Source organism: Cervus elaphus, chromosome 30, assembly GCF_910594005.1.
Source record: "Cervus elaphus chromosome 30, mCerEla1.1, whole genome shotgun sequence".
NCBI lineage: Eukaryota > Metazoa > Chordata > Mammalia > Artiodactyla > Cervidae > Cervus > Cervus elaphus.
The window spans coordinates 66,964,232-67,108,410 of NC_057844.1; the positions used below are offsets into that span (position 1 = coordinate 66,964,232).

General features: G+C 40.3%; 2 protein-coding genes, 1 long non-coding RNA gene and 2 other non-coding genes across 16 annotated transcripts; 2 read left to right on the forward strand and 3 right to left on the reverse strand.

Moving 5' to 3' along the window:
• Window positions 1-26,584: 26,584 nt before the first annotated feature.
• TRNAF-GAA lies at window positions 26,585-26,657 on the reverse strand. The gene has a single exon. It is a non-coding gene; the product is annotated as a tRNA-Phe (tRNA).
• Window positions 26,658-42,226: 15,569 nt separating this feature from the next.
• Window positions 42,227-65,336, reverse strand: TGDS (TDP-glucose 4,6-dehydratase). Of its 8 annotated transcripts, none has more exons than XM_043891656.1 (12): window positions 61,735-61,957; window positions 59,618-59,684; window positions 58,777-58,845; window positions 57,556-57,646; window positions 53,197-53,339; window positions 51,966-52,064; window positions 50,818-50,877; window positions 49,535-49,578; window positions 48,768-48,933; window positions 47,308-47,366; window positions 46,675-46,772; window positions 42,227-42,386 (listed from the first exon to the last, which is right to left on the reverse strand). In XM_043891656.1, the coding sequence occupies exons 1-12, from the start codon at window positions 61,818-61,820 to the stop codon at window positions 42,349-42,351; spliced, it is 1,020 nt and encodes a 339-aa protein (XP_043747591.1). In that variant the 5' UTR covers window positions 61,821-61,957; the 3' UTR covers window positions 42,227-42,348. The 8 variants fall into 8 exon arrangements, with proteins under 8 accessions (XP_043747591.1, XP_043747590.1, XP_043747589.1 ...); XM_043891655.1 differs by lacking the exons at window positions 42,227-42,386; window positions 61,735-61,957 and adding exons at window positions 44,017-45,408; window positions 65,264-65,336; XM_043891654.1 differs by lacking the exon at window positions 42,227-42,386 and adding an exon at window positions 44,017-45,408 and having other exon boundaries at window positions 61,735-61,952.
• GPR180 (G protein-coupled receptor 180) lies at window positions 64,656-107,920 on the forward strand. Of its 5 annotated transcripts, none has more exons than XR_006338811.1 (12): window positions 64,925-65,139; window positions 67,232-67,390; window positions 73,475-73,675; window positions 79,143-79,323; window positions 79,466-79,515; window positions 82,462-82,619; window positions 86,215-86,406; window positions 88,280-88,357; window positions 89,360-89,689; window positions 98,033-98,118; window positions 102,942-103,080; window positions 103,162-107,920. XR_006338811.1 is itself a non-coding variant. In XM_043891653.1 (10 exons), the coding sequence occupies exons 2-10, from the start codon at window positions 65,439-65,441 to the stop codon at window positions 89,516-89,518; spliced, it is 1,200 nt and encodes a 399-aa protein (XP_043747588.1). In that variant the 5' UTR covers window positions 64,999-65,139; window positions 65,350-65,438; the 3' UTR covers window positions 89,519-91,638. The 5 variants fall into 5 exon arrangements, 2 of the variants coding, with proteins under 2 accessions (XP_043747587.1, XP_043747588.1); XR_006338812.1 differs by having other exon boundaries at window positions 105,501-107,920; XR_006338810.1 differs by having other exon boundaries at window positions 102,942-107,920.
• Window positions 107,921-122,049: 14,129 nt separating this feature from the next.
• Window positions 122,050-127,408, forward strand: LOC122686539. The gene is made up of 3 exons (XR_006338815.1): window positions 122,050-124,014; window positions 125,234-125,317; window positions 127,313-127,408. It is a non-coding gene; the product is annotated as an uncharacterized LOC122686539 (long non-coding RNA).
• LOC122687162 lies at window positions 123,874-124,063 on the reverse strand. Its single transcript, XR_006339061.1, has one exon. It is a non-coding gene; the product is annotated as a U2 spliceosomal RNA (small nuclear RNA).
• Window positions 127,409-144,179: the final 16,771 nt, after the last annotated feature.

Here is a 144,179-nt window from a genome sequence, read left to right on the forward strand (position 1 = left end):
ACAAGTTAAGCCAGACAATAAATTATAATAGTAATGCATTATAACCCACAGAGTAAATAAATATTCATGAGTCCAAATAAATAAATAGCATGAGAGAGACCATAGAGTTTGATTCATAAATGTAGAAAGAATGATGTAAATAGAAAGCAACTATTAGACAAATTCCATAGCATTTGAATGCAGAGTTCCAAAGAATACCAAGGAGAGATAAGAAAGCCTTCCTCAGCGATCAATGCAAAAAAATAGAGGAAAACAACAGAATGGGAAGGACTAGAGATCTCTTCAAGAAAATTAGAGATACCAAGGGAACATTTCATGCAAAGACGGGCTCGATAAAGGACAGAAATGGTGTGGACCTAACAGAAGCAGAAAATATTAAGAAGGGGTGGCAAGAATACACAGAAGAACTATACAAAAAAGATCTTCACAACCCAGACAATCACGGTGGTGTGATCACTCACCTAGAGCCAGACATCCTGGAAGGTGAAATCAAGTGGGCCTTAGAAAGTAGCACTACAAACAAAGCTAGTAGAGGTGATGGAATTCCAGTTGAGCTATTTGAAATCCTGAAAGATGATGCTGTGAAAGTGCTGCACTCAATATGTCAGCAAATTTGGAAAACTCAGCAATGGCCACAGGACTGGAAAAGGTCAGTTTTCATTCCAATCCCAAAGAAAGGCAATGCCAAAGAATGCTCAAACTACTGCACAATTGCACTCATCTCACACGCTAGTAAAGTGATGCTTAAAATTCTCCAAGCCAGGCTTCATCAATATGTGAACCATGAACTTCCAGATGTTCAAGCTGGTTTTAGAAAAGGCAGAGGAACCAGAGATCAAATTGCCAACATCCACTGGGTCATTGAAAAAGCAAGAGATTTCCAGAAAAACATCTATTTCTGCTTTACTGACTATGCCAAAGACTTTGACTGTGTGGATCACAATAAACTGTGGAAAATTCTGAAAGAGATGGGAATACCAGACCACATGACTTACTTCTTGAGAAATCTGTATGCAGGTCAGGAAGCAACAGTTAGAACTGGACATGGGACAACAGATTGGTTCCAAGTAGGAAAAGGAGTATGTCAAGGCTGTATATTGTCACCCTGCTTATTTAACTTATATGCAGAGTACATCATGAGAAACGCATGAGGAAGCACAAGCTAGAATCAAGATTGCTGGGAGAAATATCAATAACCTCTGATATGCAGATGACATAAACCTTATGGCAGAAAGTGAAGAACTAAAGAGCCTCTTGATGAAAGTGAAAGAGGAGAGTGAAAAAGTTGGCTTAAAGCTCAACATTCAGAAAACTAAGATCATGGCATCTGGTCCCATCACTTCATGGGAAATAGATGGGGAAACAGTGGAAACAGTGTCAGACTTTTATTTTTCCGGGCTCCAAAATCACTGCAGATGGTGATTGCAGCCATGAAATTAAAAGACGCTTGCTCCTTGGAAGGAAAGTTATGACCAACCTAGACAGCATATTAAAAAGCAGAGATATTACTTCGTCAACAAAGGTCCATCTAGTCAAGGCTATGGTTTATCCAGTGGTCATGTATGAATGTGAGAGTTGGACTATAAATGAGTGCCGAAGAATTGATGCTTTTGAACTGTGGTGTTGGAGAAGACTCTTGAGAGTCCCTTGGACTGCAAGGAGATCCAACCAGTCCATCCTAAAGGAGATCAGTCCTGGGTGTTCATTAGAAGGACTGATGTTGAGGCTGAAGCTCCAATACTTTGGCCACCTGATGCGAAGATCTGACTCATTGGAAAAGACCCTGATGCTGGGAGGATTGGGGGCAGGAGGAGAAGGGGACAACAGAGGATGAGATGGTTGGATGGCATCACTGACTCAATGGACATGGGTTTGGGTGGACTCCGGGAGTTGGTGATGGACAGGCAGGCTTGGCGTGCTGCGGTTCATGGGGTCACAAAGAGTCGGACACGACTGAGCAACTGAACTGAACTGAACTGAACTGATAGCAGCTGTTGCATGATGAAAGGTAGTGTATTTGCATAAACTCAAAGTAGCTTCCTAGAAGGTATTTATTTATTGTAAAGGAGAAAACAAACGAGACACACATAAGCTACTGCATTAATTAAGTGATCAAATTTATTAAATAGCTTCACCAGGGTAAGAATAAAACATACCAATATCTTGTACCTTCTGATATCATGCACTGAGAAGGGTACAGGATTACTCAGATGGTATTCTTGCCAAAAATTCTTGCCTAACTTTAATCTCTTTATGAAAAAGAAAATAAGAGAGATACACATTGAGAGTTTTTACTATTACCTTACTGTATGGTGCTCTCTGGGTCTTGGATTCTTTATCTGGAAAATAAACATTCTTCAAAAATGTCAAAGTCATGAAGGACAAAGACAGACTGAGGATTGTCCCAGATGAGATTAAAGAGACAAGACAACTAAATGTCCTGTGGGATAAGTCAGTAAAGGGAATACTGGTAAATTTCAAATAAGGTCTCTAGAATTGTTAATATTGTATCAATGTAAATTCCCTAGTTTTGATCATTCTCCTACGGCTATATAAGATAGTCACATAAGGGTAAGCCACTCCAGAAGTCTTTCTACTCTTTTTTGAAACTCTTCTACAAAACTAAAGTTATTTCAAAGGACTTCCTTGGTGGTCCATTTATTGAGAATCCACCTGCCAATACAGGGGACATATATTCGATCCCTGGCCTGGAAAGATCCCACATGTCAAGGAATAACTGGGCCCATGTGCCACAACTTGCTGAAGGCCAAGGGCCTAGAGCTTGTGCTCCACAACAAGAGACACCACCAAAATGAGAAGTCCAAGAACCACAATGAAGAGTAGCCACCACTCACCACAACTAAAGAAAGCCCCTGTGCAGCAATGAAGACCCAGTGAAGCCAAAAATTTTTATTTCAAAATTAAAAGTTTAAAAATAGAAAACCCTACTTGGCATTCTAAGATTGGACCTCGTGGTCTTTCAAACTCCCACCAACAATTGAACATGTGCAGGACTTTATATCTAAGCTATAAAAGTGTCTCTTCTCAGTTGTTATGTCGTCTCCCATATCAAGGACACCATGCTTTTAATAGGCTCTTAACAGTCTCCTCTGGAGAAGGAAATGGCAACCCACTCCAGTATTCTTGCCTGGAGAACCCCATGGATGGAGGAGCCTGGTAGGCTACAGTCCACGGGATTGCAAAGAGTCGGAAATGACTGAGCGACTTCACTTCTTCTTTCTTCTTCTTAGCAGTCTCCCCAGGTCCTCTCTAATCTATAGTTGTTGTTTAGTCGCTAAGTCATGTCCAACTCTTTGCGGCCCCATGGTCTGTAGCCCACCTGGCTCCTCTGTCCACAGGATTTCTGAGGCAAAAATACTAGAGGGAGTTGCCATTTCCTTTTTCAGGGGACCTTTCCAACCCAGGGGTTGAACCCAAGTCTCTTGCCTCTCTGGCATCAGCAAGCGGATTCTTTACCGCTGAGCCACCGGGGAAGCCCTGAATACAAGGAAGTAGAGGCTTATGAAATCTCAAGAATGGCTATCAGTGACGCTAGGAAGCTCTAGAGCTGCTACCCAGAAGAGGAGCTACTTTGAATCTCAGGAACTTCAGGAGAGCCTGGGCTCAGCCTGCAGGGGGTGCCTAAGAAATGGCCCGCAGCTACATAGACAGCATGGTAACCCGTGCTCACCTGGGAAGCTGGCTGGGGAAGGGAAAGCTGGGTCAGGATGTGCTGTGTGACCTTCTGGTGGGATGTTTAGTCTATGCATCCAGGACACAAGACAGAGCTCTGAACTCAAGGACAGATGTGAGAGTCGTGGGCCTGAAGAAAATGACCTTTCCGAGAGACACTGTAGAGAGGAAAAAGAAACAGTAGGGTCCCATCTACGGTGGCTTGGAAATAAGGCAGTGATTTGCAGTGACCCAGGGCTTCCCTGGTAGCTCAGATGGTAAAGAATCTGCCTGCAATGCAGGAGACCTGGATTCGATCCCTGGGTTGGGAAGATCCCCTGGAGAAAGCGATGGCAACTCACTCCAGCACTCTTGCCTGGAGAATTCCGTAGACAGACCATGGGATTGCAAAAAGTGGGACACGACAGAGCAACTAACACACACACAGCGACCTAAGTTCCTGGATGCTGGCCACCCACTGTAACCATGCCAATACCCTCATCTCTCAGACCAGGACTTGGAGACCAGATTCCATTGGTCCCAGCAGCTCCCAGGCCTCCTATTAACCAGGCCTATGTATGGACAGGGATGTGCTGATTTAGAGTCCTTGGCAGGTACTGTTAGCCCAGATTAGCCCAAAGGAGGAAGAGATGATGGTCGAGTGTGGGTGGGTGGAGAGGAAAACTGACAGAATTGGGCTTGAGGTACAAACTGAGTTGATTATTTTCCACATTAAATTTGAACCCTCCTATAACTGCCCCCAGAAAAGAAATATGCCTGATGAAAAGCACATGATTCAAGTGAAGGGAACTAAGCAATGCTTCTTTGTGCTCAAGATTTCATGGCTGGTGTCATTTGCAATGGGGAGAACAAAAAACTTTTCAAAAGAATAAATCTTTAAAAGCAATCCAAGTTGATACCAACCAATTTATGAAATCATTCAAAGAAAGACAAAATAAACCAATATCAAAAGTGTGTGCTAAAAAACAAAGTTTATACAGAGATTAACTGTGGCAAATAAATGTCAAGGCATACTAATTATGTAGCTTCTAATGCTTCTGCCCAAAATGTGATCATTTGCAAAATCACAAGAGGGTAAGCGCTGAAATAGGGGATTAAAGAGAATGATGTATGTTGGAAACAGCTTTCAGACAATTTCTCTTCTGCTCTTTGACTTTTATTCCACACTCCAATATCTCCTCTTGTTCTGTACTTTTCTGACTTACAATTGTATTTCCTCATTCTCTGTGGACCTGGAAATTGACCACTGCCTTTCTAGCCATCGTCCAAAGTGACTTCAAGGTCTGTGTGAACATCCATCTGGTATCCAGGCTCCAATCTCCTCAACCTCATCTCCAATAAACTCCTCCTTTTCTCTAGCTTAGCCACCACCCTCATGGTCCTGTTCTTGCCTTTCTCATCACCTGAGCCTGTATTGCTTCCAAAAACAACAACTCTGTAATTCTGGAGGTGAAGTCATGAAAACATGTAAATAACCAACTCTGTGACCACAACTTCCCATTCTTCCTAATTCCTTGTGGAAGTACTCTGTAGTAGGCTGAAAAATGCACCCAAGGATAATAGGTTCTAAGCCCTGGAACCTGTAAACGTCATCTAATTATGTTTGGTATGGCTATTTGCCACCTGATGCTACATTAGTCTTACGGGACCACCAGATCCTTGACTCACTGGCTTTCCCTGTGCCCTCTCCACTTTCTTTTTGTCTTCTCTTTCCTCCCCATCCACTCTAAATTCCATTTTACACCAGTATAATATTGCAAATACCCCAAATCCCCTTGCTTTTCTCTCTGTCCACAGCCAGCTGACTTACTCTTCACCCTACATTGTGGATGAAGCACAGGCTGGAATCAAGATTGCCAGGAGAAATATTAATAACCTCAGATATGCAAATGACACCACCCTTATGGCAGAAAGTGAGGAGGAACTAAAGAGCCTCTTGATGAAAGTGAAACAGGAGAGTGAAAAAGCTGGCTTAAAACTCAACATTCAAAAAACAAAGATCATGGCATCTGGTCCCATCACTTCATGGCAAGTAGATGGGGAAACAATGGAAACTGTTGACAGATTTTATTTTCTTGGGCTCCAAAATCATTGTACATGGTGACTGCAGCCATGAAAGACACTTGCTCCTTGGAAGGAAAGTTATGACCAACCTAGACAGCATATTAAAAAGCAGAGACATTACTTTGCCAACAAAGGTCCATCTGGTCAAATCTATGTTTTTTCCTGTGGACTTCCCTAGGGGCTCAAACAGTAAAGTATCTGTCTGCAATGCAGGAGACCAGAGTTCGATCCCTGGGTTGGGGAGATCCCCTGGAGGAGGGCATGGCAATTCACTCCAGTATTCTTGCCTGGAGAATTCCATGGACAGAGGAGCCTGACAGGATTCAGTCCATGAGGTCGCAAAGAGCAGTCATGACTGAGCAGCTAACACTTTCACTTTCTTCATGTATGCATGTAGAAGTTAGACCATAAAGAAGGCTGAGCACCAAAGAATTGATGCTTTTGAACTGTGGTGTTGGAACAGACTCTTGAGAGTCCCGTGAACTGCAAGAAGATCAACCAGTCAATCCTAAAGGAAATCAATCCTGAATATTCACTGGAAGGACTGATGCTGAAGCTGAAACTCCAATACTTCAGCTACATAATGCGAAGAACTGGCTCATGGGGAAAGACCCTGATGTTGGGAAAGATTGAAGGCAGGAGAAGGGGACAACAGAGGTTGGATGGCATCACCGACTCAATGGACATGAGTTTGAGCAAGCCCTGAGAGATGGTGAAGGAGAAGGAAGCCTGGCATCCTGCAGGCCAGGGCATCACCGACTCAATGGACATGAGTTTGAGCAAGCCCTGAGAGATGGTGAAGGAGAAGGAAGCCTGGCATGCTGCAGGCCAGGGGGTCGCAAAGAGTTAGACACAACTGAGTGTCTGAACAGCAACAACTACATTAACCTAACCATTGACCGTCTCTGCACCAGCACCTGAAAAACTAAGTGTCATTGCAGAAAAATCATTCAACCAGGCAGACTGATGCCACTAAAAATTGTTGGTGTGAGCCTCAACTGGGTCTTCCATGCTACTTCCCACCAGTCACATGCCAGAGCCTATGTATCTATTAATAACTGCCGACTCAACCTGGAAGACACACGTGCATTTTAAATCCAATGCATCCACAACTGATCTCGGGATCTCACTCTCCAAACCCACTTCTCAGGGTTCCACAGCTCAGGATGTGGCACTCATACTGTCCAGCATCTCATGCCGGAAACCCAGGAGTCATCCTCGATGCTTTTCTCCTCTCGTGCCCTTGGTCAGTCCATCACCAAGTCCTGTAGATTTCAATTTCTCAAGCTTTCTCAAAACTGTTTGCTTTTCCCCACTTTCCACCAGTGCCCACGTTCCACTCAAGATGATCTGTTGCCTGAACTGGGGCCTCTGCATGGATCTCCTGCAGCCTCTCCTGCTCCCCTCCAGTGGTTCGTCTTTGATGATCACAGTCGTTGCTTAGGAGACAAGTCCGACCATCTCATGTCTATGCTTAAACTGAATTATCAGGATAGATTCCACTTGTAGGATAAAGTTACAAATACTTAGCAGGGACTCAAAGGCTCCCGCCCCCCATCATGATTTGTCCTCTTCCCCTCCCTGCAGTTTCTTCTTGCCCCATGGTTCTCCTTAATCTCTAAGCTTCCATATTATTTCAGTTCTTAGAATGCACCAAATTCCTTTGAGCTTCAGGGTCTTTGCTCATATGCCTCTGATTGGATGGAAAGTCCTTTCTCCCTTGCCCCCTCATCATTCTATCTGGTGAATTCTTAGCCCTAGTGGCTGCATATTTAACTTAGATAGAGGGAAAAACTAGGAGATCTGAGATACAAAAACTGAGCACAGCCTGGTCTTGCATCTAAGGAGTTCACATCTGGACACTTGTTCCGTCTCATCTAATCTGATCCCATCATAGAGAGAAATTATTTTACATCAAGAAGCATATTGAGACACATGGCTAAGGAATTTAAGGAAGAGTCATTTGAATCATGGCCACTGTAATCTGTTGCATGGTTTCTGCCCTGCTCAAAGAAACATATTCAGGAGGTAGCTAGTAACTAAAATCCACCCACACTTGACTTTCCAAGCTATGTCAGTGGGGACAGTGTCTGTGGGGACTGCATCCACTGAAGACGTGCTTTTTCTATTTTGCACAAAGTAGGGTAGGGGCTTCACTTCCCAGGTGGCGCAGTGGTAAAGAATTTACTAATGCAGGAAATGAAAGAGACCCAGGTTCCATCTCTGGGTTGGAAAGATCCCCTGGAGTAGAAAATGACAACTCACTTCAGTATTTTTGCTGGAAAAATCCCATGGACAAAGGAGCCTGGCGGGCTATAGTCCATGGGATCACAAAGAGTTGGACACAACTGAGCAACTGAGCAACACATGTACACACAGCGTAGGGGCAAGCGGCTTCCTTGATTCACATCCCGAAGGATGTGGGTCTCGGTGATGTCAGTGGTGTTCAAACAGATGGAACAGCCTGAACGCCAACCAGGTAGCAAAGGAACCAAGAAAAATCCGACACTTGTGGCAGATCCATTAATCAGCCAAAGAGCAACTCAAACTGTTAACTATGAGGGAGAACAGAAGAGATCTAAATTCCTATTGAGTTCTCAGATGGCAATTACGGACATCTAATAGAATCTGTAAGTGGTTCCTATCTGACTTTAAGATGTCTCTCAGAAGTCAAGAAGGGTCACACGGAGCCTCCAGACACAAATCCTGCTGCTTAACATGCCCAACAATCTCAGTGTTCACCCCTCAACAGCTTTCAGATGCTGCACCACTCATCGCAAAATTAAAATTAGAATCAATACAATGAATACTCGGTGTGTAAAACAATTCAGGGCTCTATTTCAGCCTGAAGTTTCATTTAAGCTGTCGGAATAAAAAGAAAAGACAACCCTTTGTTCTCTCCATTTCACAATCCTGCAAAAGGCCTCTTAGCCAAAATAGCTCCTCTAATCTTTAAGTTTTAATTAGCTGCCCACAATTCATAAAATATCAGGAATGAAAATGCTGATACCTCATTCTCCTGAGAAATAGCACACAATTAACCTCTTTTTTTTCTGGTCAAAGGCAGAAATTGAGAAAGGGTAATGACAAAATTAATCTATTCTGGTGGTAAGGCCTGCCACCGTGCTGGAAACTGCCTTGACCCAGCGTCAAAGGGGAATATAATCTGGAGTGTCGGGAATGGTAGATGCCTTGAGGAATGCCTTCCGTATTCACAACAGGTTACATCACAAAACCACATTGGGTCCCCAAATCTTACTAAAATGTTAAGTGATTCCCCAGTTAATAGACCTAACTGACCCCCTTTTTATTTCCACTGTAAATAGATACACACGTAGGCTTTTTGAAATATAATTTTATTTGTTTATTTTTGGCTGTGCTGGGTCTTCATCGCTGTGTGTGCTGTGGGGCATGGTCTTCTCACCGCAGTGACTTCTCTTGTTGCAGATTGTGGGCCGTAGGGCACAGCCTTCAGTAGTTGCAGCACGTGGGCGCAGTAGTTCTGGCTCCCAGACTCTAGAGCACAGGCTTGTGAGTTGTGACCCTCAGACTTAGTTGCTCCTTGGAGTGTAGGATCTTTCCCGGCCGGAGATCAAACCCGTGTCGCTTGCATTGGCAGGCGAATTCTTTACCATTGAGCCACCAGGGAAGCCCCCATAGGCTTTAAATAATATCTGAAACTCTGGCTTTCTAGGAAGGGGAAGAGAAGACTGAGAAATGCACTCCTTCCTGGAATGATCTCAAGGTCAAAGATATGTCCGGCAGCAAAGACAGATGGAGTTGCTACTGCTGAGTTTATGCTTTCTTTGAATAACTGTTCCCTGAAAGAGTTAGACTCTGCTTTTTCTTTTCTCCATGATAGCAAATTACATGGTGTATATTTAAGTAGGACTAGCCATAGCCATCTAAATTCAGTGGAAAGCCTACAGAGGCAAAATAGAGTCCCAAACCTTGCAACATATGCTCTCAAGGAAGATGAGGGGAGGTGAAGGGTAGGATGGAGGCTGTAGAATCTACCTTCCTTTAAACTCCAATGTGGTGACTCACTAGCTCTGTGATCTAGGGCCAGTTGCTTAGGCTCTCTGAGCTTTATTTGTCCTCATATGACTAAATGATTGAAAAATGGCTCAAAGGGTAAAGCGTCTGCCTGCAAGGTGGAAGACCTGGGTTCGATCCCTGGGTCAGGAAGATCCCCTGGAGAAGGAAATGGCAACCCACTCCAGTACTCTTGTCTGGAAAATCCCATGGACGGAGAAGCCTGGTACAGGCTACAGTCCATGGGGTCACAAAGAGTCGGACACGACTGAACGACTTTACTTTCAATTTTCACTTTATGTCTAAACTGGGGACCAAAACTTGTGTAGTGAGGATGAAACAGAGAGCCTGGCATTTCAGGCAAGTGCTTATCAAGGTTAGCGTCTATATGGTCAATAGAGGAACCCAGATAGCTTTTAATGAGTCCAAAAACAGAAAGATACCGTTTCACATTCAGAACACTTGGGTAATTCCAACTGCTGCTATTTGTTTTTCAGGTAACAACTTTATTGAGATATAATTCCCATGCCATACAGTGAACTCATTGAAAGTGCCCAACTTTCCATCTTTAGCACATTCACCAAGTTACACAACCATTGCCACAATCAACTTTAGGACATTTTCTTTGCTATACAAATCCCCATACCCACTAGCTATCACCCTCTTTTCCTCCCAGCCTTAGGCAAACACTAATCTACTTTCTGTCTCTATAGAGTTGACTATTTTGGACGTGTCATATGAACTGAATCACATAATATGTAGTCTTTTGGTAAATGATTGCTTTTACTTAGCATAATGTTTTTCAGGTTCATTCACACTATAGCATATATCAGGACTTATTTCTTTTTACGGCTGAAGAATACTGTTGCATGGATATATGACATTTTGCTTATCCATTGCTATTATTCCTTGATAGACCCATTGTAAATTCAGTGCTAAATAATAAAAGCATAATAACACACAGTGCCAACCATCACCTATATAGAGGTGCTTTCTAGCTGGCAGGGTATGTCAACACACGCAATTTCATTTGCACATGAGCGATTTTATCTGCAGCTCACAACAATCCTGGGTGGCAGGCATTATCTTACGTTTCATAGATGAGTGCAAAGAAATCAGACATCTTAGCAAAGATTACATTGCCACACAGTCACTGGCAGAGCTGGGACTCAACTCTGACCTTCTGAACAGAGTCCCTATTTTTCCTGATTAAGGCTGAGCTGCAGTCAACTGGTCAACCTGCCCCATGGTGAGGGGTGTGTAAAGGTCCCTAGTCCAGAATACATGTTTTGCACCTTGGAGGGAGCAGAGAGGAGCTACAAGATCTTTTCCATGACCTCTATTTGCCCCCCAAGTGTAGTCACCTGTGACCACATAGCCAGGAGTGGAGGATCTTAGCTTTCCAACTTCAAAGTGAATGTATTAATATTACCGCTTCTACAAGGGCCGGCCAATTCCTTGAGGAAGCAAAACAACAGTTCCTTTGTTAAAGGTTCCATCATCACAACCACCCCACACACACACACACACACACCGGCCAGGCCCCCAAGGAGGTTTTACAACTAGGCCATTTCCAAGCAGCCCCCTTGTGAGCAGACACACATTCACCGCTGGCCTCAGAGAAGGGATCAGTTCCTTCTTCTGTATTGACCCCCCTGCAGCGGAACCCCTTGGCTCTGCCACAAACACACACAATAGCCCGTCCCCTCCTCTTCCGTAGATTTTCCTGCTCCTTTAGCTGGGCAGAAATGACCCCACCTTATTTTACTTTTCCAGATAAGTGTTCTAAAAACTTCAGTATTAAAAAATCATTTTTCATTTCCCTCAAGCCCAAATCAGAGTGATTTGATAACACTAGTGTCTCATGGATCCAGCTCTAGTGTGTACAAGGTGTATATACAATAGCTGGAAATCACTTGGGAAGAATGGGATAAGGAAAAAGAAAAAGGAGGTGCGGATCTATCTGTGGATTTAAATTCAGTAAAATGGCGTGCTGCAGTCCATGGGATTGCAAAGAGTTGGACACAACTTAGCGACCGAACAACAACAACAAGAGAATGAGCTGACCCCCTCCCCCTTTACTTGAGGACAAGATGATCTCCTTCCAGACTGTTCTATCCAAGAAAGACCTTCTGGAGCAAAACTCAAAACCGGTGTGACTGGGGCTGAGGCGGTTGGAACCTGTGACCAAGAACTACTGGCGGCTCACTTCTCTCAGAAGCTGCAGTGAACCCAGCAAAGCTCCTTAGAGGCCCTGGAAGTTCAGTGGGTGGCAGCATCTTCAGAGGGCTCAGCAAGGAAAAGCGTCACTGCACAAAGCATGGTGGGATGCCAGCTAGACGCTATGGGTATGGCTTCTGTCTGCTCCACATGAGAGGGTGTGAGGCTGCAGGGAATCCAGGACTGGGGCCAGCCGTCAGCCTCCACCAGCTCTCAGCCATCCTGGGTCAGCTCAGACGCTCACCAGGGCCATTCGCCAGTGGCCCTGGGACCCTCAGACACATGGGCTCAGAGTCCTGGGCACTGAGGTGGGATAAGACAACCTTAGCCAGCATCACTTTGCTGGCTACATGGTCCTATCACCTTCCATGAAAAAAGGAAGATTCTGCTCCAATTTAAGCTCCTGGGCAGAGCTGGTTCCTTTCTCCCTACCAAAGAAATAATAGAATCTTCTCCTGGTTCATCTTCAGTGGCTGTTTCCAGAAAATGCCAGCAGGGTTTCATTAAGGGTTGAGTTGTATTCCCCAAAAATAAAGTCCTAACTCCAGTATCTCAGAATGTGATCCCGTTTGGAAATAGGGTTGCTGTAGATGTAATCTTTTGTTGTTTGTTGTTTAGTCGCTAAGTCGTGTCCAATTCTTTGTGACCGCCTAGCCTGGAGCCCTCCAGGCTCCTCTGTCCATGGGAATTTCCAGGCAAGAACACTGGAGTGAGTTGCCATTCCCTTCTCCAGGAGATCTTCCCAATCCAGGGATTGAACACGTGTCTCCTGCATCACAGGAGGATTCTTTCCCACTGAGCCACCTGGGAAGATATAACAGTTAAGTAAAAATGAGGTCATTCAAGTGGGCCCTCACCCAGTATGACTGGTGTCCTTATAAAAAGGGGATGGTTGGACAGAGACACACACAGAGAGAACCCTGCGTGAAGATGACAGAGATCAAGGTACTGCTTCTACACACAAAGGCGCCAGCAAACCACCAAAACAAGGCAAGAGGCACTGAACACGTTCACCCTCAGAGCCCTGAGAGAGAGCCAGCACTGCCCACACCATGATCTTGGACTTTTAGCCTTCAGAACCATAAGACGATAGTCACCAAGATTAGGGGATGTTGGTGGGACAGCCCCAGAAAACTAATACAGGCTCCTTTCCTCGGTTTCGCCATTACTTCCCGTCTCACCCTAGACCCTCCCTCACATCACAGAGGGACCTACCTCTGTCACTTCAGCCTCATTGCCGGGGCAGGAAGCGTTCCCTTCACCTTTGCAGGAGGTGGTGCCAAAGTGAAGTGTGTTATGTTAAACACAACTTCAGAGACCTCCAAATGGCTGAGAACATGAAAAATACCTTTCCTTTTAATAAATTCATCCCATTTGTCTCTCTGTACTAAATTATCGAGAAGATGAGAGAATATCACTCAGCCATAGAAAGGAAGGCATTTGTCAGTTTTAATGAGGTGGATGAACCTAGAGCTTATTGTACAGAGTGAAGTAAGTCAGAAAGAGAAATATAAATATCATATACTGATGCATATATATGGAATCTAGAAAGATGGTACTGATGAAATTATTTGCAGGGCAGCAGTGGAGAAACAGACATAGAGAACAGACTGATGGACAATGGGGGCGGGGGACGGTGGGCAGCAGGAAGAAGGAGAGGGTGAGATGTGTGGAGAGAGTAACATGGAGACTTACATTACGGTATGTAAAATAGATAGCCAATGGGAGTTTGCTGTATGTCTCAGGGAACCCAAACAGGGGCTCTATAACAACCTAGAGGGGTGGGATGGAGAGGGAGGTGGGAGGGAGGGGACACAGGTACACGGGTGTACCTATGGCTGATTCTTGTTGATGTTTGACAGAAAACAACAAAATTCAGTAAAGCAATTATCCTTCCATTAAAAAATAAATAAACTACAAAAAAAGATGAAAATATTTTTATACTACAAATATTTGACATAGTCATATAGCAAATACCATTTTAGATCTTTTCATGTGCCAGCTTCTGTTTTTTTTATATATATATTTTTAATTGGAGGATGATGTTATTTTTTTTATGTTATTTTTAATTGGGGGATAGTTGTGCCAGTTTGTGCCAGTTCAGTTCAGTCTCTCAGTCATGTCCAACTCTTTGCAACCCCATGGACTGCAGCACATCAGGCCTCCCTGTCCATCGCCAACCCCCGGAGTTCAAGTTTCTGCCATACAACAATGTAAATCAGTCATAAGTATACACATAGTACCTGTCTCTTGAACCTCCTTCCCACCCCCACATCTCACCCCTCTAAGTCATCACAGAGCACTAGGGTGAGCTGTCCGTGTTATACAACAACTTCCCACTAGCTATCTACTTTACACATGGTCATGTATATATCTAGAGAAGGAAATGGCGACCCAGTGCAGTACTCTTGCCTGGAGAATCCCGTGGACAGAGGAGCCTGGTGGGCTGCTGTCCATAGGGTCACACAGAGTTGGACACAACTGAAGCGATTTAGCATGCATGCATGCATGTATATATCTGTTACATACATTAGCAATTAAATGATCACAACAATCCTATTAGGGAAATACTATTATCATCCCCATTTTAAGGTGAGGAAACTGAAATATAATGATTCCCACAGGGTCAGTGGCAAAGCCAGAAGTCAAAGCCAGACTAGAGCCTGGCACCAGAATTCATGCTCTGTGTCAGACCGCATCTCACAGTCAGGATTTAATAGCATCCAGCTGGGGTTCTGAACAAGGCCCATCATTCTGGGTGTCAGTAATCCCTGCCATCAAGGGGTCCAGCCCAGTCCTAAATGTGAGATGATGGCACACTTCCATTCTACTCCCAGGGGGGTATTTTATACCACAGCACTAGCAGAACTGGAATCCCTAGGCAGGTCTCCCCCACAGAACATAGAAATGCTCAGCACCCTGACAACACGAATGTATCCATGTCAGGGCCCCGTGGAACTACGGCAGAACCCATGAGGCCAAGCAGGAGACGAGAGAAGCCTGGTAGACCAGATTTCCAATGGTGGCGTCCAGCAATCCAAGATTTTTTTTTCTGAAAATATATGAAACACCCCCAGGCAGGTAGGCAAGATTCTTTCTGATTGCTGAGTTCTTCAATAAATAGTTGGGGCAAAAGACTATGAATTGGGGTAAAAACTTTGAGTTATTACCAATACCATGACCCTATCTGTACCCACAGGTTGTTTTGGCAGGGCGAATTGTGTGTGTGTGTGTGTGTGTGTGTGTGTGTGTGTGTGTGTGTGTGGTGTGTGTGTGTCACATAGTCATGTCCAACTCTTTGAGACCCCATGAACTCAAGCCTGCCAGGCTCCTCTGTCCATGGAATTCTCCAGACAAGAATACTGGAGTGGGTTGCCATGCCCTCCTCCAGGGGATCTTCCTAACCCAGGAATCAAACCCACATTTCCCGCATTGCAGGTGGATTCTTTACCATCTGAACCACCAGAGGAGCCCAGGTGAACTGTAAATAAGTGCTAATAACATATCAGTACTTTAAGATGGCACAGGCTAGCTTAGATTGCCCTCTTCAATGGAAAATACCTTCCATAGAGCACAGAGCCTCTATGGAAAACTGAAGTCAATTCAGCTCCTCAACAGACAGCCCAAAGAGGTGTTAGCTAGAAACAATATAACTCTCAACCTGGGAAAAGTTGGGCTATGCTTCCAAAACAGTATTAAGGACCAGCTCGGAAGCTAGTAAGTAACACAAAATCCTTCTACAGCTATAGAAAGTGTGCCCTTTATTTAAGGCCCAGCAGGTCAAAGTATGTGCACAGAAATATGGCAGCTACCAAGGACCAACAGCAGCTACAAGGCAGATACAATGGCAGATATAAGGTCTAGGATCCAAGGCTGACAGGTCTAATTCTGAAAATAGCCAAGTACCAGAAGGCCTGGACCAAATGATTTCACATTGACACTGGACAGAATCAAGTCCTGGGAGTTGTCAGCGCCTGTGACATCCGGGAGCTGCTTTTCAAAGGGGACCTCCCCAGCACTTCCACTGAAGGCCAACACCTGCGAAGCCTCATAACTGGCAAGAATGAATGAGCTAGTCATTAGCAGATTAAGCAAAACGTTTTCATTATTAAGACATGTTTCTATTGTGCTGGATTGTTTGCTTTCTTTATATTTCTTGGGTCACAAAACCTTTATTTAGCTCTTAATCTCCATTACATCTGGAAGGTTTTCTAAAACCTGTTTATATAGTGGTTGTTCAGTCACTCAGTCGTGTCCGACTCTTTGTGACCCCATGGACTGCAGCCTGCCAGGCTTCCCTGTCCTTCACCAACTCCTGCAGCTTGTTCAGACTCATGTCCATTGAGTCAGTGGTGCCATCCAACCATCTCATCCTCTGTTGATGAAGATTTGTGTAGTTTTCTATTTATCTAGAAAACTATGTAAATCTTCCATTTAAAAATAGCAGTCAGTATATCTTAAAGAACTTGAAAGATGGAAAGTTACTGTTGTTGTTAAGACATTTATTGAACGGCAACCATGTAATGTGTGGCTGTGACCCTCCCTCACGGGTTTGTGACCTACATTAATGCAGGTCAGTGCCCCGGCAGATCCTGGTCCCAAAATGCCTAAACTTGTCTGTGAGGCCAAGACAACCGCATTCTCTTTCTGGACACTAACACAGAGGCCCAGTTTCTTGCTTTCCTGTGTTGAAGAAGGTTTAGTGTTAGTCGCTCACTCGTGACTCTTTGTGATCCCAGGGACCACAGCCCTCCAGACCCCTCCATCCATGGAATTCTGAAAAAGGTTTCTTTTTCTTCCTTTCCTAAAATGATACAAGTGAAAAAATATTTAATACATAAACCAAAGGAAAACACTAAAATGCATCCATAATTTTAAATCAACCACAAACCCTTTCTAGTCTTTCTGAAAGAGTTACCCACTGTCAAATCAATAGATGTCAAGAAGCATTTCTTGAGAACCTAGAATGTTTCTGACACAAGGCTGGGTGACCTAAGGCACAGAAAAACAATAGGGGGACTTCCCAGGTAGTCTAGTGACTAAGACTCCATGCTCCCAATGCAGGGGGCCTGGGTTCCATCCCTGGTCAAGGAACTAGGTCCTGCATGATGAAACTAAAGATCCCTTATGCCACAAGGAGGAGCAAGGACCCCACGAGCTGCAACTAAGACCCAGAACAGCCAAATAATTAATAAGCAAATAAACATTGAAGAAAAAAAAAAAGAAAGAAAAGGAATAGGAATCCCGGCCCAGACCTTCAAAAGAGTTTGCTCTCTTGTTAGAGAACAAAATAAAAACAAGTACAGCCAGAGGCTATAATATACTGATGAGCCACCATCACCGCTGCCAGGAGGATGAAAAGGGAAATGTACTCATTCATTGGATAAATCTGCATTGAGCACCTGCTGCGTGGTCTCTGCTTTGCACATGGATGGACATCTTAAGGAGATGATAGCAGCCAGTCAGGAAATATTTTCTAGATGGATAAACAGATAAGGTGCGGGAAGTACCACTTGGAAAAACCCCGAAGATTTTCCGGGGAAACCGGCAGGAGCTGACGCTTGAACCCATTCCTGAAGGAAGAGAGCGGCCAGCAGGGGGCGCCAACTGAGCGCTAACTCTATGCCCAGTGTCACAGGAGCACTTCCTGGAGTATTTCATTCAATTCTCTCATGACCCTATATAATAAGTATTTATTTTTCCCTCTATTTTACAGGTGAGCCAGCCGAAACTGAGAAGGGTTCCAGAACCTATGAACATTTCACAGCCAATAGGTGGAGTCAGAGCTCAGGCCCAGGCAGCTCCCACCACGTGTATCCGCAGAGCTGCGGTACCCACCTGTGGTTTCAGCCTTCTCCTCTGCCTCTTGCTGGACCGCATTCCTCAGCTGCATCCACTGCGGCCGAAAATGCACATGACTTTGATGAACCGTCTGTTTTTACAATGTGAGAGTTCAAGGCGATAAACCATAAACTGTTGCAGTGACTCGCAATTCAGGTCCTTCAGCCAGGTTGGTTGAAGCACTCCACTGTTACCATGAATGCAGCTGAGAACTCAGATGTAAAAGGAATAAAGTTGCTTTCTGGCTCTCCTGAAGTTTCTCTCAAGGTCTGAGATAACAACCCTCTTCTAAGTGTTCCCCGCTTGTAGGGGCGAGATCAGCCGTCCCAACGTCTGTCTCTCCACCCCCACCTCCGCTAGGGAGAGGATTTGACATCCCCTACTGCAGAACTTCCATGGACAGAGGAGCCTACAGTCCATGCGGGTCACATAAAGTTGGACACGACCGAGTGACTACACCACCCCCACCCCCACCCCTCCAGCCTGCCAGGTTTTTTTCTGTTGTCTTTGCCCTTTTCCTTTCCTTCTTCCAGCCCAGCACTCCTCCAGCCTCTCAGGGAATCAGCTCACATCCTTCCAGCCATTCCCGGTCAGATGACTTCTTTCAGAGACCACTCCTCAATAAAACTCACATTTTCCCGCTAGAACATGGAGACTTTCAAGATGGGACAGAATCACACGCCCAGTGCAGAGTGCAGAGTGCATAGGGACCAAAAGGGGAGCAATCCATTGCAGCTTAATCTATGGGGGAGAGGCTTCATGAAGAGGCAAAACGTGAGAGAGAACCTGAAAGATGGACACTGATTGAGGAGACACTAACAGAATTAGATGCGGAATAAACAGGAACTTGACTACATTTTTCTAGGAGCAGTTTGCCATTCTGAAATAAGAAAATGCTCACAAGGGAGATGTTTCTATGCACCCTCTACCAGTATTTCGTTCCTGCCTTCTCAACAGCTAAACCTAGTCAATAAATCAGGCCTTCATTTTGTTAAAAAAGGAACAAAACCAAACTTTTCTGTTAATAATTATTCCTAGCATAAGAGGTCAGATCGTTCAAATGTAGATATAGTTTATGGATTTAATATTAAAATCCCTTAGCATTAAATCCAATTAGGGAATGTAAACATCATTGCTATTGGGTGAGATTATCTCCAATACTTTAGGAGATATTTAATATGGTTTAAACGTTTCAGGGGTTTCAGCTCAGGGGTTTCCCAGGTGGCTCAGTGATAAAGAATCTGCCTACCAATGCAGGAGACATGGGATCAATTCCCTGGTCCAGGTAGATCCCACATGCTGAGGAGCAGCTAAACCCGTTTCAATTTGCCTGAAACTCTATTGAATTTTTTTTTTTAATTTTTCTAACACTGAGTCCATCTTTAAGGAGACATTTGCTCTGAGAAAAGCATTTAGAAGAAAAAAAAAAAAGTAGTTTACTTGCTAAGAAGTTAGATAAGGCAATCCAAGTTTTAAAAAGACTGGCTTTGGGACTTCCCTAGTGGTCCAGTGGCTGAGACTCCGCCCTCCCAATGCAGGGTTAGGTTCCATCTCTGGTCAGGGAACTTGATCCCGCATGCCACAACTAAGGCATGGAGCAGCCAAATAATAAAGAAATAAATAATGTGTGTTTTTTTTTTTTTAAGACTGGCTTAAAAAGAAAACAAAACAAACAAGAAACTCTTAAATAAATCCAAAAAAACATCCAACAAGCCACATCTATACATAAGATGAGCTGTGTTATCAAATTTATAGTTCGTTTGTTCACGGTAGGAAGAAGTGATTTTGTCACAGCATTTTTATCTACAAAGGTTACTACCTGTCTTCAGATAACAACATTGAGATGGTTGTGAATGAAATTATCTTTAATACAGAGTTAATAACTTTCAGGAAAATTTCATAGTTTCATTTATCATGGGGACTCTAACCAGACAGAGGGATCCCCTGGGGGGCGGTCTTGGTCTATCTTAGGATGCAAAGTGCTTTTTAAAATTCTGAGGCAGGTATACTGGTATACTGGCATTGCTTCTAGACACACTTAAGATTAAGAGAGAGCAGGATCGATCCCACTGAGACCACCACACTTTTTACGCTCTCTGCCAGCAACGTCCACACCTCACTCTACTCCACCCTCTTCCTTCCTGAACCAGCGGCAACAAAAACAAAGAAGAAATCACATCTCAGGAGAGATTTTTGAAGGGTAGCAGATTCTGCCTCAAGGGTAGCAGAATATGCCACCCCAAATATGCCACTTTGGCAGATTATTATTTTGCGCTAAACGCAAATGAGAAGAGGAGATGCAGATACAAGCAAAGCTCTGACCTCCCTCATTTGCTTAAAAACAGGACTTAAACTTGTAAGGATGTTCTCCCTTCCCTCTCTACCAGAGAGGACAGAAGTTAATCCCCAGAGACAACTATACACCCTACTCAGCCCACCAGTGGCACCTGAGAAACCTCTGGAATAAACTTTACTAACTAGTCTTATCTACCATTTGTTGTCATTTAGTGGCTAAATGGTGTCCAACTCTTTTGTGACCCCATGGATTTGTAGCCCACCAGGCTTCTCTGTCCATGGGATTTTCCAGGCAAGAATACTGGAGTGGGTTGCCATTTCCTTCTCCAGGGGCTCTTCCCAACCCAGGATTTGAACTTGTGTCTTAGAATGCCTGGCACATGGACAGCACTCTGGAAATGGCAACTCTGGTCATTCTTCGCTTCTCTGGACTAGAAGGCCAGTGGTGTATGTAATGGCAGGGTTGCCCCCAATGCACTGTAGAATATATTTAGGTAGTAATAGTCAAATATGTGCACACCCCTGCTTTAAGACCACTCATTATATGAAATTTTCCATTTTTTTGAACTCACGTGAGACCTGGGCATCTGTTATGAAGAGCCTTGCCCCTCATCAAACTGTCCTGCTTCATTCCCCAGGCTGTCTGCTGGCCCTCTCCCAAACATTACTCTGCAAACAACCCTCCAAGATTTCCAGTTAGATAAGGGAGCTACCCTTAAACAAAGCAGTCCTTTCAACATCACCTATTAAGGATGATTGTGTAGGATTCATGTATTCCCAGAACTGAAGGCAAATTCCAGCAGGAGTCGTAATTCTTTCTTTTTTTAAAATTTTTTTTCTTTTTTTTTTCCTTTTAATTGGAGGCTAATTACTTTACAATATTGTGGTGGTTTTTGCCATACATTCACATGAATCAGTCATGGGTGTACATGACCCTCCCTCCCACCATACATTCACATGAATCAGCCATGGGTGTACATGTGTTCCCTATCCTGACCCTCCCTCCCACCTCCCTCCCCATCCCATCCCTCAGGGTCATCCCAAAGGAGTTGAATTTCTGACCAACATCAGATTTCAACGTTAGATAAGTCTGAGATGGACAAATACTATAACATGAAACTAAACTATAAACCACTCTACATTTAAATGAATAGAAATAGGACCTAAGACTAATAAAATGGGCATTAAGGCATGTACACATTGATTACACAAAAAGCCTCAATGAATTATTAAATGCTCATCTAGTTTTATATTGTGGGTAACAATTGTAACAGTTTCATTATATCCTAGTTCTGACCTAAAATGAATATAGCATCTGGGATAATTAAGAGATAGTCATTTAGCAATGCTTGCATGTCACCTTAGAAATTTATCAGATGACCCAGAGGTCCCAGGTTTTTTCCAAAAGCTCACCAAGGAAACAGGAGAAAAAGCCCTTCCCATGGCCACCCAAGATAAAGGCCTTGAAGCAAGAGGAGATATTCACAACCTTTCTGCTGACAATAAAGACCTGGGCTGAGCATTAAGTCTTATAAATCTTTAATGTGATGGTGTTCTTTCCATTGAAAGCATTTCTCTTCTGGAATAGGGGCTGACTCCACACTTCACTTTCACCCTTTACACCCCTCTCCATTAATAAAGAGCTACACACCACCTCTGATCTGTTATCAAGAGCCAGGAGATGCCTGGCATCAGAGGGTCCCTAGGAGACAACGCATGTTCAGTATTTCTCAGCCTTCACCACCGGAAACTGATGGTGTTTGACATCTAGGAGAGCAGGTCACATGGCAGTGAAAGGCAATAAAAATGATCAGATTACATCTTTAGACTTTACATATTAAGGCTAAAAAATTACATGGTATGAAGATACATGTACATGTGTGCATGCTCAGTCATTCAGTTGTGTGACTCTTTGTGGCCCCATGGAGTGTGGCCCACAAGGTTCCTCTGCCCATGGAATTTTGCAGGCAAGAATGCTGGAGTGGGTTGCCATTTCCCACTTCAGGGAATCTTCCCCATTCAGGGATTGAACCTGGGTCTCTTGCATTGGCAGGCAGATTCTTTACCACTAGCTCCACCTGAGAAGCTCCAATATGTATATGTATACATGTGTAATATTTTTTAAATAAAAATATATGCATATGTAGTTATTTTTAATAAAATACATATTTAATTTTTTAAAAGGTTGCCTACCTTCTTCCTAATCATTCTTGCCTCCCTCAAAGTCAGCAAAACCTTTTAGGAAAACAGATCCAGTGGAGGCCTGCCCAAAATATCCTCTTAACTGTCCCCTTGTTTAAAAAAAAATGAGCTATCATAGTATCCATATGCAGTAGGCTGAAATATTTTGATGAATTGCTTAATTTATGAATTTTATTTTTAAGTTGCATGCTTTATTTTCTTGCAAAATAAAAATGTAATATAAAAGCAAAAAAAAAAAAATTAGCTATCAGGCCCAAAATGTAGCCACTTATGCTAAGCCCAAGGTCATCAAACTGAGACTTAATACCTCACTTGTCTATGGCTAAACCACCCTGGATTCACCCCATCTCATCTGATCTTGGAAGCTAAGCAGGGTTGGACCTGGTTAGTACTGGGATGGGAGAATTAATACCTAACCAAATGGCAGCTTCCTCCTCTCCCAGGAATGTCATCTTCCAGTCAGTCTGGCATTAGCTGGTCAGCACTAGTGAGGTGCCAGTGCCCAGGGTAGGTCACCCCAAAAATGTGTCTCAATGGCATATTGATTATTTTGAATCAAAGCTAGTTAGGAAATGGCCTGGGAATTTCCCTGGTGGTCCAGTGGTTAAGAATCTGCCTGCCAAAGCATGGGACATGGGTTCAATCCCTGGTCTGGGAAGATGCCACATGCCAAGAAGCAACTAAGCCCCGTGAGCAAAGAGAAGCCACAATAAGAAGTCCACACATCGCAACTAGAGAGCAGCCCCTGATCTCCACAACTAGAGAAAGCCCACACACAGCAACAAAGATCCAGTGTAGTAAAAAATAATTAATTTTTTTAAATGGCCAATGCTAGAGAGACCCTGAACCCTCCGAAATCTCCCTGAAAGCAGGAAAAAAATCTCCCCTGTGAATGGTGCTCTCCCTGCATCTGGAGGTAAAGGACACCCTTATCACCAGAGAAGGGGAATTCAGCCCAGAAGCCTATATGAACAAACCTGGTTACTGTTTCAATTTACCACCCCAAGCACAAACTCTGCTTAGATTCTTCACTAATTAAGCACCCAAAGCCTTAGTTTCTTCACCCTGTCAATTCCTCACAAATTGTTTCTTCGTCTAAAGACTAAAAAAGCTGCCCGCTTTGTCCATTTCTTAGGTCTCCTTTCTCTGGGACTTCCATGAGCATGTATTAAAACTTGTCTCTTTTTCTCTTGTTAAGCTCTCTTGGGTCAATTTTATTATTAGTCCAGCCACAAGAACGCAGGAGGGGTAGGAGGGAAATTCTCCATCTCCAACAGAGATGAAGTGAAGTGAAAGTCACTCAGTCATGTCTCCAGGCCAGAATACTGGAGTGGGTAGCCTTTCCCCTCTCCAGGGGATCTTCCCAACCCAGGGATCGAACCAGGTCTCCCACATTGCAGGCAGATTCTTTATCAGCTGAACCAACAAGGGAAGCCCTCAATTCGTCTGACAGACCGCTGTTGGCCCTCCCAAAGGAAGGTGGCCTTGCCTGAAACAATCAGATCTCTGCTAGAATAACTTCCTGTCCCGCCTCCTTCTGCCTTCTGAACAGCTCCTCGGACCCCTTTTTATTTCCTAGCAGGAACTCTGCCTGGTTCCTGAATCACTGAAGAAAGCCAATGCGATCTTTAAAATTAACTCAGTTAAAATGTGTTTTCCAACACCTCTTCAGACTTCTAACCCAGGGTGTGCCTCAGGCCCACCTCCCATACAAGTGTCTGTGCTCCTTGTTGTGTCTGCCCACAAGGTAACCGGGCCTCAGGCTGCCTGAAACGAACAGTCACTGTGACCGCCCGTCACCCACACCATTCTCCTCCCATCTGAACAGGTGGGTGTCTCGGTGCACTCCAGTTTGGGGTTTCCCTAACCAAGAAACCTTCCTCTGAGGGCCCAATCAAGACCTACTTGCCCAGAGAGCCATTCCTGATTAACCAGCAAAGCTTTTACTTTACTCCTGCAACTGTTCTTTCCTGGGCTTCCCTGGCGGCTCAGATGGTAAAGAATCTGCCTGCACTGCAGGAGACCTGGGTTCAACCCCTGGGTTGGGAAGAACCCCTGGAGAAGGGAATGGCTACCCACTCCAGTACTCTGGCCTGGAAAAGTCCCAGTCCATGGGATCACAAAGAGTCAGATTTGACTGAGTGACTTTCACTGAAACTAATCTTACTTTTATGCACCCAAACATCCCAACATCTGTTCACTTTTAATAACATTTAGGATGTGGACACCTGACATATGCTTAATCCTTGCACTCCTACGACTGTTATGTGTAAAATGAAGATAATAATAAGCAACTTCACAGGGTAATTATAAGGATCACATAGAGGGAGGTATCTAATCGGTGTTCAATCAATGAGTGAAATAACAACCTGAGTGCACACAAGATTTCATGTGAGTTACCTTCCCTTTCAACCCAAGAGAAGCAGAATATATGCAAGATTTCATGCATAGGTCCCACAAGTGACTGTTTTTCATCTGTTGACCAGCAACTCATCACCTCGCTAAAATGCATCATCCCTTTTATAGTGACTCCAATAGACTGAGGGCTTCTCTTGTGGCTCAGCTGATAAAGAATTTGCCTGCAATGCAGGAGACCTGGGTTCGATCCCTGGGTTGGAAAGATCCCCTGGAGAAGGGAAAGGCTACCCACTCCAGTATTCTGGCCTGGAGAATTCCATGGACCATACAGTCCATGGGTTCACAAAGAGTCGGACACGACTGGGCAACTTTCACTTCACTTCACAATAGACTGAAATTTCTTCTTCCTTCAATTAAATCTGCATCCTTACAACTTCTACCTTCAGATCCTGGCTCAGCTCCCAGGAGCCCACACAATATATATCAGGCCCCCGGGCTCCTTTTCTTTACTCAGAAGCACCTACATTAGCCTTGGAGTGGGTCCCACAGACCAGGGTCCATGCTCTCAGCACATCCCACCACCAACACACACATTCACCATTAAAGCAAAAATTTTCAGAAAAATTAATTCTGAGCAGATGTCAAAGCTTTATTTCAAAGTTGCAGGGGAAAAGACAGCACAAGGGAAAAGTCTGTCCACAAAAACAGTCTTAGGAAAGGGCTGTTTTAAAAACTGAAAGGAATATCTAGATAAGCGGCTCTCAAACCTCAGCTGCTTCAGAATCCCCTGTGCTGGGTTGCTTCAATCATTTCAGACTCTTTGGGACCCCATGGACTGTAGTCCGCCAGGCTCCACTGTCCATGGGGATTCGCCAGGCAAGAATACTGGAGTGGGTTGCTATGCCCTTCTCCAGAGGATCTTCCTGGCCCAGGGATCGAACCCTCGATTCTTATATCCCCTGAAGACATGTTAGAAGAGCTAGCGACGGGCCCACCCCAGTTTCCCACTCAGTTAGGTGTCAAGCGCGGCCGAGAACCTGTATCTCTAAGTAGTTCCCAGGTGAAGTTTTGGCTGCTAGCCCTGGGACCACTTTGCGAACTTCTGATCTAGACTGTAAATAAAGTTGTTGCGACACAGAACTGATTAATTTCACGGAGATGTAAAGCTGCCACGCTTTTACCTATTGGACAAGTAACCCTGACCGTGGCATCCCAGAGCCGCGTTCGGTGCGTTTTCACCAGAAATACCCAGCCTTCCGGTTCCCTCCCTGGGCAAGATCAGAGGAAGGCCATCTGACTCAACAGTAGGGATTTTACTTTTCAAATTGGGAAGCTTTGCGGATGAAATTTGGAGAAGGGCACAGTAACCCACTCCAGTATTCTTTCCTGGAGAATCCCACGGACAGAAGAGCCTGACGGGCTACACTCCACAGGGTCGCACACAGTCGGAAGCAGCCTAGCACGCGCGTACGCACGCCGATGAAATTTAGGACGAGCTTTTCCTTTTGGCCGCGCCCCCGCCCCGGCAGAAAGATCTACTCTTTTCCCACGGAGACCAGCGCGCACCCGCCTCTCACCACCCGGGGGCGCTGCAGTCACCGGATCGCGGCACTTCCGGCTCTCGGCTGGAGCAGGGAGGCTGCAGCCCCCACGCGCCGCATTGCGCACGCGCAGCAGCGCCTCCACCGCCAGACCAGGAAGCGCTCCAGAAGTGGCCGGGAAGAGAAGCCACCTAGGGGTTCCGCAGAACGGCTGTTCTCACTTCTGTCTCGCCCTTCAAACCTCAGGCTTTACCTGGGCCGGAATTAATGAGCCAGGCTACTCTACACAAGGGAATTTACGAAATTCGAATGGCTGGATTGAAAAAGAAAGACTCTGCCGAAACCCGGGATCGAACCAGGGACCTTTAGATCTTCAGTCTAACGCTCTCCCAACTGAGCTATTTCGGCGCCCTTTTTGTCGTCCTCAGAGTAAACTATCACTGAACTCCTGGCGTTGGCTTCTTCCGTCTTTTCCCAGGAATCACTAAAAAGTGTCTCTTTTAAGTGGTTTTCTTTTTTTAATGGCTATACCCAGAAGTCTGCGTTTTTATGAGCCATGACTAAATAGCTAAGTATACGTTACTTAACTTTTTCCAGTATAATCCGAACCTCTGGTTTAATCGTCGCCAGCCGGCAGCGTGAATGAGCCGGTGTCTCGGCTGCAGGATTCGGGGGTCGGGCTGGCCCGCAGCCGGGCGGAGCGGGGTCAAAAGTAGCTATGGCTGCGCGCCCCCCGCCCCCAGGCCTCCGCGGCTCCTGGCACGCTGGCTCAGTCCGCCCACAGCTGGTTCCAGCGGTCCCGATGGAGGGTAGTCCCTTTGGCAAGCCCCCTGCACTAGGAGTAGCCCCTTCGAGCTGTGAGCGCACACTCTTCACTATCGGTATAGACATGAAATGGACCAGGCCATGGAGGCAGGGTTGCAGTCTCCGCGATCCCGAGTCCTCGCCCCGCTGCGTTTACCTGCCACCACGCTGCACGGAATCAGCCAGGTACATTTTAAAAGCTTGGAGAGCTCATTGACCACGGTCACCCAATATCAATACTAAATGTTTCTGAAGCACCAGCTACGTGTCAAGCACAGACATTCTGCACCGCCCAAATGCCCTGTTTGTTTTGTTTTGCTTTCTTCCCCTCTCCAATTAAATTGTAATTCTCCAAAGGCGGGGTAGATTACCACCGCCGTTTTACCCACTTAAGTGGAAGCTTCACAGCCAATTTTGAGGGATAGATGTATGTATGCATACGAATATGAAAGAAAAAAATGTTTGAATATGGGGAGTGATAGCCATCTCTAAGGCCGCTTTCTGAGTTCCTTTGTTGTAAATCCAAACAGAAGAGCTTGGGATTTATCAGAAGTCATTGATTAAGGAAGGGAAGAGACCAAAGCAAGCTTGGGGGTGGATAGAGTTCTGTGTAGGCTTAGGAGAGGTTGGAGTGGAAGAAGGAAAAATTTGGAGCAGCTTCCTTGCGCAGGTCAAACATAAAGAGGTGGGGAAAGAGGGTTTTTCTTGAATGTCATGAATGTGGCTATCTTTCACATTCTTCTCCAAAGACTGTAGGGAAGGCTTGAACCTGGGTGACTGGGAAAGTGACAGGTAAGTTTTAATGGGATTCGGAGTGGGTGTAGGGATGAGGAAAAAATCGGAGTTCATCACCTACCCCTAACTTTGCATCAGGTCCAAGCCCTTTCCCTGGGGAGATGGTAAACATACCCTATTCCATACCCTCATCTGAATACACTTCCAACTGGCTCTAAAGATGAATGAAAAGAATCTGGACCACTACCCAGTGGAGACCACAACACTGATTTCGACCATTATTCAGCACACATGGACCAGAAAAGTGTGTATTAGGGACCTTAAGCTCACCTTCTTGTATCCAGTGATGACGTTTATGCTGATCTTCAGTTTCTTTGTTTATGGCAGGAGATGGCTTACATAAAAAAAAAAAAAACTTTGTTATTAAATAAAAATATATATATATACCTTGTTTTCAATTTATGTGTTACCATTTTTTCCAAACAGTTACAAAGATGTTAGACACAAATACTTAATAAATTGTTTGGGCCTGAGCACTTGATGAAAGGAACTGTTTGGTATTTCTTTTGGTCTGGGGGCACTGGAAAAATTTACGGAGACAGGAGGAGCATTATATACAGAGAAGGTTTGGAAGCCTCTAGCTTAGTGCCCTGATGTTGATAGCAGTGTTGAATGAATATTACTACTAAGTTTGGGAGAAAAATCTGCTTTGTTCTCAAGATTATAGAAGCTAGAAGAACCATCAGGCTTCTGCAGAGACCAAATGCCAAGTGCTAAAGAGAAGGGAAAAGTCTATGGACATGCTCACAGTCAGAAGGAACTGATGATAAAGAAGTTGGCATCTAAATCGCTGAAAGGACTCCATGTTGAAAAGAAGCTTTGGCTGCAGTCTTGTCTCCCAAATTAGTCCAAGGATTCTGGCCAACTCCAGTCTAATTACCTATGATAACCATGAAGACTAATTATGGGAACTAACGAGAAGATCTAAGAATAACAAAACTGAAAAGAATATGTTGTATATAGTTATAGTAGCTAATAGATTTTTGAACAACTATCGATTGATAATCTGTCCTGAACTTTGCTCCTGGGACCTCACAGTCCAAAAAAGTAGCACTTATTTTTATTTGTGTCTGATTTTAGTCAACATTTCTCAAAAATGTTAGAAGGAAGGGAGTATATCAAAAGGACATAAGAGCCAGTTTGAAGGGGCTCTTACTGGCCAAGTCTGGGGAAATCTTTCCTTCAAAATGAATAAGGAAGGTGATAGATTATTTACTCCTTGAATAAAATAAGAATCCATGAGTATAATAATGCAGAGAGAATGAGATTGAGGGTCCTGGCCAACACGTAAATAATTTGCAATGACTGAAAAATGGCTCAGAGGGTAAAGTGTCTGCCTGCAAGGTGGAAGACCTGGGTTCGATCCCTGGGTCAGGAAGATCCCCTGGAGAAGGAAATGGCAACCTACTCTTGCCTGGAAAATCCCATGGATAGAGAAGACTGCAGGCTACAGTCCATGGGGTCACAAAGAGTCAGACATGACTGAGTGACTTCACTTTCACTTTTGACTGAAAAATATGGATGGAATGGTGGCATTGAAAATCGCCATTTTCCAAGCATGATAGTAAGACTGGTTGGGTCAAGAATCATCAGTGGATGCTATGTCTTCAGGGAAAGTTATACAGTGAGCAAAATCATGGTATGGTCTCAATGTGTCTCTTTGTAGATTCCTTAATAGTTGCAAAGGGGAAATAGAAAGTATACAGTGGGGAAACTGGACAATTCCTTGATCTGGTCATCAAGATGAACCTCACCAGTGAAGGACACTTTAACATCATGTGCCTTCTAATGTGAGTCCTTCAAAAGGACACAGCTTGCCGCTTAAATCATGGTCCAGTCAGGGATGCATAACCTGAATGGAATCATGAAGCAACATTAAACAAATTGCAATATAAAGGCAATCAAGTAGATGACTGGCCTATACTCTTCAGAACTGTTAGGTGATGAAAGCAAAGAAGAGCTGGGCCACTGTTTCAGATGGAAGGAGGCAGCAGAGACATGACAACTAAATGTAATATGTGATGCCGGACTGGTTTCTATTCAGGAGGGAAAATGCTTTAAGGATAGTAGTAGAGCAATTAAAGAAATTAGAACATGGGCTGTAGACTACATAAAAGTGTCATGTCAATGTTAAAAAACCATAGCTAGGTGAGAAAATATCCTTGTCTTAGGAAATACATACCAAAGGGCTCAGGTATAAAGAAATATCATAGCTGCAGCTTACCCTCAAATGGTTCAAAAAAATAATGATGTGTGGGCAAATACACAGAGAGAGAGAGAGACAGAGACAGAGAGAGAGACAGAGAGAGAATATGAAAATGTAAATAGGGGAAAATATTGAAAGTTGGTGAACATGGGTAAAAGATACTTGGGACTTCTCTGTACCATTTTGTAACTTTTATGGAAATTGGAAACTCAGAATTAAAAAGAATTTTTAAGATTGCTGCTCTCCTGGAGCCAGAAAATTTCCATTAGAATCATGGTAATGCTAGATATGGCAGAGACCATGGGGTTTATTTAGCAAGCTTCCACAAATTTACATATCAGGAAACAGAGACCCAGAGATGCTATAGACAGCTTGCTTAAGGATACCGTCTTAGTTGGCCTGGGCTGCCAGAACAAAGTACCATAGATGTTGGGAGGGTGGAGTGAGGCACTTTAACAGCAGAAATTTATTTTCTCAAGGTTTGGAGGCTGGGAAGTCCAAGATCAAGGTGATAGCAGAGTAGTTTCCTCTTGAGAGCACTCTTCCTGGCTTGCAGATGGCTGTCTTCTCACTGTGTGCTCACATGGACTTTCCTTGGTGAGTGTTCATGGAGCTCTCTCTCTCTGTCTCTCTTTGTGCCTTCTTCTGTCTCTGTCTCATTGTCTTCCTCTTCTTCTAAAGCCACTAATCCTATCTGGTTAGGTCCCTACTTTTAGGACCTCCTTAACCTGTAGTACCTCCTAAAAGTTCCTTCTCCAAATACAGTCTCAATGGCAGCTAGGCTTCAATATGAACTGGAAGAGAACAGTTCAGTTCATGCCAGTTACACAGTTAATTTGGTGCAGAACTGACTACTGATCCACAAAGCATATTCTACAGCTTCTACCAAATGCTCTTTTTTTTTTTAAAGACCCCGTTTCAGTGAAAAATTGGCATGAGTCTAAATCTGAATCTAGAGTCTGGGGTTAGGGCTCAGTTTTTCTTATAGATGCTTTTTTTAAATGGGCATCTCTATACCTTTTGAAATTCTCTATGTGGAAAGAATTTTTTTTCTTGATGGATAGAAAGTGATTTCTCCAAGACTTATATATTAAAGTTGTAACTTAGGGGAGAAGTATAAAAAAGTTAGTAGATTGCAAATATCATCAGTATGCTGAATTGATCCAAAAGAAGTTAATTTATTTAAAGCCATTAAACCACAAGTCTATAAAGACCTTATTGGTTTTTTTGTTTTTGTTGAATCACAGACATCAATATTAAGCCTTGGGGTATACTTACAAGGCCAGAAACAATTAAGTAAATTATACTTAAGAACAACCAACTGAGCTTTTTCTATGTTCTAATCTAATCCTCCCACATCCATCAGGCAAACACTTAACTAGCCATGTGGATTTTGCACAATGCCTTAAAGGCCAGAAAACTTGGACTCCAGAGCTTGAGTTTCAGAGGCTTGGCCATGCTTTAAATAATTGTCGGCTTGTCTTGTCTCCTTTCTTGATGAACTGGGCCAGCCTCCCACCTGCGTCCCTGCTCCATCTCCCTACTCCACCCTATCCAGCCATTAAGGAGGAAGACCTGGTTATTCACCCAAAGAAATAAGGCAGAACAAAGTTAAGTCAGGACTTCCCTAAATCCCTTGTTAGTTAAAAAAAAAAAAAGCCAGAAACAAGATATAAATCTGTCTCTTCCTTTGCCCCACCGAAGATGCACAAAGTGAAAGTATTTGTTGCTCAGTCATGGGGGGTAGCAGACCAGGCTCCTCCGTCTATGGCATTCTCTAGGCAGAACACTGGAGTAGGTTGCCATTCCCTTCTTGAAGGGATCTTCGCAGCCCGGGGATCGAACCCAGATCTCCTGAACGGCAGGCAGATTCTTTACCATCTGAGCCACGAGGGAAGCTAAAGATGCACCAGGCAGTGTAAAATGACCAGAGGCTCAGAAAAGGAGGACACAGAAGCACCTGTGCTGTCTGGTCCTGATGCATCTCCAGCCTCCCAGGTGCCCAGCCCTCCTGCCTCTGTCCTCTGCTTCCATCCACCACTCTAGCTCTGCCTGTTGTAGCCTTACACCCCCAACTCCGTGTCCCTCCACTGGCCGCTTCCTGACCCACCTCGCTTTTCCTCGGGACTCTTGGCGACGAGTCAGTGCTTCTCTCCCCTTCCTCCCTGTCCTCCTTGCACACACAGGCCAGAGTTCCTCTGGAGGACATCTTTGGCTGGAGGGATGGGGTGAGACGGACTGCGGAGCTAGCTTTGCTGCCTGCTCTGCTCAGGACCTGCAGTGGAGGCAGAAGCCTCCTGGAACGTGGTCCCCTCTGTCCTGCAGGGGGCGCTGTCAGGGCAGGTGTCCAGGGCGCTCCTAGGTTACTCAGACGGTAAAGATCTGCCTGCAATGCAAGAGATCAGGGATCCCTGGGTCAGGAAGATCCCCTGGAGAAGGGAATGGCTACCCACTCCAGTATTCTTGCCCGGAGAATCCCATGGACAGAGGAGCCTGGAGGGCCGCAGTCCACGGGATCTCGAAGAATGAGACACGACTGAGCCACTAACATTTTCACTTTTTTCAGATTACAGGGACAGTAAGCAGGGCCTTGATCCCAGACTCTCCCACTCAGCTATCCAGCACCTTCCCATCATTAGCAGCTAGAAAACATTACACTCCGTTTTCTCCAGCCACCGAAGGCTGCATAGGGTTCAGAAAGGGCTGCAGCTCCATGCGTTTTCCCATAGATGGCCGGGTATCCAGAGCTGCTTCGAGCGGTAGGAAGGAAGCCATCATCACATCACAGACAGAAGTGTTCAGATGGTTAATTTATTGCCCTCTTGATAATTGGGTGGTGGGAAAAAGAATGCTTCAACTTGGGAATGGCTGAGGCTTCCCTGCTGCCCCATAAGGAATGGGAGGCTTAAAATCAAAGTGTTTTTTCCTGTCTCCGTGATAAGTAAACACTGACATGCAATCACACCAGTGCTTGTGTAATATTTACAGGTGGTCTCACATTGATCAGCTGGGACAGTGGCCTCTACTTTGTGAGTGAGTCAATAAAAGCCCCAGAGGATAATGATTCCCCAAGTCATGCAGTCTTTTGGTGACAGAGCTGGGACCAGAACTCAGTTCTGAGCCCCAGGCCAGGGTGGTCACACTGCACAATGTCTGTCCCTGTATTAGACCAGCTTTTCTGAAATATGGCGGTTTATTTAAATCTGTGGTCCACATGCACTTTGGGGATGTTAGGTTTTGAGGCAAGCGGTCTTCTTGACCTTAGCGAGGAATCTTGCTGTTTACACGAACCTGGCTCATTTCCCCAAGCACAGGAGCAAAGTTTATGCCGATGTTGCTCTGAGAATCTTGAGGCCTAATTTCTTTCGATTCACAGTCCTCTGATGAAACTCTGGACTCAGAAAAGGGCTTGCTAGGAATCGTTTATACCTCAGTATAAATAGAAGACCTTCAGCCCGTTTTTATGGGCCTCCTAATCCTGCAATATAACTGTGCCTAGGCATCACCTTTGAAGTTCAGTTCAGTTCAGTTGCTCAGTCATGCCCGACGCTTTGTCATCCCATGGATGGCCTATGAAGCCTTCTTGCTGAAAAATGTTTGGCCTGAAACTACCCATGTCTCTAGGTAGACCTAACTTCCAGTTTATAAGAAATTCAGAAAATGGAGAAATAAGTAAGACGACACATGAAAAAATAACTAGACAAATCCAGAGAATAAGACATTCTCTAAGACTTCTGGTTTGCTGTCTTCAAGATACCGCTGTTATGAAAAAACAAAACATCAAAAAGATAGGGATAGAGCTCTATATGAGACTGTTAATAAAAGGATGTAACCAAAAGTAACGTGTGGACTTTTGTGGCTACAACTAAAGCCAAAAAAATAAATAAATATTTTAAAAAGAAAAAAGAGTAGTTAGAAAATGGAATTTGGGGGATATAGAGGAAAAAATCTATTTTCTGTCTACTCATTTTGGGTTTCCTAGATGGAGTCCTGTAAATTTTTCTGACAAAAGGTAGATTAACAAGAGAAAAACAACATTTTGTTTATTAACCTGTGCATTGCACATACTCATGGAAGCCCCCAGTGACGAGTAACTAAAAAAAGTGATTAGAGGGAATTCCCTGGTGGTCCAGTGGCTAAGACTCTGCATGCCCAGCACAGGAGGCCTGGGGTTTGATCCCTGGTCAGGGAACTAGATCCCACATGCCATGAGTAAAGATCCAATGTGCTACAACTAAAGCCAAATAAATAAATAAATATTTTAAAAAGAAAAAAAGGGTAGTTAGAAAATGGTATTGTCATTATGCAGGAGAGTGCTATGGTTTTAGGAGATTTATGCTGAGGTATTTAGGGTTGAAATATCACCGATGTCTGTACCTTACTTTTATGTCTCAAAAATACACATATATAGATAAAATCAAATAGCAAAATGTTAATGATTGTTGAATTCTAGGTGGAGAAATTTATCTCCCAATTTTTCCATATGTTTTACATTTTCCATAGTGAAATTTCGAAAAAGATAAATATTAGTCTTATCTTATAGATCCTAGAAATTTCCAAATTCTAATGCTATTTTTTTTTTTACTAAAGATGTAAGAACTTATTAATGGAATCTTAGGCATCAGAATACAGCTAAAAATCTATTTTGCAAGAACAGAGAAGCCCTTTCCATAATACATGATTAGTCTAATTAGCCCCTTAGTCCATCTAGTGCTGACACTTGTCCTATATATTTCAGGAACATATTTTTAGAGTCACCAAATTGGGACATATGGTCTGACAAAGAATTTTTCCCCCCTACTTCACTTTTACACACATGAAATCCTTACAAAAGTATAAAAATCAGAACGTGTAGAAATTATTTTGTTTATTAATGTATAGTGAATCTCCTTTCTGGGAAAAGAAAAATAGCACAGTTAAGTGAAATTCTGCTGTCTCAAGACTTGGAAAACCGTTGCATACCTTGTAATCAACTCCAATGTGATTTACAGCAAAATCTTTAACTTTACAAGGTCAACGTAATAATTTATCATGACATATGTTGGGGATTAAAATGTCTTCCTTGTCTTTTATTCTTAACTTTTAATTTCCTTTTTGAATCAGGCTTTCAGTTTTGACCTTCATAATTACTAAGGAAAATCAGATTGCAGTAATTAGAATATTGCAGAAACATCATCTAAAACTATGGTTTGATTAGTCCATTAACTTCCGCAACCACAATTTCAACTCCTGAGAATTTTAAACTGATTTAATTTTAGCTATGTAATACTTTATTCTTTTTTTTTTTTTTTTTGATAGCTGAAATATTTGTAGAGTCAGTCTGAGGTAGCACACTTAGAAAGTTAGGAGGGCCAAAGGAAAACCTGCAGAATAGCTGATTAGGTAAAGGGACATGTGTAGTTTCTAAACAGTAGTACATAGAATTTTTGCTTGATATGTAACACTCAAATAGCTAACATAATTTGACTTTGGAAGCTTTTTCTGGACAAAGAAAAATTGCTTCACTTAGGTTTATTCTGTTGAAAAATATGTGAAGGACTGAGCTCCAGAGCCATTAATCAAAGTTTAAAAATTTGCTAGAAATAGGAAGATGCTTCTCAAGAGGCTTATTTGGCCTCTCTTATTTTAAATTTCTTCTATCTATACATTTTTTTTTTTTAAGTTGGAGGCTAATTACTTCACAACATTTCAGTGGGTTTTGTCATACATTGATATGAATCAGCCATAGATTGACACGTTTTTATTCAGCATTTTACCCTGAAAGTGTGCTTTCCCTCCTGTTCTACCCCTATAGGAGCTAATTCTCACAACTGTTGCTAGTAGGGGAGCAGTGTTTTCATTCCAAGTCAATAGATCAGGGGACAAGCGAAATACAGAACTGTTATTAGACTCCTTTTTGTGGCTGGCACTTGGCATATGGTGTCTTAGCTCCCTGACCAGGGAAGGAATCCATGACCCCTGCAATGGAAGCACAGTCCCAGAACTGTTGTTACCAGACTTCTGATTGGAGGGTTTTCCATCAGTTTGGAGTCAAGAAAGAGACCATGAATTAGAATTGCTTCCTTTGCTCCTCAAAATTGACCTAATTAAGTCAGGATGATGAAAAGAACCTGCCTACTTTCTGCATGTAGGATAGAAGGATTCCATTGGTAAAGTAGAATATTTTCTGCCCTTGGGTAAAACTCGTCTTTTTAGGAGTGTGTCGATTTGAACATAATGAGTTTGGCTATAAACACAACAGTATTAGCAAAACTGGCTAGTAAAGCTAAGAGATCAAAGAAGAATTATCCAAAGGTAGAAGTTTCTACAGTGAAGGACCGAAGTGAGGATTAAAGAGCAGTCCTTCTAGACAACAACAAAGCATAAGTGAAATCAGTAGCAGCCTCAAGATGCAAAACTGACTCACCACTTTCTTAAAGAGTGAAGTTAAAGGAAAATGTGAGCTTTAGGTGGTCAGGGGCGTGTGAAAAAGCAAAGGGTTCCGAGTGGAGTGGGGATGTGTGTGTGGAGAGAGAGGCAGAGAGAAACCAAGAGACAGAGACAAAGAACCTGCCCCTTTAAAACGTCCACAAATGAATAGAGATGCTGCATGTCCAGGTCATGGAATACAGAAACGATTGCACCACCAGGAGCCACAGATCTAGTGGGGCACACAAACACAAACCTATAAACAGATGAATCAACCAAGTAATGTATGATGGTAATAGAGAGGACAGAACCTCGCCATCTGCAGGTGAGGCCAACTTTGGTGAGTGGCTGACATTTAAATGAGATTTTCAGGGTTGACCAGAAGTCCTCCAGATGGAGAGGACGTTGCATTCTGGCTGCATGGACAACTGTGCCAAGGCACAGGGCCTGAAAGGGCCAGGCATCCAAAGAAGACCAGCATGGCCGAGCGTGAGGGCAGCTGTGGATGGAGCTGAAGGGCAGGAGGCAGCCTGGGGATGGGCCACTCTTTGGAGATTTGTGCATTGGGAAACAGGGAACCCAAACATATTTTCTGCATCAGGGACTGGTTTGATTGATAAAAATACAAGTCTGGGGAAGTATGAAGGAAAGATCTGAGTGAACAGGGTCTGGAAGCTGGGAAACCAGTGGGGAGGGTGTCACCTAAACACTAAGGCAGTGGTGATGAGTAAAAGCTGAAGAGGAGATGCCAGATCTCAGAGCTGGTTAAGGAGGAATCTATAGGATTTAGTGACTAGACATGGGTGGTGAGAGTCAACAATGGCATCAAATCTGCCAGATTTGGAAAAGGTCACTGATGACATCTTCTTTCAAGACTGAGAATGCAGGAAGTGCAATTTGGGGCTGTGGAGATGTTCTACAGTGTAGCTATAAAAGCTGAGGCATCTTCTGAATTCCACTTGGGTAGGTCCAGGATGCAAGAGGTGCTCTGAGGCTGGAAAACCCAGATGAAAACAAAGAAGTGCTGGGAAATGAAATGTGGGAATCGTGGTCATCATGAGGACAAGGAAACAGGAGTGACTAAGAGGGTGTAAGGAGGTGGGAACATCACCCTGGGGCAGTGCTTCTCAACTCGGGGTGGTTTTGGTCCCTAGGGGACATTTGGCAGTTTGGAGGCTCTTTGGTTGTCACAACTAGGGGGAGTGAGTAGAGGCCAGGACGATGTTTGTTCTGCTTCAGTCCACAGGGCAGCAGCACAATCAAGGGAATAGGCAGCAGAATAAGAACGCAGCAAGAAAAAGAGCGGAATCTGAATGGTGAGTGGAATGGGTTTGAGGGATGCTGCTGGAGCCAAAGGAAAAATGTTTTTGAACAATCAGGGCATGAATAGGACCACGTGCTGCCGAGAACGAGGAAGACATTGGTCATTCTAAGTTAAGAGGTTATGAGTGACGATAGTCAAGTGCAAACAGACTCAGTAAGGTAGTGGGAGCAAAAATCAGATTATAACGAGGGGCAGAGGTGATCAGGAGGTGAGAACATGGGACACCGAGTGATGACTCTCTCCCCAGAGTTTGTTGGTTTGCTGCACAGCCTCTATAGGAAACAGTATGGAGATTCCCCCAAAAATTAAAAATAGAACTGCCACTCAGTAGTTCCATTGGTGAAAGGCTCAGTCCCACAAGACCGCCCCCTATTCAGACATTAATTGCAAGTCCACGTTACCACCTGTTCCTCTGACCAATTGGTTATAAAAATCTCAGGTTCCTGTGACCCCCCTTCTTGAGTTCAAGAATTTGCTAGAATGGCTCACAATACTCAGGGAAACTCTTTACCTACATTTACCAGTTTAGTGTAAGTGATGTTACTCAGGAACCGCCAGAAGGAAGAAAAGCCTAGAGCAAGGTATGCGGGAAGGGCCTGCCTTCGGCAGGTGCATCTTCCTCCCAATACCTCCGCTTGTTCACCCACCTGAAAGCTCAGCAAGCCTTGCCGTTCAAGAGTTTTTATAGAGGAGGGGACGACAGAGGATGAGATGATTGGATGACATAACTGATTCAATGTACATGAGTTTGAGCATACCCTGGGAGATGGTGAAGGACAGGGAAGCCTGGCATGCTGCAGTCCATGGGGTGGCAAAGAGTCAGACATGACTGCAAGACTGAGCGAGAACAACCTCCAGGTTCCTCTCTCCTCTTTTCCAGTAGGTCAGTGGGCAGGGCTGAAAGATCCCAATCCCTAATCATGTGGCCTTTCTAGGGACCCGCCCCATCCCCAGACTAAAAGCGCCACCCTAAGTCACTTAAGTAGCATAAACAACTATGACCAAAAGTTGATCAAAAGCTCCTTAAGAAAAACAATGACACTCCTGTCATTCAAGAAATACCAAGGGTTTTTGGAGCCTGTGCCAGGAGCCTGGGGCAAAAACTAGACATATTTCTTTATTTCTCTTTTTTTCAAATATATTCCTTATTTTACCACTTAAGGCTTCCTGGACCTGGATCATCCTTACGTAAGCATGTGAAAGTCACTCAGTTGTATCCAACTCTATAGGACCCCATGGACTGTAGCCTGCCGGGCTCCTCCATCCATGGTATTTTTCTAGGCAAGAATTCTGGAGTGGGTAGCCATTTCCTTCTCCAGAGGAATCTTCCTGACCCAGGGATCGAACCCAGTTCTCCTGCATTGCAGGTAGACTCTTTACTATCTGAGTCACCAGGGGCCCAGACAGTCCTTAGGGTTGGCCCTAACCTGGCTTTACTCAGCTCCTTGGAAAACTGGTCTGGAATTCCATTTCTCTATTTCTCCAAGCCTAATCACTACTCAGTTCTTTATTATCCTCATGCTCTCATTCTCCCTCAACCCCACACTCCACTAAAATGACTCTAGAAAATTTGCGTGTACATGGCTGAAACCAGTGGGCCCTTTTTAAGTCTTTGCCTTACTGAATTTCAGCTCGCCACCTGCTTGTTATTATATATCTGTCCCGTTGGTGTCTGTGGTATTATTTCCTCTTGTTCTCTTCCACTCTTTCATTTTTATTTATTTATTTTTAACCACTCCTTCTTAATCTCCTTGGCTTTCCTGCCTGCAGTTAAAACCTTGGTATTTCTCATGGTTTGTCTATGAATCAGCCACCATCAACTTTGTTATTTTGTATTTTCTGCTTGTGGGGATTTATCATTTAACTCCTAAATATGTTTCTGTAGATCTCAAACCCTGCCCACCAGTTTGAACATCAGGTTCATGTTTGACTGTTTGCTAGATATCCCCAACTCAAGGTGGCTCAGGCCATAAAGAATCTGCCTGCCATGCGGGAGGCCTGGGTTTGATCCCTGGGTGGGGAAGATCACCTGGAGAAGAGAATGGCTACCCAGTCCTGTATTCTTGCCTGGAGAACTCCATGGACAGAGGAGCCTGGAGGGCTGGAGTCCATGTCCTTGGATATCCCACAGATCCCTAAAACTCGTGCATGCGTGCTCAGTCACGTCTGACTCTTTCACAAGCCCGTGGACTGTAGCCAGACAGGCTCCTCTGTCCATGAGATTTTTCAGGCAAGAATACTAGAGTGGGTAGCCATTTCCTCCTCCAGGGGATCTTCCCGACCCAGGAATCAAACCCATGTCTCTTTCATCTCCTTCATTGCAGGGGGACTCTTTACCTCTGAGTCACGGGGGCTTCCCTAAAGTTCACCATCTGCGAAATAGAATTTACCATTCTCCACTCTTTCCAATTCAACATTCAAAACCTTAAAATACCAGCCAAGAGAGTGCACCTCCCACATATAATCAATCAATGAGGTTTTTTAATCTAAAGAGTTCTCACTGCTGTCACCGATGCAACGTGTTTGGGGTGTGGTGCTTCAGGCCTTATCATCACCGGCCTGATTTACTGCCACGGCTTCATAACTTGGATCCCTGCAGGAGCTCAATCTTGCTTTCCTTTAAATTCATCTTTCATCCTGTTGCCAGAATGAGCTATCAAAAAAGTAATTCTGCAGTCAATAAAAATGGCAAAAGATCTCATAATATGTAAAAATGTTCATGATACATTGCTTAATGAAAAAAAAAAAAAGCAGACTCCCAAACAGTAGGTTCATTCTGACCCCATTTTAGTCTTTTAAAATGTGTATATATGTTCCAACAAATGAAATGCAGAACATACATCTGAATATTAGCCAGAGTCTTTGTCCAGTGGTAGACCTTGAGTGGTTTGCATTTTTTATTGATTTAGTTTTCCGAGTGTTCTGCAATGAGCACATATTAGTTTGAAATTAAGAATTAGATAAATCTCACAAATCCAATGATGTTGATTTCTTCCTTAAAATCCTGAATTAACTCTCTGCTGGTGCTGGAATAATGAGGTGTGAGTGAGTGCTTAGTCATATCCAATTCTTTGCGATCCCATAGAATGTAGCCCACGGGGCTCCTCTGTCCATGGAATTGTCCAGGCAAGAATACTGGAATGAGTTGCCATTTCCTTTTCCAGGGAATCTTCCTTTCCAGGGATCAAACCTCCGTCTCCTGAGAGGTCTGCTGCATTGCAGGCAGATCCTTCACTGCTGAGCCACCGGGGAAACCCGGAAGAATGAGGTAAAAGCACTTTTTTCATAGCAGACAAGCCCCTCCACGGCCCAGTTACGTTGCTCTCTGGCCTCCTCCCCCTGTCTCACATCATAGAGCAGAGGTTCTGAAACATTAGTGATCAGAATCACTGGGCCCCATCCCCAAAGTTTCAGATTCTGTAAGTCTGCGATGGAGCCCAGGAATTTGCAGGTCTAACAACAGATAAAAATGCTGTTGGTCTGGGTACATATTAAAAAGATTTTTATTATGGTGCTAAAATTTACATAGCAAAAAATGTACTATGTTAATTATTGTTAAGTGTACAATTCAGAGGCATTAAGTACATTCAGGATGCAACCATCATCCATATTCAGAACTTTTTCATCATACCAAATAGTAACTCTGTACCCATTAAGCAATAACTCCCCTCTTCTCTCAGCCTCTGCTCAGTCTCTGCTGTACTTTCTGTGTCTATGAATTTGCCTACTTTAAGTACTTCAATTAAGTGGAATCATACCATTCCATTGTTTGTATTGACCACATCTTTTCATTCATTTGTAGATGTACATTTGGATAGGTTCCAGCTACTGGAACGTTCATTAGAACACTGGTATACAAGCACCTGTTTGAGATCCTGTTTTCAATTCTTTGGGCTATATACCTAGGAGTGAAATTGCTGGATCATATAGTAATTCTATGTTTAAGTTTTTGAGCCCTTAATCAAATTTATTTCAAACCGGAGAACAGTTCAGTTCAGTCACTCAGTCATGTCCAACTCTTTGTGACCTCATGGACTGCAGCATGCCAGGCTTCCTTTTCCTGAGTTTATTGTGATCCACACAGTCAAAGGCTTTGGCATAGTCAATAAAGCAGAAATAGATGTTTTTCTGGTACTCTCTTGCTTTTTCAATGATCCAGCGGATGTTGGCAATTTGGTCTCTGGTTCCTCTGTCTTTTCTAAAACCAACTTGAACATCTGGAAGTTCATGGTTCATGTACTGTTGAAGCCTGGCTTGGAGAATTTTGAGCATTACTTTACTAGTGTGTGAGATGAGTGCAATTGTGTGGTAGTTTGAGCATTCTTTGGCATTGCCTTTCTTTGGGATTGGAATGAAAACTGACCTTTTCCAGTACCGTGGCCACTGCTGAGTTTTCCAAATTTGCTGGCATATTGAGTGCAGCACTTTCACAACATCATCTTTTACGATTTGAAATAGCTCAACTGGAATTCCATCACCTCCACTAGCTTTGTTCATAGTGATGCTTCCTAAGGCCCACTTGGCTTCACATTCCAGGATGTCTGGCTCTAGGTGACTGGAGATCAGAAGCTGAGAAGAGATCTTGGGTAGAGATAAGGAACTGAAATTGGAAAAAAAAAAAAAAAGATAGTAATTAAAGCAATGAGAGTAGATGGTATTTCCCGGGTTTTTTTTTAAGTATTTCTCAGTTTACTGGCTATATTACATGGCATCTGGGACTTTAGTTCCCCACCCAGGGATTGAACCTGTGCCCCCTTCATTATTGGAAGTGCAGTCTTAACCAATTGACCACCAGGGAAGCCCCTTTCAGGAAGGTTTTTGAGGCTGATGACCCAAAGGAGAATTCCTGCCATGGAGGCAGAATGAAAGTCAGCAGTAAGTTGAATACACAGCAGGGAGAAAAGGGAGGCAGTTTTTAAAGGCTCTTGGAGACAAAAAGTTTTCAGCGTTGCTTCTTTTCTAAAGTTGTTCTTTTTGTTTGTTTTTAAATATTTTACATATTTAGGTTGCTGCTGGGTCTTCCCTGCAGTGCACAGGCTTCTACTGTGGTGGCTTCTCTCGTTGCAGAGCACAAGCTCTAGGGCATGGGGGCTTCAGTAGTTGTGTACGTGCTTAGTTGCCCCGTGGCATGTGGGATCATCCCCGATCAGGGATTGAACCCATGCCTCCTGCATTGACAGGTAGATTCGTAACCATTGGACCACAAGAGAAGTCCTGAAGTTGTTTTTTTTTTTTAAAGATGATTTTTTTAGAGCAGTTTCTGGTTTACCACAAAACTGAAAGGGAGGAACAAAGGTGTCTCATATACTCCCTGACCCTACATATGTATAGCTCCTTTATTATCAACATGATTCATCAGAATGGTGCGTCTATTTTTTTTTAACCAAGGATGAATCCAAACTGAAATGTAATAATCACCCTAAGTACACAGTTTATCTTAAGGTTCACTCTGGCTCTTATACATTCCCTGGCTTTAAAAGTGAAAGTCGGCTCGGCCTTAGCGCCATCTTTTGAGAAACCTCTGCGCCATGAGAGCGAAGTGGAGGAAGAAGCGAATGCGCAGGCTGAAGCGCAAAAGAAGAAAGATGAGGCAGAGGTCCAAGTAAACTTGTACACCCATGGAAGCCACAGAAGCAGAAACAAGGGAAGCCAGAGGCCAGGGACGCTGGTACAAATTGTGGACTGCATGCCTACTATCTAGAACTTCTCAATGGATCTGGAACATCTATGGCCATTCTGATCGCCTTGACCACCTTTGAGAGACCTACCTTGCTCGTATCAAAGCCGTCCCTTTTGATCCTTTGCCCTGGACCTGTGATAACTATGGACTAGTTCTCTTCTCAGTTGTGGCTGAATGTAACGTGTACAATAAATCATCTCTTTTGCTGTCTTGGCTGAAGAAAAAAAAAAACAAAACAAAACAAAACAAAAAAAAAAGTGAAAGTCGATCTGTCGAGTCCAACTCTTTGTGACCCCAGGGACTAAACAGTCCATGTAATTCTCCCAGCCAGAATACTGGACTTTCCCTTCTCCAGGGAATCTTTCCAACCCAGGGATTGAACCCAGGTCTCCTGCACTGCAGGCAGATTCTTTACCAACTGAGCTACGAGAGAAGCCCTTGGATAGATATAAATTGACATATGGCCATCATATCATCATACGGGGTATTTTCACTGAATGAAAAGATCATAAACATACATGCAAGAACAAATGATGCAGAACAAAGGACACGGAGTGAGTGTTTTTATTTTGTCATCTACCCTTAATGACCAAATGCCACTGAAGACAATTTGCTCTGTTTGTTCCATTTTCTGCCTGTAACTTCCTACAGCCGCTTCCCTGAGCTCTTACCCCAACTCCATTTTCTCCAGAGCTCCAAGAAGCACTCCTTCCCTATACAACTAGGACCAGAGGACCATCATGTCAGTTGTTCTCACTCAACTCTCTAGTCCTTGCGCCTCATACTATGCCCAACTCTGGCTCGGTCTATTCTTACAGCTAATGACAGTGTTTTAACTTCAGTTTATGTTTCATTCTTGTTTGGCAAGTCCCCTTACTAATTTTGGATTTGCTTCCTACTCTTTTCCCAAGCTTCACATTCTCCAATCTATCACCCATCCTCAACCACTTCTGAGTTAATAACCTCACTTTCTACTCCACAGAGGAAACAAACTACCACTCATACACTGAAGCCAGAAAGTTGGGTGTAGCCTTCGACTCTTTTCCTTTACTTGGTGTGATATCCAATCAGTTACTTTTTCAAATCATCTTAAAGACTTTAGGGGAGAGAGGAATTAAAAATACATGATAATCAAGTAATTTAAAAAATTTTGTACAAAACAAAGACATACTTTTTAAAAAGCCACATGATACATTAAACACATGAAAATACTGATAATTTTATAAATAAAACCATTTTAAACAGTAAATACATGATAAAATTTCTCTGATACAAGATGACTTATATAGTTCCATGATCGATTTTGAAAATATAAAAACTACCTCTTTTATAACTTAATTTTATAAAAATTATCAAAAGTTAAAAAGTGCTAGATATGCTTCCATTTGTTCCATTTTTAAAGCAACTGTAGCATGACATCTGACCTTAAAAACATAAATTAGGGCATAAGGCTCATCCTACATTGCCTAAAAGACTTCAGAGACTTTCTAGGCAGTGGGAAAAGCTGTAGAGTTCAATGTCAGCAAAGGCTGTCATCTGCCCAGAGCTATTACCTGTCCTTGTTCTCAGAAACAGGAGATTCATCCTTCCCAAACCACATCTACCAAGAAGTCTTTCTATGCATACTGGTTCCTAATTTTCAGGATAAAATGTTTCTGAGAGAATTACAATTATTTAAATCCTATGCTGATACTGAACCTCTTCTATAGATTGAGGCATTTTACATTTGATTTTTATACACAAAGTCATAATCTAATTCCAAATGAAAAAGAAGATGCTTCATTTGGTCACTTGATTTCATATCGCTTGTCGAGGTAGGTAGGATAATTTTCTTCTTTCTCTGAAAACTGTCCCGGCTATACAAATGGTGGTTGTACCGGAAAGGGTTCTAATGCTTTTTCTGCATTCTTCCAGTTGTGAAAATTCTCTCTGTACCACTCAACTGATAAGACAAAAGACAAAAAAATTTTAAAAACTCAACATCAGTTAACCAACTATTTACTGAGTTCCTACTAAATAAGAAAAGTCTTGCTCATCAGCTAATGTGTAGGCAAAGATTGCCTAAAGATGAAAACAATTTGATTTTGAACCAATGATGTTAATCAGGAGATGTTTCATCACCTGAAAACTTAGATTTAAGAATCAACAATTTTGGGGGGAGAATGGATACATGAATATGTATGGTTGAGTCCCTTCACTGTTTACCTGAAACTTTCACAACATGGTTAATTGGCTATACCATACAAAATAAAAAGTTCAAATAAAAGAAAAAAAAGAATCAACATTTCTTTTTCTCTTTAACTTCAAAAGTCCTTCAATACTGAATTTGCTGGTATAAGTGTTAAAACATTCTGATTTTAGACAATTCAGGGGAAAAGGTAGCTAAGTCACTTATGCTGGTTTTAAAGTCATAGAAAAAAAGTGTAGTATTTTGTTCATGTAAATGTCACAATATTGCATGATAGGCATAGTGAGATGTGAACTTCCTTCTGTTAATATGTAAAATTACTTTATGCTGCTGTCCTATTAACAAAGTTTTTTAGTTGAAAAAATGATAAATTATCTTTGAATTTGCTTTTTAGAACTCAATATAAGTATTTTGTATGTCCAGTTCTGAACCAAGACTTTTTTCCTACACTTGGCTATCTTTTCTCATGAGTATATTTCTAAACAGAATTTAACAGTTATACATATTTATACACAGATTTTATATAGACTTTTTAAAATATATTTCTGCTGCACATATTAAATTTGTTTCCTGTTTGTTTCAGTATAAAAAGATTCAAGAGACTCAAAAACTGCAACTGTCTCTATTTTACCAAATCTCAGATGTCTGATCTTAAGATGAACCATTACTTTACAGATTAGTAAGAAAGAAAAAAAGTTGAAACAAGAATTATCAGACACTAGTGACTATAAAACACATACCTCTGAAGGAGGTGAAAAAAGTGAAAAATGTGCATCTGAGAATCAATGAAATAGGTATCTGACAAATACTAATAAGAAGAAGCCTGATCAGAAGTTAGTCTATGAAGTTCAAGACACTTAATTACTAATATTAGAAATAAATTAAATGTAAAAATTTGAAAAGTGAAATTGATTTACCATAGCATTCTGCCGAATTTGTAGTCTCCTAAAAAACAAATTATTGTGCCTTAAAATTTTACTGAATCTCCCCCTACCCTCAAGGGATCAATTCATAACATACTTGTTTTTTTAATTCCTTCTTTCCAAGGTACTTTAGGTCTCCATCCTAAGCCATGTATTTTTTCTGACTTCATTGGATATCTCATGTCATTGGTAGGTCTTAGAAAACAAAACAGATTTAAAATGACATTGTGGATATATATTTACAAATTTAAATAAATACTTAAGAGAAATAATGAGTCCATAATTCAAATTTTTTTCTCAAAAATTTTCCCCTGATGACCCCATTATAGAAAATTTATAAAATAAAGTATATGTTAAAAACCATCTATAATTCAGATGCCTAACCCTCTGTGGCTTATCCTTTACTTATTTCAACCACATATAAACTTGTTAGGACTCTTTATCTTACATGTCCTGGGTCTGGTAGTTTATAGACATTAGAAATTATATTTTAAAATACTTCCATAGCAAGATGTTACTATCCCTATGTCACACTCAAGGAAATCTCAGACTTGGAAAGGGTCAATAAACTTTAAGTCACACATGTATTCTTATGACATTTATAATTAGGAAAAAATATTTTAGCAGAAAACCGAAGAGAGAAACTTTTCTGGGTAAGGCCATACATTTATAATCTTAAAAGCACCTAAGATTTCAAAACTTTTCTCCAATTCTTTAACTTGTTACTCACCTATCATCAACATAATCAACCCAGTTTTCCATTTCAGACTCTGAATTGGTCTCTTTGATCTGTCAAAAAGGAGAAGACATTTAAGTCAAATTATAAAATGAGATCAGTGAATAAAAATGGTATTCAACTGTTTCAAACAACAAGAAAAACAGCCTCCTCCAAATGGGAAGACAGCTAAGGTGAATAACATTTTATTAACACTTTCTACACTTTATAATCTAAATTCTAGCTGGAGCTCAGAAAGATTACACATTATAAAAACTATAGGAAAAAAATGAATTTTTTGGCTTTGGATTATTACTGAGTGTGATATTATGATTTAAAATCAGAAATGTCTATTTGATGTTCATCCCTGTTCCTGGCACAGAGCTCCTAAAAATTCCTAAGTGATGAGAGATAAAGGTGTTGTTGGCTATTTATAACAAGTCCCTTTCAACTACATCAGCGTTTATGTTAATGAGTGATTTTTGGAAAGCCCCTAAGGATGAAGACTGGTGCCAAGGGAACCAACCAAGCAATTAGAGGATGGAACTCAGCCTTCCTGCCCCCACCTCCGGGGAGGGGGAGGAGGCTAGAAGTTGAACTAATCATCAGTGGCCATGATCTAACCCATCATGCCTACTTAATGAAGCCTCCATAGAGACCCCACAAGGAGAGGGTCCAGGTGCTGGGAGGGTGGCACACACAGAGAGGGCAGGAAGCTCCATCTCCTTTCCCTCGTATCGTGTGCCCTAAGGATCTCCTCCATCCTCTGTAATAAACCGGCAATCCAGTGGGCAAACTCTTTTCCTGAGTTCTGTGACTACCTCTAGCAGATTATCTCAGACTTAAACCTGGCTGATCGGAAGCACAGGTGACAGTCAGGTCTCAGGACTGACGTGTTAAGTGAGGGCAGTCTTGTGGGACTGAACCCTTAACCTATGGGATCTGACACCATCTCCAGGTAGATAATGTCAGAACTGAGTTAAACTGTAGGACCCTACTAAGCTGGTGTCTGAGAATTGCTGGGTGTAGAAAACCCACACATTTGGAGTATAGAAATGTTAAGTGAGTAGTGCAAAGGAAAACATGCTTTTCCATTTGCTCAGTCGCTCTTTCTACTGCATGCTGAGATTTATAATTGATGCTCACTAATACACACAGAACTATTATTTATATATCATTGTTTCTTGATTCTAGGGCACACAATTTAACATTTCATTTCTTGAAATTGATTATGTCTTATAATGAGTATGTACATTTAATATAGTGGAATTTTTTTCCTGAAAAGCTGTGATTGAATGAGTGATACACTTTCCAAAAATGACACATCTCAGCACATAATTATGAAGTTCTTTCTCTTACCTGTTCACTTTTCCAGTGAGTAAATGGTAAATTGCTGATTTTGACAAAATTTGTGATTACTATCACTAATTCAGTGACTATTTTGAAAATATTATCCTTTTATAATATATACATACCAGCTGTATTAGTTCCTTGGCAAGCTGGAGAACTGACATCTCAAAATTGGTTCCAATGTTATAAATTTCACCTGGTTTTCCCTTTTTGAGGACAGTGAGAAATGCTTCTACTACATCAGTTGCATAAAGGAAATTTCTTGTTTGAAGCCCTGACCCATGAATGCAGCTAAAAAGATGAAAAGAGAATCATAAAGTGTAAAAAAGTAAGCTCTCCCAAATCTGGGTAACGCAATGACAGTACAATTTCAGAGAAACCAATTCCCATAAAGATCCTAGATCTCTCTTACTGAAAATACAAATTCTCATGACTTCTAAATTTTATCCATAATTCCTAACACATCTCTAAACCATCTGTGAGTACTCATTAGGAAAGTGGCAAACACCTAAGTGACCCCTGCAGAAATAGTTATTCATCAATTCTATACCTTAAGTTCACTTTGAAGACTATCTATAGTTCTAGGAATTAAATAAATCTTTTGCAAAAATAAAATTACATAAAGATAGATGACAAACTGTAATGCCATAACTCAAAGTTTTAAGGTAGATTATTTAAGAATTAAAATTATCCATAATCAAATTATAAAGATGAATTAACCATTATAATTATTTTAAAAACTATTACTACTAATTGTAGAAGGCATTCTTAAATTTGCTGTGACACTAAACTCTAAGGCCTCCAACTCTAACGCTTTATGATTTTCAAGAAAGACTGACACTAAATACTCTAACATACCAGAAGAACATGCATATAAAGGTAAATAACATACCATTTCCTGTTGTGTTGTAGTAAAGATATAAATTTTGGAATAACCTAAAAGAATATTCAAATATCATTTCAGACTTTGGAAATTCATTCATAACTATAAACTTGAACTCACCATAACATTAAAATGTTATTATTGTTAGGAAACACACTTAAGGGTAAATTTTAATTCTTATCAGTTCACAAAATACCTGTTGTAATTCTGATAAGTAAAAGAACTCTAAGATCATTTCCTATTTCATAAAACCAGTTACCACTAGATTAAAACGAAGATAAGATGATATAAGTAGTGAGAAAGCGCTCAGGTAAAGTCTTCGTGAACAGTTTATTCTCACGGTAAGCTCACGTTTGTGTTGGTTTTCTATAGGCATGAATCATAGCTTACTTCTTACTTTAAATACACTATCTACTCAATAAGTTATTGTGAAATTAACAAAAAGCAATTCCAGTGCCACTGTATTCAAAGAACATTTATGTTAAACATGGTGAGACAAGAAATTATTGAATTTATAATAAACATGTTAAGAATATTCTAAAAATTAAGCCAAGTATATATTAATATCAGCAGATCACGACATGGTCCTTTTCTTTGGGCAGACAGATCAATGCAATAGCTAAGAAGTAAGAAAACCCAGCTCGAGAGTTTAGCAGGGAGACTAGTAGTTACTTAACATTGGGCTTTATGGTACAGAATCAACCATATACTCATTTTCAGCCTTTTAACCACACATCTTATTTGCTAAACTACTTTTTGGAAGACACTCAGGCCTGCATAATACAGAGGAGTTGGGGAACAGTTAATCAGCAGATTGTAAGATAAATTTATGTACAAGCTTCCTGCATCACTCTCAAACTAGTGTCTACCTTTCTGTTCAGCCTGACATATGGCCTGACTGCAAACTAGGAAGGAGTCTTCACTGGCAAGATATTAATGATGGGAGTATTCTATAGTACTTTAGAATCCTGCAACGTACAAGGCATCTTCACATACATCATCTCACTGGATCTTTCAAAATTCTTCCTAAATATTATCATTACCCATCAAGTTAAAGATGATGCTCAAAGGGCTTAACTAAGGCCATGCCAGCTTGTAAGTATCAAGCTGAGACTGAAATCAAGTTGTCACACTCCAAACCTATCGAGATTGGCATGTGGCCTATATAGCATTTATAATTATGGTTAATTACAACAGAAATCATTTTGTACAAATAACTGAAGTGAGATTATTTTAAATCATGAGGAGTTACAGTCACTAAAACACAACGTGAATTCAAAAGTAAAATGTACCTTTTCTGGATATTGATGTGGTCCATAAACATTACTGCTTCGTGTGATGACAACTGGAAACTTAAAGAGTATTAGACATTAAGGTCATGGAAAGGTCCAATAATTGATTATCTAAAGATAAGCAGTTTTAAAATATGGGCACTTTTGGCTAAATAATTCCACACACCTTTAGGACAGAAGCGAAGGGATTTTTTTTCTAATGTAAGGTTCCTGAAAAGACAGGAGAGGATGAGATTCAGAAAAAGACAGAGGTTCCAAAATAAAGAAGAAAAAGAGTCTCTACTGGGACAAGGGAAGGATGAAAATAGATGGAGGCAGGTCTATAGGTCTGATTTCAGGAAACTAAGGACATTTCCAACTGATTATTTCAAAGACCATCTGAGCTGTTAAACTTCCAAGTTGGCTTTCTCTACTGGAACAACCCTTACAAATGAAAAGAGCTACAAGACCAACGCTACTGGAACATAAGAGGCTAGAGAACCTGAAGTAATTCCTTGCTTCTCCTTTCTGACCCAGTCCCGAATAACTGGAAGATCAGTGGGAAGTGAAGTGCAGGGATTCAAGCTGATGATTCACAGTGGGCAAGGCTCCCGCAGGGACACTGACAGCCACGGGGACAAACCCAGCTCCGTCCACGAGGGGCCGAGAGGAGCAGTGGCAGGTAAGGGAATCTCCTCTACCTCTGTCTCCCTTCACTCTGAGGACTCCTTGGAATCAGGATTTTCCAACAGGGCTTTTCACTCTAGCTGTCACACTCTACCTATTAGCGAAGTAGAAACAACATATATACAAATCGCTCCTTTGTTTTTCTATTTACTGTTTTGGCCACACTGTGTGGCTTGCAGGATCTTGGTTCCCAGACCAGGGACTGAACCGAGGCCCATGGCAGTGCAAGCGCCAAGTCCTAACCACTGGACTGCCAGGGAAATCCCCAGAAATTGTTCCTTTAAATGGTAGACTGGATAAGAAGAAAGGTCAATGCTTTGTCCACAAAATGTTGAAAATTAGTTTTTAAGATTTCTTAATATATAACTTTTCTCAGTCTATGTCTTCTACTCTAAAAATGAAATGCTGCCTAATGATAACCTGGAGTTTTAATACCTAAGTCCCAAAAAAAAATGATTCCAGTTTCTGAAGCCAATTCTTACCTTATACTGTTCCCAATAAGACTGTACGAAACACTCAGCAGCTGCTTTAGACGATGCATAAGGATTTGTAGGTTGTTTGGGTGAAGATTCATCAAATTCCTAATTTTAAAGATATATTAAAAAATTAAGTATTATGTATACTTCCCAAGTTGAAAAATCAGAGAATATATTACAAACTTGAAATGTTAACCCACTTACATTTAAAAGACATTTACTGAAACACAGCTATGTGCCTGGCACTTTTCTAAGCACTTTCTTTACATGTAGTAACTTCTTTATAGTTCACAACAACCCTACAAGGCAGGCAGGACAGCAAGTACAAAGTCCCTGAGACAGAACTGCGTCCAGTGGAACTACAAGGAGGCTGGTGTGAGGGAAGAGAGATGTGAGATGAGGTTGGAAAGCTAGAGGCCAGAGCATGTGGAACACTGAAGGCCTCTGTCAAAACACTGACGGGTTTTTGATCAGAATAACATCAAGATCTGACTTAGGTTTTAAAAAACATCCTGGCTACTGTGTCAGATCTGATGTAGGTCAACGAGAGTATAAGAAGGAAGAGGCTTGCTTGATAAAAATTGCAGAAAGATTTTGCAAATGGTTGATTCTCAGAAGTGGGATGGGGCATGAAAGAGAAATGGTCAGGTCTGCTTTTTCTTACTATAAGTCTTTTCAAGCTACTTTTTTTTTCCCCACTGTATATGTGTTTTGGTAAATAAATATATTTTAAAAATAAAATGAGGTCACTGTAGCCACTATGAAAAATAGAGTGAACAACGGAGCCACTTTTTGTGTAAAAGTATAATATTTACAAATGATTAACAATGTAGAACAGATTCCAGCTTCTATAACAATTTCACACTAACTCCTTGACAGTGCAATGTACTTTTCTGAGCAGAAGATAAGGGAGACAGGCCTTACGCTGCAGGCCTAACACATGCACTGGGCCATGGGAATGACATTCATGATGTAAGACTGGGTGGTCAGTAAGAGCTCACTTTCAAAATACTGTCAGTCAAATTATATAAAATCTGTACCAGACTAGGCTGTTGTTCCCTGTGTGGGGTGGCATTATTTGATTTAAATAGAAGACACAATGGAATAACAGTCTGAAGAGTCCCACAAGTGTGTAAAATCAGAGGATTAAAAAAAAGTCCAGAGTATTTTCATCAGACAGGTTTGTTTGTATGGTGGTACAGGGTAAGTAGCTGAAACAGACATTTTCTAAGCTCACCTTATCAAGACTGCCTCCATAGACCTCATCTGTGCTGACGTAAATAAATTTCTCCACTCTGGCTTCATGAGCAGCACTTACCAACACGTGAGTACCGTAAACATTAACGTAGGTAAACTCAAAGGCACGGACGAATGAAAGATCTAAAAAAAAGAAGAAACATTCAGAACAGTTCCTTTCAAGGGACAAAGGAAACAGCAACCAGTAGACTCAGGCTGTATATTGTCACCCTGCTTATTTAACTTATATGCAGAGTACATCATGAGAAATACTGGGCTGGATGAAGCACAAGCTGGAATCAAGATTGCCGGGAGAAATGTCAATAAGCTCAGATATGCAGATGACATGACCCTTATGGCAGAAAGTGAAGAAGAACTAAAGAGTCTCTTGATGAAAGTGAAAGAGGAGAGTGAAAAAGTTGGCTTAAAGCTTAACATTCAGAAAACTAAGATCATGGCATCTGGTCCCATCACTTCATGGCAAATAGATGGGGAAACAGTGGCTGACTTTATTTTGGGGGGCTCCAAAATCACCGCAGATGGTGATTGCAGCCATGAAATTAAAAGACGTTTGCTCCTTGGAAGGAAAGTTATGACCAAACTAGACAGCATATTAAGAAGCAGAGACATTACTTTGCCAACAAAGGTCCATCTAGTCAAGGCTATGGTTCTTCCAGTAGTCATGTATGGATGTGAGAGTTGGACTATAAAGAAAGCTGAGCGCCGAAGAATTGATGCTTTTGAACTATGGTGTTGGAGAAGACTCTTGAGAGTCCCTTGGACTACAAGGAGATCCAACCAGTCCATCCTAAAGATCAGTCCTGGGTGTTCATTAGAAGGACTGATGTTGAAGCTGAAACTCCAATACTTTGGCCACCTGATGCAAACCGCTGACTCATTTGAAAAGACCCTGATGCTGGGAAAGATTGGGGGCAGGAGGAGAAGGGGACAACAGAAGATGAGATGGTTGGATGGCATCACCAACTCAATGCACATGGGTTTGGGTGGACTCCGGGAGTTGGTGATGGACAGGGGGGCCTGGCATGCTGCGGTTCATGGGGTCGCAAAGAGTCGGACACGACTGAGCGACTGAACTGAACTGAACTGAGACTCAGGCTTGGGCTTCCCTGGTGGCTCGGATGGTAAAGAATCCACCTGCAATGCGGGAGACTTGGGTTTAATCCCTGGGTTGGGAAAATCCCCTGGAGGAGGGCATGGCAACCCACTCCAGTATCCTTGCCTGGAGAATCCCATGGACAGGGAAGCCCGGCGGCTTATAGTCCATGGGGTCTCAAAGAAGAGCTATATTCACCTTTTTTCATTTACCACAACTGCAACAGTGTTATCTAACACAAAGGTGCAATGCTATTTATGATTTCTTCAAGCTCAAATTACATACTACATGTACATTCTTAGAACCTAGAAAACTATCAGTGCTATATTTGCAGGAAACACTTTTTTTTTTAAATTCTAAAAAGAAATGATACAGCTAAAATTTTGCTACTGCTAAGTCACTTCAGTTGTGTCCGACTCTGTGCGACCCCAGAGACGGCAGCCCACCAGGCTCTCCCATCCCTGGGATTCTCCAGGGAGGAACACTGGAGTGGGTTGCCATTTCCTTCTCTGCTAAAATTTTAAGTGCTCTTAATTTTAAAAGTTTTGGAACTAAAAGGTAGGAGGGTTTGCTTTGCTGGTACCAAGAATTATTATAAAGTTATAATAATTAGAGTGTGATAATGGCATAAGGATAGACAAAGACCAGTGAAACAGAACAGGAGCACAGAAACAGAACCGTGCGTATATGGGTACTTGATTTCCAACAAAGGGGCAATGGGAAAAGGCTGAGTCTTTTCAATAAACTGTGTTGGGCCAAACTGATATTGACATGGGGGGAAAAATCTGAATGTAGAAGGCAAAACAATAACTTTTATGAAAAGAATATAAGAGAATATCTCCATGCCCTTGGAGGTATGAAAAGAATTCTGACATAGATTACAAAGAGAACTAACCCTATAGGAAAAGATAGACAAACCGGACTACACTGAAGTGAAGAATTTCAACTGGTCAAAAGATACCTTTAAGAAAGTGAAAAGGCCAATCACAGATTGAAAAACAATAGTGGCAAAAGGCTTGAATTCAGAGTAAGTGAGGGACTTATAGAGGAATTCCCTGGTGGTACAGTGGTTGGCACTAGGCGCTTTCACTGCTGTGGCCCCAGGATTCGATACCTGGTCAGGGAACTAAGATCCCATAAGCCATGTGGCGAGGTCAAAAGTAAAGAAATAAATAAATGACTAATAAAAATCTGTAATGAAAAAAACTGACAATCCTTTAGAAAATGGTATAGAGACTTACTTACACAGAAACTTTCTAAAGACTATAGGAATAGGAAAGCGAGGAGAATACTCCAATAAACAAATGCAAAGGTTTTAACCTCATTAGTAATCAGGGAAAAATATAATAAAGTCACCAAAGGCTGACAACAGGAAGTACTGGTAAGCATCTCATAAACTGCTGGAAGGAAAACTGCTTTGTCATTAATCAAGTAAAAGGATTTGTTCTAGTAGATATGAAAGATTAGTCAATATATTGTGTAATCAACACAGGCACAGACAAATAGACAAATGGGGAGTTGAGAAACAGTTCCTTGCATAAAGATACTTGATATATGACAGGGCAGTGAAAACTGGTGAGCTTTCCCATGAGCAGAAGAGGTCCAATTAGTATTCAAAAATAAAACTGGATTCTCATCTTATACTGCATGTAAAAATCTATTTCAAATGGATTACAAATCGAAATGTGAAAGGTGAAACTGCAAACCTTTTCAAAAATAATATAGGAGAATATCTTCAAGACCTTGGGGTGAAAGAGAATTTCTTAAGACCCCCAAAACATTAACAATAACAAAAGATACATAAATTAATTCATAATTTATGTAAGAATATCTGCTCATCAAAACACACTAGCAAAAACATGAAAAGATAAGCCAGAGTGGGAGAAAAAGATATCTGTAATACACGCAACAAAGGACTAGTATCCAGTCTATACACATATGTGTGGGTATATGTGTATATACTATACTCCTACAAATCAGTGAGAAAAAGGCAACTAATTTACAAATAGGCAAAAGATTTCAATAGGATTTCACAAAACAAGAGATTTAAATTATTAAGAAACCTATAAAAGGTACACAGCTTCATTAGTAATCAGGGAAATACAAATTAAAACCATAATGAGATATCACTCTGCACATTACTCTGACAAAAATGGAAAAAAACTAACAACTAAGATTTGGTGACATCTGGAATAACAGGAGGTTTCCTACGTTCCTGAAGGAGAAGAAATTCATACGATTGCTTTGCGAACTAATTGGAAATTATCTCTACATTGAAGTGTGCAGATCTTATGATGCCAGGGCTATACTGAGAGAAATGTGTATTAATGTGTACCAAGATGCATGTGTAAGAATGTTTTAATGGTAGTACTGTTCAAAATTCCCCCAAGTGCAAATAATCCAAATGTCCAACAAGAATAAAACAGGCACAGAAGTGTTATATACTTAAAGAGATGAATACTGTATGTCACTGACAATGAAGAAATTATACCTCCACCCAACTGCATGGATGAATCTACCAGCATGGAAAATCAAGACCAAACACACCTACATGTTACTTTATGTGTGCCTTTTTATAAAATCTAAAAACAGACAAAACTAACCTAAACTCTTTAGAGATAAATAGAGATATTTAGAGATAAATAGAGACAGTAAAGCTGCACAGAACACCAAGGGAAACTGCAACTTAAAAATCAAGTACTAAGGCAGTAGCAATACTACTTCTAAAGAGGGTTCAGCAACATTCTACCTTTTGTTTAGGTGATGGCTACCTGGGTGTTTTATTATCATCATTCATTTAACCTTACTTCTAAATTTTTCTGAATATATGCTATCTTGTGTAACATAAAATGCTAGACAAATTATTAGAAGATATCTCAGCACAAAACAGTACAGATAATAATATAATGTTTAACTGTGTATCGACCATTCACCTTAAGAAAAACAATATAAAAATACAGCTGAAGGCCCATTTCCCCAGAAGGGATCACTGTTCTGGATTTGGTTAAACTCAGTTTTCAGATAATGTTCAAGGTTACATTTTACTCTACACTAACACAAGTAATCTGGAAAGCACCAAGTATCTTGATGACAGTGTGACCATGGGCTATTCTGATAAAACTTGGTATATGTTCTTTCACATATATTAAGTACCTATTTGTTCAACTCCATTACTGGACCTTGATTTTGGCTAAACACTGGAAAAAAACTTTGCCTATCATAGCTGCAACATAAAACAATGCTTACCTACATGTGTTTGTGCGGCAAAATGTAGTACTATGTCTATTTTCTCCGTTTCAAAAAGTAGTTTCACGAAGTGAGAATCACATATGTCACCCTATATAAAAAAGCAAACATGAAAAAACGAAGTCTCATTGAGCACTCTCAATCATAATCACCATTTTATTTCATGAACAAAAAAAAAAAATGATAAGAAAAAAGTTAATCCCACCCCAGGTATAGAAAAGAATATCTTGAAAATTCAATTGAGGGGTGAAGTACAGTAATGGGGTATTTCTCCTGCATTCTAGTATACAAGATAGTCAATTCAAAATATGTTTTTGTAAATAAGTATCTAAAACAGTATTTTTTTGAGCACCAACTACTACTATAGACTGTGCTAGTTTTTTTCCCTTAATATTCTTGCCAACCTGAGGTAACTATGTTAACAGGAAAAAATTTAAACATATTTTTTAAAGTTTGAGATAACCATTATTGAAGTATATCTAAAATAAGTGTAACAACTATATTATGGATCTCACCACAACTAAGTAAATATTTTTAATGTTATATGTATATATTAGTTCTAAAAATATGTATTCTTAACAATTCTTCAGTAACTGAAGGAAACACTTTCACACAGAAGAAAAAAATTATGAAATGTTTGCCTAGTATAATCTTTATGATCTGCTGTTAAAAAGAGAGTTTGTACAATTATTTAAAATAACATAAATCACAAGGTAATTCCATTTGACATTAAAATTTCCCTTTCTGAATTAGTGACCTGGCTTATTCTTTGGACTCTTCAAGAGCAGCTAATAAGAATCAGCATTCCAGGGCCAATTCATCAACTTCATGGGAAAAAACTACCCTGGGCTATAAGCTGGGCTTTTGATGACTGACTGGTCTGAGTAATATCCTATTTTGTATCAATCTCTTTAAATCCCAGCAAGGTCTTATTTAGAAGGCTAGTGAGGACCTAAAAATTACATACCATAGAAGTTGAATCAGCTATTCAGATCAGCCAAGGCACCAAAAATCACATGTAACTATAATGCAGTACTAATCTACAAGTATCAGTAATATTCTCTATACCACATGTGCTTCTGAAATTAAAAAGGTCATTAATAAGCATGCTTTCCAAGCCTATATCATACAGGTTTATAAAGTAGAAAGCTATAATAATGTCTGAATGACTAAAGAGGCACAGGACAAAATAATTATATAATTACAAGAACACTTTCATACCTGTATAAATTTATAATTTTGTTTATTAGAAATGGTTTCAAGATTCTTCAAGCTTGCACAGTAATCCAACTTAAAATAAGTAAGGGGGACAAAAACAACACAAAAAGTGATAATAAATAGATTTTCTTATAAAATATCAATTTATTTTAAACACTACAGATTTTCTAACCATAACATAATTAGCAAATCAGCGTATATCAACGGGGGAAAACTTATTGTCCATGGTTGGCAGGCAAAAATTATTGACTTAAAGATTTTTTTTGTCTGTATATTTTTTACTATTATGCTTTATGAAATTACGGTAACTAATTGTATCTTGTGCTTAAAGTCAACAATGCAATGATTATGAATCATGGCTTTCAGAATCTCCAAGGAGATTACAATTATTACACAAATACTCTCAAAACTAAATTAATTTAACTATGCTTTAGTTTTTAAAATAAATATACAATTTTCAGGGTGTGGCAGTTATAAAACCATATAATAAAATAAAATAATCAGAATATCTCAATGCCAAAAAAGGTTAACAATCACAAGATTACACTAAATATTACACCAAACATTGAATTTAGAGTGAAGACTTTCTTACAGTAAAAATACCACACTTAAAACCTTTACATTATGGGCTATCATAACAAATTTAAAAGTATCAAGACTTTATGTAAGATTAAAAACCTATATGATCACATGACTAGGCAGGCTCCTAAGTTGCTAAAAATGACCAAATGCAAAACTAAAATATCAGCATGACAGGATTCTAATACTTTTTAAAAATATAAATAAGTTTCAGTACACAGAGTTCATTTTCTTTTTATATGGAGCTCATTTTTGTCAAACTTACCTTGTCTAGATTTATGATCATATAGTTTGGATAATCTTCTACTAAAGAGACAATCATATGTGACGCTCTATAGAAAAAAACATATCTTGTTAGTAGAAATTTAACCTTTTCCTTAAATTTTCAAATGTTACCCTAAGCTATTGAGTATTAGGAAACTATTCAAAGATGCCAACAAATTATTGCAAGATGACAGAAAGAATAACGACACTGAATATACCATCCACATTTTTTCATTAATCTTCTCAACAGTATTGATATACAAAGTCTTACATTCCCTTTTACACTATGGTGAAGAAAGAATTTATTGGTCCTGGATATAAGAAAATAATTAGCCAAAAGATTATCCATGCATGCTTTGAGTATGGGAGTAAAGCAATATCATAAATACAACAAGTGATGGTCAGTGCAAATGGACTTAAACTATAATGTGCTTTTGCAGAGACTGTAGGCATAACTGTGTAAAAATTAAGCTCTTATGAACATGGGAATTGTCCATGTTCACTGTAACCTTATTGCAATTTCTGCATGTCTACAGAAACCCTATTTCTTGATATAAGAATTTGGTGGTGTAAAGTAGAATCCTGGGGGTGGGGAGAGAGGAAGGTCCTAGAGAAGTTCTAGGGTAAACCTTGGTTTCCAAGGCTAAGAACTGCTGAAACCATCCTGAGGTGAATATCCATAGTGGCATCATGGGTATCAGATGGACCCTGAAGTGGAGACAGAGGTATCTCTCTGTGAGATAATCCACCAGATTTTATCACATGCACCAAAACGCTGGGCTCCTAGGAACAAATTATGAATCCAGAGTTTGTACCTGATAGCTCTTTCACAGAATTTTCTAGGATGTACCTTTCCTGGGCCAGCACTTTGCCACTCTTCTATGCCCACGCTTCCCTTTCACTAAAGAAAACTTGCCTAGTACCCTCCTCCAAGTCACTGTCCCAATAGAAGTGATCTAATGTACTAATGGGGTGGGAGCATTCCTCCAGGTGTTGAGGGAACCATAGTCTCTGTCCTCACCAGTTTACATGCTAGGGTGTGAATGCAGACACTAAGCAAGTAAACACAAATATGCAATATTATTTCAGGGAGTAGTAAGTGTGTTAGTTGGGAGAGGGGCTACTCAGATAGGGTGGGCCAGGAGGAGGTGATGTCTGAGCAAACATCTGAGCTGAGTGATGCAAACAAAGCACATCAGCAAAGGGGAAGCAAGGACCAAGGCCTCAAAAGAGGAGGAACTAGCCTCCTATGTTTCAGGGGGCAAGGGTGGCAGGCACAGAAAAGCAAGAGGAAGAAAGACAGGAGATCAGGTTCCAGCTTGGGCACCTGAGAGTCTTCTAGATGTGGCTAAGAGTCTGGATATTATTTTAAGCCCGAAAGGAACCTTTGGAGTGAAACGAGACACTTGTTTACTTAACAAACACAGACTCTGTGCCTTAGAACAAGCTCTAAGGGAACAAGGGTGAAAGAGGTATGGCTAATCAGGAGGTTACAGTAGTAGTCTAGGCAAAAGCAGACAGTAACAGGGTTTGGGGTCGAGTGGGGAGGAAGGTGAGAAGCGGTTGCTTACGAAGTAGAGAGAGGACTTGCTGATTAAATATGGGTGTAAGACGGAAAGAGGCTTTCAGACGACTAGTATAGGTCAAAACACCAGCAGAAGATTTTTTTTTTTTTAAGTCGGCTGCATAAATGAAACCGCTCTCATAATCCAAAAACCATTTCATGAAGCCTACACGTACAAGGCCTGTGTTTCGACGGGGTGAGGATGGGATGGGAACTGGACCGGGGTTGGATGAGTTGATGAGAAGCTTTCTGCAAAGCGGGAGTGCTCAAAAGAGTGACAGGTACATCTCGGGCCAGGTAGAAAGGGGGACAGTACCACGGCACTTCTGCTTTGATTGGGAGACTTTTAAAAGAAGTCGTGGTTTCAAAGGAGCCACGTCTTCGCCGGCCGGGAAAGGGGGAGAAGGTAGAACGATCCAGGTCGTGGGTTAAGACCCTCCCCCCGTCAATCAGATCCCCAAAGCTGGTCCCAAGTTGCCAAGCGCAAGCAGAGGCGCAGGAAAAGGCTGGGGTTTCTGGGGAGCCACTACTCGGCCAGCGGCGCCGTTACCTACATGAAACCAGCACCCCCGGTCACCAGGACCCGCTTCGCAAAGCTGTCGGGAGGACCCAAGGACTCGGCGCGGCCCGCAGCCGACATCTCCCAGCTCAGCAGGGCTTGGCACCGTAAAGTGCCAAGTCTGTAGATCGTAGGGAATTTCCACCGCGACTTTTTGCGACACGTCCCACTCCCCGCGACACGTTAAAGGCGCAGATAGCTGCTGCTTCCGGAGCTAGGACGGTCTTGTCCCCGCCCACCGAGGGCTGGGCGGGGCCCTCCTGTGTGCGCGCCTAAACAGCCGAGAATTATATGAACCCAGAAAGCTGGCAGTCTGCAGTCCATAGGGTCGCACAGAGTCGGACAGGACTGAAGCGACTTAGCACGCACGCAAGAAGAATGGGAATACTCAGTATACGTGGAAGTGTCTTTTTGTTACAGCCTTTTGAGGGAAACAAGTAGTAACATATATGAAAATTTCAAACGCAGAGACCACTCTCAGTTCAGTTGAGTCGCTCAGTCGTGTCTGACTCTTTGCTGCTGCACTGCATCATGCCAGTCTTCCCTGTCCATCATCAACTCCCGGAGCTTACTCAAACTCATGTCCATCCAGTCGGTGATGCCATCCAACCATCTCATCCTCTGTCCTCCCCTCCTCCTCCCGCCTTCAATCTTTCCCAGCATCAGGGTCTTTTCCAATGAGCCAGTTCTTCACATCAGGTGGCCAAAGTGTTGGAGTTTCAGCTTCAGCATCAGTCCTTCCAATGAATATTCAGGACTGATTTCCTTTAGGGTGGACTGGTTGGATCTCCTTGCAGTCCAAGGGACTCTCAAGAGTCTTCTCCAACACCACAGTTCAAAAGCATCAGTTCTTCGGTGCTCAGCCTTCTTTACAGTCCAACTCTTACATCCATACATGACTATGGAAAAACCATAGCTTTGACAGACCACTCTATGATCCCCAAATTTCATGATGTATAATATAGATATTGCAAAAAAAAACATATGTTCACTTTTATGTTGCTTACAATAATGAAAATCTGGATACAATGTATATGCCTACTAGTATTGTCTCACTTTTTAAATGTAATGGGCTGATAAAATTTAATGCAATGGGCTCTAAAATTTAATTTAATGCAATTGAATGATAATGGCCTTTAAAAAGGATGTTCCAAAAGAAATGAAGGCCAAAATATATTGCAGGGAATACTTATGGTTTTATCTGACCAGACTTCCCTACCTTTTCTCATGTTCCCAAGTTACTCACCCAGGCAGACCATAGAATGTGCATCTGACTCACCATAGGCTAAATGAATCCTCTTCCTGAGATTTGGAATTGGGCTAAGGTTTCAGCATAGTCTGGTTGCTCTTATTGAACTCTGAGGACCTATGAAATTTGTGACTTGTTAGCTATACTAATTCAAATGAAATGAGGAAGCAAGAAGCCTGTCTTCAATGAGAGAAAGGAAGATGATCATGAAGATTAGAAAAAAAAAGAAATCTTCACAGTATTCAAGGCCCATGTTCAGATTTTTTTCAGGACCAATTTTATTCCTGTCCTTGGTTTGCGAACACCACCAATTTGTAAATGTAAGTCTTAAAGGATCCACCCTGAACTATTAACAAGGAGATACATTTGGTATCAGTATGAGCAGGGAAATGAGGAAATGAGGACTTCCATTTTTATCTCATACTTTTTGTCTAAATTTTTTTCTAAGCAGCATGAGTTACTTTTATAATTAAAAATAATGTTATTTTTAAAAACTTCATAATACTAATATCTCCAGTTTATTCCTAGTCAGCCAGAGTTATAGAAAATGCTGGATACATGATATGAAGTTTTCCCTCAAGGTTTCCTTTTCTAAATTACAAGGTCTGTTGTGAGAACTTGCTTATATGTAATAAAAGCTTGTTGTCAAATGAAAATAATTTATACACATTTATTCATGAAGTGATTTTGAGCTTCTACTCTCAAGATATAGTCTCTGACCAGCTGGAGCTTACAATATATTAAGGTATTCAGATAAATCAGTAGACATTTACAATATAGTTTGGTTAAGTGTCCAGGTAGGGTAGTAAGAGATTCTGGTTCTTGGGGTATCTAACACAGATCTGAAGGCTTGAGAATGTCTTCTTAACGTGCCTTGGGAAAATAGAGTAGGAAAATGAGATAACGTGGGGGTTAAACAGTAGAATATGTGAAGTACTGCAGCCAGAGGGATCTGCAAATGCTATAGGCCCAGAGGGGAGCATTTGGAGTGTGTCCGGCAAACTGACAGTGGCTCCGTATAAGGATGGACATCAAACACTGAGAGGTGGAAATCTGAGAGGCTTGAAAGTCATATTCTGAAGAGTTTGAGTTGTGTGCTAAGGCAGAGAGCCTCTGAAGGCAAATGACGCAGTCATACAGTGTTTCCCAAAGCTTTCTGTGGTTCTAGGGTAGAGATGGACTGTGTGTAACCACTTGAAGAAAACTGACTGTTGTCAAATCAGTTGTCATAGGCCAAGTAAATGATCGTAAGGTGGTGGCCTGGGTAGTACAGAGGCTAGTACTTCCTAACCTAATCGAACAGAAGAAGCGCTAATAAACTGTTTCTTTGAACTGATTGGATGGAGGGAGCTTAGGGGTGGAGGTTGGGGTGGGGGTGAGGGGTTGCTACAATTCTCAGCTCTCTGGCCTGCGGGATAATGGCATAACACAAGAAGACAGGAAACCTAGGAGGGAAAAGTCGGTTGGAGGTGCCGAGTGGCCAGGCGTTAAGCTGTGGACAGGGGCAGTTTCCTGCCTTTGAGACATCAAATTGGGCACATAGGACTTTCTTGGGTGGAGCATTTCCTCACGTCACCAGAAATGGTGCTGTTGTGTCTTTCTTCTTTCCGAAACCCACACATCACGGGAAAACCTTTCGGGCCGATGCCACGCGCAGGCGCATGCGCAGTGGCACCACGCGCGTGGCTGAGAGAAGGGCAATAATTTTTCCGTAACCAGAAGCAACATCCTCCCGAGTCTCCATAAAAAAGGCGGGAACTAGCCAACACGCCGGGGAGTGATGGGACTCCTGTATCTGCAGTCCCGCCCATGTCAGCCTCTGATTGGTGAATATCCTTGGATCGTGGCGGAGGGGCCCATATCATTGGCTGCTATTCTCCTGGGGGCGGGCCCGCGATGCCGGTCCTGCTCCCATCATCCCCCTCCCCCCATCTCAAGCTGTCGACGTGGGGCCGCGGCCGCGGGCGGTTAGGGGTTGGGGTGTGGGTTCCGAGCAGGAGGCGGGGATGGGGGGGCTGCGGCTTCTGGCAGTGGCCCTCACCTGCTGCTGGTGGCCACCAGGCAGCCAGGGTAAGACGCTGCGGGGCAGCTTCAGTAGCGCCACGGCCCGAGACGCTCAGGGCCAAAGCATCGGCCACTTCGAGTTCCACGGTAGGTTCGGGGCCGGGGAGAGGGATGAAGGCGCGTGGGCCCATCCCGCGGGCCCTTCCCTCCCCGCCTCTCTTGGGGAGCCTGGAGCTGGTAGCAGCAAGGCTGGGGACTTCAGCCAGCTTACCTGCGCTTCCCCTGTCGCCGGTTGTCTCCCCTACCGCGGCTTCCCGGAATCATGGGATGCGTTTATGGCCAACCCCTCTGTTGCAGCTCCCCAGATCCTCGTCAGCTCCCTCCCCCTTGAGGGATTGTATCCTGCACCTAAAAGACCGTTTCCCGTTTTCCTCTCCTGCTAACGAATGTGCTGTTCCTTCTCCTGCTGTAAGTTTGAAGATCCTTCGCTCAAAGAAGCGTGCTTTATTCACTCCTGTCAGCTTGATTGTGTACATTAAGACACCGTAATTACGTTTGAACATAAGTTCCAGAACTGAGATTTCCTGGGTTTTGTCCTTTTTGTTTTAGGATCAATTTGTTAAAACCTGCTTGCAGCACAGAAGTTTTGAATTCTCCTCACCACGTCTTATAATTTAGTTGTCACAATAGTTTGGTTACTTCCCTAGCTTTACTGTGGACCACGAGGCCTAGGATGAACTTGACAGAAATGCATGCAAGTGCGTCCTGGAAGCTTCTTAATTTGTATCCTATGTGACCCTTCTGAAATGAGATTGCATTTGATTCTTCACTTCTGGTCCCCCTCAAAAATCCATAATTATTAAATGAATGAATCTGCTTTCATTCTATTTTTTGCTTCATTTGCACCCTCAAAGTTTGAGTGTTTTTCTTGATACTTACTCTTAGTACTCTTAATCTGACTACTACTATATTTCAAATAATTATTTGCTCTGATGAAGTTAGGACCCTTATTTTATTTTATTTTTGGCCATGCTGTGTGTGGCATGCGCAAGTGATAGTAATGTCACTACGATAAATGGCACAGTCTGGACAGTGCCATGAGAAAATCTGGCATGTATGGCTTATTCATGATTTGCAAACAGGCTTAGATAGCCCATATATTTAATTGATGATTACCTGATAGATATAAAGGAGAAACAAGTAATAAATCCAGATTTCTGAGGAAAGATTGAGGAATAGAGTGTTTCAAATATTTTAACGTACGCACTTTCTCTTTTTGTGTGTGTTTTTACTATCATCAGTTTTCAGTGAATTCGAATTCAGTAAAATAATAATACCAAGACCATACTTTTGTAAGTACCGAAATAGGAATCGTAATTCAGAACATGATTCAAAATGTTAATAGGGGATAGAATCACTTTTAAGGCTGTTGATAATTTATAATGTGATTAGTTTATGTCAGAGACTTAAATGATTTTTTGATACATACTATACATATAAATTTGTTTAAAATGTTTTGTCAAAGTGATAATAGTATAAAACAATAACAAGAGAATTAAAAGATCTTAAGATGAAAAAACAGTCTCTTGTTTCACTTTTCCTTACTCACAGTCCCTTTCCCTAGAGGGACCTAGTTTTTGCCATTTCTCTTCTAGGCCTTAAATGTAGTTGTGGTGTGCAACAAGGCTCATTGTATAGTTGTTTTACAACATATATTGTTCTGAAAATTCCTATGTAAAAGTCACAGATGTCAAGTATATCTGAAATTCATTTATTTAAACTTTCTTACTATATTATATATGTTTGCTTTTTATAGTAAAAGAATAATTAAATATTAGCGTCCATGTTATATTAAAAACTAAAAGAAACTGGCAGGACATTCCTACAAATAATTTATAAACAAGTGTTAAAGATTTGGAGTGGTTGTAAAATGAGGCGAAATTCTATCACAGTGCATGTCTACCTACAGCAGATGTTGCTGTTTATTCAGTGAAAAGCAATCAGTTATCAGCTGAAGCATAAGGAAACACAACACATTGTTTTGCATAATTTGAATAATCGCTTGACTTGTGTCTGAATGGGATGGTCATTCTAATATGAAGTACCTAGTTAAAATGAGATTTAAGAAAAATTGTGCTCTTTCAATTCCCGTTTTGATAAATAGAGTTATTGAATTGTCCTGCCATTTCAGTTCCATACAAGATCAAACTAGTTGATAATTTTTCCTTTAATGTCCCAGGTGACCATGCTCTTTTGTGTGTCAGAATCAACAACATAGCAGTGGCTGTTGGAAAGGAAGCTAAACTCTACCTGTTCCAAGCCCAGGAATGGCGAAAGCTGCAGGAAGGTGGTCCTGAGTATAGTTGCAGTGAAAAATTATCCAAAGCTCAGTTGACAAGTGAGTATTTCCCCTTTTCTTTGATCATTATGTGTTTTTTTTTTTTTCCTCCTTAATGTTAGGAGTATAGTATTTACATATCAAGATGTTTCATGGCACAGCACACACCACACTCTGCCTGGTACATTTTAAGCTACATTTTAAGGAAAGTAATCTCTTTGATCAAAAGATAGACTGCCTTTTTCCCCTCTTATTCAAAATCTTTGAAAAAAAAATGCAGATAATTTATAAAGGTATACTTTCCTTCATTCAGACTTCTAATAGGTCACATAATTCCTACCAATATGGCAGATGTATCTTGACCCAGTGGCAGCATGGAGTGAATGATTATATTTGTTGAATGCTTATTGTCTGGTAGCACTGAGCTAAACACTAAGCATGTGTTATCTCAGTTAGTTGTATAATTTACCCCAAATGATGCTGTTTTGCAATATGCTGTTGGCACACTTGGGACCTAGTCATACGGTGCCACAGTGTATCATTTTGGACCATCCCAGGACCACATCATTTGTAAACCGCAAGGTTCACCTCTGGAGAGGCTCTGCTTTTATTATTCTAGTTGTCTGAATCCTTGATCTCTTCCGTTGTCATCAACATTGTCCCATGCATTAGGGTGTTTGCCATCCAGAGTGAGTGCAGGCATTTTTAATGCAGAAATGAAGAGCCTGCTATGCCATGCTACCCATCCTACCCCTTGGAAGTTAACTGGTTATTAATTAGGAATGTGAAATATCCATGAGATAAACTGGGAATTATCTTTCTCCCCTTTTGCCCTTTATTTCCCCTACCATGTTCTACATATTGATGAGTCTCTGAGTCTTCTTTCAGTCCAGTCAGTCAAGCCCTGCCATTTCTAAACATCCGTTCTTTGTCTTAGCAGCTGTCTGGTTCCCTCATAGCCTGAGTAGGGACGAGAGTACAAGTCCCATATCATCGCCGCCTATTGTGAGGATCTCTTGTCTAGGTTTCTGAGATGACATTGACAGTCTGCTGAAGAAGCCTGAATGACTAGATTCAGATATCAAAGAGACAGTTACTTATTTACCTCAATCCTGAATTGTAGAACTTATCTGGGAAATTCGTACAAAAGGTCATTGTCAGTTTTCTTTGCCTTTCTACACCAATTTGCTCAGCTAAGTGTTCCACACAAGTATAAGAAGTTCTGACCTTCAGTTCCCAGTTCTCGTAATGTCCGCCACCATGGCCATCCAAACCTGATCCTCTTCCAGTGTTCCCTGTTTGAGGAACTGGCACCACCATCTAGCTAGTGAATAAGCTAGAAACCAAGGAGTCTTCAACACTCCTTTCTTTAACCTCTCTATCCCCTTCCCGTCTAGTAAGTTTCCTCTAAAGATCTCTTGAATTCATCTACTTTTCTTCATCTTACCCCCATCATGTTATTCCAGGAGGCCATAGTCTCTTGCCTGTACTATTGCAATCCCTCCTGCCTGGCCACTGCCGCTATGTTGTTCCCCCTCTGTAAGCAGAGTTACAGAACAGCAGGTTTACACCCTCACCACACCCTTAAATACTGCAGTGGGTTCCTACTGCTCAAAAACAGAGACGGCCCTCCTAACCTGATCAGGAAAGCCATCCGAGAGTCTGGCTGATACTAACCCCCCTACCCCCAGCTTCATCTCACAGTATTGCCCACTTTGGCCTCATTTTGTTTGTAGTGCTGGTTTTGTTTCTGAGCTCCCCTGGGCCTTTGCACAGGCTTTTCCTGTTTGTTCTTCCTCTTTGACTCTTCCATCTACTAAGTTAACACTTGAGGTTTTATAGCCTGTTTTCTTCCACAGCACTTGTTATAGTTACAAGTTTATATTTATTTGGTATAAAATCAATCAGTGAGAGCAGAAGGCCTCTTCTGATCTATTCATTCATTCGTTCACAATACTTCCCATACTATGCTAGGCACTAGTGATAAATCAAGGGACCAAAATACTGACACTGTACACACTGCTTAAGGCTGCTAAGGGTATGGATCAGGTCACTGTGAGTAAATGTGAAACTGAGGTTGTGATAAGAAGTATGAGTATTAGTTACATTTATGATTGAGAGAGAGTGAGAATTTACAATCACCATAGTGCTCAGTTAAGCGTTGGCCAAGTATTTGTAGGATGAATTGTCATGCAGCTTAGTGCTTGAGGGGGTTTTGGTTAGTAGGTCATTTCCTTTGTATTTGGCACCTTAAAGTCTTTTTGCTTCTCTGTTAAAAGTTGATCAGACAGTTTAAAGCTTTGAGCTGTAGGAATCGATTTATTTTCTTATATTACATGGTCAATGTTATACCATATTGTATATACACTTGCAAAAACATAGTTTTTATATCAGTCAAATACCTTCAGTCACAGAACTTATGTATATGGAAAGACTTGGTGCACTGGAAAGACCCCTAAACTGAGAATCACTGTTAGTAACTTGTAATAAGATCTTGTTATCTTTCACCTGCACTTTACCTATCTGTGCAATAAGGAAGTTTGACTAGTTTTCTCCAAGGTTCCTGAAAGTCTAAAATGCTGTGATTCTAATTATGACCCTATAGGTGGAGTTGCATGTATAGAGAGCTATAATTTATAAAACCTCTTGCTGTTGTTTCTTTTTCTATTCTCCCTTCCTCTTCCTTCTCTGTTATGTGAAGGGTATTCTTTGAAATTGTTGGAACGGAAGATCTCAGGAAATAGGAATTTTTGAGGAATGAAGATTGTTTTGTTAAATTTGAAGGTCTGAAATAAATTAAGTACTGATGACATATATATTCCTTTCTACATATTTAATCAGTTCTTTTTCCACAACAAAAGCCAAGTCTTAACAAAATCTATATTCTCTAACTTTTGCATATTATTTTCATATTCATAGTATATTGTTATCTAGAAGCTTTGATGCATTGAAACAAAAAGTATATCCTTAAATTCATGACAGCGTAGTAGTATCACATATTTGAAAATAATTCCTTGTAAAAAAAAATTCTCATTTCCTGACCATTAATGAGACTTTTAAGTATTAATAGCCTTTCACCTACTTGGTGATGAGCTCATTAACTGTGCCTGATTCCTATGTAAAACGTTATTGCTGCCATGAACTATGAAAAGATTAGTAGATCTGAAAAATCTCAGTGTTGAATGTTGCTTGTGATTATACGTTCTCCCCAAATTAATGTTTGAAGAATTATTTTTCAGTCTTCCTTTTTCCTCTTTCAGTAATGACATAAACCATCAGATTTTTTTAAATGGTGAAAACTATTTTGTAGGGTTTTTTTTTTTAAGAGCAAACAAAGAAGATATTTAAAGCACAGAAAATGAGTTTCTATGCAAAAGAAATTTACTGTCAGATAACAGGAATTAAATGTAATTTTGTATATAAAACATTTTCAGTATTGTCTTTTTATATCATATGTATATATTTCCTTTTGTACATTTGGTATATTAACTGCTTAAAAGTGTTAGTATCTTATTATTTTGAGTAATTTTGTTAACAGTATTCATTTCATTTTATAATTCTATTGGGCAATTAGCCATTCAACACCATTCTCTGCAAGTCAAGTTTTGTTAATATTTGAGGTACTAATTGCATCAGCATACAATAAGCATGCTGTGCTGTAGTCTTTTGTTTCAAAAACAATGAACATGCAGTTTTGTCAAGAGGCTTATTTCCTAGGCTTACTGAAAAAGGCAGCAAGACAAAAACTCAAGCCAGTATCTTTTTATGATGTGGTAATTTAAAATGAACACATAATTTAAAATGAAGCATCAAAAAGTATATTGATGAAAATATAATAGTTAAATTCTTATTTTATCTAAGAGAAAAAGTGGAAGTGATAAAACCTCAGCACAGCAGAGCTTTAAATAATAAAGTCAGATTATATAATTGCAAGCTGCACATTTCAAAAGCCTTATTTCTAAACTGCTTATTGATCATATATTGAATTCTTATTAAAGGTCTTCAAATATTTAACAGAAACTTGAGTCCTTGCTACTTTTTCCCAGAAGCTGTGCCTTAAGAAAAACAGTATAAATGTCAGCTAAATTAAGACAGAAAAAAAAAAAAAAAAACAGTGCTGTGGTATTCTTAACAAAATCATCTTGTCCATTTTAACTACTATTAATGAAGTTCCCAAATGTAAAGTTTTAAGTCCTCCAAATTTGAATCCTGTCTGGATAAGTCCCTGTCTCAGTGATAAACACAACTTACAAATAATGTTTTTCCAACTTTTTATCAGGAAAATTTTCAGTTATACATACAAGCTGAAAGCAGAGTACAACCAGCATCTGAATATTCTTGGCTTAGGTTTAATAATTTTAATATTTTGTTACATTTGCTTTATGTTTGTGTATGTTTGATTTTTGTTTTGAACCGAAATGAAAATAAGCTGTGGGTGTGTTGAGCAATTCAGCATACATCTCATAAGAGTAAGGACATTTTTCTCCATAAATATTACCGTAACAATACCATCACTGCGTTTAAGAAAATGAACGATTTCATAGTATCCTCTAAAATCTTTTCCATACGCAAACTTCCACAGTTATCTCAAGAAATGTCTTTTATTTATTAAAAAGTTTTGTGCTTTCAATTGAGGAAAAGATCAAGACTAGCTGGCATGCAGTAGGGGCAGTCTGGACTTGGGAATTGGGCTCATCATAATCCTATATTTTAAGAACTCTTGACTTAGGATTTTCATCTACTGTCTCCTTTGCTCCTTAGGAGGATTCTGAGTCAAACAGGGCAAGTGTCTTAAGTTTACTACTGAAGAAATACACCCAGAGAGGTTAAGTATTGTATTTATATGAGTCCCAAGGTTATAAGACTTGCTCCTCTAACTCTCCTACTGTCTTTATTGCACATGGTGTTTGAGACTTTAGTCTCCTACCACACTTATGGTGGTAGTGAGTTTCTCTTAGATCAGGATCATAGTTTTAGATTGAGAAGGGATCTCAGACATCATTTAGTGTTTCTCAAAGGGAGTACTATTGGCGTTTTGGGTAGGAACAGGTCTTTATCATGGGAGACTATGTTAGGTGGCGTGAGGTTCAGCACTGCCCCGCTTCAAGTGTGTTCTCAACTGCTGTGACAGCAAAACTGTCAAATGCTCTACAGGGGAATAGAATTACCCTGGGTTGAGAACCATTGATTAGTGTAATCACCTTATTTTAAAGAAAGGAAAAGGGCAACTTGTATTCAGCAACCATGCTGAGTGTATAACTTAGTGCTTGCATTGACTCTTTGCTCTAAGTATTATGTTCATTTTACGGATGAAGAAAGTGTCGTTGCTTATGTAACTTGCCCAAAGTCATATAGAAGGTAAGTATTGGAGCCAAGATTCAAGTGCAGGTCTGTGTGAGGCCTGCAGTTTGCACCCCTCAATACATTTATGTAGATCTGACCCAGTGTAACAACTCTTATATTCCTATAATTTCTGTTTTTCTGCTTTGAGTACCTTTTAAAGGAATAACCAATCAGGAAGAGATTTTGGACAATCTTTTTAAGGTGTTTGTCAGCCATAGTTTTTAGATATAATAGTTTCCAAAGTTGAATGCCCATATTTAAATATAACTCAAATAAGTAATTTTCAGAAATGTCACCATGATGGTTTACACAGCATTGTGAATGTACTTAATACACAGCTGTACACCTAAAAATGGTAACTTTTGTGTTGTACACATTTTACCACTGCAACAAAGAAATTTTTAGTATTGCTCACTTACTTGAAAACTTTGGAAATATTTAATTGAAATTCAGAATTTCAATGCAACCTTTCTAGTCATTTGTGGTATTACATAGAATTTTTTAAAACTATTTTATATTGGAGTGTAACCGATTAACAATGTGATAGTTTCAGGTGCACAGCAGAATGACTCTGTACATATTTTCATGGAACTTTTATAGTGATTCCTTTGGTTGGTTAAATACAATATTTTTACCTGCTTTTTGACTTACAGAACTTATTCCAGTACTACATCAGGGTGTGGATTACTGAGGCAATAAGAACTAAACAAAAGAATTCTAATTTCAAATTGATTGTGTGACTAAAACAATGACTACATTTGAGGGTTTTGCTTTGAAAGTGCTATTTTTTTTTCTTTGAAGTGGCCATGAATCAGACGGAACATAACTTAACAGTGTCCCAGACTCCTCACCCTCAGAAGTGGCACGTGTTCTACGCAGACAAGTACACGTGCAGAGAGGGCGGGGAGGAGTCTCAGGGGGAAGACATCCCATTTGAAATGATGTTGCTGAACCCGGATGCAGAAGGGAACCCATTTGATCATTTCAGTGCTGGAGAATCTGGTAAGGATATGCAGTTAGATATCCTAAGTGTAGAAAAAGATTTATGCCTGAGAATCTTCACGTTGTGTTATTCGAATACTGAAAAATTAAAAACAACTTGTGTCCAACAGTAGAGAAATGGTTAAATAAACGTTCTTATAAAATTGTAACAGCTGTACTATTAAGTTTAAAACCATAACTGGAAATTTTATGTTGTATGTTTTCAATTATGTTACAAAATGCAGAGAATCAACAGAAAGAAGTACAAAAATACGAACAGATTGTTTCCATACTTTGGCTGGTAGGCTTATGGGTAGTTTATAGTTTCTGCATTCTAAACTCTGGTTTTATGATAAGCTAGCTTTACTTTTAATGAACAGGAGAGTGTTCATAAACTGAGCAATCTAAATTGGCAACCCAGTGATTAAGTAGGATAGAAACTCCTTTACTTCATATAGCTGTCCTTCACTAGGATATTTGAGTATTTTTAGGAGTTGCTTTCATTGGCGCTTGCAACAATTTTAGGAAAGATCAAAATTGATGAAGTTTTCTGATATCAAATCTACTCCCATAAAATATTTCATCAGAATTTGAGCTTGACAGAATTTGAAGTTCTGACTCAGTTCTTAGTCCTGACTCCTTCTGATCTATCTTCTCCTGTGACTGATTTTGATTTGATACTTACAGTGTGTTTAAAAACTGTCTTTCTTTTACTCAAGTGGGGAATGTTACTTTGGTCATGTCGCCAAGAGTATTTAAATGAAGGGGAAAAAAATCTCACTATAATACGGATTTCCATTAAGCATGGGATTCTTGGCAAGGCTTTTATGTGGGGATTGAGTTTTAAAAAGTGCTGTAAGTACTCAAAAGTATTCATTGCTAGGTAGCTGGCGTAATTTCCCAGGATCTCATCATTTCATTCTTTAAATATCTAGATGCCTTAAAATCTGATTAATTCTACATTGAGGGATTAATTCATTAATTCTCAACCCACTGCTGTGTATGCATCTGGAGAGCTTTAGGAAGAATACAGATGTCCGCCCCCAGAGACTGAGATAGACTTGGTTTTGGAGTGGAAGTGAGGCATTTAGCTAATCTAATGTGTAGACCCACTTATCTAGAAGTCCATGTTGCTTTAGAAATGTGTTGGTTTTAACATAAAGCCTTCAGAAGGATTCTTCCTAGTCTATAGCCTCAGGTATAGAACTTGTTTCCAGGGAATAATTCCCAATTAGTTCAGTTTAGAAACTTTTCCTCATTTGACTAATTTTCTGCCCTGAGTAGAGAAAATTGATTCGCTATGCTTTTTACTCAGAATAGACTGTTAAACCGTGTATCTTAGAGGTTTGAATTAGAATAACCTGGTGCAAAAAGCTGCAATTAATGTTACATGTTACTCTGATTAAATTTTATAGTTTCCTTTCAAACCAATTAGGTATTTTATATATCTACCAGGCTTCAGTTACTCATATATTTTACAGACATAGGAACTTAGGGGTTTTTTTGAATATTGACTAAGGCAAGTTTGATGCTATTTGACAAAACACTACATAGGAATATCATGCCTCAAGTTAAAATAAAATAAAATCGCCTCTTAAAAAATTAGAATCCTTGTTAATTACTTGTAGTTGGTAGAGACCAAAAGAAGTACACAGAATCCTGAGAGTTAAAGCATCATTGTCTAAAGTAGATTTGATTTTTCTTGGAATAATATTACAGGCTCTTCCACATCTGCCATCTCACTGTCTTTAAGACTCCAGATATGTTTATTATATTCTCTTGTTCCTTTTTTCCTCTCTGTTATCCCAAAAGATAATGGATTGGATCTTACCTTTAGCTCTGTAACTTTAATGGAAAACTCTACTGCAAGTAGTATAGACAGTAAGGAAATTAATTCTCCTGCATAGCAATAACATCTGAGATTTCTTCAAGGCAGTTTATTTAGCATTTCTCTACCCTCATATCTTCTGACTGCCAGCTTTGTCAGCTTCCTCATGTTCACAGTTAACTGCAGTTATCTGGGCCTTGTATCTGGACAATGGCCAAATTCAGTATCTCTTTGTTAAGAGCAAGCAAACTTTTCCCAGAAGGTCCCTCATCACATTTCATTGGCCAGAACTCGACACATGACCTTGTTACCTAACATGGTAAGAGAAATGTTAAGTGAAGATATCAGAAAGGAGATAAAGGTAAACCAACAAGTCAAAGTAAAGGGTTAGGGTTAGGCTTACATCTTTGGGCAAAGAGTATTGGAATTTCTCTAATTGGTTTAGACTACTCAGGAGGTATCTTGAGACACCCGTGGGTGGGATGGACCTTGGGTTCTGAGACCACAGACATCACTGGTAGGCCAGACTGTTCCGGGGCTGCCCCGTGACCCGTTGACTCTCTCCCTCTCTTACCCTCGTTTCTCCCATCTCCCATAATTTAGCCGGAGGTAAATTTTTTTAAAGCTGTCCTAAAAGTTTTCTTCCCACTGAATTTTACTAATGCTTTTTCCCATTAAGTTTGCGTTAAAATCTACTCATTCCCTTATAAGTCTTTGTCACCCATTGCATGGTGATTTAAGAGTGTTTTTCTTCTTTTGTGTATAGGCAGGACTTAATACCTAGTATCCACCTGTGTTAAAATTAGATTTTAGTTTCAAGGTGAATATAGATTGCACTCTGAGGGATGTTGGCAGAACAAAGTAAAGTTGAAGAGGAAAGAAACAGACTTTTTTCCTAGAGGTGGTTTGTTTAAAAGAACCCTGAGTGCAGAAGCAGAGTTTTATCTTTAAAGAATCAGAGTCAAGGTAAATAATTTATGCAAAATGCAATGAGCAAAGTATAGGACAAATATCCTTGTTCAAGTTACTTAATATATTATCTCAATGAGGTAATTTGTTGGTTACAGTGTTAGCTTTTTATGGAAAATACATTTAGTCTTGAATAATTTGAAAACATTTTTTGCTAGTGACATATGTCTTATTTTCAAAGTCCTTTCCTCTATTATTCTGGTCACGGTTGTTGTTTAGTCTCTGAGTTATGTCCAACTCTTTTGTGACCCCATGGACTGTAGCCCATCAGTCCATCTTTCTCAGGCAAGATTTCCCAGTCTTGCCTGGGAAACCCCATGGGATTCTCCAGGCAAGACTACTGGAGTGGGTTGCCATTTCCTTCTCCAGGGGATCTCTCCGACCCAGGGATTGAACTTGTGTCTCCTGCTTGGCAGGCGGATTCTTTGCCCCTGAGCCACCTGGGAGGCTCGCTATTCTGGTTACTCAGTAGTCTGAGAATTTTCTTTTCCTTGTGCATTTCTAACCTAACAGAGCCTGGAACCTTAACTTGTAATGAATATTCTGTAGAGTATTATAAACAAATAACAATTTAAGTAGAATACCATATTTAATTTTTTATGCTAAGAAGGAAAGACAAAAACAGATTCAGAACCCAGGATAGCATGAAGACTTCACTGACCCACAGTTACAATGTCGTGCTTCGTTGCTCAGTCGTGTCTGACTGTTTGTGACCGCATGGACTGTAGCCCACCAGGCTCCTCTGCCCCTGGGGATTCTCCAGGCAAGAACACTGAATGGGTTGCCATACCCTCCAGGGGATTGTCCCAACCCAGGGATCCAACCCAGGGATCAAACCCAGGTCTCCCGCATTGCAGGTGGATTCTTTACCAACTGAGCTACCTGGGAAGCCCACAGTTATAATATGTTTAGCTTATTTTCTGCCTTGTTCTATTACTCTAACAATCGCAGGCTTATGGTCCTGTTGTTTCTAAAACTAGAATACTCTACTTCTCTATGTCAGGAACTTTAAAAGAACGTACACCCATTCTGTCATTTGTTATTCTCTTCCGGAAGTCTGAACGTGTTTTCTCACCCGGACTAGAGAGGTGGATGATCAGCATTTATGTACGAAGAGCAGGAGAGACACCCAGTGGCTGAAAGACTTTCTGTTTTCTCCTAACCATGTCTAAAACATGACTGAGATTGAACTGTTTATTGAGTATTTTTCCTGCTATTTGTATCTCCTGAATTACTTTTCCAAAATGATTTCCATATAATGGAAGCATTTCCTTCTGTTGTTTCAAGTTTATCTGACATGGGAAATTGGAGCACATTCAGGGGTCACAGCTGGATAAAAGTGAGTGCAGTTTAGGCTATTCACTCACAGATTCAGTAGAGACAGCTGTCTTCATAGCCCCTGTCACTGTGTCCAGTGCTCTTTAGATAGAATATAAAAGCCCTAATGTTAGGGACTAACTTTCAATGTAACTGTAAATGTAAATGTAAACTGTTAAACTCAGAGCTTGCCCTGGTTTGTTATAAAAATTTTCTGAAAGTTCTGAAAAATGAAGATACAGTCAAAAGATGCCACTTAACGCAGAAAAGAGGGTGTTTATCTTGAGAGTATGTGAAGACCATAATGAAAAGTTGGTGGTAGAAACTAGAGGCCGCTAAATGCCTAGCACCATTTTAAAAATTCTGCACATTTACTTTGTTCTTGTCTTTACCAGCCAACTCCCTTTACTCATTCATAATTTCCACTCACTCAAAACTTTTATTTCAGTATGGTCTGGCTTGACTCCTGTGACCTGCCCTAGCATCTGTTCTTTCCAACTTCAGTTTTTCTTGCTTCATCCTTCCTGTGTTTTGTGGTTTGATGTCCCAAGAGAACATGCTTAGCCTCTTATCTTTGAGAACCAAGTGATGCTATTGGCCAATGACTAGTCTTAGGATTAGTAGCCATTTGGTCAGGTGTTCTAGTTTCAGTCGCCTGTGGAGTGGAATCACGTGGTCTCCATAGGTTTTCCTCTATGACAGAACGAAAGCCCTTTCCTTCAGAAGGAGGTTCTGGTCATGAGACGTATTGTGACATTTTGTCTAAGTGGGAATTTAAGGCTGCCATCCATCCCAGAGCTGTGGCTCTCAGGCTTTAGCTGCATCAGAGTCACTGAAGGACATTTTCAAACCCAGAGTGCTGGTCCCCACTCCCAGGGTCTCTGAGACCCTTGATACAGGATGAGTCCCAAACATGCATTTCTAACTAGGTCGCTAGTGCTGGTGCTGCTGCTGGCCCAGGGCTCACACTTCGAGAAGCATTGTCAGGGTATGTAACTATTATTGACTGAGTAAGTCTATTTTTAAACATCTTATAGAAGAAGCCCATTTTGGGGGTAAGAAACATATGTAACTGAAGGTTGAAATCATTGTTTTTTCCCACAGAGCTATGATTTTGTGGTTAGTCTGTGGGCTTATCTCCTGACCAGTAGTTTGTTTTTTAATAGATTGACCGTAGTTTAAGCTGTGCTATTACAGTCAAGACTTCATTCCAGAGTAGGAGATTATTTAAGTTTCAACAGTTTTCCTTTTTCTCTCTTGCAAAAGTAAATAAAGGCTGTGACTCCAATTAAAAGACAAGTTCTGAAAATATTGATGGAAGATTTGAAAGCAACCCAACACTGTAACTGGCTTGTTCCTTTCTTCTCTTCGCAGGGTTACATGAGTTCTTTTTCCTCCTGGTCCTAGTCTACTTTGTGATCGCTTGCATTTATGCGCAGTCGTTGTGGCAGGCTATTAAGAAAGGCGGACCCATGCACATGGTTTTAAAGGTTCTGACAACTGCATTGCTGTTACAAGCTGGTTCGGCTTTCGCTAATTACATTCATTTCTCCAGGTAACTCAAAACCATTAAAACTGTGTTCATCATTATGTCTAATTAATCCTAATTAGTCCACCAAAGTTATGTTTGCTTTGATTATGAATAATTTTGTTCACATTTGTAATTTATGCTAATATTCTCCTCTTCAATTCCTCAGTTACTCCAAAGATGGAATAGGGGTACCTTTTATGGGAAGTTTGGCAGAATGTGAGTATCTTACTAAACATTTCTTTAAAACATAAACTTGCTATCTGCTTCTTGTATGTTTTCCTTTTTCATCAGTTATTTTCTGTCATAATACAGTTTTTTCTAATCTGAGGTTGATTAGATTTGGCTCAACTGGAAATAAGATTACAGATTTAGTTTCCACATATCCTGTTTAGTTTCTGTAGGGATAGATAATGTGTTTAGCTCTTCATTGTGTTTAGAGCATATTTATGCCCTTTCTGTCATTTTTATCCTCAATAAAGACTCAGTGAAGTAGGTATGCTTATCCCTATTTTGCAGATAAAGAATCTGGGCTCAGTGACAGAAAGTACATTTCCAAATGTCAGTCATCTGGTAGATGGTAGAGCCAAGACTTAGACCTAATTTTCTGACCACAAAGCTAAAGATTTTTTTTTCCCTTTTATCATCCCTTTTTTGACTTTTTCTCTCTTTTTCTAACCTGGAGCCATAGAATAAACCTATAATTGAGCTGACTTCTCAGCTTTGTTCTTTGATTTATAAGAAGAACTCTTATGAGGTAATTTTTTAATTAAGCATGATGGTGAAAAAATAAAATTTCCTACAATCATAACTTTTAAAAGAGAACTTCAGAGGTACATCAGGTCATATGCCATTCTCAGTTCTGAAAAGCAAGTTAAGATTTGCTCTAAAAAAGCACGTCCTGAATATACAGCCATTCTAGGATTTACTTTCCTTATATTTTCCATGTTTCTCTTCTAGTCTCCTCTCTCTTTAGTAGGGTATTTACAGTAATCTCTATAATCATCTCAGGACCCAATTATCCTGATCTTGCTACCTATTTTAAGATTCTAAAACTTCTGTAACCTCTCCTTTTCCTTGTGAAGAGGATGTATATACTGTTCACTTCTTGGGAATGAGCAAGAGTTGATTCTCTTTGACATTAGCAGAACCCTGCCTTGTCCCCCTGTTTTCTTTTAGATGACTCAGGATGTTTATAATAGAGTCCTAGAGTTTTAAAGCTGGACAGAACATAGAAATAATTTAGCTCATGCATTTTAGATGAGGAAATTGTGGCCCAGAGAGGCAAAGCATACAGAGGCCCATCAGTAGCAAAGCTATTACTAAAATCAAGGACTTGAAGTTTTGTGAGTATCTACTATATACAAAACAGTTTCAGGCTGTCTGGCATCTTCATGGTAGGTTAAAAGCAAAAGTCTTTTTTAAAAAAACTACAGTAAATCAACATTGATCATTTTGGTAGTTCTGACAACAGGTTTATTAAATGATAAAATTTCTTTTTAAAAAAAATTTTTGGCTGCACCACACGGCATGTGGGATCTTATTAATAGTTCCCAGACCAGGGATCAAACCTGTGCCCCTTGACCTTAACCACAAGACCACCAGGGAAGTCCCTAAAATTTCAGGATTTTTAATTAAATTCCACAGGATGGGATTTTTGTGTGGTCTGTATAGTTCGTCTATAATTAGTTACTTTTCCAAGAACAGATAAGCCGTGTTCTGCCTGTCCTCACAGTTACAGTATATTATATCAATATGTGCATTAGTTAGTACACATAGAAATAAGCCAGAAAATCAGTGTACTCCCCAAACCTGTATTTGTAAAAACAAATAGCAAAAGCTAATTAGCAACTTACGTAGGTATATTCCTTTGGCTGACTTCTTTAAGTAAGTGAATATGTATTTGTAAAATGTTTAATAAAAATAATTAGCATCACAGTCATTTAAAATCTACAGTGAAAGAAAGTTATCCTTGATCTGAAAGGCCATGATGTTTTATATCATTGAAATGTGGTGACAGTTCATTATTAGAATTCACTATTACAGATAAATAAGCCTAAATGTAAAGTATCTAGTTCTCATTGGGGTTAGGGTTAGAAAAATATGTCAAAATAAATCTGAGATCTATTATTAATAGTTTTTTGGCTTGTGACTTTTAATATAAGTATTATACTACAACTAGTCTTATCTGTTTCTCTAAGAATATTTTTGTATAAAAGAAGTAAAAGTTGTAGACATCAAAGTCCTAAGTGGCAATTTGAAGGAAGTTTTATTTTGTTAAATTGTGATCAAACGTTTATTCCAAAATCCACATCAAAATACACTTTGATGAAAGGTTATAATTTTTTAAAAAATCAGTAAATAGAACTTCCAAAATAAATACACATGTAAGCGGAGGTAAACAGCTGATGGTTGTTTAAACCAGTAGTGCTGAACTGGACGCAGGCGGTTTTGTTGCGTCCTGCAGCTGCCGACTTCCCCTGAAGTGTGAGTGATGGCCACCTGGTGGCGCTTCACGCTAATGCATGGAGCACGTCATCTGTCTTCAGGACTGACAGTAAGGCCAGCATAATTGGATGTTACAGAGGCTCTGCGTTTCTTTATTGTCGTGCTATTGCTTACTAATAGTTTTAGAAACTATTCTTCACATTATGATTCAGCCATCAAAAAAAGTTAACAACCCAGAAATATGTAGTCTTCTCCACACTGCAGAAATTATATTTAAAATGTGTTTTCATAAGTAGTGAGTTATAGATTATAGTTAGAAAAACTAAGAAAAATAAGGAACACAAACAGATTTAAAATTGGCCTTAAAAATATGTACAGGTACATAAATATTTTTAAAAATAGGAATTTTGCCATTGTGTTAGAGATTCCCAGAAATGTTTACAAATATAATGGCAGAATTTTAATTCTTTAGATTTATTATTGAATTTCAGTAGTTTCTTTTTGAAAGTGCCTGTCTTTTGTGCTTAATAAAATAATTATGTTCTCAATGCAAAAAGGATAAAATTTGGGAATTCCCTGGCAGTCCTGTGGTTAGGACTTTGAGCTTTCACTGCCCAGAGTGTGGGTTCATTCTTCATTTGGGGAAACAAAAAAAAAAGGAGGAGATTTGTTGTATTGCAAAAGCTCAGGCTGAGTTTGGTTTTCATTTCCCATTAGTTTTTGACATCGCTTCCCAAATTCAAATGCTATACCTACTTCTGAGTCTGTGCATGGGTTGGACAATAGTCAGAATGAAGAAGTCTCAGAGCAGACCTCTCCAGTGGGACTCTACTCCTGCATCCACTGGTATTGCTGTATTCATGGTCATAACACAGGTGAGTAGTGAAACCAAATGTTTCTGTTCTATGCTATTCAAAAATGCAGACTTGAACACATCTCCTGTCAAAATTGAACCCCGGGACCCATGAAACATTTGTGTCATTTTGAACTATGAGTTTAAAGTGTGATAGATCATAAGTGAAGTAAGTCAGAAAGAGAAAGACAGATACTATATGGTATCACTTACATGTGGAATCTAAAATATGACACAAGTGAACTTACCTATGAAGCAGAGATTGTTCTCAGACATAGAAAATAAATTCATGGTTATCACAGGGAAGAGAGGATGGAAGAGGGATAAATGAGGAGCTTGGGATTAGCAGATGCACAACTGCTATGTATTAAATAGGTAAACAGCAAGGTCCTGCTGTGTAGCACTGGGAACTATATTCACAATCAGGTAATAAACCACAATGGAAAAGAATATGAGAAAGAATACATATATATGTGTAACTGAATCACTTTGTTGTACATCAGAAACTAACACAACATTATAAATCCCATATAGTTCAATTTTTTAAAAATAAGGAAGAAAAGAGTGATAGATCAAATAACCTGTTAATTTTCTGAGTGCTACTATATGTAGATTATAGAATTTCATTGTAATTTACCTGAATCTGAGCTTCCTATCAGCTTATTTAAGCACAGTATGTTTAACATTCAGTTAGATTCTCATTTTCTAATTAAGAGCTTTCTTTCATATTTTCTAACACTTTGTAAGTACTCAGTATTAAATCAGTCAATTGATGAATCTGGGATTCATTCATTGGCAGGAATCTACTTTTTACATGAAAGAATCCAAGTGAATATCAGATTAAAGAAAAAACAAAATGTAGAATGAAAAAGAAGGGGATCTTGTTTTTGAAAGCAAATACACCCAAAACTAATTCGGTCTTTTAGAAGGGTCCTCTCTGCTCTTGTTTTGTTTTCCTCTACTGTGATATGTAGACATTCTAGGATCTCTGTATGCTTGCATGCAATGGATTTATAAAAATTTAGATGAAAGATATAAACATAAAAATTTGTACTGAATTTGTGACCAGTATAAGTTACAGATGAAAATGAAGTATACACTTGGGTTCTATACAGGACAGCATAATCTGTTTTTTTTTTTTTTTTTTTTTTTTGGGTTAGGGTTAGGGTTAGGGTTAGGGTTAGGGTTAGGGTTCAGCATAATCTGTTTTAATGCATTAAATAAATTGAAAAACTCAGTAGTGGAGGGTAAAGCCTGTGCTTTAGTCATCTCTGTACCTCTAGTACTTATTTAGTACTGTAAGTGCCGAGTGACGGTCTGTTGAATTTACATGACTGATTTAGAAAGGGACTATATCATAGGTATTTATATTTAAAAAGAAGATAATGCCAGGAAGGGAGAGCTAATGAGCAAAAACTGAGTTGGAGGTGATTAAAATAAGGGCAAGATCCTACCAACTTAACACTTCTGATCCAGGGTTTATGGAGAGTAATGTTGCATCAAGTTCAATTCTCATTTCTCAGTAACCTTTTTTAAAAATTGAATTTTCATTATTTCATTGTAATTTAAATTCATTATCATAAACAAATACAAATTGAGATTATAACTCTACATTAGACTTTCTGTGAGCATTTGTGAAGACTGTGAGACGTGGCACTGGTCCTCAACAACAACCAGACTAGGTGGACGAGACAGGCAGAGATCATGTAAATACGTACACCATATTCCACGGGTCACACATTAGCGTGTGTGTGTGAAAATATGGGGGTGCTGTGCTTCGTTGCTTCCGTCGTGTCTGACGCTTTGCGACCCCATGGACTGTAGCCCACCAGGCTTCTCTGTCCATGGGGATTCCAGGCAAGAATACTGGAGTGGGCTGCCATGCCTTCCTCCAGAGGATCTTCGCAACCCAGAGATTGAACTCAGGTCTCCCACACTGCAGGCGGATTCTTTACTGCCTGAGCCACCAGGGAAGCATAGACATGGCACTTTCCCTCAACAACAGCCAGACTAGGTGGACGAGACAGGCAAAGAGAGATCACATAGATATGTACACTGTATTCCACAGGTCACGCCTTAGCATACGTATGTGAAAATATGGGAGTATGAGCATGTAAAAATGTGAATCGTGGGAAATGGTTATTTTTTTCTGCTTTGTTGGATTATAGTTGAAAACCAGAAATTGTATAGATTTAAGCTACATAACTTGATGTTTTGATATATATATACATTGTGAAATGATCACCAAAACCTAGCCAGTTAACATCCATCACCTCATGTAGCAGGAGATAGTTCTGTGATAGCACTTTTTTGTGGTAAAAAGTCAAGTTTAGAAATGCATGTTGAGGAATCAGATGGGTATAATTTGGTGTGGTAGAGGAATAACTTTCAGTAAAAAAAAAAGATCAAATATTTGGTCCAAGAAGGAAATTCATTTTGTGCAACAGGAGAAAGGAGTTCACCTAGCAAGAACATAGCAGGAGTAAAATGAGGGGGGAAGATTCAAGAATGAGGAAAGGAGGTGGTTCTGGTAAACTCCATAAAGCCTAAAGTTAGATTTAGTAATGGAGTTTTCATCTAAATCCTTTGGAAGCCACTGAAGACTCAATTCTGAGTGTTGAGTTGGTAAAAGAAGGGAGCACAGAGGACCAATGACTTGTGTGATGGTAAAAATTATCATAATTTAAGTGATTGATGTTTAGTAAAGATGGAGGGAATGTGGGCTCTGATTACTACTGAATAGCAATAAACAGAACAGCTTAATCAGGAACTTGCTGAGCTTTTCACTGGCATAGTAACCACGGGGGAGAAAAGGTGAACAAACACATAAGGAAAGTAACGCTGCCCTGGGTGCCATAATGGATATTAAAAATCCACTCTCCTTGGGACTTCCTTGGTGGTCCAGTGGTTAGCACTTAACCTTCCAACGCAAGTACGCCTTCAATCCCTGGTCAGAGAGCTAAGATCCCATGTGCCTCTCAGCCGAAAAATCAAAATATAGAACAGAAACAACATTGTAACAAATTCAGTAAAGACTTTAAAAATGGTCCACATCAAAAAAAAAGAAAGAAAGAAAGAAATCTTAAAAAAATCTACTCTTCTTTAACCAGAGAGGTTAACGTGGAAAAAAAGAGTGAAATCAACAATTCAGACTTGCTCGTTTGTGGATTATAAAAGATACTGAGATATTTGAAACTTTATCCTGAGATAACAGGCTTGAATGCAGAACAGTTTGATTCATAATAAGGTGTTGAAATAAGAAAGAGATTGATTTAGAAGAAAGTTTGTGCTTATTCTCTTCCTCTTTTCAACTTACTTTCATCATAAGAGATGTGTTATTTGAATCATGGTAGCAGTAGTCTCTTTTGTCTCTAATACATGGTCTCATTTGAGGGGCTTGATAACAAGGCCCCTTCCTCCAGCTTAGGGGTGTCAGTGAGGGGAAAAACCGCCCTTACTTTATCAACACCTTATATAGTTTGATAAATCTTAGAACCTCTTAGGAATGAATGTACTGTTTAGGAGGATATATAAAAGAGTTGAATAAAGTACCTTATTGTAAGTAGGTAAGACTTTTTTCTCTAAAAATATGTATTTATTATTATTTTTCTTTGCAGAGTATTTTGCTACTTTGGGAACAGTTTGAAGAAACCAGTTCTCACAACCACCATTCGCACCACAGCTTAGCAGGAATCCTTCTTATCATTTTAAGAATTTGCCTAGCGTTGTCCTTAGGCTGCGGGCTCTACCAGATCATCACAGTGGAGAGGAGTACACTCAAAAGGGAGTTCTACATCACCTTTGCCAAAGTATGGGTTTGCTTAGAAGAGTACTTCTTTGCATTGTCAACTTCATTCTGCATTACTGGGGAGTTAGTACGCAACCCTGGGCTAATACTTCATAAACTTTTATTATGTGCCAGGCACCACTCTTACGCCCTTTATGTGCTTCAGCTCATTTAATCTTCACAATTTATGAGCTGCAGGTGATACTATCCCCATGTTACAGAGCCCCTGGAACAGTAGTTTCCATGTAATCTTTGGCAGGTCAGTTTTGCTTGAATTGTGATTTCTCTATCAATAGGGATTTTACATTCTTTTCTATAGTATCAGAACTTTTTAAAATAGATTACTGTTTGCATTTCTCAAAAAGCAGTTTTTAATTGACTATGAGCTGTTTACTCCCAGAATTATGCAATGTTTTATAATGAACTATGAAGAGCCATTCTTCAGTGTAAGCAGAGGGAGCCAGGAGACTGAGTACACGCTGCACTTCAGCCATTTCATGGCATCCATACGAGATCATGTTGACTTCATTCCCCCTTTCCATGTTCTTCCTATGCCAGTGAGAGCCAAAGGCAGATGGATTTTTTTTTTTTCTGTACCCATTTAATAAAGGAAAAGATCAGGAGAGAGGTTGGGGCAGTCACATTACAGAAGCCTCCCTCCCTGGAAGGTAATACTTTTGATATACAGATGGAGAGAATCCATAACCCATCCTCTCGGCAACACTAAACCACATTCTGACAAGCTGTTTGGTCACCCATCCTAGTCCACGGTCTCAGAAGAGTGAGGCTGCTATGGACAGAGGGCCAAGATTCCTTCTTTATTCCTGATGTGGAACTTTGTCAAGCTGCTGCTGCAGGCATCTTATGTATCAAACAGGCAAGGATATGCCTTTCACTTTGGAATTCTTCACAGAGACAATAGTGCCTATTGTCTGAAACGTTAGTATATACCTCGGTTGTATAAAAACTAAATTTTTTCTTTTCAATGTTTTAAACAGTACCAAAATTTTTCTTAAACTGAAATTTTTATTTTTATGTTTTCATATAGCTATTTGAATAAGTTCAGACATCCAGAAGCATTTAAAGAGTAGCAAACACATTCTCACCGCTCTCCCATCTATGAAGTTATCACCTCCTTATATAATCACAACTATTAATTCCTAATTTATTTTTCAGAGAATTAAAAATATATATTATTAAATATTTTCTATTTCCCTTTGCATTTATACAGACAGTAACATACTAAACACATATTTATACATCTTGTTTATTTTTCTTACAATATCAAGGTACTAACCATGTCAAGAGCTAGTAATATTAACTTATTATTTTATTTCAAATTTAATTTTAGAAAAGGATATTTTGCCATGTTCTAGGAAAAATGGAAAATATATACTTGAAAATAAAAGAGTTAAAAAGTTTCCCATTCCTACTTTCCTAATTCCAGTGTCTTTTGTACTAAATCTCAAACACATAACCACTGTTAATCAGTTTTTTGTGTTATTCTTACAGAATTTCTTTATGTATCTGTATGAAACTATGAATGAATATTCTTATGGTTTTTACAGAAATATTGCACATTTGTACCGTACCTCGCTTTTCTCAATTATCGATTTGTTACTTGTTTAAACATGTTCGTAGTATATCAAAATGTGTATATGTGAAAGATGGAAGATTTTAAATACTCATAAAAAAAACACCCATTTGATTAGAAACAAAGTATCATTGTCACAACAATAGCAAACTTATTTCTATCTTTTATCGCAGTTTCTACTGTACAGGCCAATTGAGATCAATCAAGACCTCCTAAATAGGCTAGTAATGTTTTCTGTCTGGTACATTATGAAAACAGAGGCACAGCTGCGCTTATTCAACGTATTTTTCATTTGTTTCAGGGCTGCATCTTGTGGTTTTTGTGCCATCCAGGTCTTGCATGCATTTCTATCATTTTTGATGACTACCAAAGAGATAAGGTAAATAATATACATGATCAAAATAGTTTTATTTTTAGTCTTTATTGGGAAATTAAGTAGGAAAAACCTATTTATCCACTCAGTAGTTTCTTTGGATTCTATGAAATAGAACTTGGAAACAAAATATTAAACCAGTGAGTATTTCAATTTAGTTTATAAGCAAAATGATGGAAAAATAGCTTTTGTTATTCCTATTTTAACCTATCTCATAGTACTATTTTATAAATTAAATTGTAGAATTTATAAACACAGTTGTTAAGAAAAAATGATTAAAAATGTTCACTACATAATGTTAAATATGAAGATCACTTTTTAAAAATCAGTCTAGTTGCTTTAGCACCCTGCAGACTGGAGTGCCGTGCTCAAGTATGTCACATTTTGGTTGCATTGATAACCTACCATCTTAGGTGAATGACTCCATCATTTCAAAGTGGAATTCTGCCAGGAGCTCTTTACAAGCTATGCCATATATGCTTGAACACAGAAATGTTTCTTGAACCTGAGGTATTTACAGAGGGTAGATAGGAAGGTAGTCTACAAAGACAGAGAAACAACCTGAGAATTTCTGAAAGAGCTTTTAGAGTACTCGTCAAGATTCAGGTAGGGGCATTCTTTATTCCTATTAGTAGATTAGCCAGGAGCCTGATTTTTCATATTACTTTCTTGTAACTTATTACTTTGTTCAGCGCATGCACCCTTGAGGAGAGAATGGTTTAGTAAATTATTCTTTTGTGTCTTATTTTGACATCTATAAACTGCTAAAAGAATTTTACTTGTGAACAATTACAGTCCTGAACATTAGTTGTATTTTTCTATTGAAAATTTCTTTTTTAAAATTTACCTTCAGTAAAGATGGGGAAGATATAATTTTTTATTTATATATATTTACTTAAAGTATATATATGTTTATGTATGTATAAAGTGTATATAGGTTCATGATAAATTGAGTATAATTTCTCCGTTTTTGCATGCAGTAAAGCATTCCCTTTCTTTCCTTTTCAGGTCATTACAATAGGTGTTATCCTTTGCCAGTCTGTTGCCATGGTCATTCTCTACAGACTCTTTCTATCCCACAGCCTGTACTGGGAAGTTTCTTCACTTTCCTCAGTAACACTACCACTGACCATATCATCTGGACACAAAACTCGGTCTCACTTCTGATACTTGCTTTTCTCTAAAGAAAAGTGAATTGATTCACCAGAGTGCAATAAGGATCCAAATACAGTGACTTTTTTTTTCATACTTGTGGTATGAAAAACTGAACAGAGAAAGCAGAGCATGTTATATATATAACTGCATTTAAGCAGTACCAAACTGAAAACTGAAAAAAAGGTAATAAATGTTTTGAAATATACTTAATAAACTTTCAAGAAAGAGCGTTGTTATAAGGTGATTTATGCAATTTCCATATGGAAATAAAGATGAAAAGAATTATATGATATTTTTATAAGAGACTCATCACTTACAATGCCTCATCCTACATCAGTAGTTAACTCAGGTTTGATAGTCCAAAAAAAGTGATCAGTTAAATGATTACTTACTTATATGAATCTAAAATAAGTCCAGTTATGAAATCAGTGTAATACACTGGTTAAAAACTGCTTCTTTTTATGCTTTAAGGAAACTGCATTTCATATTGGAGTTTAAAGATATTGAAAATTAAGTTACTTCAGAAAACTAATATAAAATATATTTGTAGTTAAGTGAATAAGCTTTTGTTTATTTTTGGATGGGGTTATTCTGCATTTTCTTCTATTATTTTGGCTCTAGTTAGGATTTAGCTTGATTAGCAAAGGGTTTTTGACAGATAATTTATGAAAACTTAGATAAATTGCAGTGGTTGTACAAAGGATTTTAAAATCTGAGCACTTAGGTGAAGGGACAAGCAGGTTAACATGTTTAAAAAGAAAGAAGGAAAAAGTACTCTATGATATGGTTACTAAAATTTTAATCCTGATATAATTCATTTCTCTTACATTGAATCCCCAATCATAATTAAGCTGTATACACAGATTAAATTAACAGAAGCATTTCACATAAATGTTGGTTTCAGTCATCAACTACCCATGAATTCCTGCCCAAGGATACTTAATCAGGATTAAATTTTCTATGAATAATTGAAAAACAAAATACTCACTGGATTTGTTATAATCCGTGTTGGCACTGGATTCTAAGTGGTTGCCATCTTGAATCTTTTGTAATAAAGCCATATTTTTTGTGAATGATGCCCTGGTATTGAGTATACAAATACTCTATCAAGTGCCTGTTTAAAAAATTGCTAAATGGTTGTTGGTACTTGCAATATAAAATGACTATTCCCATTAAGAGTCACTGATCAGAAATTATTCTGTCTTGCAAGTCCTTCAGGCCTTTTCATTTTTACCTCTGGCTTATTTTAAAGATTTTTTTTTAAAAATCTACTTTCAAAGGTGTTACGTTTTTGAGCAAGAAATAGTGCACTGATCTGGTAATTAACCTTTTTAATTAAATAGTTAAAGTAACATAGCAGAACTTAAAAAATATCTATGATTTTGTCTTTGTTTTTCCTTTGCATCTAGTCTCATTGAAAGTGAATAGTATTCTGCTTCATTTTAAAGGCAAAGTACATGTGTTCGTGACTAGCAAAATGGCAGAGTGACAAAGTTCAACCTGCTCATTAAATCATCAACAGCTCTTTGTAAACTATTTAATAAATGAGAGCTACAGGTTGAGACTAGAAAGTCTACAGTATATTTTAGATTTATGTGATCTTCTGAGTGGTCATGACCTTTTCTTTTACCACATCTCACTAATAACCCCAGTTATTGTCTGTTGTATTCAACTGAAGTGCAGTTAATTGAGCTGGAAAAAAAGACTGAAGCCTTTTCAAAAGTTTTGTTAACTTGCAACAATGGGAAGAGAATAATCTTTGTGTTACCTACACAAAGAACATGGAAACTGTAATCAACATGTATGAAATATATTACTGTGCTTGCATTTATGAGGCTTGAGCAATTTTTTTTACTTTTATTTTTTAATTTATGGTTGAATTTACTGATAATTTATTTTGTTATTCAAGAGCCATTGTTAAATGAAGGAAGACAGTTTGTTAATAAATGTATAAAACAGCTGTGAATAAAGTTTAGTAATCTAAGTTCAGAATTCATAGTTCATAAGTCATGACATGGTATCCCCTGTTTTTTCTCTTCCTGAATGTTTACATGGAGATTTGTTACCACAGATTACAGAAAGATAAGTGTATACTGCAAACTCTAATTAAAAATCAGAATTTTGCCACTTTTCTTTATTTGTCAGATAATGCTGTTTTTTAAATCTATGTTTACATTTTTTCTTGGAGAAGTTGGTCTTTCCAGAGCTTTTTTTCCCCAGGAGCATTTTCTTTCTTTACGTAGGAAGGTATGTCTGCTCGGACGCTCAGTTTTGCCTGACTCTTTGTGACCCCATGGACTGTAGCCCACCAGGCTCCTCTGTCCATGGGGATTCTCCAGGCAAGAATAGTGGAGTGGGTTGCCATTTCCTTCTCTTAGGGCTCTTCTGACTTAGGGATCGAACCTGTGTCTCCAGTCTCCTGCATTGGCAGGCAGATTCTTTGCCTTCTAGCACCACCTGGGAAGGAAGGTATATGAAGGTGTTTTTATTGATATGTATAATCAATACATATCACCCTAAGCGCTAATGTGATAATCACGCTCCCCTGTAACTGAGTATGAAACAGAGAATAAATGATTCCCCATAGTCACCTGACTTCTCTTTCACTTTTCTACTTTACCCTCATGATTTAATGAGCACCTATTAGATATTGTGTGAACTTTTAGTGAGAAAGAATGGCTAGCCATAGTTAACTTTCGCTGTTGGTTTTTAATAGTAAACCTGAAATTGTATTGAAAGTTAGAAATGAGCTTGAATATCTCTGTGTACCTCAGCTCACTTCAATATTTGAACCTTGGCTTTCAGCCAGATAGTGTTGCTAGCAGGGAGATATAATCCAGGCAGAAGAACTTGCTTTAGGAAAAAAAATTTTCATGATCTCAAGTAAAGTAAGCCATGTCTGATGAAAATGGGAGATATACGAGTCTAAGGCCAATTCTAACATAAGGAAACTAGAATCTATATATCAGCATGAACATTGGCCCCTTCAACATGTTTCCCTCAGGAGGCTGTGCATGTTCTCTGAAAATTCTTTGGAAATCCGGAATTATTTGTGAAACATTCATTTTAAATAGCTTCAGTGGTATCAAATCTTTGAGGTTCTTTGTTTTTGAGAAGTGATATGATATAGCCTATCAGTTTGAGACTAGATCTGAAGGGGTAGCACCAATTTTTGTTTCAACGTGTATTTATAAATTGAGACTAAAATAATGACATTGGTTTTCCCATGAGATCTGAAAACTAGTGCATGAACTCATGCAGTGGTTTTCTAATAGTGCTGCTTCCACACTTGGGCACCTTCTCTGCACAACTCCAAGGGCATTGTGCTCTAGGAGTGATACGAGTGGGTGCTAAGTCCCTTCAGTCATGTTTGGCTCTGTGCGACCTTATGGACCGTAGTCCGCCAGGCTCCTCTGTCCATGGGATTCTCCAGGCGAGAATACTGGAGTGGGTTGCCGTGCCCTCCAGGGGATCTTCTCATCCCAGGAATTGAACCTGCATCTCTTACGGCTCCTGCGTTGGCAGGAGGGTTCTTTACCATCATAGCCACCTGGAAAGTACCCTAGGGGTGACAGTTAGATGAGAATAGTAGGAAGCCTGGAGTTGTGGAAGGAGTGGTCCTGCCCACTACAACCTGGTCTCCACACAGCAAAGGGAAATCAGCTGGATGATGGAATTCTTCATGCTAACTTTATGCCTTTTGTATATTTGAAATTATTTTAAAATTTAGAAATGTAAATGAGCTCAAAGCGACTGTCTTATTAAAACTCTCCATTTGCTTCCCATTGCACTTGGGAAAAAGTGACTCATGCCCATGACTATGTTCTAAAAGGCCCCACGTGAACAGGGCCCTTTATATCTAATTTCATACCATTCTTCTCACCATGCCCCAGCCTTATCCTTCCAAAATACCTCATTTATGTCACTGCCTCAGAGCCTTTGCATTAGCTATTTCTTCTGCCTGGAATATTCTCTCCCAAATCTTGATGTGGTTCATGGTCGAATTCTCATCCTTCAAGTTCTCAGCTAAAATATCTTTCAGAGACCTCTGACCATCTGTGGTGAATTTATATGGGGCCAATATAGCTAAGCTGCTCATAGGTTCCTCCGAATTACATCTGCATAATTCCAGAATAGTGTGGATCAAAGAGATGTTTGGCATGAGACTTAGAGGACTAAGGGAAAGCAACCAGATGCGGATTCTTTTGATAATTGAAAGCTCCAAGCGAGGCATGCACTGTTGCTGCTCACCCGGTTTATTGCTTAGTTGCCAGTTCACCTTCTTGGTTTGAAGACCAAAAGCTAGGCCCACAGAACACCAGCTCCAGCTGAGTCACCTCCGTCAGTTTCTTTGACTCCTGGGCCAGATGTGTGTATTGCTCTGTGACAAAGGGTGCTGGGTTCTACAGGACAAGCCCATCATCGAGGTTGGAGACTTGAAGGCAATGAGGCGGGCCTGGTTTCCAGTGCACCCTCATAAGTTCCACTCAGTTCTTGTGGGTCGCCTCATCCTGGCACGTCCCAGTGCATCCTTGCTTTCCCCACTTCACATCCATTTTCGCTTCTCACTTCAGTTCAGTTCAGTTGCTCAATTGTGTCTGACTTCTTGCAACCCTGTGTACTGCAGCATACCAGGCTTCCCTGTCCTTTACTATCTCCCAGAGTTTGCTCAAACTCATGTCCATTGAGTCAGTGATGCCATCCAACCATCTCATCTTCTGTCGCCCCCTTCTCCTCCCACCTTCAATCTTTCCCAGCATCAGGGTCTTTTCCAATGAGTCAGTTCTTCGCATCAGGTGGCCAAAGTATTGGAGTTTCACCTTCAGCATCAGTCCTTCCAATGAATATTCAGGACTGATTTCTTTTGGGATGGACTGGTTGGATCTCCTTGAAGTCCAAGGGACTCTCAAGAGTCTTCTCCAACACCACAGTTCAAAAGCATCAATTCTGCGCTCAGCTTTCTTTATAGTCCAACTCTGACATCCATACATGACTACTGGAAAAACCACAGCCTTGACTAGACAGACATTTGTTTGCAAAGTAATGCCTCTGCTTTTTAATATGCTGTCTAGGTTGGTCATAACTTCTTCCAAGGAATAAGTATCTTTTAAATTCATGGCTGCAGTCACCATCTGCAGTGATTGTGAAGCCCCCCAAAATAAAGTCTCTCACTGTTCCCACTGTTTCCCCATCTATTTACCTTGAAGTGATGGGACCAGGTGCCATGATCTTCATTTTCTGAATGTTGAGCTTTAAGCCAACTTTTTCACTCTCTTCTTTCACTTTCATCAAGAGGCTCTTTAGTTCTTCATTGCTTTCTGCCATAAGAGTGGTGTCATCTGCATATCTGAGGTTATTGATGTTTCTCCCGGCTATCTGGATTCCAGCTTGTGCTTCATCCAGCCCAGTATTTCTCATGATGTACTCTGCATATAAGTTAAATAAGCAGGGTGACAATACACAGCCTTGACCTACTCCTTTTCCTATTTGGAACCAGTCTGTTGTTCTGTGTCCAGTTCTAACTGTTGCTTCCTGACCTGCATACAGGTTTCTCAAGAGGCAGTTCAGGTGGTCTGGTATTCCCATCTCTTTCAGAATTTTCCACGGTTTATTGTGATCCACACAGTCAAAGGCTTTGGTATAGTCAGTAAAACAGAAATAGATGTTTTTCTGGAACTCTCTTGCTTTTTCAGTGATCCAGCAGATATTGGCAATTTGATCTCTGGTTCCTCTGTCTATTCTAAAACCAACTTGAACATCTGGAAGTTCACGGTTCACATACTATTGAAGCCTGGCTTGGAGAATTTTGAGCATTACTTTACTAGTGTGTGAGATGTGTACAATTGTGTGGTAGTTTGAGCATTCTTTGGCATTGCCTTTCTTTGGGATTGGAACAGCCTCCTATAATAAAATCCCTATAATAAATACCTAATTTTGTATATTAAAAATGGAATGTGTGTGTATGTTGGGGATGTCCTAGTGGTATTTCTTTTCTGATCAGACCCTACAGATACACCATTGTATTTAATGCTGTTCCCCATCCTAATCACTCTATTAGATTATTTTCTTTTTATAGTACTGCTTTCTCTTTGCCATTGCCTCTCTCCTCAATTAGATTGTAAATTCTGAGGGAGTTTGGCCCATTGTATTGTTTATTGCTGTATCCCTAGGACCTAGAACAGTCTCTGATTGGTGCACCTTAGATGCTTAAAAATACTTTTGAATGCATGGATAAAAGAAATTCTGAAAAAGTTTTAGACATATATTTAGCAATATCTCCTATATAGTGACATCAACAATGCTGTGCTATTCTTTGAAAGTGACAGTGAAAGTCCCTCAGTTATGTCCAACTCTGTGACCCCATGGACTATACAATCTATGGGCTTCTCCAGGCCAGAACACTGGAGTGGGCCTATCCCTTCTCCAGCGAATCTTCCCGACCCAGGAATTGAACCAGGGTCTTCTGCATTGCAGGGAGATTCTTTACTAACTGAGCTACCAGGGAAGCCAATGTGCTGTTCTTTATTAAGTTATTAAAATATGGAACTGAGAATGTGTAAAAATCTTGAGTAGTCAAGTGGTTATTAATAAACCTAATCTCTAAAATTCATCAATTGTAGAAGGATTTTTCAAGTTATCAGAGAGTCAGTTTCTCTCTATTTTAGAGAGACCATGTGACTGGCATCTTAGCCCACCACAACTAAACGAATCGATTTAAAAGATGTTTACGTTAGCTAGAGGAAGGAATGTTGACAGTAGTCTGAAGCATCTGGGAGAAGACAGAAAAACTATAAATGACCCTAACACTCAAATTCCAGCAGCCCGGGGTCATTTAGTGTGGGTGCAGACAGCCCTGCATGCCCTGATAGACACGTAGAGCTTTATTGTCCAATATAGCTCATGACAGGAATTCCTTGGTGGTCCAGTGGTTAGGTCTCTGTGCTGTCACTGCCAAGGGCTTTCACTTGATTCCTGGTCAAGGAGCTAAGATGCCACAAGTTGTGCAGCCTGGCCTATATGTACATATATATATATATACACACACACACATATATCATGTTAATAACACTTAATATTCAAAGATTAAATAATGTTCAGTATTCTCATAGAAATGTTCAAGTACATTGTTAATGTTTTATTCTTGTTAAATTGGTAATACATGTACATTGATTGTACAAAAATTAGAAGCTTGAAAAGAGTAAAAAATTGAGAAATTAAGTCCCTACGGCCACTTATTTCCCTCCCCTGGATTCAACCTCTACTCCCAGTTTCTTGTGTATTTTTCTACAGCTGGCCCCATGTATATGTAAACACATGTGAAACGTAAACTGGAGCATCCCATACAGGTTGTTATGCACATTCAGCAGTTTGTTTTGTATCCCTACTGACTGCATCACCCCATCTTTTCACTGATTGCTTAGAATTTCATTATATGAATGAATCTTTTTAAATTAGTGATTCAATTAGTGATTTTAAATTAAATTAAATGAATTTTTAAAAATAGTCCTCTGTTACTGGACATTGTTGGTTTCAAGCCTTTTGCTATTACAGGTAGCCCCCTAAACTTTTGGAATAAAAAATTTGCCTGGCCCTCTTCCCCTATTCCCAGACCCTCCCTGCCCTCCCTGTCTCACTTTCCAGGATCTAAATCATTGAAATTTCCAGAGCAATAGAAGTGTTTTTGTTATTCATGGTGGAAACTGATATTTTGTGCTAATGAGATGACTCAGTGTGAGGGTTGACCACACCAGAAAGGCCAAACATGTGATTAGAAGGTTGGGGCTTTGAGTCATGAAAATTTCAGCCTGATCTCCAGGGAGGGAGGAGGCAGTGAGGATTAAGTTCAGCCTTGTGGTCAATGAGCCAATCTATCATGCCCATGTAGTAAAATCCCAACAAAAACTTTGCACACTGAAGCTCAGATAAGCTTATAGATTTTTTTAAATACAGGTAGAATTAAAAGCATTTGTTTAATGGCCACTGTGTTCTACCTGTGTCACAGGTAGAAAAGCCTTACCTCTTGGAGATTATGTTTAAACCCCCATATTTTCCTCTAGCAGTCTTATTTTTTTATGTTTAAAGTTTTGATCCACTTGAAATTAATTTTGCTGTAAAATATGAACTAGGGATACAACTTAATTTTTTTCAGAAGGTTGCCCACTTATTGCAACATCATTTATTGTGTAATCCACCTTTTATTTATTGATTTGTAGCTAGTCTATTTTGAAACTTTAGGCCTTTCAATAAACTTGATTCATGGTCTAATACCACACTGTTCTAATTATTGTAGCTTTAAAATATGCCTTACTGTCTGGTTGGGATAATTTCTTGCTAGTACACTCATTTTTCATGATTTTTTATTATTCGTGCCATTTTTTTCATATGAGCTTTAGAATCAATTTTTTTCTGATTTTCTTTTTCAAAAGAAAAACAAATCTGCTTTCTGATTTTAGTGGAGTGAATTAAATTTCCATATTAATTTAGGATGATTTGACTTACTTAACATGTTGGATGTTGATTTCACAGATGGTAGCTCGTCCTTTTGGCTCCTTAGCCAAACATGTCATCAACTGTCTGAATTGTGGTTGCTTCCATAGTGATCCAAGAAACTGGTATGAAATACCTTTCTGTTTTTTTCTAATGTGAACGTTATTTGTCATCACTTTTTAAAGGCTTTTTTATATAAAACTTGAACGTTTCTTGATAATCTCTAGATATTTTAATGTTTTCTTTCACTTTATGTTGCATGTGACTGTTGTTTTATATGTGAAGACTGTTGGTTTCTATATTTTAATTTTGCTTTCAATCACCCAACTGAAATCTTCTAACAGTTGTAATAACTTTTTAGTTGACTCTCTGGTACTTTCTAGATAAACAATCATGATGTCTGCAAAGAATGATCATTTAAATTCTCTTTCCCTTTTTTACCCCTTATTTTCACTCCTTATTACTAGTATCTCCAGAACAAGAGTAATTAGTTTTGGTAACATGGTGTTACTATTTCTACATTCCACATTAGGTGGTTCCAAGAGACTGTGAAATATGTATACTGTAATGCCTAGAATAACAACTAAGAAAAAAAAACAAGTTATATATTTTGTCAAAATGCAATAGGAAAATTGAAGCAAAATAATAAAAAAAAGTTCAAAAAAAAAAAAGAGGAAAGAGGAAACAAAGAAATTAAAGACAGAGAAAAAGAGAAAAGCAGAAAACAACAAAATGATAGACCTAAATCCAAACACATCAATAATTATGTTAAATGTAAATGTTTAGAATATACCAATTAAAAGAGACAGAATAGGCTTTTTAAAAATGTTCCAACTATGTGCTATCTATAAGAAACACACTTCAAGTATGATATAGGTGTGTGTGTGCATGCTCAGTCACTTCAGTCATGTCCGACTCTTTGCAACCCCATGGATGTCACCCACCAGGCTCCTCTCTCCATGGACTTTTTCAGGCAAGAATACTGGAGTGGGTTGCCATGCCCAATAATGGGAAAGATATACACATGCAAACAACAATCAACTGAAAATTGTTACTACTATTGTTGTTTAGTCACTAAGTTGTGTCTGATTCTTTGTAATTCCATGGACTATAGCATGTCAAGCTCCCCTGAGCGTGAAATTTTCTAGGCAAGAATACTGGGGTGGGTTGCCATGCCCAATACAGGAAAGTTACACACATGCAAGCAGCAATCAATTGAAAACTGGAATTACTATTATTGTTGTTGTTCAGTCGCTAAGTCGCTCTTTGCGACCCGATAGACCATACTGGACTTCCCTGGTGGCTCAGAAGGTAAAGCGTCTGCCTACAATGTGGGAGACCTGGGTTCAATCCCTGGGTCGGGAAGATCTCCTGGAGAAGGAAATGGCAACCCACTCCAGTATTCTTGCCTGGAAAATCCCATGGACAGAGGAGCCTGGTAGGCTACAGTCCATGGGGTCACAAAGAGTCAAGACACGACTGAGCGACTTCACTTCACTTCACTTCAGACTGTATGCAGCTTGTCTGGCTCCCCTGTCCTCCACTATCTCCCCAAGTTTGCTCAGATTCATTTATGTCCATTGAATTACTATATTAAGATCAAAGTAGACTTCAGAGTAATGAAAATTACCAGGGATAAAGAAGGGATGAAAAGATAAAAGGGTCAATTCCCTAAGACAACATTGCAGTCTTAAATGTATACATCAAACAATAGATCTTCAAAATACATATTTCAAAAACTGACAGAACTGAAAGGAGAAATAGGCAAGCTCAATTTGGAGACATCAACACTCTTCTCTCAGTGATCAACAGAACTAGTAAAAAAAAAAAATCAGCTAGAATATAGAAATGAACACCACCACCAATCAAGCAGATCTAGTTGATATTTATAGATCACTCAACCCAACAGTAGAAAAATATACATTCTTTTCAGGTACACATGGACCATTCATTATGATAGACTATATCCTGGTTCATAAACCATAACAAATCTAAAAGAATTGAATTTATACAAAATATACTCTCTGATCATAATCAGGAACAGATAGATAACTGGAAAATCTACAAACACTTGAAAACTAAACACTTTTTAAATGAACCATGGCTTACCAAATATATTTTGAATTGATAGAAAATGAAAATACAGCATATGAAAATTTGTGGGAAGAAGCAAGTGTGTTTCTTAGAAGAAAGTTTATAGTATCAAAAGCTTGTGCAAAAAAGAAGAAAGTCTCAAATTAATAACTTCAGCTTCCAACAGAAGAAAATAAAAAAGAAGTGAAAAATAACCCCTCTTTTTGACCCTATGAACTGTAGCCCATCAGGCTCCTCTCTCCAAGGGATTCTCCAGGCAAGAATACTGGAGTGGGCTGCCATGCCCTCCTCCAGGGGATCTTCCTGACCCAGGGATCTAACTCATGGTCTTCTAGGTCTCCTGCATTGGCAGGCGGGTTCTTTACCCCTAGCACCACTTGGGAAGCCCATTTAGCCATTTGGGAAATATAAAGGGCACAGTGATAAAAGAATCTGCCTGCCAATGCAGGAGACGTGGGTTTGATCCCTGGATCAGGAAGATTCCATTCTCCATGGACAGGGAAGCCTGGCAAGCTGCAGCCCATGGGGTCACAAAGAGTCGGACACAGCTAAGCATGAGCATGCACATCACATATGCAAATTAAAATTGTGGTGAGAAATACCACTAGATGCCTATTAGAATGCTAAAATAAGAATAATGAAAATAACAAGTCCTGCTAGGGATGTGGAGTGTCTGTAACTCTCCTATATTGCCGGTGTAAATGCAAAATGGCACAGCAGCTCTAGAAAAAGTTTTGCAATTACTTATAATGTTAAATAAATTACCATATCACACAACAATCCTACCTCTGAGTATTAACCCTAGATAAGGGAAAACTTATACTCGCATAAAAATCTGTACACAGACTTCCCTGGCAGTCCAGTGGTTAAAACTCCACTCTTCCACTGCAGGGACCACAGGTTCTATCCCTGGTGAGGGCACTAAGATCCCACATGCTATACAGCACAGCCACAAACAAACAAAAGATCTGTACCCAAATGTTGATAGTAGCTCTGTTCACAATCATAAAAAACTGGAAACAACCCATATGCCCTGAATTTACAAAGTAGGATATATCCATGCAAAGTAATACTGTTGGTAATAAAAAGAAACAAACTATTGAGTCACACAACTTGGATGAGTCACAAAAGCATTCCAGTCTTAAAAGGTTATATACTATATGATCCCATTTAGACGGCATTTTCAAACAGGGCTTCCCTAGTGGCTCAGTTGGTAAAGAATCTGCTTGTAGTCATGGAGAAAAGATCAGTGGTTGCCAGGAGTTACAGGTGGGAGAAGGGTATGACTGTGAAGGGATAACACGAAGGAGTTAGTTGGACGTGATGGAACCTTTCTGTATCCCAGTTGTGGTTGTGGCTACATCAATCTGTACATGTGTTAAAATTCAAAGAGCTGCACACTGAAAAGGTCAGCTTTATTGGGTCATAATTTAGAGACTAAAATAAATTTTACAAAGTGGATGTTGAATTTTGTCTAGTGCCTTTCAGCATTTAAGAATATGATATGATTTTCTCTTTTGTTCTATTAAATAGTGAGTAGTATTAACAGATTTCCTGAAGAAGAACCATCATTCAGTACATTTTTTAAAGTTTTACCATCCCAAACCAATGAGATTTTTAAAACTGGGATAATCAACAGGGTATAAACTTGAGCAGTTTGAAGACTGAAAATATTCAGATTCTCTTATTCTTTGAGGATGTCTTTGAAAGACAAGACTCATATGTGTTTGTTCTGAAAAGTGCATTTAAAATCAGTTGATTTATTTTTATTTTTGCTTTATGCATCACTTATACTTCAGGGGTTTTGCCACTAGATACTTTATAGAGCTGGTTAGTTGTAAAAGGTGCCAAAGTCTGTCATATTTAGAAGGTATTATTATCTACTAGGAAGAGCAGAGACTTTTTGACAAGACAGTCTGATTTCAAATCTTGGCTCTGCCATTTTTCAATCATTTTCTCGTATGGAATCTTGTTTGGAATGAACAGTGATTCCTTTAGCATGGCGAAGGGGTCATACTGAAAAAAGCGAGGAGTGTTCTGCTGTGAGAGATGGTTCTGACGTTACCAACTCACGGGACTGGTGTAAAGATTACGTCTGGTGCTTGTGCCTGTACAGTGCAGTGTTCTTTATTTATAGGCTTGAAGGTTGTGTGCAAAACTTTCAGTGAACCAAAGGTTCTTCCTAACCTATTCACTCACAGAGATAATATTTAAATGTCCATGAGATGAAAGTGTGTGTTTTAAATAATGGTACATATGTGGTTAGAACAGAAAGTAGGTGTGATTGGAATATATTCAAGATTCTATCTACTTCACACACGACTACATTCCAACATACACCCACACAAAATAAACTTAAATCTCTTGCCTAGCCTGTGAGCCTTAAAGATCTTTCAGATTAGCTTTTAAGACTTACCCAGAAGTTAAAGCATTTGTAAAAGATTTGGTGGTGGAGGGGGGGAGGCAGAGAGGTGTTGACGTGCAAAGTGGTTTCTTCTCAGATGCACCAATTTCTGTGACCAAAGTTCCTTATCAATTTAGTAAATTGTATTATTCTTTTGTTCCTTTTGTGAAGACATCAGGTTCTGTAGAAATCAATGACATTCCATAGTTTGTTAAAGTTTAGTAGTTACAGACTAACAATCTTCTTAAACCCCTGTAAATTCTATCTTTGGTTGTTCCCAAATGCATAGAGAGTGGTTCACACGCTTAATTTGAGAATTCAGGATAGAAGGCATTCTAGATGTAGTAGAGTTAGGTTTTACGAACAGTATCAAAAGTCACGAATTACGGCTGCTATGTAGATTTCAAGGTCATAGGTATCTCACCTTTTAAAATATAAATTCCTTTCCAGAGCGCAACATTTCCCTGCCTGCCCTTCAGCTTCCGAGATCCTGTCTCTCTCACTCTGCCCAGTAGGACCCCTTCCTTGTGCTGAAAGAATCCCTTTGCTCCGAACCAGATGTTTTCCCCCAGGGCTCGGCTTTAAGTCGGTAAGGCAATATTTCCTGCCCTTTGTCTCCTCATTTCTCATGCTTCTACTCTTTATCATAATGTTGTTTTGGTGTTTCTAGTTCTTGATGATACACCACTGTCAGCTCAAGCGCACGCTATGAGTTTCAACAGCTGTGACATGTCTAAACCGCATTATCTTGAAAGTGTTGGCACCAGTGAAAAATAGAAAGGAGCCAAATTAATAAAACAAAACATTTCAAAGGGTTCCTATGGATACACCCTGAAACCGGGAAGTACCCATTGGGCTGAGTTGACTCACCCCTCCTGTAATCGCCTCTCCTAGCCTTGCTGCATCATTTATGTCCACACCGTATAATGCATGCTTGAGGAGAGTCGGAGCATCTGATGATTGCAATCACATCACCAAAGGTGTGGCTTTTTGCCTATAAAATCCATTCTTAAATGGGTTATTGTGTTTGAAGTGATTGATTACAGTCTTTAGAGATAAAATATGAATACTGTACAAGGGGTGTGGAAACCAAGGTACAAAAATGGTATGTTTTATGTAAAGGAGTAATCAGAAAATAATGAGTATGCATTCTAATGAAGGTAAAGTCACTGCAGCAGATTGAAAAGACTTCCTTTTATTGCGAGTAGAACCTGTGCAGAGCCGGGCTCAGGCAGTAATAACGCGGTGTTGCGTTCCTTTACATCTGATTTTATGAGACCTTTAAGTGTCGGTGCTACTCTCCTCTTTATGTATTCGTATTTTAGTTTTAATACAGTTGCTTAGAGTTTGATTTTTTTTAATGAGGTGAAGCTTCAGGGTGTAAACATAAATGCCTCTGAGTTATGAGTGGCAGGGGAGGAGTCAGGAAAGGAAGAATATAGTCTGAAGTGAAGATCAGTTTATTTTTCATTTGAAAAGGAAATGCTTTTTATCTCCGTATGTGTAGTGACCTTTTTTTTTTTTTTTGCTGAGTGATTTACCTATACCTGACCTTTTCTATTTAGTTCTTCATCATTCCCTTTATACTTTCTAAGAGCTTTGCCTATAATGCATATTGGAAATTTTTCCTTGTTTGTGATTTGCTTTTCCGTTTAGTTTGTGATTTTTTTGGCGTTCGGAAATGTAGTTTTCATATAGTTAAATATGTGAATATTTCCCTTTGATGTTTCTACCTTTAGTGTTCTTTAGTACCTTAAAGATTATATATACAGTTATTTTTTATTCACTAATTCCATGGTTTGTTTTGTTTTGTTGCAATCAATTTCTTATCTACTTGGAGTTTATCTTGATGTAAAACAATAGTTCTTATCCGGGGCTGTGCATTAGAATTACGTGAGAAAAACATTTATGTGTCTAGCTAGATGCCGTCCAGACTAATTCATTTAGACTTTCTGAGGGTGGGGTCTGGCCATTGTATTTTTCTTAGAATTTCTGCAAGTGATTTGTGATTCATAACCAGGGTCAAGAAACACTGTTTAAAGAATCAGGTATGGATGCAATGTTTTGTTTTCCATATTGTTTCAACCCGCATTACAAAGATGTTTTTAAAGACTATTTGCAAATATGAAAATGGTGATGATAAAATGTGCGTAAGTGAAAAAAATTGACATAAACTTTACATGTGTGGCGAATATACCTATACCCCCTGATTCCAACAAAAAACTGAGAAAATACATTAAAATCTTTAAATACATTTAAATCAGAGATTTAAATCTCTGATGATTGTCTCAGAGTAGTGGAATTCAAATGTTCTTACTTATTCCTTTCTGCCTTTTCCAGATTCTCTATAAGGAGAATTAATTGCCCTTTATCATAAGAAAATTCTGTTGCAGAAGGACGTTACTTTTTTAAAAGATTAATTTCTAGTCGTTACTTTTTAAACAGTACATCGAAGAGTATGGGAAATGTTTCGGCTGTGACCGTTTTCATTAGATTAGATCTGTGGCTTGTAAGATGAGGACATTGCACTTGCATACCTAAGTTTTACTGTTTGCTGCTTTTATTTTATAAACAAAAATATGTTTATTTTATAGACATATACTGATTTTAATCATAACCAATTTTAAGTTTATGAAATGTTTGCTTTTTAGCATTAAGTTATCTCTGAGAATAAAACACAATTTTGGAAAGACTGATAAAAATAATCTGTAGAGTTCAGCATCTGATTTCTTTGGCCAGTAAGGAAATCACAGTGGCCAGTATGGTTTTATCTTAGCTTGTGTTAACACATTTCCTCATTCTGCAGAAGAGATTCAATTTAATACTAAGATTCATGTAGGACTTCTGTAGACATTAGAAACTGAGAACTTTAGACCATATCAAATCCATTCTCCTGGTGACAAAAACAATTTGTTTAAAATTGAAGTGTAGTTGATTTGCAATATTGTGTTAGCTTCAAGTATACAGCAAAGTGATTCAGCTTTTCAGATTCTTTTCCATTCTTTTCAGATTTTTTTCCATTATAGGTTATCACAAGATATGGAATAGAGTTCCCTGTGCTATACAGTAGGTCCTTGTTGTTTATGCTGACAATTGACAAGACTGTTTGAAGGCCATTTATTTTACTGGAGCCTTACAAAAGTTCTTGTATTCGGTTGGTGGGATTTTACCGTATGTAATCGAAAGTAGGGTTTCATTGTTTTAAGATTTACCGTTAATTTTACCAAGAAGCAGATTATGCCAGAATGCTTTCCAATTATATTGACTATTAAATGCATTCAATTTCAAGATCTTAAAATCTGAAACACATATGCATCTTAGAATTGGAACACAGCCTTTTTTCTTTTTAAATGAGAATATGGGAAGATGAAACTTTCTTTTCCAATACATCCAGGATTTAAACTTTAACATTCGAATGTTCTAGACCATACAGACAATTAATCTGTAGATGTTATAACAGATTAGTGAAGAAAGGACGTTGTATGATCATTTTTTGAGGAGATGTATTTAGTCCAAGTGATGAAAGTATTATTGTGGGAGGTCAACCTAAGAAGGATCAGAAGCCACATCTTCCTACCAATCCAAGTAACACTGGTTTTCTGCCATATGGAGTGTGATATCTTATGGCTAGTGAGAGTTCTTCTGCACAAGTTTTCTAATTAGCTAAATGACTCAGGCCCTACTTTGTTATAGCTTTGGCATCTTCCCTAAGTGCTAGAGGGGAATAAGGGGATGCATAAGTATTTAACTAGTTAGATCTGAGCAGAGTGGCAATTACATGACTCAGTCAAATTTTACAGTTACAGCTTTGAAAAGGAATCTTAGAGATTCTCCTAAAACGGTCCCCTCATTTTGAAGAAAGGAATCTAGAGGCTCTGGGCAGAGGCGAGGAGGTATAAATAATTTGCTCGAGATCACACAGTCACATAGAGGCAGAACCAAGCCTGGAATCCAGGCCCCAGGCTCCCAGTCTGATACGCCCTTTCCACTGTTACACATTCCCCATATTCAAGGATATGAAAATGGTGGGTGTTAAGTAAGTTTAAGCACACTGAATTTATAAACTATGTGCTGATTTTGGCATATTTGTTTTGTAAGTGTTTGCTTCATCTACTTTGGGAAAATCCAAAAAGGAAACTGGCAGTGATGACTTATTTATCACTCACAGAGTTCAAGGCAGAGCCAAATACTTTGTCTAATATAATCCTCTCAACAACCTCGAGAGGGAATGAGTTCAAATAGATAAAGTAATTTACGCAAAGTTACACAGTTAAGCAACAGAACTGAGAGTGTATCATGCTCTAAAGCTTATTAACTGCTACACTCAACTCCCTTCTTTGGATGAAGTCAGACTTCAAGTGAGGTATTCTATATTGCACAGAAGATGGACACCCTGAGCCTCTCATGTTTGCAGACGATACTTTGACAGACTTGCCAGAACATTCATAGCCCCGGCTGGGAGAGGAGTAGGAAGGGCAGCTTCTTTGGGGAGGAAACTTTCACTGATGCTATTGTGTTATATTTGCAGGGAGGGGAAAGAAAAGGCCTTCAGATCTCCCAGATCAATCAGCCTGATAAGCTGATTTTTATTGGTAGCATAACATCTTTCTCATCAATCAGATTATCGCTCATTTTTATTAAATAATATGGATTTACTGAGGTGTGTTAAAGAAAATAAAAATCTTTTATTTTTTTATTATAAGTTGTAAATTTGCTTATTCTATTATTAAGTGTAATTTTTAAGCATTTTTTATCCCTTTGCAAATATATGCCATAAAAAAGTATTAAGCGTGACCTCAAAAATAGGTGTGTCCTTGGTAAGAACTGTAAAATGCTCTCTTCAGGAATAGTAGTAGCATTAACACATTGCTCTCTCATCACAACTTTTTCTTTAAAAAATTTTTTTATTGAAATTCTACAATTTGAGTCCAAGTTTGTTCTCTTCACACACATTCCTGAATGATTTTTTTTCTTGGTTTATTGAGATGTAATTGACATGTAACACTGTATAAGCTTAAGGCATACAGCATAATAATTTAACTTATATATATTATGAAATGATTATCATTACCATAATAAGTTTAATTAACCTCCATAGATACAGAAGAAAAAGGCAAGATGGCAAATGAAAAAAATCATTTTTTGCTGATGAAAACAGCAAAATGTTGAAGAGAGCTCTTAGGAGGTATTCTCTTAACAATTTTCAAATATAGCATAGAGCAGTGTTAACAGTGGTCATCATTTTGTATGTTATATCCTCAGTACTTACCTATCTTAAAACTGCAAGTTTGTATCTTTTGACATCCAGTTCCCTGTCTCTCCATTCCCCTCCTCTGGTAACCACAAATCTGATCTCTTTTTTTGTGTCTATGGTTTTATTGTCATGTTACTGTTTTAGATTTCACATATAAATAAAATCATACAGTGTTGGTCTTTGTCTGTCTGATTTATTTCACTTAGCATAATGTCCTCAAGGTCAATCCTTGTTTTTTGCAAATAGCAAGATTTCCTTCTTTTTTAATAGCTGAATTTTATATATATATATAAAATTGCCATTCATTTGTTGATGAACACATTTTTCCATGTCTTTTGCTGTTGTAAATAAAGCTGTTGTGAACATGGAGGTACAGAAATCTCTCCTTGAATGATTTTATGTACACATGTCAAGATAGGATATAAGGCTACTAATCTATTTAAGGGGCTTCCCAGGTGATGCTAGTGGTAAAGAACCCACCTGCCAATGCAGGAGATATAAGAGATGCAGGTTCGATCCCTGGGTCAGGAAGATCCCCTGGAAGAAGGCCTGGAAATCCACTCCAGTATTCTTGCCTAGAGAATCCCATGGACAGAGGAGCTTGGTGGGCTATAATCCATGGGGTTGCAAAGAGTTAGACATGACTGAAGTGACTTAGCTCGCAATCTGAACAGATTTGTCAAGACCCTTATGACAAAGAGGGATTGTGTTGGCTATTGTTTTGTTGGCCAAAAGATCCATCTTGAAATGTTTTGTTTTTAAAAAATTGACTTTTTCCAAAAGTTATATTTATTAATATTAAACAGTATATAATTTTAAAGATATGGGGAGCTAGCATCCCACATGCATCATGGCCAAAAAACCAAAACATAAAACAGAAGCAATATTGTAACAAATTTCAATGAAGATTTTAAAAATGGTACACATCAAAAATCTTAAAAAAAAAAAAAAAAAAGGTGGGGGGACTTCCCTGGTGGTTCAGGGGCTAAGACTCCACAGTCCCAGTGCCGGGGACCTGAGTTAGATCCCTGGTCAGGAAACTAGATGCCACAACTATAAGTTCACATGCCTCAGCTGCTCAACTAAAGATCCCTTATACTGAAAGTAAAGGCTTCCCAGGTGGTGCTAGTTGTAAAGAACTCGCCTAAAGAATGCAGGAGACTCCAGATACACAGGTTCGATCCCTAAGCCGGGAAGAGCCCCTGGAGAAGGAAATGGCAACCCACTCCAGTATTCTTGCCTGGGAAATCCCATGAACAGGGAACCTGGTGGTCTATACTCTGTGGGGTTGCAAAGAGTCGGACATGACTGAGTGTCTGAATACACACATGCTGAGACTAGAAAGATTCTGCATGCTGCAGAGCGCTGTTCTAAGACCCAGAGCAGCCAAATAAATAAATAAATAAAATAAATATTTTTTTTAATCACAGACAAACAAAAAGGATGTAGTCAAAATATTCTTGAAAAATAAGAATAAAATTAGACTCACATGACTTGATTTTAAGACCTTCTATATAGTTACAATAATCAAGATGAGATGGTTTTGGTGTGAAGATACAGATCAACGGAACAGAATATAGACCCCAAAATTGACCCACACTTACATAATCAAATGTTTTGCAACAATCATGTCAAGGCAATTAAGTGAGGAAAGTCTTTGCAACAAATGATACCAAAATGACTGGATAGATATATGTAAATAATAATGAACTAATGAAACTTGAACCCTCTACCTCATACCAAACCTCAAAAATTAATTTGAGAGGAATAATAAGTCTAAGATATAAAAACTAAAATTACAAAACTTCTAGAAGAAAACATTGTGACTTTGGGGCAGGAAAAAATTTCTTAAGACACAAAAAGCACTAAGCATCAGAGAGAGTTCACACAGTGACTTCGTCAAAATAAAAACTTTTTCTTTTCAAAAGATACCATGAAAAAATGATTGGCAAGACATAGATCAGTAGAAAATATTCACAATGCATGCAGCTAAAAAAGGACTTTATCCAGACTAAAGAAGCCTTATAATCAAATAAGAAAAGCACAACCTAATTTGTAAAAATGGGCAAAAATCTTGAACACAAAAAAGATAAATGAATGATTAATAAGCCCATGGAAATATGTTCAACATCATTATCATCAGAGAAATATTAATGCAACTCAAAGCTGAATACCACTTCACACCCACTAGAATGTCTGAAATTAATAAGGCTGTTTCCAAACAATGAGGCTGTGGAGCAGTTCAAATTCATATACATTAAATTACTATTAGGAGTGTAAACTAACACACTTACTTTGGAACATTTATTGCCAGTTTCTTATATGGTTAAACAAACATACATTGATCCTAGGGCCCAGCAATTCCACTCCTAGGTCTTTATCTTGAATAAAAAATATATGTCCACAAGACATTTGGTTTAAATAAGAATGTTCATAATGGCCAAATCCTGGGAACAACCCAAATATCTATAAATGGGGGAATGAATAATAGTGCTAGATTCGTGTAATCAAATATCACGCAGCAATAAAAGAGATTGAACTATGACATATGCAACAACATGAATGAATCACTAAAGCATTATGTTAAACAAAAGAAGCCATACATGAAGGAGTATGCCCACATTCATATGAAGTTTTAGAGCAGGCAAAGCTAATATATGGCAATGGAAACATAAACAGTGAGAGCTGATTAGAAGGAGACAAAGAGAACTTTGTGGGTTACTAGACATAGCCTTGTACTTCCCAAGTGGTACAATAGTAAAGAATCCACCTGCCAATGCAGGAGACGCAGCTTCAGTCCCTGGGTGGGAAAGATCCCCCGGAGAAGGAAATGGAAACCCACTCCAGTAGTCTTGCCTGAAAAATCCCATGGATAGAGGAGCCTGGCAGGCTTCGGTCCACGGGGTCGCAAAGAGTTGGATACAACTTAACAACTGAGCACAAGACATATCCTTACCTTGATTGCCGTTACATGGATATGCAGGTTTATCAAAATGCACCAAATTGTATGCTTAAGATCCACACATTCTAGTCTGTATAAATTTTACCTAAAAAGTATTTTTTAAAGATGCCATTGTATTCATAGCTATGAAGGTAGCTAACAAAATTGTTTCTCATAAAATGAGGGCATAGTTAAGTATACACAGTATAGAAGAAAAATTTGTATTGGACTGCTACTGAATATTACTAAGCAATGGAGTATATTTTCTCTACAAAACCTGTATGTACTAAATAGAATCATCACACGGAAGAGCTGGAAATGCATTATTTGTTACTGAAACAGGTTTGATTGGATTGTAGTATTTTGAGGACTATGGATATATTGGGGCTTCCCAAGTGGCTCAGTGGTAAAGAATCTGCCTGCCAGTGTAGGAGACATAAGAAATGCAGGTTCAATCCCTGGATCGGGAAGATCCCCTGGAATAGGAAATGGCAACCCACTCTGGTATTCTTGCCTGGAGAATTCCCATGATCAGAGGAGCCTTGTGGGACAGGTCCTTGGGGTCGCAAAGAGTCAGACACAAACTAAGTGACTGAGCAGCAGCATGGATGTATTGAAGAGGATAGAAGACAAAGCAAGGTGAAATAGATTCTATGAGAAAATGTGAAATGAGTGACAGTTACAGGATTCAAAAAATGGCAGAAGGGGCTGTTTAAAAAGCAACAAAAAATGTGAATAAAGGAGCATGTGGAAGAAATACCTCTTTTTATCTCACAGCTGACGTTATATGTAATAATTCAAAACTATTATATAAGAGCAATTTAGTTTAGACTTTTAGAAAGAAATTCGTGATTGAACAAGCTCGCACTGGCCAAAGGTCAGACCCTGGAGCCTTGAAAGTTCAGTGTTGGTGCTGCCTGCAAGCTCATGGAGAGCTACCAGCAAGCGGAGAGCCCCTCTTGGCCCTGAACTGGAGAACTCAGGACATCTGGGCTCAGTCAAAGAAAACCCCTAAGCCAGTACACATCCTCATTCATTTCAGTTCTCATGAACTATGGAATAAAGGAAGATGTTTGTTAACATTTTTTTATTAAGAAGAATCCCCCGACTTTTGACCTTTGGGACTCAGCCAAAATGTCAGCTCCTATGAGTCAACTTCCCTGTGGGAAGCCTCTCTGGTTCAGCCTTCTCCCAGGCTGTGTTAGATGTTTCCCCTTTATGCTCATGGTTATGGGTTCTCACCATAGTATACTGTATCGAATTTTCCAGTTCTCACATTAGCATGAACTTAGTGGCCTAAAAACAACATACATTTATCATGTCAATTTCTGTGGGTTGGCAGACCAAGCGTGACTTAGCCCTGTCCTCTGCCCAGAGTCTTATAAACCTACAGTTAGGAATCAGCTGGCTTGTCTTCCTTCCTGCAGCCCAAGGTCTTACAAGCTCATGTGGTTGTGGGCAGTCCTTTGCATATGTAAGGCTGACTTGCATCCCCACTCCCTTGCTGGCCAGGGGTCACTCTCACCTCCTAGAGGCCATCTGCAGGTGGTCCTCCCACAGGTCCTCTCCCAAAATAGGAACTTCCTTCTTCAGAGCTAGCAGGAGAACCTCTCTGACTTCTAGACCTCTTTTAAAGGGCTCGCCTGATACAATCAGGTCCATTCAGTTTCATCTCTCTTTTTTTCCTATCTCTCTTTGATGAAGTCAAGGCAAACCAATTAGGAGCTTTAATTACATCTGCAAAATCCCTTCACCTTTGCCACTCAGTGTGACCTAGCCCCGGGAGGGCTGTCCTACCATCCTCATAGGTCTTGCCCACAGTGTGGAGGGTTATTGGGGTGGCCTTAGGGTTCTGTCTACCACTGATAGTGTGGCATGAGTTGAAATAGAAAATACATGAAGATGGGCAGTTTTTATAGGTGTTAAATATTGAGTTTAATATTGGAGGGGTTGAGTTTGAAATGCCTGTGTTACCTGGATGTAGAATACTGTGTTTGGTGACTTTCCCCACAGTGCCTGTGCGCTTTGGTAACCATTCCACTCCAGCACAAATACTGCAAAATCATCTTCTGAATAACTGTATCCATCCAATAGGACAGAGGGCTTCCCTAGTGGCTCAGATGGTAAAGAATCCACCTGCAATGCAGCAGATGTAGGACACTGCAGGTCCGACCCCTGGGTTGGGAAGATCCCCTGGAGGAGGGCATGGCAACCCACTCCATATTCTTGCCTGGAGAATCCCCATGGACAGAGAAGCCTGGTGGGCTACAGTCCATGGAGTCGCAGAGTAGGATACGACTGAGCGACTAAGCACAGTACACAGAAATGGGAGAGAAGTAGTGCTTGCATGACTGATAAGAACACCTTAAAATTTCTTTTGACTGTGTCATTACAACCTTGATGTAAATTTTCAATTTTATACACTTTATAGTTTTGTGCACATGTGTTTGCACACACACATCTTGAAATAACATAAGTTCTTTCCCATGATGTATGTGCTTCTAAGCAGTGTGAGATATTCCTATGAAAGACGGATACATAAACCACCTGTTTCATGTATTCCATCAACAGTATACATTTATTTCCTAATATTTCCTGGGTTCTCTGGCTTTAGGATAGAAACCAAAACACATTCTCTCTTGAGCTTTGAATTCTAAGAAGCATCTGTATAATGATATGTTATTATGTCCTTCTGCAGAGTGTGATCTCATGCAATAAAATGTAGTTTATATGATACCTGATATTACACAGTTGATGTCCATGAATATTGTTGTGTTTTGCACTTACAGCGTGTGGGTTGGCATTTTATGGGAGAGTCTGTGTTACAGCTGCACAGTGGCCCCACAAAGGTTGAAACAGCTGCTAATAGAGAGTAGGCACCACCCGAGGCCTTTCAGAGCTCCTTTTAACTACAAACACAACATCAAACAAGATGGCGGATGGCTTCATTAGCAGCGTTTGAAAAGCGTTTTCTCACTTTGAGATAAAAATGTTCTGAAGCATTTGTTTCGGTCTACTAATGAGTATTTCATCCCCAGTGAAGGGAACACACCGGGGAATGCCACGCAAACAACCCTACCATGAACTCACCCACACTTTGTGTTCAAGTGGTGTGGGTATCTGGAGAGAAGCGCTGACTCTTTTCCAACGTGGTTTTCTTGCTGTTTGGTTTGATTTGCCATGTGAAACAACTGAATTCTCACTTGCAGTCTCCAAGTGTGGTACATACGTGAGACATTAAATGAGAGCAATATTTGTTTAGTAAACATCTAATTTCAGGGTTTTAAAACCCTCCCTCCTAAAGATTTTTATTAGGGTGAAACTTCACATGGAATTTAAAATTAAAATGTTTACCAATAAGCATGTTTTGCTGTGTTGCATGATGACTTTAATTTTTGAGTTAAAAAAAAAATATCTTTGAAGTGTATCAGCCCTTACATGTTCACAAGATCTGGAGGGTGAGGCCCTTCATTTGCATTTTTGTATTTTCTTTAGCTCAAAATAGATTTGATTAAAAAACAAAATTTGGCACAAGATTAATCCATAATAGGATTTTATTGCTTCTGTTATTTAAAAGAAACAAACAAACAGTGTTACTCTTTGAGGTGTGATTAGCACATAAGTACAGCCGCTACTTTTTGGATATGTCTCATTTCATTTTATTCTGTATTCACTCACTGGATTTCACATTTGTGAAATGCCATGTTGGAAGCATACAGTTTAGTTCACTTTCCTTACAGCCACCGAGAGACACAAAATATAATACCATTTGCTTTTCCCTGGCTGTAACAAATGAGTATTCACATTTACTAGGTGTGAGGTTTAATTTATTGCAAAAACTAATAGCTTTGCCAGGGCTTCGCAGTTGGCGCTAGTGGTAAAACCTCGCCTGCCAATGCAGAAGATAAAGAGACACAGGTTCCATCCCTCAGTTGGGAAGATCCTCTGGAGGAGGGCATGACAACCCACTCCAGTATTCTTGTCTGGAGAATCACATGGATAGAGGAGCCTGGTGAGCTATGGACTATAGTCCACTGGGTTTCAAAGAGTCAGACACTCTGAATCGACTTAGCACAGCACACACAGTACAGTAGGTTTGCCCAGAAGTAGATTTTTTTTTAATCTAAAAAATGTAGATTTTTGAATTCTGAGAAATTTAAAGTTATGGTTGAAAGGCTAAAATGAAATTGCCCTACCCTACCTCAGGGGCCAGATTTTGCACCATTAGACATCTGCATACGTAAGGATTTCAGAAATCAGTACACTTCCTGTAGTGTAATCTACTTGGAGCACTGCTCTTTTTTCTAATAGTCTATTTTGGTTAGGAAACTTAAGATCACAATGACTGTTGCTTTTCCATAAATGGCCAGTTTAATTTTTTTCTAGACGTGAACATGACCTTTGATTTTGAATTGTTCCCTTTGTTTCCTGTAACATTCTAATCATAATTTACTATTTCTTGAGCACAAGCTGAGAATTAAACAAGGTTCAAGACTGGAGGGTAAACTTGGTTCTTGGATTTATGATCTAACTTAGGCATATACTTCAAAGACAAGCTGTTGAAGTATGTAGTTAACATAAAAAACTCATTACCTGAAGAGGTGACTCAGCTTGTGCTTCAGGTTGGCCCAATGACACTTGATTTCACAAGTTTTGCTGGCAATTTGGGGGGAAAAGGAGTCTTACCATTGTTGTTTGTTTTTTTGTCTTGTTTTGTTTTTACTTTGGGGCTTCTGAGCTAATAGTGTATATGTTTAGAGGCTCTGAAGGCCAGTGCATGGATTAGACCCGCCTAAGAGTGAATCCAACACAGAAGATGGTGCAAGCAATGGAGGAAGAGGTTGATGTCCAGGTCCAGCCCATGCCAGAAACCAGTTAAATTCCCCTGGCTTCTTCAGTGATAAACCAATGAGTAACAGTCTTCACCCTTCACCCCAAGTCCTGACTTACATATGACTTAATCAAGAAGTATTGATTAACCACCCATGCTAGATTTAAAGATGCAGCAAAGAACATGCTCCATAAGTGTTTGCTTATTTTGATTTTTATTTGAATGGCCTTGGGATTGGAAAGTTACAATTTTAGCCTCTAATGATCTTTAATGTAGATACCTATAAATGAACAGTTGCCAGCTTCCTCAAAAACAGTCAAATATTCATTCAATACATTACAAATGGGCTTCCCTGGTGGCTCAGTAGTAAAGAATCTGCCTGCAATGCAGGAGACCAGGGTTTGATCCCTGGGTTGGGAAGATCCCCTGGAGGAGGGCATGGCAACCCACTCCAGTATTCTTGCCTGGAGAATCCCCACGGACAGAGGAGCCTGGTGGGCTACAGTCCACAGGGTTGCAAAGAGTCAGACACGACTGAAGTGACTTAGCACGCACACAAGCACGTTACAAACAGCGAACCAACACATTGATATTCTGGCCCAGAATGTAAAGAAGAGACCGTCTCTACCATGGAGTCGTTCACTGGGTCATCAGATGGAAAAGAGAACATTATCACAGGGAAAGCCCTCAGGCTCCTAAAACCAGCAATGTGCACAAGCAAGACGTGTAGTTCAGAGACAGGAGAGGCTGGCCTGGGTCCTAAGAAGGTTCTGGACTGAGTGAATGCTCACATCCAGGTTCAATGGTAAGAGACTGGGGGCAGGTACCAATTCTGTGGAGCCTGAAACTTATCTAATTTGGTAGAGAGGGAGTCCTCTTTAAGAAACACAGGCAAAATTAGGTGTGTAAGCTCTTAGAAATGACCCATGCAATAGGTCCTGAGGTCTAGGCTTCATCAGATTGATGGTGAATTTGTCTGGGCAGGAGGGGTGTGTGTACATGCAAAAATCGAAGTCCTGGTTCAAGGAAGAGCAAACTGGTTTATCCAAGTATGGTCTAGCAGATAGAGGAATGTGACAGTTGCATTACTGAATGATTGAAAAGGCCACAGTACCTTTGGGGGGCCTCAAAGTTCAGGACATGAAATTTCAGGGTAATATTGGGAACTAGAGCCCACTTCTGAGAAGGGAAGTTGCATGTTTAGGTAGATCTTTCTTGCCACTGGAGTTAGGATGAATTCATTAATTAATAAAAAGGGGCCCTGGGGCTCCCAGAGATGTTTCTGGCAAGAAATGATGATTTTGTAAACCAGGAAGAAGACTGCAGAAACTGAAAGGAAGGAAATGAAGCCAAGTCCAAGTGTTATTGAAAAAATAGTCTAGACATTTGGGAGAAACCCAGACTTAAAATAAGTCCAAGCTTTCAAGGCTGAAGTGCAAGGAGATTGGCAATAGGTTATCTTGTTTTTGGCCATGCTGTGTGGCATGCAGGGTCTTACTTCCCCCACCAGAAACTGAACCTGTGCCCCCTGCATCAGGAGCACAGATTCTTAGCCACGGGACACCAGGTAAGTCTCAAAGGATTCATTTCATGATGTCACTGTTTCCTAATGTCATAAGCTTCCAGTGAGTCAAGCCTTAGGGTTTTAGAATTATTTTGCACTGGTTTTGGTAGATGCATGTTTAGCAAAGATCTAAAATTCTTCTTCTTCCACGTTCCGCCGCTGTGCTCTGAATATTTGTGTGCCCTTCCTGCCAACCCCGACAAATTCATATGTTGAAATTCCAACGCCCCCACCCCCCCCATCATGTGATGGTATTAGGAAGTGGGGCCTTTGGGAGGTGGTCGGCTCTGTCCTCATGAATGGGACTAGTTTTCTCAAAGAGACTCGAGGCCTCCCTCCGCTTCCACCCTGTGAGGACACAGCGAGACGTCAGCAGTCTGAAGAGGGCCGTCGCCAGAACCCAACCATGAGGGATGATGAGTAAATTTCTGCTGTTTCTAAAGCACCAGCCTGAAGTATTTTGTTGTAGCAGCCTGAACAGACTGGGACATCCAGTAACGTAAGAAATCTTGATTCTCTCCCCATCTAAGCCGTCCAGGGCAATGCTATGGAGCCTCTTCCACGATCAGTGGATGTGCTGGATTCCATTTCTATCTGGTCTGTAAAAGGAGCAGGACTGGGAACACAGCTGAGGGAAAGGAAACCGACACTCAGGGGAGTGGGGTGTCTCCTCCTCTCAGTGTTCAAGGCTTGAAATGCTTGGCTGGCCTCAGACCAGGGAGAGCAGGCTTCCTGTGCAGGCGGAACCTAGAAGGAAGCCACGGAGGATGTTAGGCAGTTCATCTCACCTTCAAACGCTGAAGGAAGGAGGATTCTTTGTGCAGAGTCAAGAAAAGGATTGGACACTGGATGGCAACGATGACCAGGCGTTTTCTAAGTGGTTACACTTGAGAGACAGGGTTCTTTCATCATATAAAAGTAATTCTGTCCTAAAGGATTGAAATAATCCAGTTTGGGCCAAACCTTCTTGAAAGAAAGGTGCAGGCCATTTCCAAGATTTACTCCTTTTCCCTTCAGAAACCCAAATCCAGTATTTGGAGTGCATCACACCCCTGGTCTATTCCGTGATTTCAGCGAGGGGAATTGTAAACACCAGAGCTCTCAGGTTATTTGTCAGTTTTGAGAAAATCCTTGAAAAAGAAAGCTGGCTTTATGGTAGGATTTAGTCCCATCACTTTTTGAGAAATGAGGCTCTGTCTGAGCATAGGAAAGGAGGAATTCAGGGAAAGCTCATCTCAACTCTAAATAGTCTGACTTTGTTTTTTATTTTTTTCTTCCAGTTTCTTTGCTATGAGCCTATAAACACACCAAGTGGGCAGTTTTGAAAAGGAGAATGTTCATAAATCACAGGAACAGGAAACGGACCACTAGGGGGGATTGTTAGGCCATTTTGTGCAAAAAAGAATGACTCTTAACTTTTGGAAATGACTGCAGTTTCTTTCTTTTAAATTGTCTTTAGTCAACTTTAAGCAGGCGCCGCACACCAAAACTGGAATTCAATCTCAGGAAGCAAACTCATATCTCCCCCCACCCCACAACCACCACCTCTGAAAGCGATCGAATGCCTGTGAACATCCCTTTCTTGTTTAATTGCAAAAGGATTAATGCAGGCTTTGAAGAAATAGCTGTCCCCAGTACCTGCTTCCAGAAGCAGCTGTTCCCACAGCATCTCGGCAGGTGCAGCCCAGAAGCTGGCCCTGCCCTTATCATGTGGCGGAAGGTATATTTGCAGAGTCCAATGTGTGTTCAGCTCTGAATTAGTCAACTTTGTTATCTGAATTCTCCTAAACCCAAAGCCTAACAAGAAAATAGCAGAGAGTAATTCCCCCACAATGATTACAGAAGGATGGGGATCAGGGGAATATGGAAGAGGCCAGACTGAAGAAAGCGTTTTTCAGACAAAGAGGTAAAACTCTAGATGAGAGAGAGATGGAGAGAGACAGAAAGGGAGAGAGAGAGAGAGGCAGAAACACACATGTGGGGATTGTTTATAGGAAATATCGTGTTTCTAGAATTGCTTTCCCATAGGATAAGATATCTGCCTTGAAGTGTGTTAATAATCGTTTTCAAATCGGTAGCTGGAAGTGGCTCTCGGCAGGTGGCAAGTCCCAGGTTTGGTGTCAGTGCAGAGACGCTGGGAAGATGTTTTGGAAGAGAACGAATTAGGAAAAGGTGCCAGGAGACGCCAAGGGACACCAGGGGGGGCATGCAAAAGACTCACGATTGTTTCAGTCATTAAACACTGATATTTAATTTTAGTTTAGTAATCCGGGGCACTATTATTTGGATTCAAGCAAAAAAAAAAAAAAAAGAGAGAGAGGAAAAAAGAAAATTGAATAAGTATAAAAAAAGAGCGAGGAGGGGCCAACCTGCTTTGGGCCAAGAAGGGCAATAAAGGAGTCTTTATAAGCGCAGGATGGTGGAATACGCTTTTCTCCCCCCCCACCCCACCAAGCAGAATGTCAAATTCTGTCCCCCTTTTTTTCCCCTCTCAAAGCGTGCTAAAAGGAAAATTCTTCACAGAATCTTAAAGAACTTTTTTGACACAACAGCTGCAAAATCTATTTTCTAAACAAAGATTTATACATATTTATATGAGCTTAATCCAGATTTTTTTAAATAAATCATCCTCAGAACTGCAGAGGTAAACTATATGTAAATACCTCAAGTAATAGGCTTGTAGTGTAAATCACATCATTTTATCTTCAATTTTGCATTCGTTTTTCTGGCTTAAAGGTGCATCAGAGATATGCATTTTAGCATATTCAGAACACGGGGCGTGAAATTAAATGTTTGACAGAGTGAGAAAAATATACAGACTTTGGAGATGCCTTAAAAATAGTAATTTATGCAGATCTAGAGGAGTGAAATCATTTGCAATGGAGTGACCTCTCTCCAGGAATTTTGTGCTCAGTGTTCTTCCCTAATCTCCCGCTGTATCTTCATTTTTCATTGAACTAGCCAGTTTTCTGCGAAGCCGTCTTGTAGATAAGGGGAGTGCTAAAGAAGAAGAAAGAGGACGCTCGGTGGGTCCGTTTCCATTGCACTTTTACCCAAGGCAATGGGCAGAATTTAACGGATTCCTTCCAACATATGTTTTTGCCAGATAAGTAAACAGTGTGTGTCTGAAATGAAAAAGCATTTGCAATTTAATGACATTACAGCTCTCAGCTTAGGCTGGCGTGCTGCGAGGCGAAAAGCAGAAAAAGAGAGGAGAGTAGAAAGAGAAAAAGAACAAAGTTCATCTTCCCTTTTGTGCATTTTTATCAAGGAAAATATTACTTCTTTCCCCCTCTTGTTCTCTTTTTTCTTTTTCGTCTTTTGGCTTTTTTGTCTCACTCATTTACATTTTTTTCTTTTCTGCCTTTCTGTCCTCTGTTCACTTCTGCCTTTTTCTCATATTGCTATGGACTCATTTCTTTTTTTCCTCTCCATTGTGTGTCCTTATTCATCTATTTTGACCATTCAGTTTTACCTTCTAAGAAGCTGTTTATCCTACAATGTATCTTTTTTCCTGTGTTGTACTCCTAGCGCTATAGCTCATAGTCAACAGGATTGTCGGAGGGATTATAACGTTTCATTTCAAAGCACTACAAATCTGCTCTTTTGCCTTCAGTCTCTGCCCCTGTTTCTTCTGATACTTGTCGTTTTATTTCGCATTCATTTCAGTCTTTAGTTTCACCCCCAGACATCACAGCACCCCAATATCTAACCACTGATGCTGTCTTTGCACTGTGTGTTAGTATTGCAAGGTTCTAGAACTTTCCCCTTGAAATGGCAGAGCCCTTCTCTCACACCCTCGCTCAGGTTCGGAAAGGTGCAGACGGTGAACGCGTGGTCAGAATGGGTCCTCCCAGAGGCTGGTGGCCAGGACAAGGCATCCCGCAGTCTCTGCTTGTAATGAGCCGTCTTCCAATAGAAAATGAGTCCCACCAGGTACTGCAGCTGCATTTGCTGATACTTTTCCTTTGTCTGAGGGCAATTACTGAAATATGTGTAGATCTGAGTTCTGTGATTGTGTAATCAGGTGTGTACATGTGTGTTCATATGTGTGTTTGAAACCTGACTATGTGATAAGCGTGTACAGATTGTTTAAGGCAGTACACTGTAAGTCTTTGAACACAGACATATAGAAAGACATGTCTAATATTTCAGATCTGATTCTACCTTAAATTCCAGAGTAAAAGTTGAGTGCAGAAAACAATGTTTTCTCCCCACTCAGGTCCACAGCACTTTTATTTCTAGGGTTATTTTCACTGCCCCTTTTACAAGGAGGAATAAGATTTGGCACCTGAGTTCATTTTTGTAACAGACTAACTATTTAAAGGACCAAGCCACCCTATTTAAGAGAAAGGAATGTGTCTGAGTCATTGTTGCCGCTTTTGAGTTGTTAGTCTGTCAATCTAAGCAGTTCCTGAAGAAACAACTTTTAACATGAAGATTAGTATTCAGGGTTGCTTTCTATTTTTGCAAAACAAGTTCACATTATTTTAGATACTGTTATCACAAGCATTTGAATATTAGTACTCCCGATGTTTAACATAAATTCCATTTCAAGAATATACTTGAAAGTCACCGGTTAACCTGCAGGTTGAGCGTAATTGAAAGACTCCGTAATCAAATTGTAAGCCCTATCACAGAAATACTCTACAGACTTTAAAAAGATGCTTAAATAAAATGCTCTTGTCTAAAGACATGTGCATGTTTTTACCATAAAATTACATCTTCAGCATCTTCCAGATCCAGCACTTGGTAAGTAAAAAAGAAAATCTATTTGGACAGAAGGATGTAAAGTAGCTGGAGGTGGTAATTTAATCAACCAAGGATATATTTCAATGTTTTTCTGGTCTTCTAGGCATTAGCACTTTAAATTCATTATGTCGGTTTGACAGATATATGCAGCCTTAAGGATCTAAAAATGAAATCCTAGAAGTATAGCCTGCTAGAGGATATATATTGAACTTAAGAGATTAAAATGGTATAACCATTGCAACAGAATGGAACATATCACGTTTCTCATTTTTCCCCCACTAAGCATGAGTCTTTTGCAGATGTAAAATGCAGTCTTGTCTAATTATAAAACCTGGCTGAAGAGCTACAGCTTTCTAACTTTTATACTGATGAAGTGGATATTAGAAAGAAAATGTTGGCTTCATGTACAGTCTGAAGAAGTCCTCCGTTTGGGATTTTCCATATCAATAATTTATCAGGGGAAAATGACTCAAGTAGTTACATGCAGCCTGCTGTTAAAAGGCTCGCTTGCATGCTTTCCCTATTTAAGGCAAATAACAAAAGAGCCAAATTATCAAGCAGGTCTTAACTGTAACTGGGATGTTAAATCTACTATGTCATTATGCCAATTTAGTAACATTAATGATCTGTAATATTAATTCATCATCCTGGAACATAGGGAAGGTTTGCCATAATTAACTATATTAAGCCACAATTAAAAAGTCATCCAGGCTGTTGTAAAGATTCGAGTGATGATAAGGATGTTCGTTATATTGCAAACCTTTCTGACCATGGACATTTTGAACATAAGACTTTGTTACCAACAGCCCCCCCACCCCGCTTGGAATTCAGATGTGTCGAAAGAGCAGCCACCCACGAGGTGGTAGCAGCGACCAGACCCCTTATCAGCCATTTAGATCGCTTTCTGTGGCTTAACACTTTCTTACAGGGAGAATCAGCTTTGAAAGAGGTACAACCTTTTAGCATATCTACTTTAATTCCTCAAGGGGGAGCAAAAATGGGCTGTCTAGCGAAATTCACATCTGTGGGACAGACTATCTACTCCTCTGAGATTAGGGTCATCTTTGAAAGTCACGTTTCAAACTGCTCAAAATGAACATTTTGATGTTTTAAAATGGAGATCCTGTAACGTCTAAGCCTAAATCCGAGTCTCCTATCACCAGATGTCTACAAGCTCCTAGTTCTCCTCCCCACCTGTTTGAAGTCTTTATTGTGGATGGGAATCTTTGAGTCACAGACAATATTGGGTGAAAGATAAATGGGACCAGGAAAGGGGTGAGTTGCAGCCCAGACTATGACTGATGTAACCGTCCAGCCCAAAGGACCCCCTTTATCAGTGACCCCCAACCTTTCTGGCACCAGGGACTGATTCTATGGAAGACAGTTTTTTCAGTGACCGGGGATGGGCAGGGGTATGGGTTCCAGGATGATTCAAACACATCCCATTTATTGTGCACTTTATTTCTATTATCATTACATCAGTTGCTCCTTCAGATCATCAGGCATTAGATCCCGGAGGTTGGGGGCCCCTGATGGGGCAAACCAGTGGATGATAAAGGACTATTTCCTCCGCATTTTAAAACCCCAACTTTTCTTTATACCCACTGTTATTAGCCTTGCCATTAGTGGTCATGAATTCTTCCTCCCTAAAGCAACATTTAGAATGCTGCTATCTCTGTGTACAAACACCCCCTTCAGTTGCATTTGTAATCACTGTCACTGCTGTGGGAAGCTGAGGGAAGAAGGAAGTGTAAATGGTAACTTGCACACACGTGTAACTGAAAGTAATTTAGGACAACCGAAGGAGGAGGCACATCACCAACTTGGTCTGAAGGAAGGACTAGGGGTTGGTGTTTGCAGAGATTCATAAAGGACTCCTGTGTATCTGGGTGTGGCTGTTCTTTTGCCCATGAAGCCTAGAGCTGCATCGCAAATCCGAAAGCCTGCCTGACACAGGATTGCTCAACATCTAATCAAGATTTTCAAGGAGAAGAAACTGCAGGGAGTCCCCTCACACCATGTGCCTTTCTTTCTGTTTTTCTTTTTTGCACTGTTGCTGGAGATACTGCAATACTAGGTCGACACATGGAGAGAACAGAGCAAGCTCCTATTCCAACTCCCTGCTCCAAAAATCCAGAGAGTACATTGTCCTTGATAGAAGACGCATCAGATATTAAACAGGTAAGAACAGATACTACACTTGATCTTAGTCAAAAGACCAGGAAGCGATACACCATGTACCTTTCCATCCACGTTACGGTGTGTGCTTTTGTGAAGATACACATATGCTCCCCACTCTGATTTCTGCAACTCTGATTTGTGTCATATGCCGGAGAAGTCCTGACAGTGGTACTGATGCTCTATCTCGGTGACAGGGGACAGATCACTTGACAATCTTAGTCTTACTGGTTTGAATAGTGACATTCCATTCCGGTGTTCTCACTCAGCAGGAACCAGAACTCGTTCTCAGAAAAATAAAATCTCTGCTCCATGCCTGTAAACCAAGAAGCCAGTCTAAACTTCCAGCCAAAGAAGATTCATATCCCTTCATGGAATGCTGGAAGCTTTGTGACTGTTGGCTTAAAAGTGTGGTACTAGATAGGAAAACAGCAGCTACTGCTTCTGATATGAGAGAGCTCCAAAGAACCTGTCTTCCAGCAGACATTGCCAAATGGAAAGCAGGGCTCTCACGTTACCTCTCTGAAAATTCCAAGAAATTCACCAAACCAAACCTAACTTCACTCCCACTTCTCTGGAGTAATTGCCACCAAGAAGCCTGATTTGTCCTTTCTCGGCAAACGATGTTAAGGGATATAAAGGTGAAAAGACACAGTTTTCTGGACAATTTTACAAAAACCCTAGCCTCGATGTTGGAAAGACATTCTTGCCGAGTCTTCATCCGTAGATAGTCTTGGTTCCCGTTCTCTTCTGTGTGTTTTGAAGAGGTGTTCAAAGATTCAAGTGGGAGCCAGATTTGTGGTACTTTTCTGAGGCTCTCAAGACACTTTCCAGTTGATATGAACTGGAGTCCTTTTGAAAACCAATTGAAGTGGTGACTCAGCTAAGATTGCCAACAGTGTGTTCATGGTCACAAAAACATGCACGTGTTAACAACTACTCTGTAGAATCCCGGTTCTGAAAAGACGAAAGTCAGTCTCTCAACCTCGCCATCAGACATTTCTGAATCACCCTGGTGAAGGTGATTGGTGTCCCCAGACATGACCAGTCTATAGATCGGCTCTTCCTCTGCACTTACTTGGACAATTCTTCCTCTGCACTTACTTAGACACAATCGTGTCCATGATCCTTTTAGTTCTCAGATATCTTTGCCCATTAAGCCTTCTACATAGGTCAACCCACCTGTCACAGGCAAAGCCCTCAGCTCCCATTTCCCTTGTAGGACTGTCTACAGAGTAACTTCCAGTGCTGGTAAGTGGAGAGGAAGCTACTAAGAGAGGAGAGGAGCACCTGGCCATGCTGACAAGTAAGAGTTCCTCTAAATTTCTCATTTCCTGTGATCAGGGCCTTGATATTTCCAGGACCCCATCCTTTCACTGTGTGTGGCAGTGGAAGTAGCAGTTATTGGCAGGTCAGAGTTGAATCAATGGAGCATACGGTGTGCAGACAGCATGAATTAGGGACTGAGGGTCTCTGAATTGGAGCGCTGAAAAGAGCTACTTCCTGTCCTGTCTTAGGAATGATGGGAGTATCTCACCAGGTCGTTCAGCGTGCAGTGGTGACGGATACATTAGTCTGGGAAGGAACTTAAGGATCATTTGCCCAACCCCTCGTAAGGATGCTAGGACTAATAAATGCTACAATCATCCTTCCATATCCAAGGGGGATTGGTTCCAGCTCACCCTGCCTCCCCACCCCCCTCAGATACCAATATCCGTGGATGCCCAAGTCCCTTATAGAAAATGTATAGTGTTTGCTCATAACCTATGCACATCTTCCAATACACTTTAAATCCTCTCTAGATTATTTATAAAACCTAATACAATATAAATGCTATATAGATAGTTACTGGCAAGTGGCAAATTCAAGTTTTTCTTTTTGGAACTTTTCTGAGATTTTTTTCTCCCTGAGTATTTTCTATCCATGGTTGGTTAAACTCACAGATATAAGAGCCACTGTAGTTATCTTCCTAAAGCCACCAGTCAGGGACTTCCTTGGTGGTCCAGTAGCCAAGACTCCACACTCCCAGTGCAGGGGGCTCAAGTTCCATCCCTGGTCAGAGAACTAGATGCCGTGTGCTGCAACTATGAGTTCACAGGCCACGACTAAAGATCCCACATGCTCCAATGAAGACCAAAGATCCCTACTGCCACAACTGAGACCCAGTGTAGCCAAATAAAAATAAATGAAAAAATATTAAAAATAGCAAAGCTACCAGCTGTCTGAGGAGACCATGACTGAAACGCAGGACTCTAACTTAGTCCGGGTCTCTTTTCACCAGCTGACTAGGCAATTCTGTCTTTATAAGGAATCATGACTTATCAAAACCAGACCTTGCTAGTAGCTTTTTAAATCAATCTTTTTGAAGCTTTTGAAAATTTATTTTTGGTCAATGGGTCAGGAAAATGAGTTGCAATCATCTCCCATCCAGCTCTCTGATCTAACAGCATCTTATGGTGTGGCACTTGCCTTCCTGTGACTGTCTAGATTAAGGGGCTTTTGCATTCACTGTTCATGAATCAAAATTGAAGCTAAGGAAATCATACCAGCTTATCATGGCTTCCTTTTATGAAACCCAGAAGTATTTGGATGGTTGTCTAGTACGCCTTAATCTGAGTAGAATTGTGTTCCCCCAAAAGATGCTGAAGTCCTAGTCCCCAGAATCTGTGAATGTAGCCTTATTTGGAAATAGGTTCTTTGCAGATAATCAAGATGAGGTCATTAGGGTGGGCTTTATTCCTTTTTTTTTTTTTTTTTTGCTTTGTATGCAACTATTCCCTATTGTTGTTTAGCCACTAAGTCATGTCCAACTCTTTTGTGACTGCATGGACTGTAGCCAGTCAGGCTCCTCTGTCCATGGGATTTTCCAGGCAAGAATACTGGAGTGTCCTTATAAAAGGGGGAACTTTGGGCAGGAAGAGGGTGTGAGGACCTAAGGAGGATGCCAAGTTAAGACAGAGGATTGGCATGATGCATCTAGAAGCCAAGGAAAGCCAGTGATGTCTGGCAAACCACCAGAAGTCGGGGTCAGGCCTGGGACAGATTCTCCCTCACAGCCTCAGAGGAACCAAACCTGCTGACAACTTGATCTCAGGCTTCCAGCCTCCAGACTGTGAGACAATATATTTCTATTGTTCGAGTCACCCAGTCTGTAACTCTGTTGCTGCAGCTTTAGGAAGTTAATATACCTCCCAAAGAAATATGAAATGCAGGTTTCTTTTCGTGGGTTACTTCATATGTGTTTGGTCTTTTCTTTCACTGAAGGCAGTCTTGAGGTTACTGGTTTTAAATGTATTTGCAGAAAGGCACCCTAGACACCCTTGGTGTGATATGGAAGTATGGATGTGAGAGTTGGACCATGAAGAATGCTGAGTGCCGAAAAATTGATGCTTTTGAGTTGTGGCACTAGAGAAGACTCATGAGAGTCCTGTGGACAGCAAGGAGATTAAACCAATCAATGCTAAAGGAAATCAACCATGAATATTCATTGGAAGGACTGCTGCTGATTCTGGAGCTCCAATACTTTGGCCACCTGATTCAAAGACCTGACTCATTGAAAAGTACCCTGATGCTGGGGAAAATTGAAGACAAAAGAAGAAGGGGGTGGCAGAAGATGAGATGGTCAGATAGCATCACTGACTCAATGGACATGAATGTGAGCAAACTCTGGGAGATAGTGAAGAACAGGGGAGCCTAGCATGCTGCAGTCCATGGGATGGAAAGGAGTCAGACACGACTTAGCTACTGAACAACAATCCTTGGTGATCTTAAAAGGAAATGAGATTTGTAACCCTTAGTTTGTAACTATTTAAACTCTGTTCTTCAGGGATTCTTTGACTTTCCAGTATTATTTCCTCTTTATTTCTGAATAGGATTCATTAAGTATCCCTAGGATTTGTCACTGTGCTTGGTTTTGAACTTGATAGACCCTCAATGCCTGAGTTACTTAGTACACTTAATAAGGCTCTATTTGACCTGTGTTAAAGTGCTGGAAAACTTTGTGTGGCACACGGGAAGCTTCTCTAATACTAAGTGAGTGAATTACGGAAGAGGCATACATGCACACGCAGGACAGGCCAGGAGACTTTGTGGCAGCTAGAGTTGACATCACTGTATTTTAGTTCTTGCAGAGTAGAGGCAGTTTTGTTCTTTGCAGAGTTTTCTGTTATTTTCTAGAATATTTCAGGGTTGAGGCAAAGATTTTGTGATATTATTTAATTATATATGGAGAAAAGTTACCTGCTAAATATTAAAGAATTGGGAACATATGATCAACTTTTTGACACTCATACATACTTTTAGGGGAGTGAGGGAAAGATGGAGGTGGAGGTTGTATAGTGATGTAATTTCTAACACCAGGTAGAAAATTGTAAAACAGAAGCTACCATGTTTACTTGACTCAGAGATCTAAGAAGGCCAAATTACATATGCTACTCAGAGAGGTTTATGGAAGACTACCTAAAGGGACTGAAATTGACAGCATTTAACAGGCAAGAGTTGAATCACGTGCCTCCACGGGACACCTCGCCAGCCAGTGCAATAGGTTTCCCTGGAGAGCATCTTTCAGGACCCCCTGCATGTGCCATGACAGGCCTGGCCGATTAAAGCAGAGATTGAACATATACAGCACTTTATCCGCCAAAGCCTTATTTAAGCTTGTCTTTCAAAAAAAATAAGCAAATCTTCCTGGAATTAACAGCTCATATATTTCCTGAGAATCTTTCTTGGGTCTTTTTTTTTTTTTTTAATAGTAATTGAAAAATGATATTACATTGAAGTTTAGCCTCTGGTTAGTGTACTGCAAAAACTTCGCTTTAGGCAAGATAGAAGGCATGAAATGTGATACCTACAGGTCATGCAGGGGCCTGGGGCTCTTGGCTCTCCTATCTCAACTCACCCACTGCCCTCCCATCACCTCCTGTCAGCCTCCTGACCTCCTCCTCCCCGGTGGTGACAGCCTGGCCCATCGCAGGGCCTTCCCACCCGCTTTGGGCTCAGGTGCCCACCTGGGATGGCCAGATAAGAGACCCAGTCAAATTCAGATTTCGGACAAACAACAAATGCTTTCTTTGTGGAAATGTGTTCCAAGTATTGCAAACTTATACTAAAAAAATTACTTGTTTATTGAAAGCCTAACCCACTTCATTCATCACCTGGCTGCCTCAGGTTCTTCCTTCAGGTGATTTAAATGTCACTTCCTCAAAGATACCCCCTCCAGGCACCAGATAAGGTAGGTTATTCTATTATCCTCCAGACCACCGCATTTGCCCTCACCTCATCTACAATGCTCCGGAACTAGATTTTTATTTTTGTGTTTATTTGATTCATGTCTGTCTTCACCACAAAGGCAGGGATTTACGCCTCTTGTTTGCTATAATAATGTCCAGTGCCTGGTCCTTACTAGACAATAAATATTGAATCATTGAATGGATGAATGAATAAATGAATGGGGAAGGGAAAGTTAAACTGAGACAATACCCTTGTCTTGCCTTCCTTCTAATTTGTTTAATAGAATAGCTAATGGTTTAAACAGGTTTACAGAGAAGAATGAGATTCTTCAGGAAGTAAATGTAATTTTCACAGAGTATGTTGAGAGTAGTGTTCAAGTATTTCAGATCATGTCGTGTGTAATTACATGTTAGAAAGTAGATGTTCAAAGTATTATATATGAACCAGGGCTTCATCTCATTCAAATAATTTTGCTAATAGATCTGCTGTTTGTTCTAAGGTAGAATTCTGAATAGAAAGGTTATTAGTTCCAATTCAGTTGTTAAAATGGTCAAATTAAAACCATCACCATTTCTATACATTCATTGGAGAATGAGCTGCAAATAGCTCATTCAGTTGGACATGTAAACCCATCTAATAAGTGGCAAAATGTGTCTTATACAAAAATTTTTGAAAAAGAAAATAGTCATAATGTTTCATGGAAAATGTCAGCTTCTCCTCAGCTACAAGAACTAAGTAACCAAAATGGCTCATGCTTTCAGGGAAAATAGCTTCAAAATCACATATACAGAAAAACAGCAAAGATTTTCCCATACTGCCGATAGCTCTAGCAAGATGCATATTTTCTAATTAAGAGTCCAAGATGAAGTTCTGACCGTTTTGTGGGGTTTTTTCCTTCTTAATGACTCGTTACTAAATATTGGATTGCAGTTGTTGCTTGAAAAACAGTTTCAGAACTGACAGGTTAGGGTTGGATCAACTCAGAGGAAATGAAGAGAATGGTTGGACCAACAGTTTTGATGGGATATTGGCATGAGTTTAATTTACTGGAGGATGGTTCAATTTCACTTCTTCTTAGCTTTGTAGCCATGTGACTAGGACTGTAAATTGGATATCATTCAACAGTTGCCATTTACATATTCCCCCTCTTTAAAATAATGCCACAACCAGCTCAGTTACATAAAAATCTCTTATTTTAATCCATTTTTACTGGATAATGACTTCATCACTGACTCTACCGATTTTATAGTTTTTTGATAATATCACAAGCTTATACAGTGAAAGATGGAAATGCTTGTATTTAAAATTTCCAAACACCTTTATTTCACTTTTTTTTAAGCTATCAACCTCTATTCAGTGTAATTCTTGAAGGAAATTGGAGTAAGGAAAAATTGTGAACATATGTCACAAATAATTGCTGAATATTTATATATAGTGTTATATATACACACACACACATATATATATATACATACAACACACATATATACAAAAGATAGCAGTTATGCTTGGCATACAGCATATATGGTATATGGCACGTAAGGTATACCAACAAGTACTGATAAGATTGGATTATGAACTGATTCACTTTGCTGTATGTACAGCAGAAACTAACATAACGTTGTAAATCAACTATATACCAATAAAAATTAATTTTAAAAAAGGAAAAAATTAGATTATGTTTAGGCCACAGTCTGTGATCCATCTAGTTAAAATATGCAGATTCCCAAACATGTATTTTTGCTCAGTCATGTCCAACTCTGCAACCCCATGGAGTGCAGCACGCTGGCCATGCTCCCTGTCCATCACCAACTCCCAGAGTTTACTCAAACTCATCTCCATGGAGTTGGTGATGCCATCCAGCCATCTCATCCTCTGTCATCCCCTTCTCCTCCTGCCTTCAATCTTTCCCAGCATCAGGGTTTTTTTAAATGAGTCAGCTCTTCGAATGAGATGGCCAAAGTATTGGAGTTTCAGCTTCAGCATCAGTCCTTCCAATGAATATTCAGGACTGATTTCCTTTAGGATTTTCTATTATTATGCTTTAAATAGGACAGAATTGCATTTTTTCCAAATATTCATCCAAAATGCAAATGACATTGATATGGTGGTTCTGTGTTTTTTTATTCACTTGAACAAGCTGGTCCAAAATTCCAAAATGAACTTGAAAAAAATTGCACCCACTTGCTTAGCAGAAGCTGTGGAGTTTGCGTATGTGTAATGCTTTGTTTCAATTTTGTGGAAACAATTGTGGAATCTCCAGGGCCTTTTACTCAATCACAAGGTGGCTCAGTGGTAAAGAATCCACCTGCCAAGCATGAGACACGCGTTGATCCCTGGGTGGGGAAGATCCCCTAGAGAAGGGAATGGCTACCCACTCCAATATTCTTGCCTAGAGAATCCCATGGACAGAGGAACCTGGTGGGCTACAGTCCATGGGGTCACAAAAGAATCAGACATCACAATGAGCAAACAAATTAAATCACACATAGAGGCAGAAAGTCTTCAGGACTACACGATATTTTTCATATTTTTAAAACCAGACAGTTCAACTTTTTATCAAATGACCTAAAGCAAATCATCGTACTTTTAGGGATGTGATGGAAGGCATTACCCTGTCTGCCACCCTGAACACACTGACAGTGGCCTGGGATCACACGAGCATTGACAAGGTCAGCCTGACATTTCTGGGTTCCCGTCTTTGTCACCACAATAAGCAGCTTTGGGCTCAGGATTCCACGCGTCTTTTCTCTCCGAGTTGCAGGAGATAAATGGAAGTCTTCTTTCAGCCATTGTGGCAACCTGAAGGACATGTTCTTTGAGCTTTGCTTTGTAACTTTTAACATCCATTTACTTTTTTTAGTTAGTATGGCCAAGGACCAAATTAGGTGAAGTACTTGGTAGTGCTTGTTCAAAGAAGTTGAGGACCATTGACATAAGTGTTTTCTAGAAAATCAATAGTTGAGATGTGTGTCCACGTAAGATGTAAGCAACCCAGAGAAAGGGTGTGTGTGTGTTTGTGATTGAGATGAAGTTTCTATGTATGCCATCTATGTTCAACAGACAAGTTCACATGGAGAAAACTCTTTAACCTCATGACAAGGATGCATTTTTCTTTGCAAATTAGCAAATAAATTTAATGTGAAAAGTGTTATTGTTTTTGCCAAAATGACACAGCTGCTTGCAAAATGAATAGATGCTGACTTTTTAAAATCTTATTTAGTGATTAACAATACATTTATGTGGTTTGAAAACAAGCAACATAGTATATAATGAAAGGCCTCCTTTCTGTCCCCTTGCACCCTATTCTCACCCACTCATCCATGCCTCTTTTGTTTTTCTTCCCGAGTTCCTTATATTCGAAAAATATATCAGCACTTTTGAAAATATGTTAGTCTCTCAGTCGTGTCTGACTCTTTGCGACCCCATAGACTGTAGACCATCAGGCTCCTCTGTCCATGGGATTTTTCCAGGCAAGAATACTGAAGTGGGTTGCCATTCCCTCCTCCAGGGGATCTTCCCAACCCAGGGATCGAACCCTGGTCTCCTCCTGCATTGCGGGCTTTGAAAATTTGTGAAATCTTAAATTGTGATACAAAGTATTGGTTGGATTTTTTAATTTCTTGACTCAGTCTTTTGACTTCTAAGTTAGAATTCTTTGTTAAAATATTTAAAATTATGTACCTGTGTGAACTTAAAATAATCCTTTTCAAAGGGAAGTGAAATGAATCAAGTTGTTTTATTTGGAAAGTATTGAAGTGGGATTTCCACTAGGTGGCACTCATGTGCCTGGAGGTCAGGGAGCAGTCACTCTCCCCCCCCATCTTCAGACACAGTCTGCTAATTAGCAGAGTTACTATGGAGACTTCCAAGGTCACACAGAGGGAAAGCCCTCCTTATTTTTTCCCCTCTAAAGAATGAGTGTTCTGCTCATATTTCTGCTCTATGCTCTATGGATGACCTTCCAAGTAGAGTGAAATTGTTGTGGTCTTCTCTTTACACTGGGAGGTTATGTTATATGAAGTTTGTTCGCAGATGAGACAGGATCATGACAACTATTACTTTGATCTGGGAAAAAACCCTAGGTGAGTTGAATTTTTTTATAGAGAAGTTGCCTATAGAACAAATATGATCTGGAACATGACTGGTAGGTCTCTAAGGATCTTAATGTCCATCCAATAACCAAAAGCTTTTAAACATGCTTTACTGATATTATCTCTCTTAAGCATTGACATAGCCTCTCCACTATGGAGGGATCAAAGTGCATGAGGCATTCTGATTTCACACCCTCCATGAGTCAAGTAGAACATTATAGATGTGTGTATAATAGTAATAGTAATCTGGGCATTTCTATTTGCCACTCAACCCTGTCACAAAGTCAAAAAGATTAGCAGCAGGCATTAGGAGAAGGAAAAAAGAAACTTACGCTAAGAAAGAAGAAAGCTAGAAATACACTTGTTAACTTTTAAAAAATATTTATTTATTTGGCTACCCTGGGTCTTAGTTCCAGTGTGTGGGATCTTTAGTTGGGACATGCAGGCTCTTAGTTGTGGTGTGTGGGATCTAGTTCCCTGACCAGGGATCAAACCTGGGCCCCCAACGGTGGTAGCAGAGAGTCTTAGCCACTAGACCACTAGGGAAGTCCTGCACTAATTAACTTTTTATTAGATGTATTTGATCATGCAATTAAGTAGTTTCTCATGCATTAATTTATCAGTCATTTGTTGCCCATTTATTGTGCCTGGCACTGTGCTGATTGCCATGCACATAAAGATAGATTAGATTAAAACTGTGTTTCAAGCCTGATGAGAAAGTGAACTTTCATCCAGAGTCCTTCCTTAATCAAACTCCTGTCTTCCTTACAGGAATTACTCTGACTCAGCCATGTATCATTTTATACACCACTCACTCTCTTCCACTTTCTCTCATCTGCATCAAAATGTCACTCAAATTTATCTCTTTTAAGACACCTTCTAAGAATCTGCCTGCAATGCAGGAAACATGGGTTCCATCCCTGCATTGGGAAGATCCCTTGGAGGAGGGCATGGCAACCCACTCCGGTATTCTTGCCTGGAGAATCCCCATGGACAGAGAAGCCTGGAGGGGTGGGGAATGGGGTGGCTACAGTCCTTGGGGTCACAAAGAGTTGGACATGACTGAGCAACTAAGCATAGCACAAGACACCTTCTAACAGATTACTTCCTTAAGCCACGTACTCTACTGCATTTATCATTTGTAAAAGTGTTTATCTGTCACCTTAACCTGGAGATAGGTCACGTGACTGACAGTTCCCCTGCTCAGAATGATTTCACGTTCTTAAAAACAATGTCTTCTGGGTCTCTTGCACACATAGTATGACCTCAGGTCTCCTTGACTGAAATACCATTTTTGATGTTTTATTAGGAGAAACAAACAAAAACCCGTGTAGTAAGACCCTTTGGGGAACATGAGACTAGTGGGTCAGAGGGCATCAACTCATCCTTGGGGGCTCCTTCAAGTGACAGCTGTCCAGTGGGACACGGATGACATAGGAAGGCTTCAGGCTAGTGCCCAGGTCATGCCAACTGTAGAGGTGATCATTTGCGCCTCTGGCTTTTAGAAGTAATGCTAATGCCCAAGTAGCCCAGATTCCTGTTCCCCAGTGAAATGTGTTTAAAGAGAAGTAAGGGGGTTGGGGAGATAGAAAAAAGAAAAGAAAAAAGAAGACCCAACATCCTCATCTGGTTAGTGCTTTCCTTAGAAAGTTGTTGGGGTTTTTTTTTGTTTGTTTGTTTGACAGTTCTTCCCCCAAAGTGGGAAGAAAGTGAGAGAAGACAGGAAAGAGGCAGTCTCTTCTCAAATGACTCTAAGGAAAATTTTCCCTCTTGTGATGCGGGTGAGATCTCAGTGCCCTTTCTCGGGACTCCGTGGAGTCAAGGAGAGCTCTTCATCCCTGGGGGATACCATGAGTCAAGGTGAAGCGTTGGAGGGGAAAGTCCTAGAGATGAAATGCACTCCTGGCTGCAGAGAGCAGGGAAGATACTATAGGGTTGTTTTCTTTAAAACCACCAAAGCCTCTTCATACTGTTCATGGGGTTCTCAAGGCAAGAATATTCATTGGAAGGACTGAGGCTGAAGCTGAAGCTCTAATACTTTGGTCACCTGATGCGAAGAACCAACTCATTGGAAAAGATCCTGATGCTGGGAAAGATTGGAGGCAAAAAGAGAAGGGAGAGGCAGAGGATGAGATGGTTGGATGGCATCACCGACTCAATGGACATGAGTTTGAGCAAACCCTGGGAGATGGTGAAGGGCAGGGAAGCCTGGCATGCCGCAATCCATGGGGTTGCAAAGACTCGGACATGACTTAGCGACTGAACAACAACAAAGCCTCTTCAGGACAAGCTATGAATATTGTAATCCGAGCTAAAAGGCAAGAGAAAATCCAAAGAACTGCCTGATGCTTCTCCATGCCTGGTGGACTGTGCCTTCCTCGGGCGAGTGTAGCGAAGAAGGGCAGAGATACACAGTTCTGAACACGATTGTGCCTGCTTCCGCTTCAACATCTTCCATTCTTCAACTATGCACGAGGGTCTCCTCCACTGTATTCTTTAGTCCTTATAGGTGGCGAGGAGTGCAGTCTTTCCTTGCAAATGATTTCCCCAGCATTTCTCTTCCCTTATTATATCTCTCTGGGCTTGGTTGAATTTAACGAGCACTCGTCCACACCAAGTGAATTCTTTCTATAATCTGATATGCCAGGCACGCATAAGGATTGATCACAATGGATACACTGTAACAGTTATTTCCTTTGGCCTTCAAACTGCAAATATCTTAAAACCAAATCCCATCATAATTGGTGTTTATTGGGGATGACAGGCAGTAAGTGGTGGTGTGATTCTAATGAATGAAGTGAAAGTCACGCAGTGGTGTCCGACTCTTTGTGAACTCATGGACTATACAGGCCATGGAATTCTCCAGGCCAGCATACGGGAGTGGGTAGCTGTTCCCTTCTCCTGGGGATCTTCCTGACCCAGGAATTGAACCCAAGTCTCTCGTTCATCTCGCTTCCCAGATGGCTCAGTTCTAAAGAATCTGCCTGCCAATATAGAAGATGCAGGGGACACAGGTTCGATCCCTGGGTTGGGAAGATCGCCTGGAGAAGGAAATGACAACACACTCCAGTTTTCTTGCCTGGAAAATCCCAAGGACAAAGGAGCCTGGCAAGCTACCGTCCATGGGGTCTCAAACAGTTGGACACAACTGAGTATGCACACAGTCAAAGTAGAACTAAATAATGACTCGTGGTAGGCTGTGACTTGAGACACTGTGTTTTCTAGAAATTCTGAGGAAGACAGCTACCCAGTTAAGAAACCTCACAAAAGGCAGGAGAACTTGGTCTGAGCCTCAAAAAATGAACACAGATCTCAGTGGCAGGCTGGAAAAATCATTCCAGGTGGATGAATGGTGTGACTAGACTGGTTTTAGTGGCGTCTACAAAGACTGTGGGGAAATAGTGGGCAAGAAACTGGAAACGTGGATTGAGGCCAGACAGTGGAAGGAAACTAAGGCGCTTGGACTTTATCCTGGTGGTAATGAAGAGATAATGAAGATTTTTAATTAAGGGTTTGGCATGATTAAATGGTGTTTTAGGGAGATTACTGTGGCAGCGGTGAATTGAAGGGGGAGAAAACAAGTAGGCGATTAGTTAGGAGGCTATTATAATCACCCAGGCTTGAAGCAGCAGGGGTCTGGAGGCAATGGGAATTGAAAGAAAGGGTGGAGTGTGAGAGATAGTGCAAGGGAATGTCCAACGCGCCTTGAGGACTCGTGAGTCTTCAGGACAAAAGGAAGGAAGGTGGCTGTGAGCACCAAATCTGGGAATCAGGAGGGGGAGCCATTTAGTAGTAGAGGGGAGGTTGGAGCACTGAGTTAGCTGAGCCTGGCAGTATCTACAAACGTCCAAGTTCAGGTGTCCAGCAGGTGGGTGGAGATGCAACACAGGGTGGTTCCGGAGAGCGGCCAGGCTAGGGACCTTGACTTTTCTCTTTTATTGATTCAATCTGACTTCTTTCTCCAGAGAGCACTGAAATTCAATGCCTAAGCAATTACGACAGAATGTGTGTCTTATAGGATGTGTGCCTACATATCAATAGGGAGGAAGAATTAGGTCATTCTTTGAATATTTTAAACTTCTGGGAAAGCACTTTTTAAATAAATCACCCAAATATTTCAAATGAATATTTTTTTTTTAAAGCTAAATTTCCCAGATAATATTCCCAAATGTTCACAGTTCTTCCTTCAGGGAGGCTCAACCTTAGCGTCTAATAGAGTTCAATTACGGAGTAATTTTCATGTTGAACGTGGTGGCGATTGCGCTATCTGAGTGGAGCTGTGTAGCAGCTCTGTGACGCCAGATGAAGAGTACAAGAGGCCCGTAAGCCTCCTAGGCCCTCTGCCTAATTCTCTCATGCAAATTAGAGGGAAGAGAGGTTCCCATGTTTCATTTATCAGGAAAGTGCATCCTTCTCACAAAAGGAATCAAAGAGAAGAGGCACGCTGTCCTTTAAGGTGTGCATACAACCTGCGCAGGTGGCCACCCAGAGTTCCAGCAGACTAAATGCCAGCCAGCCCTTTCCTTCAAAAAGTAGGACGTTCTGGATAGAAATGTGACCAGGGCGTGGTCCAGTGGTTAAGAATCCACCTATCTGAGCAGGGGACACAGGTTTGATCCGTGGTCTGGGAAGATTCCACATGCCCGGGGACAACTATGACTGTGCCCCACTACTAGAGAAAGCCCGCTCACCACAACAAGACCCAAGGCAGTCAAAAATAAAAATGTTAAATTAAAAAAAAAAAATGTGACCAGGGCGGAAATAAAACAGCTTTGGACTTCATCCTTGGGTATGTGGACTCAGCTGCCAAAATCCTCCCCATACAACTCAGACCTTAGCGGTCATTGTTTGAGTTTTGCTGTGAAATTCAAGACACTGAACAAGTCAATCAAATCAGTCACTCTCTGTAAATAAAGGGAAAAACTTTTTAAAACCTGATAAGTGGTAAACAATTGGCTTTCAAATCCAGAAGAATGGCTCCTCTTAGTTCACAAATGCATCTGAATAGCACTTGTACGAGACTTCATGAGACTTACAAGGGGTAATTTGAGGGCTCTGCTGCCATCTGTGAGCCCCATGGTGTTTTTAAGATGGGGGCACTCATGAGCGGGATCCCTGAGTTGTACCTCCGTGGAGTTATAATCACCATGTCTGGTTGTCATCTGGTCACAAAGAGCTTAAACTCCTGTCCACTGTCCTTGATTCCACCATTGGAACTCATTGCTGCCCTCATGCAGAGGTATGCTCCACTGATGTGCTGGGAGAATTTGCCAGCATTTTGAGTCATTTCTAGTTAGACCAGGGCAGTGATGACATGAATTTTTAACTGAAGCCCAAGCTCAGCTGCCCAGGACCTGTTGGAAACCTGGCAGGGGATATTGAGATTTCTTGGGTATCACCATTTCCTCACCCCTACCCCTCCTTACTCAAGAAGCATCTGACTTTAGCAGACACTCAGATTTCTCTGGCCTCCCGTCCCATCACTTCATGGCAAATAGATGGGAAGAAAATGGAAACAGTGACAGATTTTATTTTCTTGGGCTCCAAAATCACCGCGGATGGTGAATGCAGCCACGAAATTAAAAGATGCTTTCTCCTTAGAAGATAAGACAAACCTAGACAGCATATCAAAAAGCAGAGACATCATTTTGCTGACAAAGGTCCATATATTAAAAGATATGGTTTTTCTAGTAGTCATGTGCAGATGAGAGAGTCAGACTATAAAGAAGGCTGAATGTCGAAGAATTGATGCTTTCAAACTGTGGTGCTGGAGAAGACTCTTGGGAGTCCCTTGGACAGCAAGAAAATCAAACCAGTCAATCTTAAAGGAATCAACCCGGAATATTCACTGGAAGGACTGATGGTGAAGCCAAAGCTCCAATACTTTGGCCAACTGATGTGAAGAGCCAACTCATTGGAAAAGACCCTGATGCTAGGAAAGATTGAAGGCAGGAGGAGAAGGGAGTGACAGAGGATGAGATGGTTGGATGGCATCACCGACTCAATGGACCTGAGTCTGAGCAAACGCTGGCAGATAGTGAAGGACAGGGAAGCCCGGCGTGCTGCAGTCCCTGTGGTCGCAAAGAGTCAGACATGACTGAGTGACTGGACAACAGATTTCTCAATCTTAGGCACTGTTCAGTTCAGTTCAGTTGCTCAGCAATTAACAAGGGATCCCATCTAGGCATTCTGCTTTATTTGTGGTCAAACCTTTTCACTGGCAGATAATAGATAATGTTAAGTAATCAAGAAGTTTACCAGACAGACTGGGTCAGTTCGAGAGGCACTCCTTCCTTCTCCACCCTCATAAGATAATGCGTTATCAGTAGAGCCATGTTTTAAATACAAGGTGGTGAGATTAGATGACTTTAAGGGCCCTTCCAACTCTGAGATCTTCTGTTGTCTTTTGATTAAGATGAATATAGTTGCACATTGTGCATGATTCCGTGGATCTCTACTCAACTGAACATTGCCTTTGACCTTCCCAGTAATGACCTCAGTCCTTGATTTGGTGAAGCCCTTACCAGAAAATGTCTGCTGGATACTACAACTTTCAAACAAACGGGGGAGGCACATACACGAACACACACATTTAATTTAAATTTTAACTCAGTTGATCCCAAATTTTCTGATATCCCTAAGATTTATCTTTCTCCATGTTTAAACAATGACTTTTATATTCCAGTATTAAAGTACATACACCTGTATATGTTTTTGCTTGCTAATAATCATTCCTAATCATTCCTAAGAAGACATTATGTAAAGAAATCTAATCATGGTTAATTCAAGTTTGCCAAGGTTGATAGTTTGGTCTTAGTTCCCCTTCAGCAAAAAAAAAAAAAAAAAAAGACAAAGGTCAAAAAAATAATCTTTTTTTACAGTAGTTCTTAGTTGTGTCAACTACAAATGAAAATAAATTCTGAATTTCTCTTTTATTAATATGTTGCCCTTTTTTGTGTGTCAGAAATAGAAATGGGAGAGAGCTGGAATGTGATCTTGATATATGGGCTTACTGCTCTTTCTACCAACTGCTGAATTATTATCATTTCACAGAAATTACATCTGAAAGGGAGGCATGTGTCCTTAAATCGAAAGATTCCAAATGAATAACCTTTACTAAAACGATTAGTAATTTCTCCAAGCAGTGAGGTTATAAATACTCAGTTCCAAGGATCTATATAACCCGTTCATTCTTCTTTAGTACTGTCACACGCTGAACAGAAAACACAAGGGGGAACGTCTACAATGCATGAAACGCATTCTGTTTTACTAGGGATCAAGAAAAAGAAAAGGGAAAAAAAAATACCCGAACCAACTAGTTACTGGGCGGTGAGGGGAGAAGAGTGGAGGGTGGGGGTGGGATGGAGCTACTGTTAAGTACTTAAATTAACAAAAATGAATTCCCCAGTGGTCCCACTATCCATTAACTCTATCAGAAAGCTGCTCCGCAGGCAAATTTAACTTCAGGAAGTGACTTAGGACTGGGAAGAATAGGCCACAATATTTCATCAAATGCAGCAAAAACAAATTACCTCAGACTCAGGAACCCTGAGACCACTCTCTGAGAGTGTGTGCTGCTTGAAGGGGAAGGAAACTGCTTTCTCAAGGAGTGGTGGCTGGCTTCCCGGCTCCCTCACACTCACCTTGGGAGGGGACCTCATAAATCCCCAACTGGCAGCCTCTGGGCATGTCCTGCTGGCTCCTGAAGGCGACTCAGATACTCCTGCTGTGAAGTGGACCTGGCTTGCTTTGAGTCTGATGAAGATGAGGGTGATTTTCGTGTCTGCTCAGAATCCCTGGGAAGCCTGAATGAGCAGGTTCGTCAGAGTCAGCTGGAGGCTTGAAGGTTCCAGCAGGGTAGGAGTGGATTGCAAATGGCTCTGGAAGTTCCCCCCTGTTTCACTTTCTAGTATTTAAGGGGGCTTCCCTTCTGGCTCAGCCGGTAAAGAATCTGCCTGCAATGCAGGAGACCCATGTTCAATCCCTGGGTCGGGATGATCTCCTGGAGAAGGGAATGGCTACCCACTCCAGTGTTTAAGACATTCCTCTAGGTTGTTTTATCACTGTGTGTTCCAGGCAGGGTCTCCCTTGGATCCAAGACAGAAGAGCCACCCTATATCCTTCTGCTCTCCCAGTCTCTAATGATAATCAGGTCAGCACCTAGTGGGTGGAGAAAAGCAGGATGTTATAGTGGTTAAAGTCATGGACCCTGAAGACTGCCTGTCTGGCCTCTAACCCTGGCTCTATGACTTAGAGTCATGGCACCTTGGCCTCGGGACCTAACCCTGTGCTTTGATTTTCCCATCTGTAAAACTGATTCATTCATTCATTCATTTTTATAAGTGTTTATTCAATATTCTTCCCTGGTGGCTCAGATGGTAAAGAATCTTCCTGCAATGCAGGAGACCCAGGTTTGATCCCTGGATCAGGAAGATCCCCTATAGAAGGGAATGGCTACCCATTCCAGTTTTCTTGCCTAGGAAATTCCATTGACAGATGAGCCTGGAGGGTTACAGTCCATGGAGTTGCAAAGTGTCAGACACAACTGAGCAATTAACACTAACTATTCAATATTCTAGGCACAGGGGTGAATAAAACTTATGAAGTCTCTGCTCTCATGGAGTTTGCATTATTGTAGGGAGAAAGGCAATAAACAAATAAATGAGGATGTATCAGATAGTAATAAGTGCACTGAAGAGAATTAAAATAGGTTTATGGGGTAGAGTGTCACATGGCTGCTTAGCAAAGTCCTCTCTGAAGAGATGACCAGAGTAAGAAGTCAACCACGAGAAGATCATGGGGAAGAGTTTTCCAGGCAGAGGAAACAGCAACTACAAACTCTGATGCAGAATGAGCTTGGTGTGTCCATGTTAGAGAAGGGCCAGTGTGCCTGGAGCATGTGGGCAAGCAGGAGAGACGAGGAAGTCGGGCCAGAGAACCGGATGCTAGTGGCTGGCAGATCAGGGCATTTGAATGACTATGACATGATATTTCTATCTGAATATGGTAGAAACCATGATCTGACCTTCACTGACTGTGCTGTATGCAGGACAAGAGTGGAAGCAGAGAGCCTAGTCCAGCTACTGCAGCAGTGACTTAGGTAAGAGGGAAGAGCGGCTGGAGAGAAGTGGGGAGATGTTGGATATGTTGAGGAAAAAGAGGCCGGAGAAGTTAGGGATTTGGAGTTAGAGACTGAAAGACAGGGTGCCTTCTAGGATTGGGGGCTTGAGCAACCAGGAACTGTAGGTGGTAGTGTCTTTCATGCTGATGAGAAGGACTGGAGGGAAGAGCAGGTCAAGGTGGGAGAGGATAAAAAATTTGGTTGGAACATGATGCTTAAGATGCCTATTAGATGTGCAAAGAGAGAGAAATATCGGGCAGAATGCTGGATAAACAAGTCTGAGTTCTGGGGACTCATCTGGGCTGGTGTCTTGAGGACCGCAGGAGTCTGTGTGGATTCCTGCAGCCTGGGACTGGACAAGGTCATCTGGACAGGGACTGCAGAGGGAGAAGATAAGAAGGTAGAGGTGGGAGGGAGGAGGAGAAGCAGCCTGGAGACGGATGGAAAGGGAGGGTTGGAGGAAACCAGGAGGGCCTGTAGTCTGAAAGCCCAGAGGAGAGAGTGGGCAACGGTGTAAAATGCCACCGAGCGCTGAGCAGCACGGGGACTGGGAGCTGACCTTTGCTTGGATGTTCCAAATTGGGGTTGTGGGTAATCCCTGGTGAAGCATCGGTGAAGAGGGGAGGACAGCTGTTAGTGTGCAATGGGCTGGGGCAGCAGAGGATCGGGTCTAATTATAAGCAAATCTGTGGCCAGTGGGGAAAGGCAGAATGTGGTGTTGGTGAAGATGACTGTGGAACCTGAGGCTCTACAGCAGGGGGTTCTTTTCATGAAAAATCATACAGGCCTTTGGTGGCTCAGTGGTAAAGAATCTGCCTGCCAATGCAGGAGACATGGGTTCGATCCCTGATCCAGGAAGATCCCACATGCCAAAGGGCAACTAAGCCCGTGTGTGCCACAACTGTGAGCCTGTGGTCTTGAGCCCCAGAACTGCAACTACTGAAGCCCGTACACCTAGAGCCCGTGTTCTGCAACAATAGAAGCCACTGCAATGAGAAGCCCACGCCCTGCCACCAAGATGAGAGAAGGCCCACACAGCAATGAAAACCCAGAGCAGCCATAAACAAAAATCAATAAATCTTTTTTGAAAAGAAAGATCATACAGAGTTAATACAAAGTAGGTGTGACTATCAATACCTATTTAGAATGAGAAGTCGTAAGTTATAAACTTGAAAAGTTTGACAAATCCCATATACAACAAAATATAGAAAAATAACATTTTTATAAATTAAATACTAGATGCACCTCTATTTTGCCTTCCTTTTTGGTCTAGATACACTTGTTTATATGATAATAATTTTTATATAGAATATACACACACACATACAAGTCAACCTCTTCACTTGCCCTCCAGTGTCTATCAATACATATTTCATAGATGGCTAGAGTTCACTAAAGTCCCTGATGGATTATTTTTCTTTTCTTTTTATTTTACTGGTGGTATTTCGAGTACTATTTGTTAATAGGAGTATAAAAAAATCTGTTCTCCACTATCACCTGGGGCCTCAACTACCGAATTTGAGCCAAAGAGGTCAACCAAAGCTTTCGAAATACGCTGCAAATCGAAGCTCGGAACAGTCCTCTTTGATATCCTATTACACCAGTGTTTCTAAGCCTTGCACTCTTTTTTTTTTAAATTTATTTTTATTAGTTGGACACTCTTGACAATGGGGGCCAGATAGTTCTTTGCTGTCGGAAGCTGTCTTGTGCATTGCAGGATGTTC

Bases quoted from the DNA above. Each gene is read 5' to 3' on its own strand.
- GPR180 (XM_043891652.1), top strand. From the start codon at position 64,995: ATGGGGGGGCTGCGGCTTCTGGCAGTGGCCCTCACCTGCTGCTGGTGG. The intron at 65,140-67,231 runs GTAGGTTCGGGG...TTAATGTCCCAG, and splicing joins CGGCCACTTCGAGTTCCACG to GTGACCATGCTCTTTTGTGT. The intron at 82,620-86,214 runs GTGAGTAGTGAA...TTTTCTTTGCAG, and splicing joins TATTCATGGTCATAACACAG to AGTATTTTGCTACTTTGGGA.
- TGDS (XM_043891654.1), bottom strand. From the start codon at position 61,820: ATGTCGGCTGCGGGCCGCGCCGAGTCCTTGGGTCCTCCCGACAGCTTT. The intron at 52,065-53,196 runs GTGAGCTTAGAA...CTTTAAAATTAG, and splicing joins ATGGAGGCAGTCTTGATAAG to GAATTTGATGAATCTTCACC. The intron at 49,579-50,817 runs GTACATTTTACT...ATATTCTTTTAG, and splicing joins CACATCAATATCCAGAAAAG to GTTATTCCAAAATTTATATC.